The 135485-nt window shown below is 48.6% G+C and overlaps 2 protein-coding genes across 6 annotated transcripts; one reads left to right on the forward strand and one right to left on the reverse strand.

Moving 5' to 3' along the window:
- Positions 1–8314: 8314 nt before the first annotated feature.
- Hsf2bp (heat shock transcription factor 2 binding protein) lies at positions 8315–94314 on the reverse strand. Of its 4 annotated transcripts, none has more exon segments than NM_001127683.1 (8): positions 8315–10340; positions 46051–46154; positions 66472–66589; positions 70308–70440; positions 72449–72598; positions 81974–82077; positions 92739–92889; positions 93946–93995. In NM_001127683.1, coding segments are annotated over 8 exon segments (1017 nt in total). In that variant the 5' UTR covers positions 93994–93995; the 3' UTR covers positions 8315–10131.
- A 1562-nt stretch (positions 94315–95876) lies between these two features.
- On the forward strand, positions 95877–121456 carry Rrp1b (ribosomal RNA processing 1B). Of its 2 annotated transcripts, NM_001427282.1 has the most exons (16): positions 95877–96062; positions 104870–104952; positions 106487–106544; positions 107380–107465; positions 108267–108328; positions 108773–108902; positions 109854–109918; positions 110402–110568; positions 111285–111373; positions 112373–112470; positions 113723–113742; positions 114583–114711; positions 115367–116052; positions 117468–117608; positions 118051–118114; positions 119094–121456. In NM_001427282.1, the coding sequence occupies exons 1-16, from the start codon at positions 95933–95935 to the stop codon at positions 119285–119287; spliced, it is 2202 nt and encodes a 733-aa protein (NP_001414211.1). In that variant the 5' UTR covers positions 95877–95932; the 3' UTR covers positions 119288–121456. The 2 variants fall into 2 exon arrangements, with proteins under 2 accessions (NP_001414211.1, XP_017457363.1); XM_017601874.3 differs by lacking the exons at positions 95877–96062; positions 104870–104952 and adding an exon at positions 104962–105189 and having other exon boundaries at positions 119094–121455.
- The last annotated feature ends 14029 nt before the right edge of the window (positions 121457–135485 follow it).

Consider the following 135485-nt stretch of genomic DNA (forward strand, 5'->3'; position numbering starts at 1 on the left):
CCACGGTCCGGTCCGGGATCCAGCAGCAACAGCAGCAGCCCCCAGCTGCCTGGGGCAGCCCAGAGGGACAGGACTATGTCACACCAGGATCTGGCTTGCTGGAGAGGGTTCTAGGGCCAGCGAGCGGAGGACAGGAAAGGGCAGATAGTGTTCTCAAGAGGTCTTCCAGAGGGATGACATACCAAGGAGCAGGCTAAACTGGAAAGGCCACCCTTAGTATAGGGCTCCCAACGCTGCCACCAACTAGCCGAAGCCACGGTGATACAGATCAGGAAGGGCAGTGAATATTTCTTCTCTGAGTCACTTCCACTGGCCACATGAAGGCCCGGGGTGAGTGAGTGACTTAGGGTCACTTTGCCTCAAGTGTAGGCCTACATGGCCCTCACTTCAGACCACACCTCAGTGTGAATGAAGATCAGGCGGCTGGGGAAGGCACTCTTTCCGGTGAAAGGCTGTCTCCCCGTGAATTCCAATCTACACATGCCAATGCACACATGTACACACAATTTGCATGTGCACACATGAACACCTTTCCATATGCACCTAAACAAGGGCATGTGTGTGACAACATACGCATGCACACATTCCAGAGGCTCCTGGAGGTGTCCCTCGAACCTCTCCCCAGGATGTCTGGGTGTGATGCTAGCATGGCTCCTCAGGGAGGTCTCCGTCAGGCTCTCCTAGCTTCCATCACCCCAGGGCACGGTTGAGCTAGTGGATGTGAGAGGGGGTCAGGAGGCAGGGAATGAGAAACAAGACATCACCAACCTAGATCTATCCGCCTGTGATACTGGAGCTGGAGAACGGATGCATTAAGCCCTAGACAGAGGCCTCAGCCCTCCTGCTTCCATAGAGAGGGATCCAGACTTCCAGAAAATTCCAACAGCAAGTTCTCTAGGAAGGGCAGGCATCGGACATTGGAAATAGGGGCCAATCTCTGGGAAGGGCTCTGTCCAAGGACAGCAAGAAAGACCTGTGCTGTAATGTTAAGAGTATTCTGACGCCACCTGAGGCAAGCTGTTGCCCCTCCCACATGGCTGCTGATAGAAATGGTGACGTTAAGCTAGCCCTGCCCACTTTATCTGAAACAAAGGCCCTTAAACACCAGTCAGCTGGTCAGTGCTCACACAGGGTCAGGACCAAATACTCCATTACACTTGGACTTTTTGATAGGAAGGGTATTTACACTAAAGGAAGATTTATAAAAGAAGGGGCAACCATGACTTTTTAGTATCCTCTTTACCACACCAGCCCGGTCACGGTGAACCAGCCCAAGCTTCCTAGGTACCAGCGGAAGGAGCTGGAAGTTGTCCCAGTTAACCTTGAACTTGTAGTTAGAAAGTCCCGCCTGTACCCTTGCTCCCCTTCTGCCTTCCAGGACACAAAATCTATCTGACACTATGAAAGGGAGAGATGGGCTGGGGAGAAGGCTCCGTGGGTAAAGCACTTAACACCAAGTGTGAGGACCTGAGCCTAAGTCCCTAGGCCAACAAGAAGTTGGGCACAGTAGCCCACACCTGATACTTGCAGTACCCTCACAGGAGGCAGACAGGAGAATCCCCAGACGCCTGCAGGCTAGGGAACCTGGTGTACAGAGCGCAGACTCAGTCTCTAACAAACTGGAAAGAGAGAACTAATGCCCACGGCTGTCTTCTGACCTCTACCCTCATAACTTCAGTTCGGCAACACCCATTCGGACCCTGGATGGCAAAGTCAATCTGGTTAGGAGAGACAGAAACCACCAGGCTGACCCTGTGACACTATGTGGGAACGCATCCCATTTCTTCCCAGGATGCCCCTTCTCCACCAACCCCACTCTCTGAGTCACTGGGAGAGACTCTGTTTCTCAGCATGACCTAGCTTCTAGGCCCCCATCTCTGGACGTGGCAAACCCTTAAAGCATCATCTGATAACAAGGATCATGTGGGTGTGATGCAAACCCCAGCCCAATCTTTCCAGAACTTGGTCTTGAACCTTCGGCTTCCTCCCCAACTACAACCACTCCTTGTATTTGCCAGCTGGGTGGGGAGGCTTGCCTAAGACCAGCCCAGTGCTCCAGCAAGCTTAGCCTGCCCACGTACCGGGCTCTTGGGAAGCACCGGGACTGTGCTGGACCTGACCCGCAGCTTTCTGAGTCACTCTGCCTCCAGTCTAGCCTGCTGGCGTGCTGGGTCTGACGCACCTGCTCAGTGGATCGTGTGCCTTCCCCTCACTCTCACTTACTGACTCACGGATGCTTTATCCTGCCTCCGGTAGAAATTACATAGCAAGGGCTGGATGGCCAGGAACGCACACACCCTGATCTGCAACAGGGAGGAATGTAACTCAACTTTCTCTCAGACGGCCTGGCTTCCCCCAGAGCAAAGCCAGAGGCAGGACTCCTGCACGGACAGCCCTGCTGCACTTAGAAAATCCCAGGGAAGGAGTGGGCCTGGAAACCAGAAGGAAAGGGAGGCCAGCCTCAAAGGTCAGGTCTCCAACCGTCCATGTCCACCAAATACGGGCCTCCTTTTGGAAGCTACTGACCGGGGCTGGGGGTGTCCTCCCTCTACCCTGCCCCACTACAGACACCTAGGAGAGGCTCCAGAGAGTGGGCACAGAAGTGGCGGGAGAAGTGAGCAGACACAGGAGCGTCCATAACTGTGTGAGAGACAGATGTTGGCAGTTCTGTGGAGGAGAGTTCTGGAGTACAGCCTTTGAACTCTCCCAGCTGTACTCTCTGGGGACTGAGGACAGATGACAGAGGTACCCCTGGAAACACCCGGGGGGATGCTGCCATACCATGGGGAGTCAAGTGAACGCTCAGATATGTCCACATGCCAAATACGGGGCAGTGACCTGACCTATGACCTATGACTGGGCAGCGAGGTGGACCACATTCCTTCACTGTGCTGTCCCTGGCTGGAGCTCCGCTCCCACCTTTCTTGTGTTCGAAATGCCAACAACACGTAGATAGATTTTTAACAGACACCTAAACAGCGCAAGCCGGGAAAGACTGACGGATGAAAACACGGCTTTCCGAGGTGCCCTACACTGTCCTCTCTCGGTTCCGCTGCTCTGAGAGCTGCCTGATTTTCTTAGTACAGAAAACTCTCCCACTTTGAAAGTGGGAGGCCTGAGGGAACTGGAGGCACTGGTTGGTGGGGGACAAGTTCTCCTCTTGCATGAGATGGCGTACGCCTACTCCCATTTCCACAAGTCTACTCCAGATAAGGTTTCCAGACACCACCAGCATGGTGTGAGGTTGCTGAGGGCTGCCCTGCCCCCAAGGAGGCCATGCCTCTCATGTGTCATTCAGGACTCAGGTAATGAGGGCAGACCTCATGCTTAGATGAATGCTCCGTGAGAACATGGGGGCAGGCCATATCCTCAACACGGGGGATGCCTCTTGGAGGATGTCTCAGGATACTTCTCTTGGGGGGTGCTTGGCCAGCTGTGGTGCTGGCTCCAGTGGGTGTGAGAAGAGGGCAGGTGTGTGGAGTGTTAAGAGGCCAGTGGCGCAAGGCCCTGGGTTCGGTCCCCAGCTCCGAAAAAAAGAACCACAAAAAAAAAAAAAAAAAAAAAAAAAAAAAAGAGGCCAGTGGCTATGGATGAGAAAGGCCCGGGAGTCTCAGGAAATGTCCGCTTTTCTGAGAAGCATACTGTTTGAAGGCTGGTATCACGGGTTGACTCACTGACGTCCTAAAGCATAGCATATTCAGATCTATAAGGAGTTGAGGTAACCTCAACGTTTGCCAGCTGTTCTTGGTGCCCACATTCCTTAACCTCAGTCACCCCAAAGCATAAATACTGCCCCTCTTTCTTGTTTTCATGGGTGGTGAGGCCACTTCATGTGCCAGGAGCTGGGCATATATGGTCCAGCATTGCCTGTTCTAGCTCAGGCCAGAGTTCACGCCAGCACAAACACTCAGAGAGGAGATGGAGTCTCCAAGTCTGCACAGCAGTCCCTGGAAAAGCCAATGAGCTCTCCCAACACAAAAGCTCTTGTCTTTTCTGAAGTGAAAGCTGCATCTTCACAGCCCGAGGCGTGGCCCAGGTCAGAATGTACTGGAAAGGACTTGAGGAAATAATGAACTGTGTGCTGAGGAAGGTTACGGTTACAAATTTCGGGAAAGAGAAGCCGCTCTGTGATCTGCAGCATGGCTTATGCAAGCCACACTGGATGCAGTATGCCCTCTTGGGAAGGGACTGATGCCAAAGGGGACTGCTTGGCCCGCAGTTGAGTGTGACAAACAGGAAGGCTTTTCACCTGCCTGGACCTCAGTCAAGGGTTTCCTGAGACAAGACGATAGGATCAAGAACCCAAGAGTACAGGCAGCTTTGTTCCTTGCTGGGAGTCTCCTGTGCTAATGACGTCAACAGGACAGACAGGGCCCCTGGAGCTAGCCAGCTGGCAGGTGCGTGCACCTCACACACCACTCTTACCCCAAAGCCTGAACCCTAGGCCTAGGCCCAGGGTTTATTTGTTTTCCTTGAGGCTCTAGTATATCCTGAATAAAGCTTTTTCCTGGCAACCCCCAGAAATGGGATTCTTTCTAGAACACCAGAATAAAAGAGAGGCTTTAGGAGGCAAGAAAGCCAGAAACAGAGATAGCAGCAGGATACGGTGCTCTAGTTTAGGCCAGCCTTCTGCTCAGGGCCCTGGTCAGTGAGTCACTGGCAATGGAAGAAGCAGTTGGCTAGAATCCTGCAAGGTGGGGACTTTTGGTGGGTCCTATAGGACAATGATAACTTGTCACCGCTTCTGCAGAACTGATCAAGTATCTGAGCATGCATACTTGGTCTACAACCGAAACATAGTCACACTGCTAATACAGGCCTGATCGCAGAACACACAGGGCTGTAAACCTGTCCCCTGGCCCCACAGACTCTTGCAGCCACAATGCCCCACAGGCCCACCAGATGCAAGGGGAATACATGAGGGAGATGAGAGGAAAACTGTATAGTGTTCCAGAACCCACAGCCTTGACTGCTCAGAGACATGTGGCCTTTACTTTTGATGCCTGCTCCTTGGAAGAATCCTGTCACATGGCTATGATTCACCTTGGAAAGAAGAGGCACCAGACCCAGGTTGGCTTAAGTCTTCCCATCCTCCTTGCACCCTCTTGGGGCTGCCCTCACTGCCTAGAGTCCAGCTTCATTCATCAGCACCCTGGCTCCCTGGGTACTAAGGAGGAGAGGCCTTTATCCTGGGGAGGTGTTTGTGGACATGAGCTCACTGCTAGTCTTAGCATCATAGTCTCTGACCATACTGTGTACAAGGGTAGGAAAGAGCATCATGACGGGGAGAGAGAGAGAGAGAGAGAGAGAGAGAGAGAGAGAGAGAGAGAGAGAGAGAGAGATTGTGCCCATTTCATGCTCAAAACCATAATCTTCTTTTAGATTTACGTGTAAATCCAAGGTTTCCCCTGCCCCACCTTCCAAAGCCAGCTATCATACAACATCCACCACAGAGTCTCCCACAGCTACAGTCCAGCTCCCCCTGCCACTGCAGGCCCTGGATGAGTGCTCTCCGGCCTTCTGCCTCCTCCTGCTGCCTGGAATGTTCTTCATGGACAGTCACAGAAGTACTCTGCATAAAAACAGAGCCATAAAAATGCCTTCGATGAAAAGCCATGCTTGACTATGCGAGCAGGTGTCCCTTTTCCAACCGTCAGTGACTGTGCCAGGGACTTTAGGCCCACCTTTGAGAGGAATAAGAGGCAGTCAGGGAGTCTGTTTGGGTACAGCCTACAATCCTTATAACAAGGGCTACTTACGAAGCCAAAGTGTTAAAAAAAAAACAAACCAGAAGGCAAAATATACACCACTTTCTGAGCTCTGAAAATCACATTTGTGATGGCGTGTTAAAATGACAACTACAAAGTTGAGCAAGTGGTATTTGGAAAACTGGATATCCTCACACCCAGGCCTTTGCTCAGACCATATGTAAAAATGCGTGCACTGGGAGTGGTGTCAGGTTCCTCAGTTACTCAAGATGTGAGAGACAGGGGGACTGCTTAAATCCAGGAGCTCCAAGTTACACAAACTAGTGAGATCCTCATCCCAAAACAAAAATAAAACAAAACAAAAAATCTCAAAGTGGATGGAAGCCCTAAAGCAAAAGAGATAAAACCATAACTATGGTCACATGACGACAAGGGGGGCCGCCCTCACGACTGCAGAATTGGTGATCTCTTAGATGCTCAGAGTAAGGACACAGGAAGAAACAGAAGCTGGAGGTGAGGGAAAGGAACAGCTCCTCTGTGTCAGACGACACCACAGTGAAGACGCACCATGAAATGACCGCAAGCAGAGGCAAGTCCTCGGTCCAATCAGGGATCCTGAACACATGAAAACTCCTACAGCTCTGCACAAAAATAAACAGTAGCTCAACTCAGAAACATCTCAAGGGCCTCAACAGGCCTCCTCCACAGCGATGGCCACAGCAGTGCCACCACAGGCAGGAAGGGAAGACCACAGTGAGACCTACGTCATGGCTACTGCCATCAGTGGTCTGTCGGTAAGACAGAAAAGGCAGAGTGTCCAAGGAGAGCGTAGGTGAGGACCCCTGCATTGCTGCTGTGTGGACAGAGACTGTGTGCAGCTTCTGTGGATAAAACTTTGCCATGAAAGTATGGGGGCCAGAACCTGGATCCTTAGGACCCGTGGAAACATCAGGGGTGTGTGACACTTACCTGCACCAGGTAAAGACAGCGTCCCTAGGGCAAGCTGGCTGGCTAGGCTAGATGGACGCATCAAACTCCAGGTCTGGTGAGAGCTCCCACTTCAGTATACACCTCTGAGACTAAGAAGATACCCGCCATCGACTTTAGGCCTCCAAACTCACACTTACACATATGCACCTGAACACACATACACAACCATGTACAACCACACACACGTATGCAAGAAAAAAAAAGGTAAACATAGCATTGCAGTATGATCTAGCAATTTCACTACTAAGAATTCGCCCAAAGAATCAAAAGCAGGGACTTAAGCAGGCCTTTGTACACGTGTGTTCTTGGCAGATGTATTCACTAGTAGCTAAAAGATGGAATGAACCCAAATGTTCACCAAGAAATGGACAAGAACACTGTGATTACGTAAACGTGGTTGCATGGCCATTAGAACAATGGCGCTCTGACATACATTCAACGCACACAAACCCTGACGTCATACAGACGGAATAAGCCAGACCGAGTGGGACAAGCTAAACCCACTGACGCAAAAACAGAACAGGCACACCAAGACCTAGGAGGGAGAGGCTTGCGTAAGGGGACGTTATTCACTGGGTCCTTCTATCTGAGATGAAGTCCTAGACACAGTGAGAGGTGACAGATACACTGCTGAATTCTACATGTAAAACGGTGAGACTTTATGCTGAACTTACTTTTGTGACTTTTTTTTAAAACCACAAAGACAGTTTTCATTGTATGCCACACGCTAACTTCTTATCGTAAATCTGCACCCAAACCTAAATGTGGGCATGAGAAACGCAGAGACAGCTGTGTTGCGGCGACGTGGCGGTCACAGCATCTGCGGGGCTGGCCACAGTAATTGTTTCCTGGCTTTCCTGCCCTAGGTTGGACTGGGAAAGTATCCAGGGACCTTTCAGTGGATCCCCATAATCTTCCAAGCTCCCACACTGTTCTGGAAGGATACTGGGTCTGACACCTCATCCTGTGCTACCCCGGGACCTTTACTCAGGGTCATCAATTGGGCAGAGCCATTCTACTGGGACACTCTGAGCAGCTATGCCATGGGAAGATATATAGCAAATGCTAACACCATGACTTTCTGGGACATCAGTAAGTCTGCAGAGACACCTGCCAGTCCTGTTCAGTGTAACGCCACAGCAGCACACAACAGCAGGTCTGGAAGGACAGGTGTGGCAGGGAGTCTACAACCTTCTTCACATTCCTCCTTGGCCGTGTGATTTTCTTCTGGCCACGGACTTATGATTCTAGGCTTTAACTGATAGTATAGGAGTTGTACAGCCCTGAATTGTCGCACAACAGGCTTAACCCGGTCATACCCCATGAAAAGAAGAGACAGGTTTCTAGATCCATCACCAGACTTCGAATGGCTCTGAACATTCCAAGGCTAGTGCTGATAACAGAGCCAAGGAGGCTCAGTGAGGAGGAGTGGGTACATGCTGGCTCTCCTGCCAGGCTCCCCACCTTCTCCTAGAAGCTGATAGTGCCAAAGAAAAAGCTCTACAAATGCACGGAGAATACTTTAAAACCTAAAATTAAAAGTACTTGTATGTATTGCTTTACTAGTTTATCTCTGGGTTTTAAATTCACAAGGGTTCAGGCCCTGCAAGGCATACACCTCAATGTGTATTTTTATTTTTTAGCTGCTAGGTTTTCTTTAAGTGGCTACATACAGAAGAAACCAAGGAGACCATGATTTCCTGTCAGCCCTGCAGTGAAGAGTGGGGTCACTGGGCTGGGTCCTTTGGTGCTCCCTTTGGTGCTCACAAAGGACACCTGTGCGTAGCGATTCTAGGAGAATCTTGCTGGAAATCCTTGCCTACAGTGTACCTCAGAAGAGAAAGGATGATCACATCTTTACCCTCATGACCATCTAATAACTGCCAAGCTACCTGGTGTTCTGAGGACGGGCAGTGGTAGCCACTACTGCTGCCTGTGCTGCGGTTCTGGTTTCCTTTTCTTTTCCGTCTCCTTCTTCCTCTTCCTTCTTCCTCCTTCTCCTCCTTCTTGGTTTTTTTGAGACAGTGTTTCTCTGTGCCACCCTTGCTGTCCTGGAACTCACAAAGATCTGCCTGCCTCTGCCTCCCGAGAGCTGAGATTAAAGGTGTGTGCCATCACCGCCTGGCTGGCAGTGTCTTGTAATCTACACTAGGACACCAGGCTAGGCCTTTTTGGTAGAGAAAAGCCCAGCAATCCTGAGAGGCACAAGCGGATCACAACAGCTCCCCTTGCTAGGACACTAAACAAGCAGAAGGTTGGGGTGCCATGATTGGGTGTGCACTCACTCACCCTTCATCGGGACCCACAGAGCCACCAAGCACAAACGGACCCACGTCGGCCTCCCCTCCATGAATCCTGAGTGCTCCTCTCCCTGGCTCTGCTGAGTTAGTGCTCCACAGAGTCAAGCAGCCATACTTTCTCTTAAGTTCTTCGTTCAACATACAGTACATATTCTCTTAAAAGAAAATGAAGTCACTCTACAGCACCACACACAGGAAAGCAGCTCAACGTGTGTGCTGAAGCCGCCATTGCAAGGGGACACACACTTCCTCCTTACAGGATGCCCCAGCTCAATGCCCTGCAGTATCCTGTCCTGCCAGAGGCTTCTGTGGGAATCTCTCGCACAGCTCACCACCTGTGACAGGGGCAGCATGCTTTCTTTTGTCCTCTGCCAGTTTCTTAGAACAGAAGCTAGGCAGTCGAATGGCTGCACAGACAGACAGAGCAGCCTACGCACGCGTAGGCAGATGGGTGACCACGTCATGGAATGTGACCTCCTACTGCTCATCTTGAAGCCATTCCCCATACTTGCTTTAAGTTCATAGTCAAGAGGCCAGAACAAAATAAGGAAAGTGTGTTTTCCTAAACAAATAACAATGGACAAAGGACACCAACTTCCTAACCCCAAGATTATATTCAGAAACTGATACTGACTCAACTTTATTCAAAAATAAAAGCACGGAGACAGAGATCAACTGTCCATTGCATGTGAAGTAACAGGTCATAAAAGGTTACAAAGGTAACCTGTGCAGTGGGGTCATGGTTACCAGAGAAGGGGGTGGGCCATCACAGAAATGCTGCTGGAACACAGACCACATGGGAGGTGGTGGTCCAACTCCACGCGCAGGCAGCCTCCAGGGCAGCAGGACGCTACTCTGCGAAAACTCAGAGTAGCCAAGTGTTCTGAGGTGACCTTTCTGGAGAATACAACCTTTTTGGGGTCACTGCTCTGGCAAAATTAACCAGCTGCCTGACCAGTGTGCACTCCCAAGGGAGACACAGGATGCTTACCCATCATGCTCATCTCTAGTCCTCAAGGCCTGTGATCTCTAACACGTGACATAAGTGACATACTAGTTTTGAACACAAAGGTAGAAGCTCAGGAGGGGACAGGCCACTGGCACTTTCACCAAGCTCCGGTAGTTGGGCACATCTAAACACTACAGTCCAGGGCACGGAGGTCTTCCAGGAGCTCCCGGGCAGCGGACTGCAGGTGGGAGTTGCGGCTCTTGGACATGGCCAGGATGCGCTGCAGGGGCAAGGAGCTCTGGAGCTCAGAGGCCACCTTGGAGAAGACGTCTGGTTCTAGAACCACAGACTGGATGAGCCGCACGGCATGAAGGCACACTTCTGCATCTGGATCTGGGGAGAGGAGATGCTGCTGGTTAAAATCAAAGCCTCTTCAGGAAGCCACCCTGGAGGGGTCTTTCTGAATGACAGGTCTGACAGGTGAAAAGGCTGTGGGCTAATCCAGAAACAGAAGCCCAGCTTGGTATGTTTGTGATGGAACACAAGCACCACCACCTTTAGCAAACACCCATCCTCAAATGCTGTGATTATGTAATTTAAAGCAGTTCAAAGCACTTGTTTCCTTGGAGGACCAGGTTCAATTGCAAAACCCACATAGTGGTTCACAACCATCCATAACTCTCTAGTTCCAAGGGATCCAACACCTTCCTCTGACCTCCATGGGTACCAGGCACATATATGGTGCACATGCACACATACAGGCAAAAGAGTTGTACATATAAAATAAAATAAAATAAATCTTTTTGTTTTAGTTTGGTTTTTTGTTTGTTTGTTTGTTTGTTTGTTTGTTTGTCAGGACAGGGTCTCTCTGTGTGGCTCTGGCTGTCCTGGAACTTGTTCTACAGAGCAGGCTGGCCTCAAACTCACAGAGATCCACCTGCCTCTGCCTCCCAAGTGCTAGGATTAAAGATGTACACCACTACTGCTGGCAAAAATAAAATAAATCTTAAAAGAAAACCTACTAAGCTACAACTATCAGGGCTTCTAAGGGGTTTGATGTTTCCTTGTGGCTCTCATGGGAAAGACCTGGTGGTTACCTGGGGTGCTCTCAGGAGGTGGTGAGACTACAGAACTGCAGAACTGCACTTAAGGGAAAGCTCGGTCACGAGGAATGTACTCTTCAAGGGGACACTAGGACCCCTAGTCCCTTCACTTCTCTCCTGCTTCTCAACTGCTATGTGGTAAATAGGCATTTCTGCTGTCACAGCCCAAAGCAACAAGGACAAATGATCAAAGACTGAAGCATCTCAGACCACGAGCCAAAGCAAGCCCTTCGTCCTTCTGATATAGCAGTCCAGTGTACAGAACTCACTGACATGGGGCCTCCCACGTTCTGCTGGGCTGTCTACTTCTACAATTGCTTAAGAAGGTAGTACCTCTCATGTTCACGCCAACTGTGACACGTTCCTCAGTAATAACATAGATAGTGCCTACTCGTGGCCTTTGAGATGGAAAATGTCACAGTGTCATCGTTTCTGTTCTACTGCTGTGAAGACATCACGACCAAGGCTACTTATAAAGAAAGCATTTAACTTGTGCTTAACTTGTGGGGCTTGTTTACGGTGTTGGAGGGTTAGTCCATGATCATCATATGGCTGTCACATCATGGTGGCAAGCATGCCAGGCAGGCGGGCAGGCCGGTAAGCTTGGTGCTGGGGCAATAACTAAGAGCACCTATCTTATTCACAAGCTGGAGGCAGAGAACATGAAACCGGGCCTAGCGAGGGCTGTTAGAAACCTCAAAAGGATAGGCCTCCTCCAGCAAGGTCACACCCCCTGACTCTTCCCAGTCTACCACCTAGGAATCAAATGTATGAGCCTGCGGCAGCCATTTTCATTTACTCCACCACACACAGGCTACAGGATCCACAGTGGATTTCATTATTTTCCTGAATGCCCCTCAGGAGTGACAGAGCCTGGGAACCCTGCTTGTATTAGAATAACCACTGACAAGTAGACCAAAATAATAGCATAAGTCAAAGCTGTACTCTTTAACCCGGGTAGACTAACCATTCCTCTCTGGTGGATACACTACCGGCTGTAATGGGAGCCAGCACACAGCCAGCACCTCTTTCTTAGACTACACTCACTCAAAAGGACCCGTCAAGAAGTCAGTGGGACGAAACGCTACTCCCTCTGCCGGAACCACAGACTTCTCTTATAGAACAAAAGTGGGGATTGTCGTTAGGGAAGGCTAAAATAAAACCTGTTCTTCAATGAAGGAGAGACACAGAGCTATCCTAAACCCAGACCATAAAAACCTTTCTATTCTAGAGAGGTAAGAGAAATGAAGGGCATGGTGGCTGCTAAGGAATCCTACAGAGAAAGTCCGACACAGGTACAAGTAACATGGGTGCTAGGAACTAAGCTGGGTCCTCTCAAAGAGTAGTGCATGCTCTTAACCAGGGAGCATCACTTCAGCCCTGAGTTCAATTTTTTTAAAGAAGTAAACAAAAATAACATGGCAGGAACCACATACAGCTTCCAAAATTCAAAATGTTCACTATGTGACCTCGAGTAGAAAAGCTTGTCTGACCCTGCTCTGTTGACTTACACACCATGCCCAACATTGAATCAAAAACCACAACAAAGAAACAAAGGCCACTAACTAACTACCAGCGACAGTCAGCCAGAGACAGTCAGCGTGTGTATCTGCACAAAGGCATGTGTAGCACCCGCATGCAGTGCCCTTAGAAGCTGTAAAGTGATGGATCTAGAGCTGCAGTTGTAGACAGAGGATTCTGAGCCACCGTGTGTTTGCTAGGAGCTGAACCTAAGTGCTCTGAAGCACTGAGCCACCGCCCCGACACCGCTCCACAGTATAAAAGCATATATACTCTGATTAAACTTTATATTGTGAACTCTAAGGCATAAACAAAAACATTAATGCGACCAGCCATACCAGACAAGAAGGAGGAAGAACTAGGTTTGAAGCCCTCCATGTGTTTCTAATAGATGGGTAACGATGTTGTGATCAAGTCTACCCCCAGCTCCCTCTGCCAACTCTCCCCATTCCCTGCCATCGCCACCTTCCCTCCCAGCGTCATGTGATCCTTTTAAACTCACTGAGTCCACTCAGTGCTGCCGGTGTGTGCAGATGTGGACTCGCCCACTGGAGCATGGCAGCCTATCAGAGCTGCCTCTGAAGAACACTGACTGCCTCTGCCCCGCAGTCATCAACTGCCCAGGGCTCCTTCCTCAAAGATTTTCTTTTTATTCGTATATGTGTATGCCATGTGTGTGCAGGTGCCCATATAGGCCAGAAAAGCGTGTCTGATCCCCTGGAGTAGCCATTAAAAGGTTATCTGTGAGCCAGCTGATATGGGTAGTGGGATTTTACAAGAGAATACTGTTAATTGTTGAGCTAATGGTTACATTAAGAGAAACAGTATGGAGCAAGATGCCCTCGTGCCTTGTGTGGTCTCCATGGGCAATGTATGCACACACACACACACACACACAGAGAGAGAGAGAGAGAGAGAGAGAGAGAGAGAGAGAGTGAGTGTGTGTTTTAGAAACTGCGTAAGTACAAGAGACAGAGAACACTCTCTGTATGGAAGCAAGCCTCTAGACTCTTGCTAGATATAAATGTAAGAGTCAAAACAGAACAGCCGGGCCTCACCAGTAAATGGCATCTCTGAGAAGACTAAGGCAGGCCTGACACGAGTTCCAGCCCAGCTTGGGCACAGAATGAGAAAGCCTGTCTCCAAAAACAATATGAAATGTTTAACAAAATAATGTGACATAAACACTAACTATAAGAAAGCGATGGCTGCCTATCATTATATCACAGTCTCTTATGTGTGTTTCAGAACAAGAAGTGTCAGGACTGAAGAGGACCTTGAGTAATTAAGAGGTCAGGGCATCCAGTGATGAAGCGGTTAGAATATGAATGTGCTTAACAACAGAGTGCCCAGAGCTGAGGCAACAGGGCAGAGAGCCCGGGAAATCAACATTCACAGCCGAGCTGGGAACTCTGACGCCGTCCCTATCATTGATCTGTTGTTGTTGTTGTGTTGTTTTAAGATCAAACAAGATGAATAAGGAAATAGACAGCCCTGGCTGCCCTAGGCCTCGCTCTTTATACCAGGCAGGCCTGGAATTCATAGAGATTGCACTGCCTCTGCCTCCTCAGGGATAGAATTAGAGTGAGTCACCATCCATTTCTAAACAATGCTACCATCTCACCATCCTGGTCATTTAGACGACACTACACCCAAAATTAGTGTAAGAGATTCCTCCCTAGGACCTATGGGACAGCAAGCCCCAACAGAAACTCTGCTCAGGACCATAGGACAAATCTCAAAACAAAAAACATTTAGTGACTCCTGAGTATGTTCTGTGATCACACCGTTAAGATGGAAACAGCAGTTCTATAAGAAGAACATAAAGACACCCCTAAAACTCTCTAACACTAAACAGGCATCAAACATAAAATCATTTCTAATCATCTTTGCCTTCATTTTTTAAAATTGAAGGGAAGGGCTAAACTAAAACTTGCAAAAACTAATAAAGATGTGTGCAGAAATTAATACAGTTGAGAATAAAAATGCTGGGTATGGTAGCTGGTGTCTGCAATTCCAGAGCTAAGGCAGGAGGACCACTGTGAGTTCAAGGCAAAACTGGGCCTTGAATTCAGGATAGCCAAAGACACACAGATTGTGTCTTGTCTCAAAGACCACCAAGTGAACAACAGAAAGATAAGTAAGTAAAATTAATTCAGGAGGAAAATAAAAAAGCCCTTCAAAAAATAATTCTAAAACTAGCCAAGATTAGTGGAGAGGGGGAAAGTCAGAAATGAGAACTGTCAAGAATAAGACAGTGGCTGTTACCCTACAGAAAGTTAACAGTAATAAGGGATATGAACAGTTTTGTGTCCATAATTTTAAAACTTGGATGAATGAACTTTCAAAGTTCCCTGAGTTTTCTCTTTAGGTTGAAAAACCTAAATTAGTCCTATATCTACTAAGGAAATTGAATTTGAAGTAACAAGAAATGTTTAAACAATGAGTAAGAACCCAGAGCCAGATGGCTTCATTTAAAGAAGACACAGTAATTCTGCATAAACCCTAGAGTAGATGGCACTAGGCAGATGGCTCAGCTCTAATAGAGTGCGATGCTTTTCCCGAGGACTCAAGTCCCGTCCCCAGCACCACATCATGTGGTTCCCGACCACCTGTAACTTCAACTCCAGAGGATCCAAACCCGATGGCCTTTGTAGACACTGCATGCTCGTTCTCTCTCTCTCTCTCTCTCTCTCTCTCTCTCTCTCTCTCTCTCTCTCTCACACACACACACACACACACACACACACACACACACACACACACACACACACAGAGACAATTTTTTGAAAGACTTCCAGAAATTAGAAAGAAGAACAAATCTCAATTTTCTAAACGAGGCCAGAGCTATCCTGATGCCCAAACCATATAAACATTTTATGAGGAAACAACAGAGCCTCGGCTTTTGTGAAAGCCCTGGACAACATATTAGCAAATCAGATCCAGGAACATAGAGACAATATCAAATAAATACGCATTTGCATCCTGGGAATGCTAAATGGGTTCAACACTTGTAAATTATGCAAATATCTCTTATCGTAACACAGACTAAGGAATATTTATCTTTCAACCAGATGCTGACAAGTCCTTTGGTAAATTTAGTATTTGTTCGGATTTGTTCTCAGCAAATGACAGCAGAATGAAATATTCTGAGCATATGAGGGCATCTACAAACACAGGCAGCCAGCAGCACACATAATGGTAGGAAAAAGCCTCGAAGACGCAAGGGCACGTCCTCAAAACCCCATCCAAATCACAGTTGACACGTGATACAATACAGAGACATATAGACTGAAAAGAAGAGCTAAAACTGTCTCCACTTCCACAGAACAGTTCACAGAACACACACAAAGCCACTGAACTGAGTTGTACAAGGTTTCAGGATTACAGGCTCAGCATATGAAGATTAGTTTTATCCACAAACTGACAAAAATCAAAATTTTTAAAGAATACCACTAAAGATGAAAAAATTATAAACACTAAGCAAACAGTTGTACAGAATGTCTGGAAGCTTCAAAAGGTAAACCCACGTGACACTGACGTGGGAACTGGAAGCAGCGGAACCCAGAGGTGTCCTACGCTGAGACCAGCTCCGTGCTGCTCAGAAACTTACACGAGGCTCGCAGCGGCTTGGTCTGATCGCTTCAGGGCCTCTGATGAGCTAGAACTTCATAGTTAAAGCACACGGTAGGAAAAGCAGCTCACCTCACACTGGGCAGAAACAGAAGGGAAGAAGAGAAGCCGGCCAAAGTTCCACAGTCCCCTTCGAAAGCAACTTCCTGAAGTGATCCAATCCTTTCAACTAGGCTCCCTCTCCCAAGGTCCCTTCATCTCCGGGCAGTCCCATCCACTGAGGACTGAGGCCATAATGACATTTAGGGACAAGATGTCTCAAGAGGCTTACAATGCCAAGTCTCTTCAACTTTATCTACACGTGTAATGTGATTCCAACCAAAATCCCAGTAAACACTTTAATAAAAATCAACAAAACAGAGCCCAGCACTTAAAAATACTGGTTGAGGGGTTGGGGATTTAGCTCAGTGGTAGAGCACTTGCCTAGCAAGCGCAAGGCCCCGGGTTCGGTCCCCAGCTCCGAAATAAAGAATAAAATAAATAAATCAATTAAAATACTGGTTGCTCTTCCAGGGGATCTGGGTTCAATTCCCAGCACCCACATGGAGGCTAACAATATCTATAACCCCAGCTGCCTGGACTCCGATACACTCACTCTGCCAGCTTCTGCAGGCACCAGCATACACATGGTACACAGATAAGCAAACACCATGCATGCAAAATGAGTGAGTGAGTGAATGAATGAATGAATGAATGAATGAAGCTGACACATACACACATATACACATACATACATACACACACACAGTTTTAAAAATCAATAACCCATTCTAGGTCTTACAAAAAAGGTAAAAGACTGCAAGAGCCAAGATAATTTAAAAAGGAAGTCAAGGCCTTGTGGCTCCACTGACAGAGCCCAGACCCATAGTTCTTAAGACGACATGGAATTACCAGGGGATTGACCTGGAAATAAGTGAAGAGGGTTGAAGACTCCAGAAGCAGACAATCCAAGGATGCTGCTTCGTGTAGATTACAGCTAATCTGCCTGACTTTATAAAACAATACAGCAGCGGGTACTAGACCCAGGGCCAGCTCCCCACTCTTTCCCTTCCCGCATGACTGGAGGCTGAAGGAGAGAAATGCTGCATGAAAAGGCCCTTCCAGAGGATTCCAGCACCTTCCTCCAGGACATAGAGATGACCTACCACCCACTGGGAAAGAATCTGATGCTCCCAAACCAGAAACTTTAGGCACTACAGCATGGTCAGTCACAGAAATAAAAACTTCAACAAGAAGTGTGCAAAATGGAATTGAGGAGCTCTCGTAAGCAGTGTTACTAGACAGATGGACAGAGGGTGGGGCAGGGACAGCCACCACAGTCAAGAGAACTAGTCAGCAAAGTCAGCCACCACTGTGCAGTGACGCGGTAACTCTGAGCAGACCTCTGAGGTGAGGGGTATGTGTGTGCAAACTGAAAGAGTGCTTTTAGTTTTCAGACAAATTGATTAAAAATGCACAAAACATAGGAGTTCCGAGAATGCGACAGAGGGGATAAGATAAACTAGAAAAGCACAGCAGCACAGAGGATGGAGATGCCATCGTGAACGCCAGAACTTTAAATAACGAAACAAAGAAGTCACACATTTCTAAAGTCAGATCAGGTACAAAGACTCTGTAGTGAATCCCGTCTCAGATCAAAACGAACAAAACAAGGAAAACAATGAAACTGCAGCACGGGACACCAGAGCAGAGTGAAGAGACGCCTTCACCCCGGAATCTCTGGGTGAGAAGAAAATGAACGTCTCTCAGACACGAAGCATCTCCTCAGCGTTCTCACACGCTCTTCTCCAACGCCAGACTACATGGTCCAACCTAAACAAGCCAACAAAGCAAGGAGGGGGAGGCAGAGGGGAGGGGGGCCCTTAGAGCATAAAGAAGCAAGGCGAGACTCTGCGGAACAGGAACCTATGGGCACACTTGGGCTAGAGAAATGTCTTCAGAGGAGAACTGAAGGTTAGATACATTATTAACATGTGGGATCCAGGCTGAATGAACCGGGCCTGACCGCACACACCTGTAATCCCAGCACTAGAGAGGCAGGGACAGGAGGCTCTCTGGGGCTGGCTGGCCTACCGTCTGCCCGCCGGCCTGCTTCTGCCTACCTAACCTTTTTGGTAAACTACAAATCCCAGCGAGAAACCCTGTCTCTCAACACATACAGATGTGTGTACATATAAGAATACACATACACAGACACAAACATAATAATAATAATAATAATAATAATAATAAAGAAAATATACAAAATGAGAAAATTATTGCCACAATAAAAAACTGGAAGAAAAGGAAATAATTTAAGACTTAGGCGTGAGTCCTAGCAGTCATAATAAAGCGAAAAGTGAATGTTATCCTGACTCAAGCTATGACTGTCCTGGGACAGTGGGTTGTGGGAGCCAACGAGCAATCCTGAGGAATAAGTCTCCTCGGAAGGCCGTCAATGGGGAACCTGAGCAGAGCAGCCCCAGTACCCGTAGGAAACAAGTGGCGGTATCCACAGGGCATTTGAGAGGGATCAGCAGGGCTCTGATATGGAAATAATAATGAATTTGCACAAAGCTTTTAAATAAAATATGAATCTAATGAGAATCCTATTTCTATGCACATATTCTGTACATTAGAGTTCATATTCCAAATCACATGCAAATTAACTTAATTGAGAATATGCAATGATGTGTAATAAAAATTCTTCACAATCACCAAAAATAAGTCATCTCTGTCCACATATTAGTAATGGTTTACAGTTCTTTTCAACCACTCAATGTGTTCAATGACTAAACTATCCTGAAGGAATCCAGATGGCCTTTCCTCTCATCTGAGGCAAGGGCATTTGTTTCAACTGCAAGAATACTTGTTCCCACCAGGATTTCTAGATAATGGCCAAGTTCTTGGAGCACGCCTGTACAGTCATCTTCCTCTGAGACCCCTGGCCACTTCCAAGGCACTGTGGACACCTACAAACATAGTCTGTTCCAGCAGCGGCCTCAGCCTTGTGCTTCCAAACTGCAGAGAATGGTGTGTGTGTGAGAGTGTGTGTGTGTGTATGAGTGTGTGTGAATGTGTGCATGTGTGTGTGTGTATGAGTGTGTGTGAGTGTGTGTTGTGTGTTTGTTCACTTGCAGACCCCACAGGCCTTTTGCTTCCTGTCAGGAGACTCTAGGACTGACTGCTCAGGAGCCTCTAGGACTGACTGCTCAGAGACTCTAGGACTGACTGCTCAGAGACTCTAGGACTGACTGCTCAGAGACTCTAGGGCTGACTGCTCAGAGACTCTAGGGCTGACTGCTCAGGAGACTCTAGGGCTGACTGCTCAGAGACTCTAGGGCTGACTGCTCAGGAGACTCTAGGGCTGACTGCTCAGAGACTCTAGGGCTGACTGACTGCTCAGGAGACTCTAGGGCTGACTGCTATCGCTACCATTCCTGCTCCGACTCTCACTGCTCCTTACTTTGCAGTCACACTGCCACTCCTCAGTGCCTGAGGTGGCACCTCTCCAGGTCATGTTGATCTCCACATTGGTACTGCTCAGTTCTTTAGTGCTCTGACACCCTAGCCCTCCCTCCCCCGTCCCATGGCTCCACAGCACGTCCTCCTCACTGTTCCTCTCATGCCTTTGCCTCAGTCCCACGTCCTTCTCCCCACTTGTCTCCTTAGGTGGCCTCAGCCATGCTCACCGGTGCTGCTCTTCTGTTCCCCTAACGCCCCTCTCTCTGAAATCTGGATTTCCTATTGAGCAGCCTGACGGAAAGCTCACCTTGGGTGTTTAATGCCACATGTGCTTGTACAACATCAAAGTCCAACTCTCATTAAGTGGGCACTGACACTCTCACCCATCAGAAGTCTACAATGACTACACCCCAGACAGAGCTCTCTTGCCCAGTGAGCTGCGGAGGCCCGTTTAACACTTCCGAATTTTCCTGTGGCAAGAATGATGCTTCCTAAGTGGAAATCAAAATGCACCCCTCTCTGCTTCACGCTTTTGACAAAAACACAGCCTTGTGCATGGCAGAAGTCTCGCCCATCAGTTCTGCTGCTTCCCCGTTGCTCCCCCACGTGGGTGCCATCCTTCTAAACACTAGGACACTGCCTTGCCCTTGCTTTCCCCATTACTGTCTGTCCTTTCACCCAGTACACCTTGCCCCATTTCAAATGCCCTTCCTCCAAAGTTCAGCTGAGCTGTCTCATCAGTGACACAGACAGCACCTCAAAGCTATCTCTGAATCCTCACAACAAAAGGGATGAACTTTTGATCCATCTGAGGGCTGAACTCCAACAGCACCATCACTGCGAAATCTGGAGTCAGCGAGATCTGCTTCCCTGGAAAACAAACAGCTGGGGCCTTGGGCTCTCCCAGGGCCATCGTCTTAGGGTTTGCTGTTGGCATCTCACCAGGTCCTCTTGGCCGTCTAGAGGCTGTGACAGGGAGAAAGGTAGGCCCCTAACAAGTAGCGTGCCCTCTACATAGCAAAGCTGGTCCTCAGAAAAAGATTCAGGTCACACTTGAGGAGAAATATTGGTGACAGTTACAGCCCAGAGACACGTGCCACTAAGATGAAGTTTTTGTCCTTTGACAGGACATTTTCACTCCTCTCCCACACTCTACTTCACAGCAGTACCAACTACAGTTCCATGGGGGTCTACAGCTCAGGGAATGCCAGACACAAATCTCATCTCAGGAAGAAGACCCAGGAAATGTAAAAGCCAACAGGGGAGAGAAGCAAGAGCCTGACATTAGACACAACTCAAATCCCACCTAGATTAACAGAGAATGTCAGTGTAAAGACCTCCTTCCCTCAGTTCCTGTTACCCAGCAAAGCATAGCTCATCAAAAGCTGTCAGAGTCAGTACAGTACTGTGTTGAGCTGTCAAATCCAAACCAAATTAATTAAAGACTATTGGACGGTATGAAGGAGGGGGCTCTCATGGTGGTTCACGATCGACTGCAGGGACTAGTTTTGCACTGAGGTCACTGTAGCCTTGTCCGGAAAGTACCTCTTCAGGGACAGCCTGCCAGCAGCGTGCAGAACCTTGGACTGTCGTCACTTTATTGATCCTTGTAGCCAAGGAGTATTGTTTCACAAGGTTACATAATCTTCACTTCACTTTTGACAACGTCTCCTCAGCTCAAGCCCTTAATATGGCAGTTTACCAGGGCACACCTGTGTCCACTGCACTCCTCTGTCCGTCTCCAATAAATGTCATTATTCAGGGGCACTGCTCTGTTTCTCTGGTTAACCCAGTTTTCAACTCTACATAGCACAGTAAGAAGAGAAAGAAGGCGCTGGAGGGATGGCTCAGCCCTTACGAGCACTTGCTGCTCTTGCAGAGGACCTGAGTTCGGTTCCCGTCACTCATGGCAGCTCACGACCACATGCAGCTCCAGTTCCAGACAATCAGACGCCCTCTTCTGGCCTCCAGAGCAGACACTGGGTAAGAGATAGACATAAAATAACTCTACTACAAGAGATAAAATAAAAGCAGATCTTTAAAAAGAAGAGGAGACCAAGCATGGGAAGCAGACGCAGACACACACAGGGAATCGACCCAGCTGATTAACATGCTCAGGGCAGCGCCGGCTGCCACAGCAACATCACAGAGCAGGGTGTAAACAAAAGAAAGTTACTCATTACAGTCCCGGAGGCTGGAGTCAGAGTCGGGTGCCAGCAGCTGGCTGCTCCTCAGGCCGCTCCTCAGTGTGCAGCCGGCATCTTCCCCGTGTCCTCACACGGCCGCCCCTCTGAGTGTTCTCATGAAGACAACAGTCAGATTGGATAGAGGACTACCACAGTGAACTCATTAACTTAATTACCTCTGAAAGACCCTGTCTTCAAGTACAGTGACCTTCTCAGATCAGACCTTCAGCCTGTAGGGCACAGTTCAGACCATGGCATATTCTAACAGGAAAGGCTGAAAGTAGATGGATTTAAACAGAGACGGAAACTTAAAGAATGCATCAAATCTTACATCATCTCCTCGCTCACTCTCCAGCCAATCTGTCTTCATTCCCTAAACTTATTACAGGGCTCCTCCTCTCTGTGACCAAGTATCTAACAGAGACACTTGAAGAAAGATTCACCTTGACTTGTGGTTTAGGGAAGTCTAGGCCACAGTTGCATGGCTTCCGACGCTTGGGCAGAGCCTCCTGTTGATAGGAGAATGTGCTGGAAGGGCTTTTTAACCTCGTGGTGGATCGGGGGCAGAGAAAGGGGACAGAGGGCAGGGACAAGACATTCCCAAGGAATACTTTTCACACATACTTCTGCTAGCCAGGCCTCTCCACCGAGAGACCTCTTTCCCAGACCCTCTTTAAATAGTACCAGGGACCATGGGGTGTTCATACTCAGTGTATACCACTTCTGCAAAACGACCTTCTCTCTTTTCCCACCAGACTAAAAGCTTCATGACAGCAGGGTTTTGGCTGTCTTGCCAATAATACTTAAAATATCCACTATAAGTGCTTCTTGGCCATCAGAGATTCCTCTGTTGAGAATTCTCTGTTTAGCTCTGTACCTGTTTTTAAATTGGATTATTTGCTTACTGTTAAATTTCTTGAGTTCTTTATATAGTTTGGATATTAGTCCTCTCTCAGATGTACGGTTGGTGAAGATCTTTTCCCATTCTGTAGGCTGCTATTTTGTCCTATTAGATGGTGTCCTTTGCCTTACAGAAGCTTTTCAGTTTCATGAGGTCCCATTTATTAATTGTTGGTCTTAGTGCCTGAGCCATTGGTGTTCAGTTCAGGAAGTTGTCTCCTGTGCCAATGTGTTCAAGGCAGTTCACCGTTTCTCTTCTATTAAATTTAGTATATCCAGTTTTGTGTTGAGGTCTTTGATCCATTTGGACTTGAAGTTTTGTGCAGGGTGATAAATATGAATCTGTTTGTATTCTTCTACATGCAGACATCTAGCTAGACCAGCATCATTTGCTGAAGGCGCTCTTTTCCATTGTATGTTTTGGTTTGTCAAAAATCAAGTATTCATATTTGAGCTTATTTTTGGCTCTTCGATTTTATCCCATTGATCCACCTGTCTGTTTTGGGTTTTTTGTTTGCTTGTTTGTTTTTTCTGGAGCTGAGGACTGAACCCAGGGCCTTGCGCTCTACCACTGAGCTAAATCGCCAACCCCAACCTGTCTGTTTTTATCTCAATACTATGTGGCTTCATTACTGTTGCTCTGTAGTGCAGCTTGAGGTCAGGGATGGTGACACCTCCAGAAGTTCTTTTATTGTACAGGACTGTTTTAGCTCTCCTGGGTTTTTGTGTTTCCATATGAAGTTGAGAATTGTTCTTCCAAGCTCTGTAAAGAACTGTGTTGGAAACCTGGTGGGAATTGCATTGAATGTGCAGATTCCTTTTGGTGCAATGGCCGTTTTTACTATGTCCTCCGAGAGGCTTCATTCAGCAGCTGATGGAAAGAAACAGATGCAGAGGCCCACAGCCAAGCTCAGGGAGTCTTGTGAAAGAATAGGGGGTAGGGGGAGCAGAAGGATGGAGGGAGCCAGAGAGGTAAAGGACACCACAGGAAGATCTACAGAGTCAACTAACCTGGGCCCATGCAGGGTCATGGAGACTGACCCACCAACCAAGGAGCATGCATGGGCCCAACCTAGCCTCCCCTCCCCACGTTTGTAGTAGATGTGCAGCTTGGTCTTCGTGTGAGTCCCCTAGCAGTCGGAGCGGGGGTGGGGCTGTCTCTGACTCTGTCGCCTGCCTTTGGATCCCTTTCTCCTGGCTGGGCTGCCTGTCTGGCCTCAGTGGGAGAGGATGCACTGAGTCCTGCTATGACTTGATGTGCCAGGGCAGGCTGGTACGCATGGTGCTTCTGAGGAGAAGGGACGGGAGTGATGAGGGAGGGGGTTGTGAGGGAATACATTGGAGGAGAAGAGGGAGGGAGGCCATGATGGAGATGTAAAGTGAATACATCTATAAATTAATGAAAATAGCCACTGTGTGTGCAATACTCAGAGTAAGGCTGTTACCCTGTAAGTAAAAGGCCTCTTTTATGTGGATAAGGCCATAACACAAATATAGAGAAACTGTTGGGTCCAGAGCAAGCCCCCAGATGGCAGTGTCGCTGATACTGTCCTGAATGACACAGTCTAACCTCCGCTCAGGCTGGACTCTGACCAGGTCAACAGAAGGATCACTAGTGGGCAAACAAAAGCCTAAACTCCACATTCCTCAGAACCCTTGTAAAGTTGCTTTCTGTTTGTTGGGAAAGCTATCACTTCCCCTACCCAGCCCTTACAGGCAACTGCCTCTGGCAGGGGCATCTAGTTCCTGATTAACTCAAACAAACCTGTAACCGATTAAAGTCCCTTGGTAGTTTCCAGGCTGTTCTGGCCCACATCAGACCTCCCCTTGCTCTAACTCCCAGGCTGTTCGGGCTTACATGCCTCCCCCACTGCTAGTTGTCTCCTTAAAACTGGCAAGACTTCTTCCTTTTTTTTTCTTTCTTTCTTTCTTTTTTCTGTTCTACCCTCTGAGACAGCCTGGAGTTTGATTCCCCACTAGACCTCTCCTTCTACCTGTGCAGTGGTCTAGGCAGAGCGGCCAGCCTATGGGCACTTCCACTGCACCATCACTTACACTAGGCACCCTAGAGAGAGCTTGTGTAACCCCGGAAAGGGTAAATAAGACTTGAGCTATGAGATAAATGCAGCCAAGGATTCAGCCAACAGGAATAGCCTCATGATGACACCGTAAGAGCCCAGGCACGGGGACAACAGTTTCAGGAAGGCAGATCGTGGAGGGAACTATCATAAACCATACAAATAGAGTAATACAGAACTCAGTCCTACTCACAAAAACTTGGGACAGGTGAGGCAACATGATGAAGGCTCACCAAACAGAGGACACGCTAGGACTGTCTCACACAGAGGACACGCTAGGACTGTCTCACACAGAGGACACGCTAGGACTGTCTCACACAGAGAAGACACGCTAGGACTGTCTCACACAGAGAGGACACGCTAGGACTGTCTCACACAGAGGACACGCTAGGACTGTCTCACACAGAGGACACGCTAGGACTGTCTCACACAGAGGACACGCTAGGACTGTCTCACACAGAGGACACGCTAGGACTGTCTCACACAGAGGACACGCTAGGACTGTCTCACACAGAGGACACGCTAGGACTGTCTCACACAGAGGACACGCTAGGACTGTCTCACAGAGAGGACACGCTAGGACTGTCTCACACAGAGAAGACACGCTAGGACTGTCTCACACAGAGAAGACACGCTAGGACTGTCTCACACAGAGAAGACACGCTAGGACTGTCTCACAGAGAAGACACGCTAGGACTGTCTCACACAGAGGACACGCTAGGACTGTCTCACAAGGATCTATAGGACCCCTGCCTTTAGAGCCTTGTTCCCTCCCAGGACTCATGTGGGAATCTAAATGGCAGTCATGAGTGGTTAGTAGTGTAGATAATATATTAACTGCTTTTAGAGGCAAGGCCTTTGGGAATTGATTTAATCATTAGTGACTGAACCTTGGTAGCTTCTTAAAAGTAGATGACACACATACACCTGAGTTCTATACTACTACATGGCACAGCTCAGGGGTTCCTTACAGAACATGAACAGAGCTGTGAGGGCATTGAACCTCAAACCCATGAGCCAAAATAAGTATTTTTTAAAATTTACAAATTAGCCTGCCTCAGGTATTTTAGTGTAGTGACAGGCCAATATAATGGTTTTAAAGCAGCCATCATGAGAGTTCCTCAACCAACAAAGGTGTAAAGTCTTAAAAATAATATCACAAATAAAGAGAAGGTATACAGAGTAACAAAAAAGACTAAAACTGAAAACACAAAAGCTGAGACAAGGGTGTTGGTAGAGAGAGAATTAAGGGGAGAGACGAAGAAAATCCTTGAGGGCCAGGAGGACGGACGCCTCAGTGAGTAGAGTGTTTGCCAGGCAGGCCCAGTGTGTGACCTCAGAACCCACATGAAAAGCTGCCTGTGCTAGTTCACATCAGCATGGTGGCAATGTGTGCACACAGCACAGGAGAACTAAGACATGAGAGATGAGTGGGGGAAAGGCAGGAAAATGGGATGCAGTGATGTGAGCTAGCAAGAGAAAGATGACGTTAAAACACCAAGGGAACTGGTGAGACACAATGTTGGCATCACTGTAGTCTAAGAGAGGGAGACTAGGAGGGCTGGAAAGAGCTGAGAAACAGAGCATGTACCTGATTAAGCCAAAGACAGGCTGCGGGAAAACCAACTGAGACACGCAGTCTGATAGAGAGCTTACCAAACCTCGGGAGTCTATGCTGAATGCAAGAGAGAAATGACTCCTTAGTAGTGGGCTTCTCACAGGAAGTGATGCTGCACTTCCCACACATTGAACAAAAGAGAACGGTCAGTTCTAGAGACCTGTTTCCACGGGAACAGTGTTTTAATATGAAGGGGAGCTCTAGTCATGCACAAGTGAGGGAAATGACTAGAAAGCAGACTTGTGTAGGCACACTCCAGTGGCATGGGTCACAGCTAATGACTCAAGTGCCCATCAGACCATGAATGCATACATGCTGGACACCCATACTATAGACATTATGTAGCCATAGAAAGGAATAAAGTGCTGACTCATGTTATAACAAGGATGAATTTGAAAATGCCAGTGGAAGGACACAGGGGAATGGTAACGTGCTCTAACGAGGGTTAACAAGCAGACAGTGAATTACACCAGGGCGAACTTGGTAACTGTGTTGCCACTGTAACTCACTAGTGTGTGGAACACTAGTAGGATAGCTAATCTTGGTTGTCAATTTGACTACATCTGAAATCAGCTAACACCCAAATTTCTAGAGATGCCTGTGAGAGGTTTTCTTGATCAGGCTGTTTGAGGTGGGAAGACCACTGAATCCAGGCCACACCTTCTACTGGCAGCTCACATGACAGGACATGAAGACTGAAGCCACTGCTGCTGTCTACTTGCCCTGTTCTTGATGGCAAGTTCATCTACCCTGCTGCTGCAGCTGGTAGTAAACCCAGCTCCTTCAGGAGCCCAGTATAGACCCAGCGACTGTCTAGGTACCCTCCCAGACTGGAAAACATCCAGTTTCTTGGACAGAACTTCAAGATTCTTGGCCTTTCTCTCCATCATGGGGCAGCCATTGTTGGACTATCCAGACCACAGCTTGTAAGCCAATTTAGTAACACACACACACACACACACACACACACACACACACTCTCTCTCTCTCTCTCTCTCTCTCTCTCTCTCTCTCTCTCTCTCTCTCTCTATCAGCCAGCTCTGCCACTCTAGAGAGTTCTGACTAATACAACTAGTCTTGCAAGTTTTCTATAAATCTGAGCAATGAAACGGGAATGGAGTGTTGGGTAGGAAAGGAATCTCGTACAAGAGAAAGAGAAGGCGTGCTGGACTGAGAAGGGAAAGGCCAGCAAAGCTTTCCTGGGGCTGGTGAGAGTCAACACACATGAACACAGATTACAGGTGTGTCCAATGTGAACTCTGATGGCTAAGAAGTTTTCTTTTGTTGTCTCACTGAAGCAAAACTAGAAATTACAGATGACGACCAAGTTCTGACACTCAATTCCATCCCAGCAAGTTCCCTCACATCCTTTCCTTCCGCCAGCCAACTGTAAGCAACTGAAGTTCTCATGTGCTCAGTGGCCGCGTTCTAACCTGCTCTCGAAAACTGTGTAAATCAAACTATCCTGTGTTAATTGGTTTCTCTAGTTATGAAAAAATTGCTGAGAAACTAATTTAGAAGAATCATTTAGTTTGCACACAGATTCAAAGTTTCCGTCCATAGTCCTTGGCTATTGATCCTGGGCTTCTGGTGAAGCAGAGCATCATGGTTCCCAGAGCACACGGCAGGAGTTGCTCGCTGCACAGGAGACAGAAAGCAGTGAGGAAAATACCACTGCCAAGAACACACTCTCAGTGACCACTTCCTCCAGCTGCGCCCCACCCCCTGAAGCTTCCAGAAGCTCCCCAAACAGGCTGTCACCAACCAGGCACTGTTCTTTAATGTCTGAGCCCTTCAGAATGACATTTCACACGTTATGATTCTGCCCTTGGCACCCAAAAGGCTCATGCCCACCACAACACAAAATACCTTCCTTCAGTCCATTTCTAAGAACCACCGTTGTCTTAACAGTTCTAATACAGTTCAGAAGGATCAGCTCAACGTCCTCTGGGACTCAAGGCAAACTCACAGCACATTCCCACAATGCAATAGCACCGAGTGAACACTCCCATTCTAGATGAGGAGGAAGACTAGAAAGGATGGACTGGTCAAAGACTGAAATCAGGAAGGGAAATGTTAAGTCCTGTAGCTTCCATGTCTGTCATCTAGAGCAAGTGATAATGGATGTCAGCCTCAGAAATCTTGGCGAGCCACACCCCTAAGGCCCTGTCACTCACAGCCCACATGGCCTCTGCTGAGGACTGCAGCTTCCCTTCACACTGGTTTCACAGCTGGCCTCTCTAACTTCAAGTCTCCATCTCATGTTCGGCTTCACCCCGCCCTCTCAGGAGCTTCCTGTGAGGATTCCACATGTGCTCCATATTGCCTGGTCTCCCAGGTTTCCTGTGAATCTAGTGACACCTCCATGCCCATAACTCTTGCACTGTGCATGACTGAAAGGTCGGCATCAGGTGGATGACATCAAGGACTGCCAACGGCTCAAGCAGTAAAGAGCCGTGTCCCTGTGACCCTCAGCTGCAGCCACCTCTGGGGAGCTGAGAGGAAACACTGTGCTAGGTGATGAGACTCCAGAAGGGTGACTCAGAGGCATGTCTTCTGGAAGGAAAGTCTCAAATGAATTCACTCTTTCATGCCTTTGAGCTGCCACAGCTGAGATGAAGTCAAGCCCTGAGATGTCCCCTGTCACCATTCCTATTGTCCTTGTGAAGTGGGACTTTGTGAAGGGCAATAATCTCCTTAACGCCCTTACTTTGGTTCCCACTTTAAATTTGCTTCTCTGGCCAAATGCTGCTCAAATCTTTCTAGACTCTTTTACTCCTAATTCTCACTGCCAATCGGGCTGAAGCTCTCACCACGACCTGGTGCCTGTAAACTCAGCTTCCCCTAAGTCTTAGGGCATGGACAGAGCACACACAAGTCCCATGTCACAGGAGCGTCAGTGGCCTTGGGTCCAGTCCCAAGCAGTCTCCATTCCCCCTTGGAAGCCTCAGAGCACAGGACTCTGCAGCTCAGCATCCCTATGAGATCTGAGTTCCGTCTGCAGCGTTCTGGTGCCTGTCAAGCCTCGTCTCTAAGAGCCCTCCTCCCTCTTGCGCACCAGCTCCAAAGGCTAAGAAGCATAAGTCATGTTTATCACAGCAAAGGTTCCACCCCCAGAACCAACTCTCATTTTTCTGTAGCTGTGAATAAAATGCTTCAAAGAACCACTCAAAGGAGGGCCTTTCGCTCACAATTTCAGCCCATAGTTCAGTTGATTCTGTGCTTGTAGTGAGGCAGTATAAGCTCCTGGTTCCTAGGTCCCTGAATTTAGGGGGTGGGGGGGCGTGCAGAACAAGGTACAGTCCCTAGGACCCCAGCCCTAGAGATGCCTCCTCTGTTTATGCCCTACCTCCTAAAGTTTCCAGAACTTCCCAAAATAGTGTGACCAGCTGGGGACCAAGCCTTTAATACATGAACCGTAGGGGGAAATACTTTATGTCCCTATGGTAACACTCGGGGATTACAAAACAAAACAGGCAATTTTATTACAAAAGCCCAAATAATCAATGAGTAAAGTAGCTTGTGCTTGTGTGTTTTCCTTCCAGTTTCTCGATGTGTGTCATCCCCCTTACCCTGTATTTAAGGAGGTATTTTCTCCATAGTTCTTGGGAAAACCACGCCTCTGAGTCTCACTGTGCCTCCTCCTCAGATGGGACAGGCTCCCTGTTGGTATTCCCACTGTCTGAATCATGTGGGCGTGTGAGGGCAAACATGAGGCTGAGCACGAAAGCCACTGATCTAGAACAGGTGTGACAGGAGGGGACGGACAGCTGTGACACAGTGCTGAGATTCCAGATGGACATGAGGCTGTCAGCTTCTTACACAAACGTCTCCACAGCAGTGAGGGCTCCAACGCTGGTGTCTACCACCGTGATCAGAGACATGTAACATACCCACGTGATAAAGATGGCACCGTCTCGGTCCCGCTGTCACCACCCGCACCTCGGGAAGGCTAAGTCAGTTAGAAGAACGTCCTCTGCTGCACCCTCCCTCAGCGATGCTCTGCCAAGCACACGAAACAGGGACGGGAAAGGAATCGTCTTCCATTTCTCTCGGATGGCCCTCGAGTGCCACTGGGACTGTGCTAGTCTAGAGAGCAGGGACACAGAGGACTGCTGCTGGGGCGGGAGATGCCTCAGTGGTTAGGACAGCCTGAAACTTCCACTCTGAAGGGATTCAAAGAAAACCTATGCTCACCATCCAACCAAAACTAATCAAGAAGACAAATGACAGCAAATGCTGGAGGATGTGAAGGCAGGAATCCTTACTCACTGTTGTTCGGGATATAAAATGGTATAGCCATCATGAAAACAATGACCAAGCCATGTGGCCTGGCTCCACCACCCCTGGCATGTACATAAAGGGCCCTACATTCTTCTCCAGCAAGGCTTGATGTACACTGTGTTGCTACTCTACGTGTCTAACACGTGTCTAATGAATGGAGGATGAAAATGTACACATCAGGCCAGCAGGATGACTCAGAAAGAAATGCTTGTGGGGAACAACTTGTATTTCAAGCTGTAACAAAAGATTTGTCTCAGCTGAGAGCTGACGAGAGAAGCCATAGAGAGGATGGGGCAGCCTGGCCAGAAGCCCTTTCTGTGCAACAGTGACTCCCGAGTATTCCCAATACATTCTCTGAAACCAATACCTTCCTGCCTTCCATCCCTGAGCCCAGCTCTGTGGGCTGACTTCCTGGGAATAGCTAGCAGATGGCTTAGACTTAAATGAACTTCTCTGAACTCTTGGTTCATCCCTGCTCCTTAGAACAGCGTTATCCCTGGCTCAGACGTGCAAACTGAATCCCTAGGTACCATCCTGACTGAACTCCCTTCCGTCTCCATTCTGCCTACTGTGGTTGCACTGGCGCTCTCACCCTACAAGGTCCCTATGGCTCCTCTTAGCTCCCAACCAGTAGTCAGAACCAGCGATGACAAGGCCTCCTCTGTTCAGAGTATTGTCTGAGTCGTCACGTCGTCACAGGTAATTTGACTCCATCAGTCCCTCTGGTCACTCCTACACACACACACACACACACACACACACACACACACCAGTATAGCCACACTGACCTCCAGTTACTCCTAAAATGCCCACTGCTACTCAGGTCCTCTCCACTGCTCCCCCATCATCCTACTGATCAGCTCCTCCTCTTAGTGTCAGCATGGTTTGTTCTTTGTTCAGACACCAAGAGGAGCAGCCTCACGTGTCATCTCTAGCCCACGCCAGATCATCTGCTCAACACGCTGCAAACGTTTTCTGTGTGTCTACTGTCAAATCTCCCTACCTGGCTATGACTTCTTGAGAGGAAAGCTCAGTTTTGCTCACTTAGAATCCTGCAGTAATAGGTGGAGCTGGTCCCTCTAAGACCACCCTGCCAAGAGCCACCCACAGCAAGACCAGTAAGGCAATGGAGGCTCTATCACTGTCCTATGTGGGAGACCAAGGAAACATGACTCAGAATACCAGCTCTCTCACAAAGCCAGCAAGTGCAAAGGTGGCAGCACAGGTATCAGAAAATGGCAGATCAGCAACACGAGCGTGCCAGTCCCCAAGAAACACAGAACAAGGAATATGGAAAGGCTCCAAGGACTGTGACGGTTTGGGAAGATAACAAAGCCCATCACCCACACACTCAGGAGACATGCGGGAAGGACCAGACCACCAGCCACTTCATATTTTTAGTGTTTTCCTTCCCAAACCCAAAACAACACTATTCCTCACACTTCAGAATAAATTAAAACCATCTTATGATGGAATGTAGCCTCCTGACTTACTCCACAAGCAGTGCTGTCTGCTTCTAAGTCGCACTCTAGCAACAGATTCCTCACTTCCTGCTCGCAAACTCTGCGCTTTCCAAGTGATAGCGCAGTTAGCAGATCACAGGGAAGGCAGTGGAAGAGGCGCTGCTTAGCCAAGTAGGCAAAGGGACAAGGCCGCTCTTCCAGACAGACTGTTGTGGCAGGTGGCTCCACTCTGGTGCAGTGCTGAGCCTGAGCCCCACTCTAACACATGCAAGACACATTCAAGTGGGCAGAAACGGCACGAGCGAGAGCTCTCAGAATGGTGTGCCGGCTACTGAAGTGGAGGCAGCATGTCGTTTTCACAGTTCGCATTAGATGTCGGTTTCACTAATGACTTCAGCCTGGCACAGCGAAACACACAAGCCTGGGCAGAGGACCAAGGACCAAGCATGGGGCCTCCTGGGTGGGCAAGGCAGGGGAGGCAGTGTCTCTGTTCTCTGAATTAGTGTCCTAGTAGGAAACAGGAGAAAGCTCTCCGGAAGCTTCACCCAGCTTGATGGGTCATGCTGGGGAGAGGGTGTCAATACCAGCAAGGGTTGTGGGGGAGGCCGCTGGCACACTTCTGCTACCATGTACAGTGAGAAGGCGTCTGAGCACTAGCAGGCAGGCAACAGCTGACTGCTTCTGGACAGTGGGTGCGGTTGGGAAGGGCTGCTGTGAGCCCCTGCTGCGTTGACTCTCCGTCCACATGGACTCCTTCCACCACACACAGAATGAACCTTCTGCCCTTAAGCTGGTTTTGTAAGAGTACTGTATCACAGCAACAGGGAGAGGACCTGAGACAGATGGTGACAGCAGCAGCAGGACAGATGTCCACATCTGTGAGCTTCTTGCTATTCATATGGGTGCAACAGCATCAGAATGTAGCTGGAATATGTTAAACATGCCCATTTTATCACCTAAACTGCCACCAAGAGAGAAGGAGTTAAAGCTGATAGTCAATAATGGAGAGACAAAGAATTACTACTTGTGCTGGTCTTAATATGTTTGGCTCAGGGGAAGAGGTACTGTTGGGAGGTGAGGCCTTGTTGGACAGAGTGAACCACTGTGGGGCGGGGCTTGGAGTTGCTAGTGTTCAAGCTTCCTCCTGGCTGCCTGCAGGAGAGAATCTCCTTCTGCTTCCCTGGAATCAAGAACTTTTGGATCCTTCTCCAGCCCATGCCTGCCTGGATGCTGCCATGCTTCCCGCCATGATAATGATGAACTGAACCTCTGAACCTGTAAGCCAGCCCCAATGAAATGTTGTCCTTTATAAGAGTTGCCTTGGTCATGGCGTGTCTTCGCAGCAGTAAGACACTAACCGAGACACTACTATTGACTACTACTAAATTAATACAGAAGACAGCAGGAATTTAATGGAGTAAGGAGCAAAAGACAGGAAAGGCAGAATATAAGCCAGGCCTACTGACGCAGGCCTATATTACAGATATTTAGAAGGCTGAGACAGGAAGATCACAAGTTCAAGGGCAGCTTGGACAACTTAGTGAGACACTGATTCAAAATTTCAAATGTTTTAAGGATATGAGGATATACAGTGAGTGGCACGGAGCTTGCCTAACATACATAGGATGAAAAAAACATTTAAGTCCCAACTAAAAAACAAGGGACACTTTAAACAGAGGCAGGGTGCTAAGTTGAGCTCCTGCAGGCCGGTGTATTTAAATACTTAGTCATCCGTTGGTGGAACGTTGGGGAAGGATGAGAAGATGTGGCCTTTTATATAGCTTTGAGGTTTCAAAAGCCCACCCCATTCTCCCCCCTCTTTCTCTCCCCCTGCTTCCCCACCCTCACCCTTGTTCTAACATTCTCTCCTCTTCTGACTTGCAGATCAGGAGATGAGCTCTTAGCCAAGGCTCCAGGGCTGTGCCTGCCTGCCTGCTGCTTCCGTGCTCCCCGTCTGATGATCATGGACTCCAAGATTCTGGAACTGTGATCCCCCAAACTCAGTGCTTCTTTTTTAAGATGCCATGGCCATAGAAAAGTAACTGAGAAGCATGGTGTTCCGGAAGCACGGAGATGGACAGCAGGGGTGATGTCCCCCACCAAGCCCAACATCAAAGCAGTCTTCAGAGCAAGAGCTACCATCAGGGGCGTTCATACATGGCAACACGGTCAGCTCATCAAAGGGACACAACGATAGGGAGGGGGGTGTCGCTGAACATCAGAAGGGCAGAGCGGACAGAAATAATGGTCCGATGACCTCAACACTCCTTTCTCAGCCATCAGCTGAACAAGTGGAGAGAAAACCAGCCAAGACATACAAAATCCTACAGCCATCATGAACTAACAAGAAAGCACAAACACTCACAAAACTCCCTCCAACAGCAGCAGAGGGCACACACCCACTCCTTTGAGTACACTCGGGACAATTATAGAATGGGCCACACTTTGAACTATAAAACAAGCCTTGACAAATCCAGAAGGACTAGAATCAGCCGTAGAATGTTCTCTGGCACATTTACCTCATTTTAGAAATCAGTAACAGAAAGCTAGCCAGAAAACCTCCAAGCATTTGGAGATTAAAGATGCCAATTTAAATTATAGTATATGTCCAAAAAGCCAAAACCAAATAAATGGTGCCCTAATTCCACTAAAGCTAAGAAAAATGCTTATTTCTAATATCTGCTGTGGAATGCTAATATTGTACATTATGCTAAACACATTCATATATGCTGATTAGTCAGGTGTAGTAAATTATTCACAGCTTGACTGCACATCAGGGCCCCTCCGAGGCTGCCCAGATGCAAATGGTGACCTAAGAAAACCACAGTCTCACAGGCCACAGGCTTCTTGTGCTCAAAGCCTGCTTTGAGTGCTCTCCTCTATGGTCCTGGATGGACTGCTCTACCCTGTGGCTGATGGCTGGGTAGAGTGCACAGTGGAGCAGAAGCCTCCCTGCAGGATCTGCGAGTGCTGCTGCCGTGTCATGGCCTGGGAAGTGTACATGAGAAGAGGCCAGAGAGTAAGCAAGACACAGAAATAGAGCCAAGCAGCCAGGTGTAACCTCCATGGCAATGGTGGATTCCTGTCATGGGGGCACAGCTGAGCAGAAGCAAGGAACACAGAGAGGCAGAGTGGGGAGGAGGCACTGTGTGGAGGAAGACTGAAGGAAGGGAACTGAGGACCGCGTGTTCAGGAGGGCTGAGGACGACAGCCATATTTTTTGAGTTCCTCTGCCCCTAGCTCCACATGCCTTCATTTCAGAGCAACCCTGAGAATGATGGGTGGTCTGATTTCCTCAGGACCAAGAAGATATTCCAGATGGAGGTGCTGGCCTAGTTGCTAGCAGCCTTGAAACTCACAAGGGCCAAGATGCCACTGAGCTCTGTGCTCTACAGGTCATTTCTGGAAGTAAAGAGCACCCCAGGCAAAGTCTCGCACTGAGATTGTTAAGACAGGGGAGGAGACAACTCGGTGGCCCAGCAGGCACCTGGAGACCTGAGTTTGAGCCTTGTAACCCAGAGAGAGGCAGAGAGAGAACTGATTCCTACTGTTGTCCTCTGACTTCCACACGCACTGTGGCACTCACCTTACCCCGCCCCTACCACACACATAGACTGCTATCGGCTCTAAATTCATGAACTCTCCTTCTGTGATCTACTGTCTGTCATGAGCAGGGTGAGGGAGGCAGGATCTCTCTGGCTCACTGTCTGTGGGCAGAGCTCACAGGGAAGAGGAGACTAATGGGCACACCGTTTCCAAGCTTAGGAGACAAGAAAGGTGGAGGCTGCCCACATTTAGTCTAATTCCCTCGGAGTCTCCGTCTAAAAATTCCCTCAGCGTCACGCCCACAGTTTTTGTCTCCTAGATCATTCTAGAACCTGTCAGGTTGATAGTATTAATCATCACAGGGTATCAGATGCCCTGGAACTAGACTTATTGATAGCTATTAGGCACCATATGAATGCTGGGAATTGCAGGCGGGTCCTCTGACAGAGCAGTCAGGGCTCCTAACGTCCCAATCAACTCTCAACCCAGCAAGTATTTTTTTCTACCCCACTCCCCTTCTCTTTTTCCTTGGTGGTTCTGTATTATAATGCCCTGTCTCATTTTGATCAACTCTTTAGACTGGATACTCTACTGACCAACTTTAAATGTGCTAATTCTTTCTACTCCTCTCAGACCTGTTGTTGGGCCTACCTGGAAACATCTGCTTTTGTTTTTTAACTTCTTAACTGATTCTTTGTGAATTTCACACCATGCACCCCAATCCCACTCATCTCCCCATCCCTTCACATTTGCACTCCACCCTTGCAACTTCCCCCATAAAAGAAAATAAAAAATTAAAATAAAAAAAATCTCACCATAGAAGCTGTGGTGTGTCACAGTATATCTCTCACACAGCATACTCTTCTGTCCACACATCTTTACTTGCAAATGTTCATTGCAATGACTCATTGTCTGGTTCAAGGCCTCCGGCTTCTGCCTCTCAAATATTATGTTGCCCTGTGCCATAGAGATCTTGTGACTCTGGACTCATAGGACCAGAGTCTGAGCAGTTCATACATGGCATAGATGTTGGGTGGGCTCAGTCAGAGCCCTAGATCTGGGCCTGGGTGCAAACTGAGTTGGTCAGCGTACCAGCTCTCCCACATCTATGCCACCAGGAGAAGCTCTCCAGAACTGCCAGAGCTGGCTCACCCAAAGCTGCAGATGGCGAGCGGCAGGGCCAGCTCTCCAACTCTCACGCTCTCGGACCACACAGCCAGGGCCAGCTCTGCTGCTAACCAGGCAAGGGGTAGTACCTGCTCTCCTGAGTGCTGCAGCAGATGAAGGACAGGGACAGTTCTTCTGCTCTCATGACCCTGAGGCCAGCTCTTCCTCCTGCCAAAGGCAGCTAGGGGTGGGGGAGGAGGTTATCTCTCCCTCACCCATGCCACCTCATGGTAGACAAGGTGTGGGGCCAGTCTCCCACACTCACGCTCTTGAGGCCAGCTCACCAGTGTCCCTGACCCCAGGCCCAGCTCCACTGTGCTACCCAGGCATGATGCAGAGTCCACTCTCCCAAGTGCTGTGGCAGGCAAGGAGTGGGGCCAGCTCTCATGAGTGCCCCAGCCTATGACATCAACATGGCTCCAGGTGGTGGCCCAGATCAGGGACATCTGCATGACCTTTGGTGGTAACGAGAGTCACAGACATGTCCCCAGACCCCTGCTGCTGCATGGCCACAGACCCAGACATGGCTCTCGGTGGCAGCACAGGCAGGGACTTCACCATAGTCTGGGGTAGGAGGGCAGCCCACTCATATCATGGAGTCCTCCCCACCCTCACCTCTCCAGTTCCACCTCTGCTCATGGTCCTCAACCATCCACTCCCCTCTCTCTACAACAGACTTGCGCATTAGTGGCTCCTGCTGCAGGGGCCACACAGCAGGCAGGCCTCTGTGTCTGCTGCCCACCTGCCCAACTGTTCCCTTTGGCGTTTACTTTTTTCTTTGTGCTTCTTTCAATTTGCTTCAGTTTCTTAAGTTCTTTTTCACAATTCTTGCTACATTCATTTGTTCATTGGAAGGGCACACGACACGATGTGTGTGGACTCGCAAGGCTGTCTTCCACTGTGTGGGTCCTTGAGCTTGGCGACAAGTACCTTTGCCCAATGAATCATCTCCTCACACGCACTCCATAAGTTCTTATGACACAAGTTTGGTTCACTCATTTTGTACTTTCTTCTTTTTGATATAAGCACTTGAACCTTGTACTAAGTGCTGATTTTAATAAATCTCACTGAACTGGCAGGCAGGGTAAAGGAGCTTGCAGCATAGACCTGAAAACCTGAGCTCCATGCCAAGTGGAAGGAAAACACTGATTCCTGGGGGTGGGGGTGGGTTCTCTGATCTGCCATTGTATGTGTGTACACACACACACATACACACACACGCACAGAGAGAGAGAGAGAGAAAGAGAGAGAGAGAGAGAGAGAGAGAGAGAGAGAGAGAGAGAGAGAATGAGAATGAGCTCATCCATTCTGATGTAATCCTCTTATTTAATCCCAAACCATCTGGCTTCCATCATGGCTGCCTCACTCACTTTGTGTCTGCATGAGGCATTTTACTGACCTCCAGCTTCATTGTACTCTACACTAAGAAGGCACTCCATAGATGACTCTGGCTGTCTAACATCTGTGGAACTCCCCTGATGTACAGTCAATAAACTCGCCAATTCTGGTGCGTGACCATGTGTTCAGGAAACACAGACATTCTCTATCTGGACACAGTGTTCTGTCTATTCAGCAGGCAAATTCTTCACATCCCGGCTTCGTTTTGGTGATACTGATCTGTCATCACTGCCCGTGGAGGGCTGAAAGCCCCCTCACCACTGAGTCACTGCTGACACTTCCGTTTTTCTTGAGACGATATACTATATACTGTCATTCGAGTGCATCACTTGTCACTGTCCTGTGTATCCCGTACCTTCCATACAAGCCCATACATATCCCAAAGCACATCCCTCAGACTGTCCTTTGCTCCCGATGGCCTATGGCCAACAGGCTGAAGGGTGTTTTGTCTAAAATGTTCTTGAAGGCTATTTGGTGGGTGTTACGGTGTGAATCCCCCACAGGCTTACGTGTTCCCAAAGGTGCTTTCTACAGGGCAGGTGAAGGGGAAGCGAGAATTTTAAGAGTTAGGGCCTATCTGGAGCAAGTTGATCACTGTGAGCGTGTCTTTGACAGACATGTCCAACCCTGGTCCCTTCCTCTCCCTGCCTCCTGTCTGGCATTATGGGATCTACTCTGCCACCCCTCCCACTCAGGAGGAACTAAAAAACTCTGAAACTATGAGCTTGATAAGTCTTCCTTCCTTTAAGTTATTTACATCTGGCATTCTGGGATATCAAGAAAGGAAACCAACACAAAAGAGAAAGAGAGTGTATAGATCATAATTGGCGGGTAGCTTTTCTCCCAAGAAGAATCACACTACTGTTCTGAGGGACAACTATCAGTCCACCATATTTCTTTTAAGGCTTTTACCTTTTATTCACCTTCTTCAAAGGTTAACAGGCGGCTTACTTTTTAAAATTGTTTATTTTTATAGTGTGTGTGTGTGTGTGTGTGTGTGTGTGTGTGTGTGTGTGTGTGTGTAAACATGTGTGCAGTACATGCAGAAGTCAGAAGAAGATACTGGACATTATAAAAGCCAGAGGCCTGGAGAGTTTGGTATAAGATTGTGACTCCCAGGAGTGCCAGAAGCTACACACACAAAGGCTCGCCAAGGCTGCTTAGACTGAATCGAGTAAGAACAGCCAGGATAGAAATGCCAAAGTGGATAGGGAAAGCCCAAGAGGCTTCAACACCACAAAGGAACTGCAACTAAGGTCAGAAACCAAGGGGTCAGCCCTAAAACCAAGTGAACGTTATACAGATCGAGCAGGTTGTACCTACTGTGTGTTTGGAATATATATGCACACATAAATGTGTATAATAACAGTTAATTATTAAAAGGGGGCCTTGAATTTGAAAGAGGACAGGAGGGACAAATGGGAGGTATTAAAATAAAGGAAAGGGAGGGAGGATATTACGTAATTATATTATCATCTCGAAAAATAAAAGATTCTTTTTAATTCTGAAAGGATATTTTAAGAATTCATTAAGGACTTAACTGAAGTAAAAAGTTCTTCTGGAAACATTTTTCTCATGGTTCTCCAGAGAAATGTGGCTGAAAAGATGTGGGGATGGATGAGGCTGGATCAGCACAAGAACAGCAGGAGTGAACAACACTAACTCTCGGCAATGGTGCACACGGCAATGAAGACTGCACAGCACCAAAGCAGTCAGGAAATGGAGACCCAGGAGAAACAACACACAGCTCCGGGTCAGAAGCCATCGGACCGACAGCCTCACACAAGCATTTCCAGTGAGGCAGGGAAGGGCCGAACTGCAGCTTGAGCAGCCTTTGTGTCCTGCTCAGGCCCCCGTCTGACTGGGCAGAGCTCACTGCACCAGTCAGTCTAGTAATTGCAAAGCTAATCTCCTCTGCAAGCATCTAACAAGTGTGTGCTTACAGTGGCAGGTGGAGAAGCCTTCGACTCAGCAAGGAAGCAGCCTGGCCACTCATTCTGCTTTTAAAAATTTATTATATATATAAATTTATTCTATATAAGTACACTGTTGCTGTCTTCACACACACCAGAAGAGGGCATTGGATCCCATTACAGATGGTTGTGAGCCCCCATGTGGTTACTGGGATTTGAACTCAGGACCTCTGGAAGAGCAGTCGGTGCTCTGAACTGCTGAGCCACCTCTCCAGTCCTGGCTATTCATTCTTGAAAGAGACTTTTCCTCCAGTACACTCACAGGTCACAGAAACATTTTCCTAGTGATCAGACGTAGGGGAACATCTCCACTAACTACCCTTGGGAGGTCTCTATTAGGTTATAACCAAGATTCAAACTTAGGCTTCCCCCGTCCTCTAAGCCCTGTCACAGAATCTGAAGGTCCGGCGTGAGAAAGAAGTTCAGTTATACCGACACTCACACCTCTAATCCCAGCACACAGTAACCTGAAGCAGGATCACAAGCAGGAAGCCAAACCAGGGGCAAACAAGAAATTCTCAGCTAAGCTCTGTCCTGCTTGAGCTTTATTACTTGAGTACAATTCGCCGTTCTAGTTCAAAGAAGCATTCTTAACAAAAGTTTTCTCTCTCAGTCCTTGGTTCCTGGAAGAAAGCTGGCCAGTGATCTGTTCCTCCTACTCCTGGCTCCCAACTCAAGGCCTGAGAGATGGACCACAAGACCTGCAGGGATCCCCCACATGAGAGGATGGTGGCTCACACAGGGAAGAAGTGGCAGTTGCTATGCTAATCCTAGGTGTGTTCTGAAAGCAGTCATCGGTCTTCCGGAGCAGACTGGATCTTGGTGTGACAGAGGAAAGGAATCAGGAGCTGTTGGGGAGTTGTGAGCGGCTGCTAAGCTGGGAAGGAAAGGTTGGATTCACTGAGACTGGGCAGACTGTGGTTAGGGCTGGTGGGGGAAGACTGAAGTGTGGTGTAAACATTGGCTGTGAATGTCTATTCACTGAGCCTGTGGACTCAGCACACAGAGCCGGCTCTGAGTCTGGAGCTCTGGAGGAAGTCTGAGCTGAAGAGGTCTGTAGAGCTCGCCATGCTTCAGATCAGTGGGAAGCACGTTCATGTAAGACGGGTGTGAGTGAGTGCCATGCGCACCTCAGCAGTGGATCCGGGGCGGCAGCACGGCGGCCACAGAGGGATCTAACACTAATCTGCTGCACTGCAGTTACATAACATGTGGTCACCACCCCAACACACTGTCCGCATCAGTTATTTGCTATAGTTCCGTGCCAGGTCTGTGGCTTAAGAGGAATGTGAAGAATCTGGGCCCAGCCTGGGAAAAAGGCAGCCATGGAGATGAACACATGCAAGAAAATGAGACCCAGCAGAGGTTAGAAGGAATGAGATGGGCTTACCAGATAGGCCAGCAGAAGTGCTGCTGTTCTCTGAAGCACGGGGTCTGAAAACCCAGAAGCAACGGCTTAGGTCAAGCAAAGAAAAAGGCAGCAAGCTTCCCCTGAAGCCCAAGATCCTTAGCCCAGCAATGAAAGGGAGAGCTGACACCGTCTGTATTAGGTGTCAGACCCTGGGGTGGAGTCCCACAGGACAGATCAGAGAAGTGAGTTCAACAGATTAGATCAGTTTCCCAGAAAGAAAGCTTCGATTCCCGCCTCCATGTGGTGAGTCGAAGGCTGTGCTCTTTAAAGCCATCAAGTCCCCTGACAGGGGTTGTATGATGAAGTAGAAACTGATTTCTGAGAGTTAGCAAGACCCTGGCTTGAGAGCTTTCAGAAAGTATTAGAGATTCTGAGCAAACCTGACTACATCTCACCAAGTGGATCTCCCTATGGCAGAAGAGGGCAGGCACAGTCTTCAAATCCTTCCCCGGCCTGAGGTCAGAAGGCGGGGTCCTGGGAGCGGGAGCACAGGCAGCAAGCACGAGCACCACAGTTTCCCAAGCAGCCGAAGCTCCTGTTTTCCCACCTCCCCATAGAATGTTTCGTCAGCTTTCTAAACTTCAGGGCAGTGCTGGGGAAGCAGCTCTGGAGCAGACTTTCTGAGCAGGCCAGGAGCCCCGGGTGCCGTACCACCACCACCACCACCACCACCACCACCACCACCACCACCACCACCACCACCACCACCACCATCACCACCATCACCAGCAGCAACAATGAAAAACCTTAAAACACATTAAATTCTAAAACAGTAAAGCCGGAGCAACATAAACAGAGCATACGTAACTCAGTGGTTAAGCATCTTGGACTTGAATCCAGTTTTGGTTTGACTTTACAAGGAATGAGTCTAAAGTTAACAAATGAGATAAGCTTTCAATAGATCTCAAGGTTTGGGCTACGCTTGCTATGTTCAAAGAGCCCTGAAGTGTCTTTAAGGACAAGAAATCCTGGGAAGTCAAACAGCCCTAGAAGCAAAGAGGTATTTAGGATACCTTAGAAGAGCTGGTGTGTGGTGTTGAGCACCTTTAATCCCAGCACTCAGGAGGCAGAGGCAGAGGCAGGCAGATTTCTGTGAGTTTAAGGCCAACCTGGTGTACAAGGTGAGTTCTAGGACAGCCAAAGCTATCACACAAAGAAACCTTGTCTTGAAACACACACTCGTGAGCAACCCCCCCACACACACACTCCCACTACACACACAAAGATTCCTTAGAAACTACCCCATTGAGTTTGTGACACAAAATCAAGGCAAGAGTCTACCCATATCAGAGCACACCCAACAGCCGTATAAACTAACTTGAAGCACTGAGGTTCTCATCCCACAGGAACTTCTGGACTGGTGCAGCTAGGGCCTCCAAGAACGCTTAGCCTAGGCTCTTCCTTCATGAGCGAGCAAATGCCTGACAAAGGCTGTTCGAGGGTCACTATGGCAGGAGGGATAAGCAGAGACAGGCACGCTGTTTAAAAGCAAAAGTCTCTGCAAAACCTTCTGATGGCTTGGAGGTTTATGGCTCTGACCAGTGCCTGCAGAGCAGCTTGTGTGGGGGACAGGGCCATACAACAGGCAATCAGGGTTCAAACCCAGCTCTGTTGCCACACAACTGCTAATGCCCAGCATGGCACTTGGCCTCCTCATCTGAGAGCAGGCAGGAATGCCTGACCTCACAGGACACTGACAACAATAAACCACAGGACATATGTGGTCACGATAGCAGCAGGGCTGTCGGGGGTCCCTCTTCCTCTTCAATTATCTAGGCTAATACTGAGGACCTGCACACCAACATGAAGTCCAAAAATCACCTGATTTTGTGATGCATCTTCAAAATTAAAAAGAAAATAAAGGCTGCTTAGTTGAGTATCAGTCCTGGGGCAGGTGGTTTTACTTAAAGCCCACTCAACCAACCCTCAAGGTGGAAAGCCTAGAATGCCACCCTACGAGTGGGTTGTCAAGCTACACGCTACATTTTAAAGACTGCTAACAGAAGATCCACTCCTGTCTGAGACAAAACTTCTTACTCCTAAGTGCAGCCGGAGTACCCATGCCTGTGCTGGTTTAGGACCCAGTGCACAGATTACGCACATGACATAAACTGCCTCTCAGCACAGGGATCCCCAAGCCCAGAGACGCCACATCTCCTCACATGGGTGGTAGTGTGCCTGGCCTATGCCCTGGAATTAACTATCTTCATTCCAAACACTTCCTGTTGTGGAGAGAGGGAATAGATCTGTGTCCACCCAAGAGTGTTCACTCTATACATACCTCAAAAGGCAGCCAGAAGCCACGGAGGCCTGTCCACCTTGTCCCTAGACACACACACAGGGAACACCCACATACGTGGCCCCTTGGCCTAGAACTCACTATTGGTAACATGTAGATTCTCCCCTAAAGGAACTCCCCTGAGTCAGCCCTTTCTAAGAGTTGGTATTAAAGGGGTTGGGGATTTGGCTCAGTGGTAGAGCGCTTACCTAGGAAGCGCAAGGTCCTGGGTTCGGTCCCCAGCCCCGAAAAAGAAAAAAAAAAAAAAAAGAGTTGGTATTAAGTGACAAGTTATTAAATGGCAAATCCATGTCAGAGGACTTAGAAACAGTCAAAACAACTTGGGAAAGAGTATAGCTGGAGGATTTATGCACTTAAGGTGATATAACAATCAAGATTCGAAGCACATTCAAACATGTTTAACACTTAGGTCTTGAACCCAGGTCAAATGGCTAAGATGCCTAGTCAACATATCGAATCAGACTCTGGCCACCAGCTTTCCCCAGCATCCCTCAGTCCCTGCGGTTACAGGGTCCTGGCTGGCATACCAAATCCCCTACCTTAATATTCTCCAGCCCAAGGACTGGGCTGAGTTGCCCTTCCCCAAGTTGCTCTTCCCTATATAATCCAGCCACTTTGGCTATATTGGTCCTATTTTTACCCTTTTTCCTTTCTGTTTGGCCTCTTGGTCTCCTGACTCTCCTCTCTTTCTTCTCCTCACAACGGCCCGGCTCAGGGTTGTATTTACTCTGGACTCTCCCAATGTCTCCGTCTCTAGCTACTATGCTCTCCCTCATATCTACAATAAACCTCCTCCTCCCCCGTTCTAAGGGTGGTCAGGTCCTCCTTTCTTCATCCGACAGCATTAGTAATAATGGAACAGTGAGGAACTAAGACATCCCATCTGGAACACCTAAACCTAAATGGAACAAGTAGACCAAGGACAGGAAGACAAACGGCTGGGACTGTGTTCTCTGCTGGAGATGGGCACGGCAGAGCAGCTGGCGGTGTGAAACCATGAACGTGCATCCTCCATGTGACCCAGCCATTCTGCGCCTAGGAGATTCCCAGGAGAAATGCCAGCACATCCTCGCGCAAAGACCTGCACAGGCCACTCCAGCATCTGTGTCTGTAACGTGTCGAAGCTGTAAACAACCCAAAAGGTTCATGTGCATAACGGAGCAGTGGGTAAGGAGGCGGTGCACGAGTAAGACACAACCACTGTAAAAACAGAAACCGAACGACATTGTAGAGGACAGGTGAACAGCTCTCTGGAAGGTGAGGGGACGTGCCGTGGGCAGTGATGCCTGGGACCTAGACTATGGTAATGACCTTATAGGTAGATATTTATATGCAAATAATCAGTTTTCCATTTAAGATATATGCAGTTATTAGATCTCAATAAAACTATTAGAAAAAAAGTACATCAAGAGTAACTAAAGCTCAAAAACAGATTAATATGAGTTATGAAAAAGGAAAAATGTATTTTTTACCACTTGAATATGGATGATATGTGTACTTTTTAGGCTTTACAGTTATGGTGAAATTGGGACATGACTTTAGGTAAAGATAAACAAGAAGGAAGCAGTGAGTTAAGTTTTATTTACAGCCCTGAAGTTCCAGCCACGTGGGTCTTCGCACGTTTCCCATCCCACTCTGTCTGGACTCCTCCCATGTCCACCTCCTATCTGCTCCTCTGCCTCAGAGAAGGAGCAGTTGGTGCCGTTTCATCAAGTCATCTTTGTGTCAAAGATCACGACTAAACTAAAAACGTAATTTAAGAAAAATGACTATAAAGCACTGACATACCAAATGGCTTTCTGAAGTGGGGAGTCATCGGGGGAGGAGCAGGACAGCCATTGACAAGCCAGTGTCTCAGAGAACCCAATGTGAATGTTGCCACTATGAAAGAGCGTTCCTCTTCCACCCCTAGAAGCCAGCCCAACACAGAGAAACTGTCACTTGCCAAGCTGTTCTGGTAGTTCGTTTTCAAAGAGTAGACATCCTACAGCAATGGTCCCACTTGCTAACACACCAACACCTCCTCCAGCTGTGGAGGAGAACACATGGCCACACAAGAACATAGCAGATACTCCTTACCACTCAGAAGCCACCACAGCAAGGGGATAAATCCAGGACTCTCACTGATGTATTTCAAGCCTTTTGAATTGATGCTCACATTGTACAGGGACATCAGCATTAGACTGAAATGCAAAAGAATACAGTGTTGACATGCGGGGCTATCCACATTGTTCTCACCTCAAATTCATCTCCTCCTCTGAAGGACCTAGACATTTTTACATCTCAGATGTCCGAGGATGGCATCTGGGTAGAACATTACAAAGTGGAAGACGTGTCTAATGGTCTTCCTCTACAGAGAGCCGTAAGATACCGGGAAGCTTTAGCAGTAGCTCTGTGACATCACCTTCTGTGTACTGAACCACAGGCAGAGAGTCTCATGGGAAACCTCACAACCCAGTGTCTCTGCCCTTGAAATACCAAGCGGGCATTTATATTCAGGCAGCCCTAAGTTTATAAGAATACTGAGTTCTTGAGGTTCAGTGAAGCCATCTACAATCTAATCACAGGTTTTATCCAAAGACTGCATGGTGACCTGGATGGGAATGGTTCACAGGTTCACATTTGAATACCTGGTCCCAGTCAGTGGGACTATCTGGGAAGAATTAGGAGGGATGGCCTTGTTGGAGGAAGTTCTCACTGGGAGTAGGCTCTGCAGTTTCCAAAGACTTGTGCCATTCCCAGTGTGCTGTCTACTCCCTGTTTTGGGGGTGAGATGTAGTTCTCAGCTGAGGCGACACTGCCATGCCTGCCTGCCTGCTGCCATGCTCCCCACCTTGATGGTGGTGGACTCTCATCCCCCTGGGACCACAAGTCAAGCTCCTTTTATAAGCTGCCTTGGTCGTGCTGTTCTATCAAAGCAAAAGACAGTAACTAAGGCACTGACACTGTAGTAGAGTAGACTAACTGCAGTGCCGGACTTGACCATGTAGGTCAGAGGATATGGGAGGCTTTGAAGTTCTGGAGTAGAAAAATGGTTGACTATCGTAAGCAGAGCGTAACGGGCCATGCTAGCAGGAACCTGGAAGCCAGGGCCAAGTGCACACGGACTGTGGCGGTCAGGCAGAAGAGGCTTTGGAGGGAACACTGTCAGCAGCTACGCTACAGACCGATCTTCCGCTACTTGGAGCAAGAGCGTGGCTCTCCTTCTAAGAGCCCGGCTGAAGCTAAACTGAAAATTAAGCAACTCCTTTAGTAGTGGAGATTTCAAGGCAGCCTGTTACCGACTCTGTCTTCTGCTTCTCAGTAATCAACTATGCAGGTCTACAGCGGGGAAAAAAATCAAGCATTGCAAAGAGAAATACAAAATGCATAGTTTGAAGAAAAATGAGAAAACTGTTGGAGCCAAAGCTTGTGTTGAAGGCGATGAGAAGCTTGAGACAGCTGAGTCACACTGGAATAAAGGGAGGGATGTCCTCAGGGCAAGACTCCACTCAGATAAGCTTCTAACTTCTGAAAGGAGAGGGCCTAAGGAATTTTCTCCTCCTGAGAAGCTATGGCAAATCAAAGCTGCTGCAAATGTGATTCTAGAGGACAGGGGTCACCCACACTGGTCATCACACTTGGCAGTGTCACCTATGTGGTGTCATGAGGGGCACACCAGTAAAGGGATCATGAAACCTCCCTTTGTGGTTATAGACCGCTGCTTAGGTCAGGCATGTGTCAGGAGACTCCTGCGTGGGGGCCCTCAAAGGCCATCATGTGAAACTATAAAAGTGAATTCTGGATTGCAGTGGAGGTCCCAAGATATGGAGATGTCCAAGCCATGAGGATCTGCCAAGAAGAGCTGCAGACAGGGAATGAACCAGCCCACGAGCAAGAAGTGGGTTACAGGCGGCAAGGCTGGCAGGAAGAGAGACGTCTAACTAAGCTTTGACATTTGACATGGAGCTGTAGGGCTTTAAGTATGCCCTGCTGGCTCTCAGTTCTTCTTCCGCCCAGCATTTCCTAACTAGGCCCCATTCCTCCATTCTGGGGTGGTAACGTATATTCTGCGCCACTGTATGTTATTATAAGCATATAATTTGCTTTTTGACTTTACAGAGGTTATAGTTAAGAGGCTGCTTTGAATCTCAGAAGAGATTTTGAACTTTGGACTTTTAAACAATGATCGACTAAGACTTTTAGGGACTTTTGAAGGTAGGTTAAATGCCTTTTGTATTATGATATGGCTTGGGCGTATGGGAGCCAGAGAATGGAATGTACTTGTTTGGATGAGAATAGCTCATAGGCTCACATGTTTGAATACCTGGCCCCGGATGGGGTGAATATGGGGTGGAACGGTTTGGGATGGGTTAGGAGGTGTGGCCTCGGTGGAGAAGCGTGTCACGAGTGGGCTCTGAGGGTTCAAAGGGTTCTTAGTGTGTTCCTGCTTCCTGTTTGTGGATTACGATGAGCCTCTCAGATGAGGCTCCATCACCAGGCCTGCTGGTCTGTCTCCCTGTCCCCTGCAGTGGTGGACCCTTATCCTGCTGGAACCAAGGCCCAGATAATCCCTTCCCTTTAAAAGTTGCCTTGGTCATGGTGTTCTATTAACACGACAGAAAGGTAACTAAGACAGTATGTGACATGTGGCATCATCAGGCCAGGCCAGATGGCGCAATGCATAGCCTGAAGATCCCAACACCTCATCTTCTGAACAATCAACAAGAAAATGGCCACAACACAGCATTGTACCCAGGGTCTTCCCAGACATTGCACCTGGCGCTGTTGGGTTGTGATTAAAGTGAGTTTTTAGGTTTGGTTTTTCAAAAAAAAAAAAGAAAATGGCCACAGCAAAATGGATATTTTGCACTGTTCTGAACAACTGGCAAGTCAAGTGTCCATAGAAGCTATGAACGATAGCCCTTTAGTTTCCCAGATTCTTCACATTGCTGAGTAATAAAACAGGTCAGACACATGTTTGAAGATGGCTCCCTAGATAAAAGTACTTGTCATACAAGTACCAGGAACTCGGTTCAAATCCCCAGAACTTACAGAAAGGTAGGTGTGGAGCATATTGATAATCTCAGTGCTCCTGCAGCAGTATGGGAAGTGAAGGCAAGAGAATCAATCCCTGGAAGCTCCTACGCCAGCTAACCTGGAAACCACAGCAGCAAACATGGGACCCGTCTCAATAAGATAGAAGGGGAGGCTGGACACCTGAGGTTATCCCATGACCTCTACATGTGTGCCATGGCATGTACATGCTCACATTCACATACCTGCACAGGATCTGTAGCATGTACAGATACCATAGAAACACACGCACAGTAGTTAACAGCAGAAGTGTAATTCAGTGGTAGAGCACTTTCTAGCACGCCAAGGCCTCCTGGGTGCGGGAACTATTTTATAATTTTATGTACAGCATCTTGACACAGGCACATTTGCATCTATAGGAACTTAAGCGCTGCACAGCCTATTTTTTTTTTTTTGCCCAAATTCTTTAATGACAAGACTTCATGTTTAAATTGCCAATGAGCTTGCAAGGAATTAAAGGAGCATCTCTTTGATCCAGGCCAAAGCAGGAGGCAAGTACAGACCATGACAGACTCCAGAAGCTGAGAGCTCCCCTTACAACGCCTTCATGTGGAAAGACAGAGAGCCCCAGGCAGACACAGATGCAGTCAGACCCTGCTGAGAGCAGATAAGAACAAATGTTAAAGCTGGCCTGAACTCATACTGTCAGCAAGCCTTAAATGCTCATAAACCAATGACAATATACAGTCAGCCAGAATGGGACAGTCCCCAGTCCTCCTAGATAGTAAAGATCTACCTGGTCTTCCAAGATGCACAGATACAGCCCTAACAAATATGAGCTTGCACCAGACTGCTGGATAGCACATGAAAAACCAAGACTGAACAAGTCACAGCCAGCATAAGAAAAGTAGCAGAGCCAGAACCAAACAGCTTTCAGGCATTACAGACAGGTATCAACCCCAGAACAGAAAACAGATATGCTGACTAGGTAGAAAAAACTTTGTTGTTATCTCTTGGTTTTAATTTTGATCTGTCCTGTTTTTTTAAAAAACCAGAGTCTCACTATGTAGTTCTGGGTAGCTTGGAACTAGAAACACAAACCAGGCTAACTTTGAACTCACGAGAGGTCAGCCTGCCTCTGCTTCCTGAGTGCTTTGATGAAAAGTGTGCACCACTAACATCCAGCAGTAAAAATTAAGAGGAACTAGAACATGACCAAGAAGCTAGGGGCACTATTATGAATCGGCAGGCAAAGCAAAGCAAGTCGAGCCTAGGTCAGGGAGATGTCTCAGTCGGTTATGTGCTTGCTATACAAATATGAGAACCCGAGCTCAATGCCAAACACTCAGAAAAATATAACCTAACCATGAAGGGCAGCTGAGGAAGACAGTCAACATCAACGTCTGCTCCCTACACGTACATGAGTACACACAAACAGGTACACACACATAATGAAAAATCTCCTTAGCAAACCTTATAAAACTGTTATAGGCATATTATTTTTCACAACCTACTTTAATAAGGTTCAACCTCCCCTCTAGCCTGCCACTCGACAGAGGTAATGGAAAAGAAAGGCTATTAGGATACAGGGAAGTGGGCCTGTTTAGAAATAGTTCTTTGGGGTTTTCCAATCTTCACTGTTCTCAGTCCGGTCCACTAGCAAACACCAAACATGAATCAGCAGCTGCAGTCCAGTCCACTCGGCAGACACCACACTAGAATCAGCAAGGACAGTTCAATCCAGAAGAAACCAGAAGGACTCAGCCCAAGTCCACAAAAGTGGCAAGCAGCCCTGGGAAACTTACGAGAAGTTCTTGGTGAGTTTCTGTGAAGTCACCACAAGTGAAGCCCAGCAACGCAATGTAAGGTAAACCAATCCATGCGTGTGCTCACCGAAAACCAGCAAGGTAGAGTAAAGCAAACCAATGCTGGAGCTCCCGCTGTCTGTGGGGTCATATCTATATTCCTTTGAAGCATCACGTGTCCTTTCACATGTCTGCCCAGCAAAACATCATTATTCCCTAACTGAATATCCAAAGAAACCAGAAATTTCCACTTTAAACTATGAATACTAGAGAGATGGTTCAGTAGTTAAGAACACTGGCTGCTCTTAAGGAGGACCTGGTTTAGTTCCCAGAACTCATGTAAAATGGCTTACCATCACAAGGGATCCAATACTCTCTTCTGAGCTCCACAGACACCTCATATGCACATGTCCACCACAGACACATAACTTTTTAAATAAAAAATAAAGAGGTTGGGGATTTAGCTCAGTGGTAGAGCATTTGCCTAGCAAGCGCAAGGCCCTGGGTTCGGTCCCCAGCTCCGAGCAAAAAGAAAAGAAAAAAAAAATCCTAAAAAATCAACATACTGTAAAAAGTTCTAAGACCTGGACACATGCAAAAGGAAAAATATAAACAAAGCAAAGCAAAACAAAACAGAAAGATAAATGAGCGTAGCTAGAGAAAGTCCAACTGCCTTCCAATTAGTACCCCATGAAAAGAGCAACACACACACACACACACACACACACACACACACACACACACACAAAGTGTTTCAAAAAAGTAAGACTGACACTTTTCAAGAAATGAGGAAATAGCCTTCAGATGAGAACAAATACAGATATACACGCATCACAATCCGACCACAGTACAGAGCCAGAGAGTTCCAAAGTGCCAGGGTAAAGGACTCTGTCCACAGAAGACATCCTAAAGCTGGACCTCAGCATCAAAGACAAAAGCCAGGGCTGGGGAGATGGCTCAACTGGTAAACCACTTACTGTGCAAGCCAAAGGCCTGTGTGTGGATCTCTATGCTCCACACACAGCTAGACATGGTAGTACATGGGTGCTATGCAGCACTTTACCAAGTCTACCTTCCAACTTGGAGGGAAGCTTCTTAAGACACAGCATACAGATCAAGAAGCAGAGCAGAAGCAGATAAATCTCTCTGAACTTTTTAAAAGCCATATGATGTAAAGGAAAGGGGGGTGATAGGGCATTCTAGAACATGATGTTCACAAGAAGGTGAAAAGGCAGGGTGTTTGGGGAGTACTGGGTAAAACACTCTATCTTGCAGAGAAACCTAGTAAGACAGGAAGCAAATAATTCAAAAGAGCTTCAGGAAGTCCCCAGAACTGGCCAGATTCACTAGGCCCAGTTCTTCCCCAAGAACCAGCCCAGCCACCTGGAAGGAGCAAGAACGGTCAAACTGTAGAAGAAATTAAAAGTGGCTGAACGGCCTGTAAGAGGCTCGGCCCAACCAAGCAACCCGGAAAGGCACTCTCCCACCTCCGAGTGCCTGCAGACTGAGCAGTGCACTATCACACATGGCGGGGTGGCTCTGGTGATACGACTTTGCATCATTTCTGCTCCTATAAGTAACCCACATTCCTGTAAGCACCCTCAATAAAACTCACTGGTTCTTCAAGCTGAACTTGGATGGGATCTGCACTTCGGTCTGCGGTGGGCTCCCTGTGCAACAGCAAACCTGTAATCCCACCGTCCCTACAGGGAGATGAGAGGCAGACGCAAGAGAGTCTCTCAATGCATGGGCCAGGCTCACACACATCAGAAGGATCTCACACAAGGCAGAAGACAAAGATAACACTCGGGGCCTCTACATGTGTACTATAGTGTGCTTGCCTACATCCACACACATGAACACGCACATACACTGTACACACACACATTAAAAACAAAGGTTTTTTTTTTTTTTAAAGATAGATGCCAGAGGGCAGGCAATGTGTGCTTTTCAAGGGAACTGAAAAATTGCTGTAACCTCAGAATTAAAATCCCATCAAAAAATATTTCCAGCAAATAATACAAAAGAAATGTCAAGAGATTGTCCCCAAAACAAACCTCAACTACAAAAACTTAAAAGAACTTCAAAATAAAAGAAAATGACCTCAGAAGAAAGTTCTGAGCTACAAGAAACGGGAAAGGGAACCACAGGACAGAAATGCAAACAGAGAAGGAAACACTGGGAAAGGCAGAAATAACAATGTGTAACACTGTGGCTAATACATTTCCAACAAAGCAGGGACACAGTCTCCAAACACATGTGGACTGGGAGGTAAGAACTGAGTCATTCTGAGGTCCTTCTTCTGCTCAGAAGAGAAAGGCATTCATTACTTTCAAGTAGACACCAAATATATCCAAACGTGCTCTAAAGGGAAGCTAGCCACTGAGTAGAGGTCAATTTTTAATACCCTGGGGAGGAAAGTAAACTCAGAGAAGAAAGGCAGCCAAGGAGCAGCATAAGAAACAAGAAAAGGAGGAAGGAATAGAAATACAGAGGGGAAAATACCAAATAATCCACATAAAGACAAAACGACGGAGTGAAGCCGAGAATTTCAGTAGCTGGAAATGTTAGTAGGGAGGACCATCTTGCCAAGAGGCAGATTGCTAGACGGGATTACATCACAACCACAGAACACACCTAAACCCAAAGGTCATACAACAGATGAGCCCAAAGGAACAGCAGAAGACACATCAAGCAAATGCTGACAGAGAGGGAACACTCACTGAGGACAACTGCAGTACCAAACACCCAGGTCCTCAGGAAGCCATCCCTCTACCGGGGCAGGCATCTAGACTTGCGCCTCAAAGATACCTTGCAACAGATAAAGGCACTTGCTGGCAAATCTGACAACCTGAGTTCAATCCTAGGGACCCACACTATGGAAGGAGAGAATGAACTCTCTGAAGTTGTCCTCTGATATCTATCTGATCTTCACATGCATGCAAGGGCACACATGTACATACATGTACAACATAAACACCAACTGTAACTACAGTGTTTAAGTATGCACAGCGTTAAGAGCCCATCAACAGAACTACAAAGCAGCCGGTGCACAGCAGCAGCTCTCACAGTACCGAGTACGCCATACGGATTCTCGGACTCACCACACAATTAGGTTTAAAACAAGCTTTAATCGCTCTGAAACAGGATCTGACTACATAGCCAGGACTTTCATCCTCCTGTTTCAGACTGACTTAAAATTATTTTTTAAAGTAAGTTTTAAAACTCCAAGCAGTATTTGGAAAATAGAAACAATGTCTCCAGTCTGGAGAGATCCCACAGCCGTTAGGAGCACTCGCTGCTCTTCAGAGAAGGAGTTCAGTCCCCAGTACCACTTGGGGCCAGTCTCATCCACATGGACTCCAGGGGATCTCACACCACCCACACTCGAGTGCACATATTCATATGCTCATAATTTAAAAAACAAACTTCTCCCAGCTACGAAGAATGTCTCTATTAAAATAAGCCAAGTAACTAACTAGAAGTTGTAAAGCCCAACCAACTCCAGTTTTGAAGCTCCAGGCGCTAAACTCCAATTCCAGGAGGAAAACCAAAGTCCACTTGAGCAAACATCCTATGGCAACCCCCTCCCCTAACAACAGCCAGCCAGGCCGTAAGAGCGGGGTCAAGGTACATATAAATAACCTAAGACATCCTGCAGACAAGAGATAACCAGGCCATCCTGTGTCAGGTAGCTTTGCCCCCGTGTTTGCTTCCTGCAGATTATGCCAAAAATGCAGTTTTTAAAATATTAACTTGTTGACCCATATGGAAACTCCCCAAGCTTGCTGTAACTACAATAAATACCTACACGCCTGGACTTGAGGCTCTCACTTCTGAACCTCTGTGACAGTGTCCATGAGAGTCCTTGCTCTACATCTCTAAAGACCCTTGTGTTTGCATTGGAATTGGCTCCTACGTGGTCTTTGGGGTCCCTGTGACTTGGGCCATTACAGGAGTAGTCAGACAACAGTTAGAACTGAACTATAATAAATACATAGCATAAAACTTTAAGGTGAAAGTAATGGAACACACACACGCGCACACACACGCACACACACAGGCACACACACACACAGGCACACACACACACGCACGCACACACACACACACACACACACACACAGTTTTAGGGGAAGTTGAAACTTACTGAGCAGCAGTGATGATAGCCCAGACTGCCTGGCAACAGCCCTCTTACTTGTAGTAAACAGAAATTCTCCCTCTTAAGAGGATCGTGAGCAACACCCCTTCCACGGAGAGAGACAAGGAGGGCAGCTTTCACACAGCCCACACAGCATGAGTGAGAAGACAGCCTGGATCTCCCAGACTGTAGGCAAAGGAGGGAGAGGCAGAGGAAGAGGCTCCAATTAGAAGCGCCCAGTGCCCAGACAGAGCCCCTGAGTGCCCAGCCAGAATCACCTGAGTGTCTGAGGCAGACACTGAGCCACCAGAGTGAGTGCTGCAAACTGAGGATGAGACACAACCAGAGCCCTGATAAGACAAGCACCGATTCTCTTCAGGAAAATACCCAGAGCTTAGAGGCCCAGAACACACATTCTGCAATGGCCAAAAGACAGACTAGCAGGGACAGTCAATGTGTGGAGAGCTAAGTAGTTCCTTTGGGCACAAATTTGAAGAATTTCCTAAATGCTCTATGGCCATACTTTTTTATATAATAATATAAAAATTCTTTAAAGGCTGTAAGTTTATAAATAAAGGTGAAATGGGTAACAGCACCGTGCTGGGATGTATGGCAGCCCGGAGCGAGAAGAAACCAGAACAGTGATACAGTGTATTTGCAGGGACTAATTAAGGAAACGATGGCACATGTGTGCACCGCACAGACAACACCCACTGCTGTCTTCTGTTGGGAGGCTGGGTTCCCCAAGACTTCAGTCTGAGAAAGGCAGGCTCTTCGTTTTGTCTTTACCCCACCATAGACTACCAACTGGATATAGAAGGAGTCACACCAGCAATTGAGAACTTCAACTGGGCACAACACGCACACAAGCAAAATCCCCCTTCTTCCATATTTCCATGACAATTTTCAAAGCCACAGCAATGCCAGGAGTCAGAAAGACAAAAGGCACCAGCACTTTCCAAAGCAGTGTCTTAGTTAGGTTTTCTATTGTTGCCATAAAACATCACAGCCAAAGCAACTTGGGGAGGAAATGGCTTTTGTTTACAACTCTTAGGCCACTCTGTTGCTGAGGGAAGTCAGGGCAGGAACTCAAAGAAGGCAGGGACCTACAGGCAGCAGCTGATGCCAGGACTATTAAGGAGTGCCACTTCCCTGGCTTGCTCTTTCTGGCTTGATCAGCCTGGCTTCCTATAGTTTTCAGGATCATCAGCCTAGGAGTGGCACTGCCCACAGAGATGCCCCCACATCAATCCTCAGTCAAAATAATTCCCCACAGGCTTGCTCACAGTAACCCGCGGAGGTGTAAACCAGCTTTTCAATTGAGGCTCCCTCTTCCCAGATGACTCCAACCTGTGTCAAGTTGACATAAAACTACCAGGAAGGCAGGGATTCTCAGTCCTCTGAGCTCCCAACAGGCTGTGAGCCATCTGAATTTCATTAGCAGTCTCACAAGGTTTACAAAGTCGCACCCTAACAAACTGTGTGGTAGGCCTTAGGGCTGTTCAGATGTAGTGCCCCTAGAGAAGTCAGCCCTGAGGCTGGCTTTCCTGGAGTCTCTACCCAGGGGCTCCAGAAGGGAAAGCCTTTACTTCAAATCACAAACACACAAGTCCTCCACCTTAAACTATGCTCCACAGCTGCTTTTATGAAGGTCATAAGAGCAGGACGGAGTAACAGCAAGAGCCCCGTGTGACCCACTAAGCCCAAAACACCTCACAAATACTTTTACAGAAAGTTGCCAACTTCTGTTTTACAGCATGATAATAAACCAGCCAATCTTCTCTAGACCTCAAAAAGCAAAACTACCATATGAGGATAACCACGGTTCAGGGAAACCTGGGCAAAGTGTCCTGGTGATTTAGCACTGTCATATAACCTTAAAATGGTAAAATTTACTCATATTGTTAGCATTCTGTCTAAGCTCTGCCCCACAGTTACCTGGTAACATTCAGATTTGCCTGACACTATAAACGGGGCTATTAGTTCCTCCCCACTCTCTTGTTCTCTCTCGCTCGCTCTTTCTTTCTTTCTTTCTTTCTTTCTTTCTTTAATGTAAATGAGTACACTGTCACTGTCTTCAGACACACCAGAAGAGGGTATCAGATCCCCATTACAGATGGTTGTGAGCCACCATGTGGTTGCTGGGATTTGAACTCAGGACCTCTGGGAGAGCAGTCAGTGCTCTAACCACTGAGCCATCTCCTCAGCCCCCACTCTTGGTCTCTTGCTTTTGCCTTCCTCCCTCCACTCTTTCCCCATTCCCTTCCCCCCACCTCTCTTTCCACGTGCTCATGGCTCATGCACATGCGCTCTCTCTCTCTCGCGCTCTCTCTCTCTCTCTCTCTCTCTCTCTCTCTCTCTGCCTTGCTCTGCCCCTCTTAACTCCCCTCCCCATGCCCTTAATAAACTCTATTCTACACTATACCATTGTGTAGCTGGTCCCTTGGGGTCGGGGAGGGAAGATGCCCTATGAGCCCATTGAGGCACCCCCTTGCCCCATACTCCACCACACCTCCACAGAACATATTTCCCTCTCTTTATCTTTTTATAAACACATCACATATATCAGTAACTGTCTTTAAATTTTCATATCTGTCCCCAGAGCAGTTGTCCTTAAGAAGCTAAAATGGAACCAATGCAATTTTGAGAGACCTGAGCCCATGTCACTACCAGGGTACATGTCACAGAAGGCCAGAGACCTCTAGGTCATGAAAGAGTTACCACACCAACCCAGAAGACTCTTGTTTCTTGTGCAAATGATTGCTCCATATGACATTTCTATTCCAACAAAAACTATTTGTGAATGATGTATCAAGTTTCTGATTGTCACATGGCCCGGTATCTGCTCCCCTGATCCTGTTAAACACCGCTGACATTAAGAACACAAGGACTAAAGGCAAGACAGAAAACAAACATGCGGCAAGGCCTGTCCACTGTTAACTCTGTGCCCTTAGAGTGCTTAGCTATCAACTGGATTCCTTAGTAAAACAAACCTTCTGTAGAGAAGTGTTCTGATACACCATGATGTTTAAAAGAAAAAAGTTGTTTTAAACGGGAAGGATGAGCTTGGACAGTCACGCAGGCAATTCTGCTTAATGAAATGGAAGAGGCCTGAGATAGGACAGAAAGCACTCCTTGCTCTTGACCAACTGTGCCTGCAGGTGAGTCGCGTGAGGTGAAAGTGGTGCAAATGAACCACCTCCCTGCTCCATACTGAGGAGCTACAGTGAACCGACAGTACCACAGACAGACACAGACACTGGAACCCAGTCATCCTCAGCCTGCTGGCCCAACAACCAAGTCAGCACCACACCAATTCCAAGGCACAGAAACTAATTTCTCACCGAGGACAGCTTGTAAGTGGAGAGAGAACTGGTTAAGCTGTGTAATCTAGCCAGGGTGATGGAGATAGGACCTAGCACTTATACACACGAGGCAATGTTCTAGTCCTGGTCAGTTAATCCATGAGAGAAGCCTACAGCTAGAGGTCTGCTCATTTCTAACAGGAAACAGGGCAAGGAGGTATGTTTTCCTTCTGCATAGGGCCAGTCCCAGGACCTGGTGCATCCTTAGCAGCCAGATGGTTCTACCACGAGCCCGCCTCAGCCCTGGTCATGAATTGTTCTACATCTTTACTTAGATGTGGGGCCTCCACCCGTCAAGTAAGAGCCTAAAGCTGTGACTCACATTCCCACAATGCAATAGCACCGAGTGAACACTCCCATTCTAGACCACTCTGTGAATGTTAAGGCTTATCACTGTGTAACACAGAGAGAGCAGACCAACACCAGCCTCACTAGCTATCAATCCACACGTGGTGCTTTAGTATCAGCTTTTCTCAAAAGCAGCTGTTTTAATTTAGACCTTCAATGTTGCCTAGAGGCCATATGGTAAAACTGGATGCCAGCCTGTGGCAGTACTGAGCGGTGATGAAACTTCCAGAAGACGGAACCTAAAAGAAAGAAGTGAGGTCACTAGGGATTCTGTGATGGTTTGTATGGGCAGCCCAGGGAGTGGCACTATTAGGTATGGCCTTGTTGGAGTGGGTGTGTCACTGCGGGTGTGGGCTTAAGACCCTCACTCTAGCCGCCTGGAAGCCAGTCTTCCCCTAGCAGCCTTCAGATGAGGATGTAGAACTCTCAGCTCCTCCTGCACCATGCCTGCCTGGATGCTGCCACGCTTCCTGCTATGATGAGAATGAACTGAACCTCTGAACTTTTAAGCCAGCCATAATTAAATGTTGTCAGTTATTTATTTATTTATTTATTTATTTATTTATTTATTTATTTTTGGTTCTTTTTTTCGGAGCTGGGGACCGAACCCAGGGCCTTGCGCTTCCTAGGCAAGCGCTCTACCACTGAGCTAAATCCCCAACCCCAATGTTGTCCTTTATAAGAGTTGCCTTGGTCATGGTGTCTGTTCACAGCAGTAAGACCATCACAAGTTGGTACCAGGAGTTGGGTACTGCTATGATAGGCTCATGCTTTTGTTTGGCAGAATGTAGATTTTAGCACTTTGGATTTGGAAAGCAATGGAATCCTTTGGGTGGAGCTTAATGGGCTATCCTAGTAGGAATATGGAAGACTTTGTTGCTGAGTGTAATTTGAACTGTGAAGAACCAGCCCAAGAGATTTCAGAGGTGAAGAATTTCAGTATGTGGCGTAGAGACTGTTTTTGTGGTAATTTGGTGAAGAATGTGGCTGCTTTTTGCCCTGGTCTGAAGTGTCTACCTGAGGCTCAGGTGAAGAGATTTATGTCAATTGCACTGACAAAGGAGTCTCAGATACGCCCAACAGAGACTTTGTTCTCTGGTTAGGTCTTATGAAGAGCGTTCTGAACAAGTGTAGCAAGCTTGGAAAGGAAAAATATAAAGTCTATGGTTCGAGTATTAAAAGGGCACCGAGATATGAAATGGAGCTGAAGAGACCCCTGACAGGTGACATGAAAAGACCTGTTCCTAAGTGACCACTTGGTTCTCAGCTAAATGTTCCACCCCAGGTGTGGGCTGGGTTACAAGCCCAGCGAAGGGAACAACCTTTCCCTGAATGGTGCCTAAGTGGCAGATACAGTGTTTCACTGAGAAGGGTTTCAGAACAACACGCATGTAGGTCAGACAAGGGCAGGAGGGAGGACAGGCTCTGCAGGGCCACTTCTGGTCAAGGAATGGTGAACTGTAGAAACACATCTCAGAATTTCAGACCCACCTAGTCCTTCTCTGCAAAGTTATTATTTTCTTATGCCTCCTCAGTGTTACCACCTGGGGGAAATCAATGGAAGCACTGACCAGGTAGAGTCTCAGGGCCTTCACAGCCAACTTGTCCCACTAAGGTGAGCAAGCCCACCTTTGTCACTGGATCATGTCTTTCTCACTCTCTGGAAGACATGTCTTTCAGGCATGTGTGGATTGCTATGAGACCCCCTTCTCATGGAAGCTCTTATTAGCCAAGGCCGAGAAGTCTGGAATAGTCAGAGTGAGGGCTATTTTTGTTGTCTCTTTGCTTTGAGACAGAATCTCATAGAGCCTATGCTGCCTTGAACTCTAGGTATAGCTGAGGGTGATCTTCAACTTGTGTTCTGATTCCTCTGTTTTCAGAGTGTGAAGTACAGGCATGTACCTCTGTGCCTGATCTATGTGCTCAGTGAGAAGGTAGACCTCCTATGTGCTCAGTGAGAAGGTAGACCTCCTGTGTGCTCAGTGAGAAGGTAGACCTCCTGTGTGCTCAGTGAGAAGGTAGACCTCCTGTGTGCTCAGTGAGAAGGTAGACCTCCTGTGTGCTCAGTGAGAAGGTAGACCTCCTGTGTGCTCAGTGAGAAGGTAGACCTCCTGTGTGCTCAGTGAGAAGGTAGACCTCCTGTGTGCTCAGTGAGAAGGTAGACCTCCTGTGTGCTCAGTGAGAAGGTAGACCTCCTGTGTGCTCAGTGAGAAGGTAGACCTCCTGTGTGCTCAGTGAGAAGGTAGACCTCCTGTGTGCTCAGTGAGAAGGTAGACCTCCTGTGTGCTCAGTGAGAAGGTAGACCTCCTGTGTGCTCAGTGAGAAGGTAGACCTCCTGTGTGCTCAGTGAGAAGGTAGACCTCCTGTGTGCTCAGTGAGAAGGTAGACCTCCTGTGTGCTCAGTGAGAAGGTAGACCTCCTGTGTGCTCAGTGAGAAGGTAGACCTCCTGTGTGCTCAGTGAGAAGGTAGACCTCCTGTGTGCTCAGTGAGAAGGTAGACCTCCTGTGTGCTCAGTGAGAAGGTAGACCTCCTGTGTGCCCAGTGAGAAGGTAGACCTCCTGTGTGCCCAGTGAGAAGGTAGACCTCCTGTGTGCCCAGTGAGAAGGTAGACCTCCTGTGTGCCCAGTGAGAAGGTAGACCTCCTGTGTGCCCAGTGAGAAGGTAGACCTCCTGTGTGCCCAGTGAGAAGGTAGACCTCCTGTGTGCCCAGTGAGAAGGTAGACCTCCTGTGTGCTCAGTGAGAAGGTAGACCTCCTGTGTGCTCAGTGAGAAGGTAGACCTCCTGTGTGCTCAGTGAGAAGGTAGACCTCCTGTGTGCTCAGTGAGAAGGTAGACCTCCTGTGTGCTCAGTGAGAAGGTAGACCTCCTGTGTGCTCAGTGAGAAGGTAGACCTCCTGTGTGCTCAGTGAGAAGGTAGACCTCCTGTGTGCCCAGTGAGAAGGTAGACCTCCTGTGTGCCCAGTGAGAAGGTAGACCTCCTGTGTGCCCAGTGAGAAGGTAGACCTCCTGTGTGCCCAGTGAGAAGGTAGACCTCCTGTGTGCCCAGTGAGAAGGTAGACCTCCTGTGTGCCCAGTGAGAAGGTAGACCTCCTGTGTGCCCAGTGAGAAGGTAGACCTCCTGTGTGCCCAGTGAGAAGGTAGACCTCCTGTGTGCCCAGTGAGAAGGTAGACCTCCTGTGTGCTCAGTGAGAAGGTAGACCTCCTGTGTGCTCAGTGAGAAGGTAGACCTCCTGTGTGCTCAGTGAGAAGGTAGACCTCCTGTGTGCTCAGTGAGAAGGTAGACCTCCTGTGTGCTCAGTGAGAAGGTAGACCTCCTGTGTGCTCAGTGAGAAGGTAGACCTCCTATGTGCTCAGTGAGAAGGTAGACCTCCTATGTGCTCAGTGAGAAGGTAGATTTCCTATGTACTCAGTAGCTCTTCTACTAACTCGGCCATAGCCTGAGTGTGTTGCTTCTCCCCCGTGCTTGTCAATTAAATAAGACCTTTAAAAGGCTGGCGAATTTCACTTGTCAAATATGAAGCAAGAGTTCTGGTTGCCTGCTCTTATCCAAGATCAAATGGAAATACCAGTGTCACATGACAACAGGGGAAGAAAAGCTCAGGAAGTAACAAACACACTTCCTGGGAAGTTCCTGAAACTCAGAAGCCTCTCCCCGAGGTTATATAAGCACTGACAACTGCTAGAGGATGAGCCAGTTGCCTCCGAGCTGTCCAGGGAACTGAGGGCACAGCTCTGTGAGTCATCACCCACACTAGGGCCAGAACTCAGGGATGCAGCTGCTTTGACTCATCGATGCTTCAGTAAGGAACCCAAAAAATTTAGGTCCACTGAGCTAGACTTGGGTACAGTCACTAATTTGGTCTGTTGTCCGTGCCTTGTCTGGGGGAGCAGACATTTGTTCACATTTCCCATTAAAGGTAACACCACACAGCCACTCGTGTTACATTTTGCCAAAGACTCTAGCTGAATTGTGCCAGTCCTGAGAACTTGAGAGAGGCTGGATTCAAAGCAATGGGATTATTTGGTGGAGGGAATGTGAAGGCAGAATAGCATTCAGATTGTGACATGGTTTCTTCCCAATGCTCTTATCTAGGTCTACAGTTAAAGTGAATTGCAAGTGGAATAGAAGGATGTGATCTGACCCATAAGCTTGAGTAAAGAGAAAAAGAAAGCTACCTGGGAAAGTTGTGGACCTTTGAAATCTCAAAGCCCACTCCTAGGGACACAGCTCATCAGACGAGGCCACACCTCCCAATCCTTCCCAAACAGTTCCACTAACTAGAAACACACATTTGAGCACAAGGGACCTTTCTCACTCAAACCACCATAACGACTGAACCGTCTTTCAAGCCCAGGATGCTCGGTTTTTAAAGAAAGTTTGCACTTAAAAAGCAGCTGGAAAAAGGCTGGACCCATCTCCAGGCCTGAGCACAGCCCTGAAAGGGAATATCCTTTGATCATAAAGTGAGAAGAGCAAAATCCCAGGAGAGAAGTGAAACACAGATGTGCAGAAAAAGCTCAGCCCAGCACAGCAAAGGCCTTAGGCTACTGTCAACAGTGAAGGGCTTCAGTGCAGGAGGGAGAAGATCCGTGCACACACCTGGAAGGCTGCTGGGAAAGGAAGCCACGTGATGGCTCTGCAGCAGGTCCTTCACCATTACTGCCTTCACCACATGCTGTGATCCACAAGAACAGGGGCCAAAGAAGGGAGGCAGAGAAGCAGCCCCCATACAAAGCTCGCCGAGACGCTGAAGGAGAGATTAGCTGGCCATGAACACTTACAGAGACCACAGAAGAAAAGGAAGCAATGGACCAACACCAGAACCCACACAGACACCAGCACATCACTGTGGAAACAGCTTAGCAGGAGAGAGAGAAAGGTACAGACAGGTGATTCACAGAGAAGACATCATGGGACAAGCACGCAGAAAACACGCCAATCTCGCTGGTATTCCAGGTCAAGGGGGGGATGCAGGTAGACAGCTGGCTGGCCAATTGGCTGATGACACATAGACTCTCTATAAGAAAAAGGAACAAAATGCCGGCAAGGGTGCACAAGGGAGTACAGTGCCAGCATCTTACCGACCTGCACGGGTGCCACTTCTCAAAAAGCCCTCTTCTGGGGGAACTCCTACAGGAGCTAACACAGGTCCACAAGGAGATAGCTATCAAGTGTTCAGTGTAGCAGTGCATATGTAGAGAAATTAAAAATATCCCCAAGCACAGAAAGGTGGTCTCAACATTAGGTCTTCTGCAATTTTTGAGTCCCCCCTCCCAAGAAATGGATGAGATCCAGTCAAGCCTTAGCATGACTACAAAGCATGATTACAAAGAAAACTCCATGTCATATTACAGCATGCATTGCTCGTACACACAGACATGTCAGCATAAAACACTACTGCAGACTGCAGTGTGGTCTACACAGGGCATCACAGCAGAAACTCCCTCCGCTGAACACAATGCATGGAGCAGCTACCGAGACCGTGGAAGGTGACCAACCATGAGCTGAAGAAACGGGAGCAGAGCATCAGGTGCCCCAGCACGGCTTCCACGGCCTGCACTCAGACTGCGCAGAAGGCTCTCTCTGTCTTAAGGAGGAGAAAGGGCCATCCTTCTGGTAGCCACAGTAAGAGGAGGAGCCCTGGGCAACTCAGATGCTGCAGAAGGGGATGTCTTCCCACCGTGAAGGACCGTGGTAGCTGCGTGCAGTTAAGCAGTACCACAGGAATACTACAGACCACCAGACCTCAGCATTCTAGATGCAGCTAAAGAGTGGAGCTCAGGGCACACCAGAGCACTGCAGGCATCGTGGAGAGTCAGCAGTCAGTAAGTGACCCCACAGAGACACTTCTGAATTCCCAGCCTTACCTCAGCACACACAGCATAATCCCTGGGCCTCTAACCAGCCCATGAGTGGCACCAGAAGACACACAGGACAGCTCCACTGGCCTGGGGAACACCAGATTGAAATGTTATAGACAGGGGCTGACACTGAAACAACATTGTAATTTGTGACTCAAATCCAAATGGACTGTGGAGTTCTCCAAAGACTTTAAAATGAGGCTTCTGACATAATATTCCAAATGCCCAGGGTGCATCCAAAATTATTCAGCATACAAGGAGGAAAAGAAACTCTCATCTTCATGGGAATATATGAGACACCAAGGCCGAAATGGCACAGAATCTAGAAGTATCTGCCTCCGACGTTTAAGGGGCTCCTGAACTACGAAAGAGAAGCCTGCAATACACAAGGCACACAGTTGGAGAGATCGTGTATCACAGGGAGAACCCTAAACCCCCAAAGCTTTCTGCCATGGGTCTGTATGTTAGCACAGGGATGTTTGCTATGAAGAGCACTGGCTTCCATTCCCAGCACTGCCCTCCGAAGAAGAAAAAACGATTTCCTGTCCTACTCCCCAAGACTATATATATCTGCAGCATACTCTGATAAAGTTAGATTACATGGCCAACGAGGGTCTGCAGACGCAATCACAGGTACTAATCAACAGGCACTGAGCTGATTGAACAGGTTTATCCAATATGCCTAATCTAAGCACAGGAGCCCACAGAAAGCAGAGATGCCTCTCTGGTCGGGAGCAACAGAAAACGTGTGATACACACTGCGAAGGATAATCATCAAGTCAGTTAGATTTAGAGTTACCACGGAAAAGCAGCTCTGGGGATGTTTCCAGAAGGTATGGAAGGAAGACTGGCTCTGAACATGAGTGGTGCCATTCTGGGATCCGGGATCCTGGACTGAGTGAGGAGGACAAAGTGAACTGGTGCGATGGTGCAACAGGGAAATACCTCCTACTAAGACTGACTGGAGCCCACATAGCAGAGGGAACTGACGCCCATTAGTTGTCCTCTAAGCTCCACGTGCACGCTATACCTTGCACACAAATTCATGAGGAGCGCACATGTGCATGCACATAAATAAAGAGTTAGAAATACTTTACAAAAGGAGAAATGCAGCTGAGTGTCAGCATTCTGTTTCCTGACCATGGAAGCCATGTGACCAGCTGCCTCACACTCCTGCCACAATGCCTTCCCTGGACGAAGGACTGACTGCACCCTTGAAGCGTGAGCATAAACAAAGCCTTTCTTCTCTAAACTGCTTCTGTCACAACGACCAGAAAGGAAACTAATAGAGATGCCAATTTTAAGAAGCAGTGTGGCATGACAGCAGGGCCACGTGAGGAAGAGCAGTCCACCCTGGACAGGATTCAGCTGGCCATCTACTCACTCGGCTGATAGAAGAGAATAGGGAAGCAGATTCCTCCAGAGCCTCCTCCAAGGACCCAGCTGAGCACCACCTTGATTTTGGCCTTAGGAGACACCCAGCAGAGGACCTGGTCAAGCCAACTCAGATCCCTAGGACACTGAGATTCTAAATGGATGTCTGTCCTGTTACAATGATTAAGAAAAACTTGCTACAAAGTTTAGTACCTGAGTAGGAAACTGCCATAGCAAACACCTACGGATGTTCATTCTGAGGCCCCAAGTAACACAGCCCAGGCTCTAAGGGGTAAATGCTCCTTTTCTTGATTTAAGTTTTTTTGTCCCCCCCCCCCCAGATGCTATTTAACACAACAGCCAGCAGGCTAAAGCAGGAGGAGCATGAGTTCAAGGCTATACATTGGGCCTATCTCAAATAAAATTAGATAAAATATCCTCTAAAAAGATAACACATTCCTTAAGTCCTCATCAGCTGGCTTCCTGTTTTGTAGAATTGGTGGATCAAACAAGTTTCCTTAAAGAGAGGCTCCGTCAGCATATTCTAAGCACTGTGCAAGTCGAGAGGCTGAGCTGCTATCTACTCACACTTTGAGTTTGGTGCACTGGCCAGGCTTTAAGTCCCCCAGCAGCTGCAACATGGTGTCCAAGAGCACCTGGCTGGAATTCACCAAAAATTCACGCCCACACGCAACAGCAGCAACATCTGCAGAAGACAGAAGGAAGCGTCAGGGTCACAGGTGTGGCCCAGGGCACACAGCTGCAGACGGAGAGCAGCAGCTCCTGGTCTCCCTCCAACCTCCAGGCAGGCATCAGGGCATCAGTGCACCTGTACTTCCACTCCATTTCTGCCACCATCTCTCACGCACATGGTGAGGATGGCGTCGGTGAGGATGGCGAGGGTGAGGATGGCGAGGGTGAGGATGGCGAGGGTGAGGATGGCGAGGGTGAGGATGGTGACGGTGAGGATGGTGACGGTGAGGATGGTGACGGTGAGGATGGCGAGGGTGAGGATGGCGAGGGTGAGGATGGTGTCGGTGAGGATGGCGAGGGTGAGGATGGCGAGGGTGAGGATGGCGACGGTGAGGATGGTGACGGTGAGGATGGTGACGGTGATGGTTGTGACGGTGAGGATGGTGACGGTGAGGATGGTGACGGTGAGGATGGTGACGGTGATGGTTGTGACGGTGATGATGAGATGGTGACAGTGGTGATTACTTTCCTAAGAGATCACAGGTGCTTCACATTCTGGAAATTTCTGCTTAGCAGATCGTATACTCCCTGACTTTCTCCTTATAGATCCAAGGAGAGCAGGTACCCAAGGACACTGAAACACAGTGCTGCTTGTAGAGCTCACATGGTACTGACTGAGGACCTGACAGCGGTGTGACTGCACATCAGGAAGTCATGCCATAACTATGGAAGGGAGCGCTGGGACCTGGGTGTCTGCAGCACCACGCCCTGGAAAATAGTCTTGCCTTGGACCAATAGTTACGTGGTCCAAGAAGAACATGGGGCTGATGACTGGTCTTACTGGGGGACCGAGCATTGAGAAATCCTTCAAGAATGGCCTGAAGACTCTTCACGGTGACATGAAATGGGAATCATGTGACGTCACAAGCAGAGCATGAAAACTGAATCTGAATACTCTCCTGAATGCTCCTCCTGACTGTAGTCAGTAAACACATTTCCATACCCCAGGCTCTGCAAATGAGCATGGAGACCAGAGCGGTCACTGGCCCCATGACTGGTACAGCCAGCACTGGCTGCCCCACCAGTATCCACACACAACCAAGATTCATCCGTAAGCCCAGCACACAGTGCCCCTCTCTGCAGAGTCTTCTTCGTCAGGACTGAGAAGAAGGCAAAATGCAAAACGAGGAAGGTAGTGAACGAGGGGCCAAGATGGAAAGGGCCGGGGCGGCGGCCTGCCTTCCCTTGGCCGAATCTCTCCGGGGGATCCAGGTCAGTGGAGTAGCTCGTCTGCTTACAGTTCTGACTCCATGAACTGTTCTGAGCTCCTCACACACTATGTGGCACACATACACCCACACACACAGTGGGTACTGCAGAGATGTAGCTGAGAGCACTTGCTCTCGCAGCTCCTCCGGCACTATCTACTCAGTGGCAGATGGTGCAGATCCCGGGAATAAGAAACCAAGTCACTATCCGCATGTCATCGAGCCACTGTGGTGGTGAGGAAGAGTGGCCCCGATGGGCTCATGTATCAGGAATGGCACTGTTTCAGAAGGATTAACAGGATGAGAAGGCGTGGCCTTGGAGAAAGTGTCACTGCGGGTGGGCTGTGAGGTTTCAAAAGCCCATGCCAGGCCCAGGTTCTTCTCCTTTTCTTCCTCCCTCCCTTCCTTTCTCTCTCTCTCTCTCTCTCCCTCTCCCTCCCCCACCCCCTGCCTGTGAATCTGGCTGTGGCTCTCTGTACTGCTCCAGCACCATACATGCTGCCATGGTCCCTGCTATGATAACAATGGGCTAATCCTGAAACTCTAAGCCAGCCCTCAATTACGTGCTTTCTTTTTAAGAGTCATCTTGGTCATAGTGCCTCTTCACAGCAATAGAACAGTGGCTAAGACAAGAACCTAACCTAACCCAGACAGCCATCTCTGCAGCCTTCCTGGAGCCAAACTCTTCACAGAACAGAGAACAGCACATCCAGATTTTCAGGGTCTCATCCATAAAGATGAAATTCTGATCTGCCTTCATCTGCACTCAGAAGGTTATGTCTGCCAGGACTGAACAAAACCCCAAGTTATCTCTCCCAAGTCTTAAACTGACACACACATACCCATTTAGGACGCGTGCAGTCTCGTGCAGCATAACTGTGTGCAGTTCATATCTGCCCTTCACAGTAGACTGACTACATGACTTCCTCACTGACCCAACTAAAGAGAAACATGAGTTTCCAATAAAAATTCCAATTCATCGTATAGGGTCAGCTCTACTAACTGAAGAATGTTAGCAAGACGAGTAGGAGAGTTCCATACAAGAAACTGAGTATTACAGGTGAGCACTGCCAATTTTTCCAAGTAAGCAAGGCACTTATGTGATGGCGTTAGAGAAAGACATCAGAGCGAGCGAGCCCTCGGTGACCTCACAGTACCATTCAGCAGCCACCTCTTGGAGCCAACCTGAACATGAAGCTTTTATCGATATGTGTGAAAAGTCGGGCTGTGCACCAGAGCCACAGGGATGATTCTGTCTCCACATCTACAGACATTTGTTACGCTTGTCTGCTATACCACAGAATAGAGAGTGGTAGAAATATCATAACATCCTACAGTATGTGGGTATCCCTCTGCACAGCATGACAATGCCGAGAGGGAATGTGTTGTGCGTGGCCCTCCTTAAAGATCAGCACCTATCAGAGCCGCTGTACTGCAGGAACCCAGGCTTACTGCAGAGCAATGTGTGGGGGGCAGAAGGGGGAGGGTTGTTAGGGAAGGAGGGGGCGATGAATACAGAAGAAGGGGTGTGAAATAACAGCAAGGGTGTCTGAAAGTTCACACAGAGTCGTACTGATATCAGTTTACCTAAACATACGTACACTGCCGGCCCCAGTTAATGCTTTCTTTTATAAGAGTTGCTGTGGTCACGGTGTCTCCTCACAGCAATGGAACAGTGACAGAGACAAGAGCAACGTCTACACACAGAAGACATCTAGTATCAGTTTCTGCTTAGAATATGGTAAGCTGGAACTGCTCCATTCTTCCCCAGGGAGGGGAAGGGACATTCAAAAACATCACAGCTTTTCTTGATGTGAGAGCTAAGGCTGGCTATGAAGCACCTGAGGAAAGAGACCAGGACTTCCAGGTAGAGACATGGGTCAAGCACGCTCAACCTGGGACAGATGCTCACTGCCATGTTAGCCAATCCCAACAAAGCAGGCAAATGTTTAACAAGCCACCAGGACAGCTGCTGTGGAGGGCTGATATGGAAGGAAGGCTGTGTAGGGCTCCACTCCCTAGCTGGGGTGTTCACTACCACACGGGTTTACTGAAATTCTCAGAACTTCAGAAGGATGAAGGGATTGGGGATTTGGCTCAGTGGTAGAGCACTTGCCTAGCAAGCGCAAGGCCCTGGGTTCGGTCCTCAGCTCCGGGAGAAAAAAAAAAAAAAAAAAAAAGGATGAAAAGGAACTGACAGAGTGAGACTGAAAGATCAGTTTGGCAGCAAAATAAACGACAGCCACCAACCAACCAAACCTGTTTCCTTTAGCTCAGTAATTTCTAGTAAGTGCTAGTAACCACAAGCCCTCTGGTGCTTTCCCATACATACACCTGACAGCCCTCCCAGCTTACTGAGATGGACTCCAGGGTGAACACTGTCCTTCAGACCCTGATACACACAGACGCACCCCTGTAATCACCAACACTGCCATACAGCACTGTGTCTGAAAAGTTACCTACTTGTTACAATTCCAGCCAGAGCAAAGACAAACTGATTTTCATCAGAGTCAACCTCCTTGACGTCCCCATCCAATGACTTCACAAAACTCTCCATAGTCTGACCAGTGATGTTGAAAAACTTCAATGCTTTGTCCTGAAAGTTAAAAAAAAAAAATAGAACTGTCACATCTTTCCACAGAGGCCAGTGTAACAACACCAGAATGGGCAAACCAATAGAAGAGAGACAGTGTGTAACTGTGTAATTACAGAAATAGTCATAAAGAATCCAGTGCCACCCCTTAACGTCCCCAGGAAGGGAAGCAGTCGATGCTGACACTCATGCCTGGCCACAGGAGCAGAATAAGCGACTTCTGCATTAACCCCACACACCCAGGCTCGGGGAACATCACAGAAGACTGGAGGGAAAGAATGCCAGACTTGGAGGATAAAAAGAATGCTGCAAAATGCTGTCCCCTGGACATGACAGGACTGCTGCACTTGTGAACTCCCAGCGGCTGTGCTACCTGTACAAAGCAAGCCAGGCCACAATCTAGCAATGAGAGGAGACAGCCTTAGGGGGCGCTGTGCCTCACCCTGCCTCACAGAAGAGCAACAACTGATGGCTGCCGGGGAGTAACGTTCTTCAGGACTGTGGGCACTGGCAGGCCCATGCTCTAGTGGATGGCCCTGCACCCAGCAATATGCAGGCAGCACTGATGGCCTTAAGTGAACACAGGAAATCGGAGAGGACCTGGGTTATGTGACTGAGATATACTGTGCACACATATGTGTATGTGCATATAAAGTTGTCAAGATGTACTTAGACCAAGGCACATTTTAGAATGTAAAAACAGAAAACAAAACATTAGAGAACAGCGTAAAGAAGCATCCTTGGTGATAGAATAGTCTGAGAATGGGGATGGTCTCCCAACTCTAGAAATTTTCTAAGAAACCAGCGAACCGTTTAGGTTCAGTGGGAAAATTACAACATGGAAATCATCTTTATTTTAAGGCAAAGTCTCATGCAGCCCTGAAAATTACACTTTAATAAAGCTCGACAAATGTTTAGAGGACACCTAAGACCTTCCCCAGGGTCCTTAAGACCCACCACTGTGTGTCCTCTAAGCGCTAAGTAATGAATTTGGCTTTCTGCCAAATACCCTCCTCTCCACTTCTGTTCCTCCCCCTTAGCTGTCACCTGTACCTGACACCTCATCTGTCTCACTCACACAGCTCCCACATGCCTTCTCCTTCCTCATCTGCCCTGCAGAGAGCTGCACACCTCAGCCCTAACCCTCACTCGCTCATCATCACGTGCATTTCCCGGCTATGCTGTGTCCTACCATTCCTTTGTCCAAAAGCACTTGAAGACTCTGTAGCCCTCCTACCCTCAGGGCAAAGCCAGCATTTGCTTCCTCTAATAACAAAGTGACTTCCCAATACCCAGCCAGTGACTTCCCACTGCTTCAGGGCAGGAGCCCTCTACTCTGTCAAGTGACGTCCTGCCCCTCTATCCTAAAGGAAGACATACTTCTCACTTCTACCTTTTTTGTTTTGTTGTTTGGTTTTTTGAAACAGGGCTTCTCCATGTGTATCCCTGCTGTCCTAACCTGCTACATAGACCAGGCTGGTCTCAAACTCACAGAGATCCTCCACCTCTGCCTCCTGGGTGCTGGGATTAAAGTATGTGCCCCGTGGGCCACTCTATTCCTTTGCTTTGACTGCTTCTTAAAGTGTCCTTACCACTTCTGCCATTTCTGTTGACTCATCAAAGGCCATTTCAAATTCCTGTCCTTATGTACCCTAATGTACACACATACAATCTATATTCTAAGCACATGTAGACGTCAAATAATTTGTGTTTAATTCCTATCTTACCCGTGAAGTGAAGCACATGTGAGCACCGTGAATGCGGCTAGCTTTTTATGCATACATTAACTGGTTAAGATACAAAACGCCTGAGTGCTGGGACAGAGCACGACACTTAATTTTACATCCCCAGAGTGCAGGTGACATACTGAACACAGCAGGCATCTGGCCGCCATCTGGTGAATGAACTTTACAAATGTGCGGCAGCATGGCAGGACTCAGCAGTCAATGTCATGGCAGACATGCTGCCTCTTCTAGTCGCAAGGCACGTTCAACTGTGCTAGACAACTTACTCCTCCTAGAATGGCTTTGACGACCTCCTCGCTGCTGGAAACGCCCCAGAGGAGGGTACAGGTGACAGCCCCCATTTGCGTGCAGTACTCTGCCTGCTGCAGGAGCTGCTGCTTTGCCTCGTTCAGCTGCTGTCGAAGAGCCAACTTCTCCTAAATTCACAAAGAGAACAAGAGAACAGATGCTAGCATTCACTCTGCAAACTCTGTTACAAGTTCTCCTTCACAGCGATATCAGAGAGAGCGCAATCGGAATTCTGGCCCTTATGAGTCACCATCGCATCTCAGTTAAGTCCTAGCTTACAGAAGAACACACGGCTGTTTTACAGCTTATGAAGGATAACTTCATCCGTTCAAGAGAAAACTAGCAGTGGCTTGGGTCCCAAGTGAGGGGACCCACAGCAGCACTGCCAGTCTCTGGAGCGACCTGACACGCAGCCTGCACTGCACAGCATTTCTAGTAGGGAGCCTGCTGTGACCAAAGATTCACCATACTGGCAGACACCACACAGAGTTAAACAGAATTGTAAAAAGTCCGCTTCTAGACCAATGGTTCTCAACCTGTGGGTTTTAATCCCTTTGGGGGTCAAGCAACTCTTTCACAGGGGTCACCTAAGACCATCAGAGAACAGAAATATTTACACTATGAGTCATAACAGTAGCAAAATTATAGTTATGAAGTAACAACAAAAATATATTTATGGCTATGGGTCACCACAACACTGAGAAACTGTATTAAAGGGCTGCAGTGTTTGAAAGGTTGAGAGCCACTGTTCTAGGCACACATCATGAGGAAATCCTCATGAGAGGGCCTTCAAAGGTGCTGGAATAGATGAAAAGCACGTGTGGCTGTGAAATGACATCAGAATCAAACACCAGACCTAAGACCAGGCAGGAAGGCTGTGAAGGTGGCTACCCCAGACATGCTCAGGCACAGCACATGGTCAGCAAGATCATGGAGGCCCGGGGAGGCTCCCTGCCCTCCCTCCAGCAGCATCTGAGAACACCTGCAGCTGGGCCAGACCCCGACGGGATCATTAAGGAAGAAGAGAATCATTCTCCTGATGACCCTCACGTCGGTACATCCGGAGAAGTTCTCACCTCCCTAGGAAATCATGTTTTCTGGTACTAAAACTCCCTCTAAGGAGACAGCATTTCCCGAGAGATGGACAGGGATGGGCATATCCCTCGGTTGTAGAGCACCTGCCTATCATACATGAGGCACCAGGGTCTACTCCCAGTACCACCAAGGAGGGAGGAATAAACCAAAAATTATAAAAACCTAGGTAAATTCATTTGTATTAAACAGAATTAGTTCAACCACAATTTAAATTATACTAGATGGTTGAGAGGTTTTTTTCTTTTAAAGAAGTCAATATTTAATAATAAGAAGGGATTTTTGTCTAGGGTTTCAAGAGATTTGAGGGTGGGACTAGAGAGAAGGCTCAGTGGTTAAGCGTATGGACTGCTCTTCCAGAGGACGCAGGTTTAATCCCAGCAGCACACCGTGGCTAACACAGTCTGTAACTCTAGTTCCAGGGGTTCTGACACCATTTTGGCCTCTGTGAGTACCAGTCTCACACATGGTACACATACATACACGCAGGCAAAATACCCACACATATATAATGAAATCAAATAAAAAGTTTAAGAACCTAAATGTAAAACTATGTGCTTTTCATGTCTGACTTACTGACGACTACAGCCTGGATTCATGGACACAGGTGTAACTACACTGGCAGACAGAGTCATGGGTCTCATCACAGCATATTTACACACACTGTCACACTGTGTTCTCGTTTCCTCCCTCCATCGCATTCACAGTCACTAACGGAGATAATAAACACACCCAGGCCTGGCTGTTCTCAGCCCACTTCCTTCACACTTCACAGCTCTGGATCGAGACCAGGAAAAGGTAGCACGTACATTCAGGGTGAGTCTTCAATCCCACACAGATCAAGGCCACCAAGAACATGCCCCACAGACATGACCTGATCTACAAGTGCCTCTCTTCCCCGGCAAGTCTAGGGTGTATCACGTCACAGCAGCATACTGGTAAAGTGCCGTGCTTTTTTAAGCTTACTGAAAGCATACTGGGAAAGGGGAGCCACCCCCCTTGTCTCACACTCCAACATGTTTATGTCAAGTGTCCTCCAAAATGCCCTGTCCTGGGTCAGTCCTCTCTCCCCTGCTCTGTAACAGGGGCAAAGAAAAACAGCAAGTAGCTAAGGGGATTAAAAACACTGTGTCCTTGAGAACAGCTAGAAGGCGAACCCTTCCCAACAGATCATTCTGCTGGTCCCGCTGTCTGATACGCCTGCTGCTGGTCCGCGGTCTGATACGCCTGCAGTGTTTCTTCCCCGGCCCATTCCTTCTGAGTGCCGCAAGCCTCCACTGGATGACGTTACCTTTGTTTGCTCCCGATCAGGATACACCAGTCATGTCTGGTGATGTTATTTGTTCCTTGCTATTTGTTCTCTCCATGTTGGTTGCTACATATTCAATAAGTCCATTTATCTGGAACTGTAAGTACAGAACTTGAAAATGTATCACAACAAGAACCTGACCCATTATTTAAAATAAGGTAAACATCAGCCTTCCAACTTCAACCAGGCAGCACGCACGTGATCCTGGCACTCAGGAGTCAAAGGACGGAACTGAGGAATGCACAGCAATATTCTGTCGAGGGGAGGGAGGGAGGCCACAGGCTGGGAAGAACTGTATCCAAAATATATCGGGCCTGCCACACACGCCTTACAGGTTCCAGATCCACTGATTCAGCCAACAGAGGCCTGAAGCTGCCACAGCAGTCTTGTTCTGTAGGTGCCACAACTGAATTCAGTACCCCACGCTCATACGGCATCACTTTACCAAGTAAGCCACCTCCCCAGCCCACGTACAAGTCATACAGCTCTCCATTGAATTAGATAGGAATAACCAAGGACGGCTTATGTGTGTAGGCTGCATGGAAATACTGCACTTATTCACAGAAGGGCCCCACCACCCCAGGACTATCCACAAGAGGTCTGGAACCGATTCCCCTCAGATACTGAGGGACAACTGTATCTGAAAGAGGACCCATAATGCAATCGAACAGGGAAGAAGTGTTGGCTTCTAGGAATACTACAGTGGGAGAAAAACATCATTAGTCTTACTCAGCTGTCACCCCTAAAGCTACAGTAATGACTGGCCTGGCAAGTTTACGGTGACTAGTGTATGGTGACTAGTGTATGGTGACTAGTGTATGGTGGCACAAACACAAGGGAGGTAACCATCCTGTCCCTAAGTTCCCATCTTTATACCTAACAACTAGTCCATGTCTCAACCCTCATCAGAGAAGCTTCTTTGTAAAGATAGCAACTGATTCAGAGACCAACAACCTGTCTATACTACACACACACACACACACACACACACACACACACACACACACACACGCACCATTCAGGGACCACTGGAAGAGAGAGCAGAACAATTTAGGAGCCTGAAGAAGTAGAGTCTGTATCAAATCAGTGTCTGCTGCACACATGAACTCATGAACACATGTGGCTAGGGCTACATGCATATGGCTTGCACCAAGTCAAGTCAGCTAGATTTCCAGCATGGATGGGGAGGAACGCATGAGATCCCAGCCCCATCTGAAGAGCTATTAGCAACTGGTGGCTGCTGGAGGAAAAGGAACCACTTTTCTCCAGGGATATGGCCCCTGAGAGACTACCAAGCTCCCGTAGATGGTCTCACACCTGTGCACATCAGACCACACTAAATGGACTCAGTGGGTATTCAGAGAGGTGCGGGTACAGCATGAGAGCATGTGCAAGCTCAAGAGTACACATGAAGCTAGCAGTGGAAGTGGAGCTGATGTGATAGGGAAGGAAGTGGAGGCGGAGGCATAGGAGATGGATTGGATCCAAACATAGTATATGCATGGATGACTATGTCATAAATATTGTTTATCAAATAAAGATGCCTTCTAAAGATTTTCTACAGTTCGTTTCAGATTCTAGCTGGATTATTCTACCAGCTAATTTCCTTTAAGAGGTTTCTTGAAGGGCTAGAAAAGATGGCTCATCAGTTAAGAGTACACACTGCTCGTACAGATGGCCTGGGTTCCAGTCTCGTATAACCACCACCACCGCCGCCGCCTCCACCGCCACCACCGCCGCCACCACCACCACCTCCACCTCCACCACCGCCGCCACCACCACCACCACCGCCACTGCCACCACCACCTCCTCCTCCACCTCCACCTCCATCATCACCACCACCTATAACTCAAGTTCCAAAGACTCTGACACTCTCTTCTGGACTCCAGGGGCACCTGCACACACATGGTGCATATAAACTCACACAGGCACAGGCACACACACATACACACACACACACACACACACACACATTTAAAAATAAACTTTTTAGAGTTTCTTGAATCACTGAATTAATGTTTCCAACAGCTTCCTTTTTAGCATGCTAAAAGTAGCAACTCTTTCCTGATAAATTAAAAATATAGAAAGTAAAATATAACAGAAAACTGACAGTCTCTGTCCTGGCTGGTTTGCTAATGGGGAAAGGTCCATGCTATGAGATAAAAGTACATGGAGCCAACATGCTGGTAAATGCCTTTCATTCCAGCACTTGGAGGCTGGCTGAGACAGGAAGATCAAAAGTTCAAGGCCAGCCTAAGCTACATAGCGTTGAAGGCAGCTCAGACTCCATAGCAAGACCACATCTCAAAATAAAATAAAGTAAAATAAAATAAAACAAAATAGAGGCGTGGCTGCAGCTGCCTTTCAGTGCACAGCCTGACTGACTGATGGAATGGCCAGGCTCTGAACACTGAGTATTATTGCTGTCATGGTGTGCAGTGCGCTGACCTTATGGAAATGAGGGATGCTTTAGCCCTGACTAGTTTTCTATCTCCAGCTAAGCTGAACAGTTCACTGGATGAACGGGGTAAGTAAGCTGGCTATAATAAGGTCACTTGTCTCTGCAGCTGTCTTTTCTGAGGCACTGTCTGTGGTCCCTGCCCAGGCCTGTGCAGACCATGAGGCAGGAATGTCAGCTTATTATAGAGCTGAGGAAGCAGGAAAGAATCCAGCACCTCGGAGACTGAGTTAGATTACTGCCAGTAAGCACTTCAGGGTGGGTGAAATCAGTATCAATCCAGTACGTAAGAAAAGTATAGAATTAAAACATGAGTGTGCAGTGCACGGGACAGTTTCTGTCCCCTTGGGCTGAGGACTCTGATGCAGGGGCTTTGCTGAAGCTGTAGTGACGTGGTCTCCTCTCCTTCAACGCAGCAACTAAGTTGGATCACTGGAAAAGAGAGTTGGGATGGATACCTGCTCTTGGAGGACAGAGGCCAGGGGAAGAAACTTGGCAACAGCAAAAGGTCTCTGTGCTCTGGGACAGGCACAGCTGTCACTGTTTGTTTTTGAAACAGGCAGATCTCAAGGTCACTATGTAACAGAGGATAATCTTGAATTTCTGACCTTCCTGCCTCCAACTTCCAAGTGAGGTGTATATCACCACGCCCATTCTACACAGGACTAGAGAGCAGACCCCAGGCCTCATTCACCACCCCACTTCAGTGGGACTGCTTACAGTGGGCCTGCTTACAGGGTGTCTGCCCACAGACCTTTCAGCACTGAGCTGCTGTGTTATTAGCCTTTCATCACGGACAAATGCCTCACAGAACAATGTAGAAGGACAACAAGTTTTCCATCAGTTTCAGGGCTTCAGTCCATAGTCTGTCTGTCCCACAGCTATAGTCAGGACGGGACAGTAGAGCAGAGCAAAGCTGCTCACCTCACAGACACCAGCAAGCGCAGAGAGAACAGTCCCGTGCTTTCTCCTTCTTGCCCTTTAGTCTATCTGGGTTCTCAGACTAGTGTGTGACACAAGCAGGATTCGGAGTAGCTGTTCCCCCTCTTAATCCTCACCAGAATTACGTCCATAAGCACAGCAGAAATGTACCTCACAAATCTCCTTGGCATTTCTCAGTCCAAGTTGACAATCAAGATTAACTATCACAAGTGCACCCTCTGTCAACCTGACACCCAAACACATCTCCTAAAACCGTATCTAATTCCGGAAGGTAGCAACAAGGCCATGATTAGTAACACATAACAGAACCATCCTATGTATACCCAAAGTCCTTTAGTTCATTTCCCCAGTGTCTCAATAGTTCCTGCACTGGCCAGTAGCACTAGTATAAAGCTTCCTGAGACTCAAGACAAGCTCTTGCCTGTGAGTCCCTATAAGGCCAAAACGAAAGTTTTGCATATCCCAAGTACACAGCAGAATAAAGACCTCCAATCCAAAAGGGGCACAAGGCAGAGAGCACAGAGACCAAAGCAAGACAGGGATCAGCAGGGCAAATGTCAGCGCCTACAGTTCCACGGCTGAGATGTGCAGTGGCGTTACCCGGGTGCCAAAGGCTGGGGAGCCCGTCCCCTAGAGTACACCACTGCAGCTCCATGGCTCTTCCAGGCTGGCCCTGTTCACTGTCTAGAACTTTCCCTGGCGGACAGTCTACACTTGCAGGATCTTCAGTGTCCTGGGGTCTCTGCCCCACCTCACACCCACTGCTCTCTCAAGGGCTACCTCCAAGTACTCTTACCTCTGTCACACATCATCCAGCCTCCCCAACATTCCTTGAAATCTGAGTAGAAGCCTCTGTGAACTGCCTTGCATACATAGCATCAGATGGGGGACAGCCAAGGCTATCACTAGCTTAGGCTATAGCGAGGCCCAGTGAAGACAAATTCATTGACCGTTCTAGCCCAGATCCCATCTCAACGCTCCTGAGCACACCCTTTATCTCTGTGTGTGTGCAGTCATCCTGGTCTTCTGACTTCCTCCACCAGGACCGTCCATGAGTTCTGCTCACAGTATCTTAGTCTGTGCTGGACTACGATTTTCTGGGTAACAAAGTGAGGCTGGAAGAACTCCAGTAGGGCGTGACTGTATTACAGCTGAGTACATCAGTTCTTGTCTAACATGCATAGGGCTATGTCAACCAGGCTGGTCTCAAACTCACAGAGAGCCTCCTGCCTCCGCCTCCTGGGTGCTGGGATTAACACCAGGTTGTCCTCTTGATTGCAGAGTGAGTCTGCTCTCTGCCATCACTGAGGTGCCCTCAGGCACCTACCTGTCCTATTGTCTTGGTACACACGATGGTGCTAATCTCCGATGATTATCCATTGATTGGTCCCAATTTTAAATGTGATTTTTTTAAAGCCAGTTTTAAAATGTTTCTACCCTGTTTTTCACTCTCAGTACTCATTGTAAATCAGGCTAAAAGTGGGCAGCAAAACCCCTGTGAGAGCTCAAATGCTAGGCGACCTTAAGTTTCCCTTTTCCAAGGGACTGGTAAGATTGTAAGAACCGAGAACCAAAGCTCTCTGTGAAGCTGTCTTCTAACTGTGACGAGAAAGCTATACCGCTGTAGCATCTACAAGATGGCTGCCTTAAAAAGACCCGAATAGCTCCAACATCAGCTGACGCACTAATGTGAATGAGGAAAGCTCACAGGGCCCACTCCTAAATGAAGAACTATGACAACCTACAACTGCTGAGAGCGGGAGAATTAGTCTCCCCCAGCAAAGAGGCCCTAAATGACTCTCCATGCCAAGTGGTCAACCCTGGAATCAGATACAGACAAGCAACAGTAAACAGACTCAGCAAGTTGCATTTATATATGTATTCATTTGTATACTTATGTGTGTGTGTGTCTGTGTGTGTGTGTGTGTGTGTGTGTGTGTGTGTGTGTTTGCAGAACAATGATAAAGAAAAACAGGTCATGAATTTGAAAGGAGCAGGGGTTAGAGACACGAGAAGCATAAGAAAGAAAAGGGAGAGAAATTATGCAATATTTGAATTAAAAATAAAATTCTTGGGCTGGAGAGATGGCTCAGCAGTTAAGAACACTGACTGCTCCTCCAGAGGTCCTGAGTTCAATTCCCAGCAACCACATGGCGGCTCACAACCATCTGTAATGGGATCTGATGCCCTCTTCTGGTGTGTCTGAGAGAGTGACAGTATATTCTCATATATAAAATAAATAAATAAATCCTTTAAAAATGCTTCGTCTGAAACTAACCACACTGCCTTGCAATTTATGAGCCGATCTTAATGGAATATAGCAACGCTAAAAATTCAACTTTGTGTAGTTTACACAAAACCTAATCCAGGCTTAAGAATAAACTCTCTCCTACCATGTTCTACTTGCTCTGTATTGAAATACAAGCCCGCTCTACCAGTTTACAAAACATCTGCTACAGCACGTTCAGAATTCCCTAGTGCGCAGGCAGTATGCGGACTCAGTGTCTTGTACGACAGTAACGCCTGCTGATATGTTTGTGAGCACACGACAGTATCCAACACACATTGGCTGTCACTGCTCAGCACTACTGCTCCATTATTTTAAAATACAGAGATAGGCAAGCCCAAAATTCTACAAGTGGAAGCCCAGGACTAGTTTTATAGTAGAAGAATTAATGTATGCCATCCTATTATAAAAATATTTTCAAAAAATATTATAGGGGCTAGAGAGGTGGCTTGGCAGTTAAAAGTGCTTGCTAGTTTTGCTGAGGACCTAGGTTCAGGTCCAGAGCCTACAGGGCAGCTCACAGTGAACTGTAACTCCAGTTCCAGAGGATCTGACACCTTCTTCTGGCCTCTGGGGAAACCAATCCCACACACACTGGACAGACATACATGCAAAACACATAAAAATATAAAATAATTTTAATAAAGAAAAATATAGTTTTCCCAATAGTAAAATAAAATATAACTAGTTATTTCCTAAGTATCATTAAGTCATAACCAGATTAATTAGCAGTATTTCTAACTTAATATATTACCAATATAAGTTACTTGCTTCCAGATTCTTACCATGTTATAAATATGTACGATAAAGCAGACTTGTTTTGTTTTATTTGAGACAGGGTCTCCCTGTGTGGCCCTGGCTGCCCTGGAACTCACTGTGTAGACCAGACTGGTCTCAAACTGACTGAGAGCCACCTGCCTCTGCCTCCTGGGTGCTGAGGTTAAAGGTGTGAACCATCATGTTAAGCTGAAGCAGGCTTTAAATATAAACTTTACGAGGAGGCGGGTGAGATGCTCAATGGGTAAAGGTACTTACTTCCCACCAACCCAGAACCCACATGGGGGAAAAAGAAGCAACTCCCACAAGTTGTCCTCTGAACACCATACAAAGTGAAGCAAACACAAGCCTGCATAATATGCATAAATAGTCACACCAGACACTCTCTTATGCCCACAGACTCTAAATATACAAAAAATATATACTAAAAAGAAGTGAATGGTCTACCTGTTAAATGGTTATAAACTCCATTAACAGTTCACCTACCTTCGAACCCACTCAAAATACACATCTTTGAAACTACAATCTCCTGAGGGTTAACAGAGAAAATGTGAGATTGGTTGCTCCTCAGGAGCAAAAGGCAGCAAAGCAACAGCCTCTGGGCCCAGCCCCTGCAGGAGCCTTGCCCAAGAGCCTACCTTCTTCTCCCTCCCACTGTCTGCCAGTGCAGTTTCTAGCCGGGCTTTGAAGTGTTCACAGTCCAATCTCAGCTGCTCTAATTCTTGTTCTTTTCTTTCCAGGTCTAGAAGAGACAGAAAAATACTTAAGACATGTGGAACCACACACAACATTCTTATAGTCCTGTGTCTAGGCTCTCTTCCATTTTTCAAGCTTTACCAGAAATCCTTTTTTGTGGGGAGGGGTGGGAATAGACGCTGGGGAGTGAAGCCCGTCCCATGCACACTAAGCACAATTGTGGCACTGAACTGCCTCCAGTCCTGAAAGAAATTCTCCTGTTATCTTACTTTGTGATTTAAAGACCTCATTTACTGCCAGACGGGTACTCAAGGCTTCAAGAAAGCGAGTTATTTATAAAGTACTGAAGGCAGAGCGGAGAAGCCTGACTATCTCATGGCACAAACGTGTGTCTGTGCCATAAAAAGCAGAAGGCACCTCACGAGTGGCTGGTGCCAGCAGGAGCTGACTCAGAGAACAAGTCCCACCAACTGGCAGACTGACTCAATGGAACAACTGCAGTAGTAGTCAGTGGAGGCGGGAAGCAACAGAGATCAAGACAAGAACATGCTACCGTGAGGGGTAGTGACGACGACGTAACACTTCCTCTCCACCATCACTCAGCTTATGAGTCAAATGGCCAACAAAAAACTCAAAAGACACCCACATCAATAAACCAACGAGAAGCATATTATCAACTTTAAATACTGTCATACTGCAGAAATGCCACTGTTCAAAAGAATTGGGCATTTAATTGAAAATTTTAAGAATCTGATCTCAAGGCTAAGAAATCAAACATTGTTTTTGCCAATATATATACAAGATTTGAGACTAAGTACTGAGAGACAGTGACGAACAAATCCTAATATGCGAGGATCCCAGGGGACTTGGGCCTGGCGCTCAGAGTTTGTGATTCCACGCGTTTAGCTGGGCCTCAGAACTTACCTTTCTTTTCTGTAAGGTACTTCTTTCATGGACACATCTACTACATCTGGCTCCTTTCCGCCACCATTATCCACTCTCACACCCCTCCCACTCCTGATGATCGATCACCTGACGGCCAAGAAGCCTCCTCTTTTTTTTCTTTTCTTTTAATTGTTTTATTATATATTTCTTTACTTACATTTCAAAGGTTATTCCCCTTCCCGGTTTCCTGTCCATAAGCCCCCGTTCCCTCCCCTCCCTCTCCCCCATACAGGTATCCCCCTATACATCCCCCTTATTGCCCTCCCCCATATACCCCTGTACTGGGGTCCAACCTTGGCAAGACCTAGGGCTTTCCAAGAAGCCTCCTCTTATTCTCACGGCTTTGGCTGCTGCTGAGTTTGGACATTTTTATGACCTTCTGAGTTTAGTTCCTGAGGCAGGGACGTGGAGTACAGCGACTCAGCAGTGACTGCACCGCTGAGGAGAACCGTCCCCTTCACCCTACACCAGTCGCTGCCAACAGCTCCTCAGGGAGGGTAAAGAAAGGGCGCGTTTCTTTTTTTAAGATTTATATGTGGGGGCTGGAAAGATGGCTCAGTGGTCGAGAACAGTGGCTGCTCTTGCAGAGTTTTGTTCCCAGAACCCACGTGGCAGCTTACGACAGCCTGCAACTCTGACCGCCACTCCTGGCCTCCTCAGTACCAAGCATGAATACGGTGCACAAGCATACATGCAAGCACTCACACATACACTGAAAAGAAACAAGTCCTCTCTTTTCTGTATAAATGTTTGCCTGCATATATGCATCCGTACCATGTTCACCCCTGATGCCAGTGGATGCCAGGAGAGGGTGTCAGATCCCCTGGGACTGGAGTTACAAACAGTTGTGGGTTACCAGTACTGGGACCCAAATCCTAGTCCCCTGCCAGAGCGGCAAGTACTCTTAACCACTGAGCCATCTCTCCAGCCCAAAGAAATTAAATTTCTAACAAGGCTCCTAGGTGAGGTTTTATGGGAATCATACTTCAAAAACAACTTCCTCAGCTCTCATCACTAGCAGTAGGAGTGGAATGCACAGTGGACAAGAGGGCTCGGCTACAGCAATGGAGGAGTATAAACAGAGACTAATGGAACCCGGGAAAGGGAGGGTACCTCTGAGAACATACAGAACCATACACCCCTCCACCTCAAGGAGAAACAGTTTTCAGGCTGAGGATCAATTCAGCACAGGCAAGGGAAGGGGCAGGCTTGGTGCTCCAGAGGTCTGAAAAGGCAAAGGGACATTTACACAAAAACCCCAGGGACTGCCTACAGCCACTTGGCATCCCAAGCATTCTGGAGAAAGAACAAGGAAAGCGTCTACATTTCCTTGAGACCCTGTCCAAGAAGGAAGATTAGAACCCAAAGGTCAACAACAAGTTGGAGATTATGAAACTGGCTGGCAAGAGCCCGTTCACATTTCCTAGAAGCATGCAAGCTGGGCTGGCTATTTATTCTCCCTCCGTCAGAGCTCTCCTCCCTGACTTTTCAGGTCTGTCATACCGTATGAACTCTCCCTTGTCCCACTAACCCTGACCACCCATGCAACCAAAGAGCAGTGGACCTCTAGCTTTAAAATAACACTGTTGAATACATGTAACCGTGTTGAATGACACCTACACATACCCATATTACATTATAAGCACATGTGAGCTATGAAATACAGACCATAGCCAGACAGGAACTAAACAATAGAACTACCAGCAGTGTCGATGTTTGCTCCTGGTAACCAACTCTGAAAGTCGGGTTCTGTTATTAAACTTTGCTACTCGAACATAGACAAGAAGGGGGTAACTAAATGTCTACAAATCTTGTCATGTAAAACCAGCCGCCACTTCCGTTATATAAGTTCCTCTCTGTGTAGCTTTCTGTGAGCGTGCTGCAGGTTTTCAGATCAAAGCAACAGGCTCAGCGAGGCCCGGGTCAGGACATGGAACCTCAGGAAATTCCAGGCCACAGTGCTCAGGAGACTGTCCAGCCCTACAGCGGTCCTATCAGCAGTGTCAGAGCACCCCCTAGTGGCCCAACGGGACCACTGCTTGCAACCAACCACCACCACCACCAGGACCGGAGATTATCATGGTTTGTTTCATGCTGCACCCCAAGTGCTTAGGAAAGTGTGTGGAATGTTGTAGACACTCCCTAAATATTTTCACACGAGTGTCACTTCTTTATACATTCTTCACCTTTCTGCCTGGACAGACAAATACAGCTTTAGTTAAAACAGAAGATCTCCCTTAAGAACATGGGGCTTTAAAGTCAGGAGGTGGTGGTGCACTCAAGAGGCAAAGGCAGGCTGATCTTGGAGATCAAGCCTGGCCTGGTCTACAGATCGAGTTCCAGGGCAGTCAGAACTATACAAAGAACCCCTGTCTGGGGGTCGGGGATGGGGGAAATAAACTGCCTTTGGCCAGGAGTGGTAGTGCAGAAAGCAGATCTCTCTGAGTTCCAGGCCAACCTGATCTACACAGAATCTCTAAAACAGTCATAAAAACAATACATAAGGAAACAAAAACATATTGCCTTTATAAATTTTTAAATCTACAAACAGAAATAATATAAACAATGCAATGGCTGATACACAGAATGGAAACATCTTACACGAACTCTGTCACAGGGTGTCTGTCACCCAACCTAGCTGCCTCCACTGCTTTTAGAACTCAAACCAAGAGAATCTCTAGACACCTAACTGGATAGAAGGCGGCGCACTAGACAGGCTAGGATACTGGGAAGCCATCTATGCCACAGACTATTTCAACAGCAGTACTCTGGAATGAGGATCTTTATATAGCTCTGGCTTTGTTTGGGGGGTTAGATCACAGTCTCACCGTATTTTCCAGAATCCAGCTGAGTCGGTCTTCTCAGGGCTGGGATAATAGGTGTGTACCCCCATAGTCCGATAGGTTTGATGGGTTTTGGTGGTGGTGGTTTTGATAGCCCTATGGATTGAACGGAAGGTCTCGAGAATGCTTGGCAAGCCCTCTGTCACTAAGCTGTCTCCACAGCCCTCTTTTTTCATTTTTGAAGTTACCCAGGGTGGACTTAAATTTACTCTGTAGTCCTGGCAGAGCTCAATGTCAACACCCACCCCTCTGCTACAGCTCCCAGCTATGTAGCTGGCATGGCATGTGACACCAGATGTAGTTTTGATGGTGTTGATACCATGAGAATGAGTATCTCCACATTCAGCCTACTTAGGAAGAGGGACAGGAGCTGCTGGTGAGAGGCAGGGCTTCTGGAAAGCAGCTCACACTGGGGTCTGGTTTTTCTTCCCCCGTTACCTGGCATGTCTACAACACGTCATCAGTTGTTTTCCATAAATGTGAAATAGTTTTTACCACAACAGCTGTCTGAAAACCCAGATACTTTTAAATAACCATTAGCCTTTTCCTTCCCAGCACTCTGGAAGCATCAAGAGAAAAGAGTGCAGTGCTGACAAGCTCCATCTTCACTTTGAGCTGAGATTTGGGCCGTGTATACATTCCCAGCACATGGAACGTATGCCTCACAGGCCAGGGGTTAGCAGGGCCAAACGCGGGGTGAAACCTTGACAGGCAAACCTGTTCCTTGCCTCTTTCTGCCAAACATTCCCTGGATTAAGAAACACTTTGGCAGACCCTACATGGCCTGTTCTTCACGGTCTCTCCCCTCACTGGCCTCCCCCTATCTTCACACAGACCTCACTGTGACCACGATTAAAACTTTCCTGACAAGAATGTCATACTGGACTAGAGCCCATCAGGCCTCATTTTACCCCTGTGAAAACCTTTTTCCAAAGTCCCGTTCTGAGGACCTGGGGACTGTACTTGAAGGTACCTTTTCAGGGAAATTCTTGACAGATACTCTGCAACTTGCCAGGGTTTCATCAGACTGTCAGCCCTATCGCTTCTCGGCCTTTTGGCTAAGATCAAGTGCAGACTGTCAGCCCTTCGTGAGGCACTTTTACTGACATAGTTTTCCACAGCAAACAGACACCTCCAGAATGATTCTGCATCCTACAAGTTTCCCAGAAACAAGCCGTTGCAGAAGCTCAAGGGCTCAGAACCAGCTCTGGACCACTATTCCAGAGGAGCTGTTAAGTATCTCCGGTACATAGAATAATCCAGTGACCCACAGAGGACGACCACATTCGTTTACCTGGTGAACACTGCTTAAGTCTAGTCAACTCATTTCTACAGTGTGCAGACTGTACACTGCACGACCTGCATTTCCCAACATGCTGAACTGAAATCCATTTGCCTACCGTACCAAATGCTGTTCCTTCTCTTGAATAAACTAATTCTAGGATGCATTTTAACTGTCCCCTAAGTCTACTCCTTCATAAAGCTGCCTTGGCTTCCCCCCAGCCAACCCCCTTGGGATTCTGGTGGCCTTTTATAGTTGTGTGGCATCTGTGACACACCTCCCCTTTCACTGTCTCTGTCTTTTTTTACCCCTATTGTGCCCCAAGATTATAACTATCTGGTGTACTTGTCTTTCAAGTAACCACTAGAGGGCCCCCATGGACCAAGATCCTCAAGCTCACAAGATGTTCTAGCAGAATCTAAAATTCCCGATCATCCTGTCCCCTTTCAAGTCACAAGACTCTGGGATATAAGGACAATCTGGACTTGGTATTTCACTCCAGCCTCCACAGGGTTATCAGGCCGGGTAGACAGGCTCCTTCCTCACCATTCCTTGTGCTTCCCTTCCCAAACACCCAGTTGAAGAGGACAGCCTTCCCTGACTGAGGAGGACCATTCTTCAGCCAAACAAGCTCCTTAACCTCTTAAGGCTCTGCTTCTTGAAGCTGGCTCTGCCCAGGACTCGGCTGCCAGCAGCAAATCCTTTACCGTCCTCACTATAATTACAGAAAACTGAAGGGCTCGGTCGCAGTCTCTGTCCTATTAGCTGGCTGGTCTTGGATGATAACTGAAAGCCCCACAGTGCTCTTCCTCTCCCTGTCTCAACTGAGACCTCAACACGATCAACAACCGTGCAGGACTCCTCCCTTCCTGCACTGCCCAGCACTGAAGAGCACTGACAATGTCCACGGGAGTATTTCATATTTACACACTTTCCAACTTGGTAAACTTCAAGTCAAGGCTCTCCCAAGTTCACTGTGTGATAGCATCTGAGCCACAACTGACGCTGCTGGGCTGTGGATCTGCCAGAATGCTCTCTCCAAAAACACTTCCTCCAAGATTCTACAATGCAGGTACCATACAAACCATTCAGAATGATTAAGTCATCTCAAACCTGCCACATCCTTGGAGACTTGGGGGTTGGGGGGAGTAACAGAGTCCTAGGACCTTACTCGGGGCCCAGTATGTAGCCAGGCAAGTGCTCTAATGCTCTTAGATGAGTGCTTTATAGTTCCAGAAAACACAATGAGATGCTAGCCAACATGGAGGACACAGATGTCACAGATGTCCTGCCTCTCCACACTTCTACCATGGCCGATCCTGACCTACAATCCTTCCCTTCACCATCATCTCATGAACCCACCCATCCAGTCAGAGCAAGTCCAGTGGAGCCTAGCAGTTGCCCTGAGGGATACTCTCCATCCCACCAACCCTTCTAACTCTTCTGGATCCTCAGATTCAAACCATCCCCCAATACACACCACTTGATCTGTATTTTAGGATCACTCCAGTTAGGGGTTCCAAGCTCCTCTGACCTCAGCCAATCCCCTCCCGTCCGCCGTGAACATCCCACCTTTACTGCCTTTCTTCTGCTGGCCACAAGTCCTGCGCAAGCAGGAAAGCCACCTGACAAATCCAAACGACCATCCTTACTTACTCCCTTTGTGACTGTCACGTGTCTTTCCTTCTCCTCCTTAAAATAAACAGTGCTCTGCGGGGGATAGAGAGCAGCTCTTTCGGAGGACCTGGGTTCAATTCCCAGCACCTATATAGCAGTTCACAACTGTCAGTAAGTCTAGTAACAGAGGATCCGACACGCCCTTCTAAGTTCCTCAGGCATGGCACACATACATGCATTCAGGCTACATACTCAGACATATAAAATCATAATAATACTTAAAAAAAAAAAAGAAAGTGTGCCTTTTCCTCAGTGTTGCCTCTTTAAAAGACACTTAGACAAGGCACTGCTTACCTGCCCAGCTTCTCAGAGGCAGGTCTCATGCTAGCTCAGAATCAAGTTCGGCATGCTATCTGATACCTAGCTCACCCACTCGGGCCCTTGGGAGGCAGAGGCAGGGGGATCTCTGTGAGTGAAAGGCCAGCCTGATCTACATAGAGAATCCCAGGACAGGCAGGGCTACCAAGTGAGACCCTGTCACAAAAAAAAAAAAAAAAGAGAGAGAGAGAGAGAGAGAGAGAGAGAGAGAGAGAGAATTCAAGAGCAAAAAGTAGATAAAGGCGCTGTAGAAGGCCATCTCTTCAACCTTGCCTTGCCCAGAAAAGCGGAGGTAGTCAGGGAGGGCCTAAGTTGAAAGTTTACAGTGACCTCCCAGGAAGCAAAGGACACGAGGTGTGCCTAATGCCTAAACAGGGCTCGTGTCTGGGTAGTCAGAGCTACTCTAGGCAAGGCTTACCCGTCAGTACAAAGGCTTCACCGTTTGCTAGCTGCCCTTTGTCCTACGGACAAGGAGCAGCTATTGTAACAGCTTCGCTCCAGTGGTAGAATGATAGAATCAGGCAAAGATGACCAGGCTGGGGACAGTAGACACGGCCTAGAGGAGGCAGGCACAAGGGCCCCACCAAAACAGCAGAGATGACGACAGGCTGATAAAGTCAGAAAGCATCTCCCGAGCTCACTGGCGGTACAGCTCCAAGGCAGGCCAGGGAGAAGCAGCAGAAGGGAATCAGTAGGAGTCAGGCAGAAGAAAGTAAAAATGATCTTGCTAAGTGGAAGGGTGCCCTGCCACTTGTCGGGCTACAGTAGCAGGCCCAGATAGAGCCAGCTGCCAAGTAAACAGGAAACGTTATGTCTCCCATTAATGGGAACGTGTCACGATGTCACTTCGCAGTCATCGAATTCCTTTCCAAAGCTCCCCCACTTTCAAAAGATCTTTTATTTATTTTATGTATATGAGTACACCATAGCTGTCTTCAGACACACCAGAAGAGGGCATCAGATCCCATCACAGATGGTTGTGAGCCACCATGTGGTTGCTGGGAATTGAACTCAGGACCTCTGGAAGAGCAGTCAGTGCTCTTACCCTCTGAGCCATCTCTCCAGCCCGCTCCCCCACTTTCAGAAGGAGAAACCTGACCTGGCCTGAAGAGTGACACACAAACACAGCCTGGCTTCCCGATAGCCTCAAAGGTGCGGGCAAGGTCCGTCCACACAGTGGGCAAGGTCCGTCTACACAGTGTTCTACATTTATTTGAGCATCACTGTTTATGAGCAAACAAGACCCGGGTCCGCTTCGCACTCAGCCTCTAGTTGCCTCTTTACACAAAGCTCCACCTTGCTCTGAGCCGTCGAAACAGCGCTTAAGGACTTAGGGGGCTGAAGCAGGAATGTCTACTGTTTGAGGCCAGCCTGGGCTGCACAGAGAATTCGAGGTTATCCCAGGATATAGGAAGCCATCTCCAACATAAAACACTGCTTCATTCCCACACCGCCTAAGTCCAAGCCTGTCCCCAGGGCCCGGTGAAGTGCCTCCCATTCCTCTGTACCTGTGGTCATGCACGCCTCAGAGAGACGTAAACCTGATCTAGTCAGACACACACCTGTCCCTGATAAGCTTAGCATGGGCACTTAGAGTCCAAATGATCAAGTGAGAAAAGATGCCAAGTGGGAGTCAGGGAAAGGCGGATGCTGGCTACAGAGATACGTCCAGCAGCCACTCACATCAAAAGGACTAAGGCTGTCTGTGTGCACGAGACTGCCTTGGGGAGGCTACGATGAAATAGGAAGGACTAGGCTGGGCCTCGGGCACCTGCACTGTCTAAGGGCTTCTGAGTAGCAGTTTTCAACCTGTGGGTCACAACCTCTTGAGGGCTGGGGATCAAAAGACCCTTTCACAGGGGTCACCTAAGACGATCAGAAAACAAAGGTATTTGCATTACGATCCATAACAGCAGCAAAATCATAGTTATGAAGTGGCAACGAAACTATTTTAAGTTTGGGGGTCACCACGACATGAGGAACTGTGTCAAAGGGTCGCAGCGTTAGGAAGGATGAGAACTGCTAGTCTTGAGAAAGGTGAATAGGCAAAGGTGACCAAGAGGACATCGCAGAGATAGATGGGGAAGGGACACACAGCCCGGGAAGGCCACGAACCTCAAGTGAACAGCCCCTACAGTCTGACTTTATCAAGTTACCAGATTCATGTGTGGCCTCTAGCCTGCCCTGGGAAGGAGACTGGCGTCTAATCTCTGACAAATGAGATCCTGATACGTTTTCGCAGACCACCGGTTCGTGGCTTTACAGTGAAACAATCAGCCAGCAGGCTAATGCACTCTGTTACCAGGCAGCATTTTCCTTTTCTGGAAATAAATGCACTGACGCTAATTGCTCTCAAAACTTGCCAGCTGAGCATGAGATCAGAATGAAGTGGTTAGAAAGTCAATAACCGGCGACAGGAGGAGTAAGGCCCCCCACGAAGATAGTGACATAGCCAGGGAATGGTGATGGCCCTCTCAAAGGGAGAGTGTGTTATTGAAGCCCAGTAAGAGGTAGACTGTGGAGGAGGCCACTGGGAGGGCACTTGTGGAGCAATGCCACCCAAACACCGGAGTAACAAGAGGGGCAGAGGGCAGGCCAGCACCCCTCCCACCCAGTCCCTCTCTCTTTGCTCAGAGAGGCCTTCCAATTCTAGTCTGTAGGGGGTCTACCTCCCAGAATACAGTACAAGGCAGAAGTTAATGGCTGAGAAAACTCCTGACAGAATAGGACAGGGCTCCGTGTAACCATTAACCGTTTACTCCTTTCTTTTTTTTTAATTTTTAAGTTCACACACATTGGCATTTTGCCTGTAGGCGTGTCTGTGTGAGGATAATGGATGCCCTGGAACTGGAGTCTCACAAACTTCTAACTGCTTCACCCTTCTAACTGAATAGGGCTGGCTAACTGGCAAAGTACACGTGTACAAACTAGAAACCCACATTCCGATCCCTTCTAGCTTACAACTTATGTGGCCTGATTGTCCTCCCCTTCTGAGATCACTGTGCTGCCTGTTTCACAGCTCTCAGGTGAGGCTTGAACTTGGTACATAGGGGAAAATGATCCTGAACTCCCGGTCCTTATACCTCCACCACCTAAGTACTGGATTACAGGCACGGGCACCATCGAGACTGGCTCGGAAACCTACATTCCTCAGTCAAGACACTTTCTTGGTGGGGAAGGAGGTGGGGGCAGCTGAGGACACCTTCGGGATGACAGGACGACACCACACTGGTGTGGGGGAGGGGCTGCAATCGGGACGTAAAGTGAATAAATAAATTACTGGGGAAAAATAAGACACTTCCTTATTTGGACTTACAGCTCAAGACATTACTTGGGCCTCTGGGGCGCACACTATGAGGGCTGGCGGTCCGATGTGACTTGAGAAATTAGCCTTACCCACCGAAAAGCTGATTGGATTGCAGTCCAGTCCCAATTGGGAAAGTGCTTTTGCAAGCTCCAAGTACCTCCCCCCCCCCAAAAAAATAATAATAATAACAGGGTCCCGACTGGTATTTGATACATTGTTCAAATGTCAAACATCTGGATAGACAAGTCCTAGCAATCCTGGACTTAGCTCAACACTGAAAGCTGGCGCCCCCTACCCACCTAAAGACAAGAGGGCACACATGAGGGAAAACTCACTTTTTTCTACAATCTTCAACTTCTGGAAGCTTTCCAGTAACTCCCCATTTAGTATTCTGGGTAAGAAGTCCCGGATTTGCATCACTTCCGTCGTCAGCCGCTCCAGGTCCTTCTTTCTGACTTTAACGAATTCTTCCTTAGATTCCATGTGCTAAAGGAACAAGCAGGTCTTAGCATTGTAGCATTTCTCTTCAGATGACTAGAACTAGCAACCCAAATCAACTTTCCTTTTCTTTCCAGACTCTTACATTCATAACTGCCTCACAAATGTGTTTACATCATGTTCGTGTGTGTCTGTGTGTGTGTCTGTGTGTGTGTGTGTGTGTGTGTGTGTGTGTGTGTGTGTGTGTTCCAAAGCGCGCGCGCACTGGAGCTTTGATTTGCTTTTTGAGAGGGCGGGTCTCACTGTGTAGCCCTGGCTGTTCTGGAATTCTGCAGACTAGGCAGTGGGCCTGCCTCTGCCTCCCTAGTTCTGGATTACAGGCCTCTTCCACCACCCCTGGCATCTGATGTCCCTTCTGTTACACATATATGGATATAGATGTGTATTCGTGAGTGTGTTTGTGTATACGTGGGCTTTATATACAGAGAGCCTTGCCGGCGGTGGATGAGGGTGGTAATCCACACCCATAGTCCTAGCTTCTCAAGAGACTGAGGCCGAAATATGGCTTTGCCCAAGCGTTGGGAGACCAGCCTGAGCAACACACCAAAATTCTGATTCAGTAAGAACGAATATAGCGGAAGAGGGAATGGAAACACTTAAGAGGAAAAACCAAATATACATTTCTAAAAGCCAAAGAAAATGCCCGCAAGTTAATGTGCCCCAAACTGAACTCCTCCAGGATGGGATCCCTGCGGCTGCTTTTGGCCTCTGCTGTCCCCAAACATTCATGCTACTATACAATGGCGTCCCACTGGAAGTAGGCGTCAACCAGGCCCTCTCGTGAAGGGACACCAGAGGCAGAACCCAGATAAGTGCACGGCTCTGGTTCCCCAGAGCCTCACAGCCTAAAACCTGAGCTACCACTTTTTAACTTGAAGGCCTCCACAGATGACTTGGAACCGCGCCTCGTGTCTCTGGTCTGGCCCACCCTTGCGCGGCTCCCGGCCTGGCCCCTTCAAGGCTACAGGGACATCTTCTCAGGCACAGGAGTCACCCTGAGGGAAGTAAACACCAGTAGCTCCCATATGTGGGGCACACACTGACCCGGCAGGCCTCCTCAGTACCGGAACGCTCGCCCACGATCGCAGCCATAGCCAAGGCCTCAGCTTTGTGCGCCTGCGCAGAGCTCTCTAACACGCGCAAAAAAAGTGCGGGAATCTGAAGATGCCCGACCATACGGAAAGCCGCGAGGTTCAAATCTCGCCAAATTTGCGCTTCACTCTCGGCCCCTGGACCCAGGGATGAGAAGGAACCAGACTCTACTGCGGCTCTTCTCCTTCAGTGTTTCAGACTTGTGACCTGCAAAATGAGGCCTGAGTGTCAAACAGAATCCGTCCTTCCCTGTTTACGGAGAGGATGCTAGAACCAAACCTACAAACTGAAAAACCGCACAGGGAGAACCTCGTCGTCCCTTGGCCAAGTGCTTCTGTGTTAAGGGATGCATTTTCGCATGCACAGAAGAGTTATTTTAGCTAGGTAACTGAGGTTTGAAACTAGATGTAGTGGTACATGCCTATGTCCCAGCACTTGGGTGGTGGACGCTGGAGTTCAAGACCAACTTGCTACACAGCAAGGGAAATCTAGCCTGGGCTACATGGGTGGGGGAGCGGGGTTCAAAATGAAATAACTAAAGCTTGGAAGAATATACTAATCTAATAATTCTCAAATGTTTGATGACCTAGAGTTTTGGATGTCCCTAAAGTAAGCATAACTGTTAAAAGACTTCTTTCATATTGGTTTAGTGTGTTCCCTGCTCGTTCTGGTTTTGTCAACTTGACACAAGTTAAAGCCATGAGAGGAGGGAATCTCAATAAAAAAAAAAAAAAGTCTCTATAAAATCAGATTGTAGGCAGACCTGTAAGGCATTTTCTTAGTTAATGATTGATGGGGAAGGACCCCACCTGTTGTAGGTAGAGTCAGCCCTGGGCTGGTGGTCCTGGGTTCTATAAGAAAGCAGGCTGACCAAAGAGCAAGGCCGTAAGCAACATCCCTCCATGGCTTCTGCATCAGCTCCCGCCTCCAGGTTCCTGTCTTCTTTGAGGTCCTGTTTGAGATCTGGTCCTGGCTTCCTTTCATGGTGAACAGTAATACGGAAATGGGAGTCCTCCCCAGCTTGCTTTTTGATCCTGGTGTTTCACTGTAGCAATACTCACTACCTACTGCTCAGAACTGTGTGTTTTGAATGCAAGAGGTCTTAAAGACAGAGCCAAGCTCCCTCCCTGTTAGACCCTCAAAATTTTTCCCTCTCCAATGGACATCCCTGCGTCTGACCCAGTCGTTGTGGGTATGGGTTTGCTGACTCCCCATTCAACAAGTTTGCACCCGTCCCAAGATGCGACAGGGAGGCTTGCTCGCTGCAGGAACGGATTGTTCACTACACCGCACCTCTGTAAGTGCCCTTGTTGCTTCAGGGACGGGTTTCTCTCTCTTCTCCAAATCCCGAACCTGTCCTAGAACGCTGCAAGGGTCTCCTCGCCCCCTCTGCACTCGTCCCAGCACATTGGAAGAGGGCCCATTCCCTCTATAATGCTGCGTGCCTGCATCAAGACTCAAGGCACTGTCCTGAGGGGAACGGGGCGCTGAAGGGTGGGAGAGTGGAAGTTGTCCCTGTGCTGTTGTAAGCCTCGGGATGCCAGGATAATGGCCTTCCTTCTGGGTCTCAAGTCTGCTCAGGGAAGCCCGCGGAGTTCACAGACACCGGGTGAATGGAGGTGGCAGGACCGCCGCTTCCCTGACAGACCTTTGTTAGCTGTGGTTAGACTCTAGAACTGCATCAGGTTAGCCGTAGTCGTCCTGCCGGAGGAGATCTGACCCTAACTACCCGCCCAGAACTTGGACCACCCACAGGATATACTTCAGTAGCGGGGCTACGTATCTACTCGCACAGGGGCCACGCGGACTCCCTGGGCGCGCGGCAAGCGGCGCACCGGTGACGCCATCACCCACGCGCCGCGGCGCCTGCGCAGGCGCAATCCAGATCGCTCGGCGGCTAGCCGCACGCGCGCAGCCCGGGGATGCTGAAGCGGGTGCGATGGCTCCCGCCATGCAGTCTACCGAGCTCCAGTTCGCACAGCGGCTGGCCTCCAGTGAGAAGGGCGTCCGCGACCGCGCCGTGAGGAAACTGCGGCAGTATCTCAGCGCAAGGACGCAGAGCGACACAGGTGCGGGCCTGGGTCCGCGCCGCTGCGCGCGGCGAGGGTCGCGCCAGTGGGCACGGGTGCGGCTGCTACGGGCTGTGCGGCAGAGCTCCTGACCGCTAGTCCCAGCTCACCGCTGGCCCAGTTCGCCGAGGCTCGTTTGTGTTTCTTGTTTGTGTTCCATGGATAGTACCTGTAGGCGCTGGGGTGCGTTAGAGAGTTAGCCCTGAGAAGAACTCTGGCAGTGTGGTGGTAGAACTGATGGCAGTGTAGTGGAGCACGTGTGAATGCGGGAATGTATATCAGTAGCGTGGAAAAGTGCAGGAGAAAGTCCTTCTAAAGGAAGCCACCTGTGCTCTGTTGAGATTTTGACAGGAGGAAGCCAGGCAGGCAGACGCAAGAACGCTAAGTGTGCCCTGAGCCAGAGAAATCTATCTGTAAGTTGGCGCGCAGGGCGTGTTGAGATAAAATTGAACCTGGGGGCAATGTGGTCACTTCGCTGGCTTTGGGGAAAGGGAGGGGAGGTTGGATTTTAACTGCCGTGGAATGCATTGCAAAGATTTATTTTAAGTGACCCAGAATAGATTCTGTTAACTCCTGAATGAATTCGCAAAGTCTAGACTGCAGCATACTGTGAAGGTTTCAGGTTGCAGCCAGTTGGCTAAAGTTTGAGTTACGGGTTGCTAAATCTGATTAAAATTGAAGTCTGGGGGGCCTGAGAGATTGCTCAGCCGTTCAAGTCCCAGTACCCACATGGCAGCTCAGAACCCTTTTCCTGGAAAGGAGTCACCCCCTCTGACCTCTACCAACACCAGGCATGCACGTGGTGCATAAACATAGAAGCAGGCAAACCTCCCACTAAACTACCTACTTACTCATACCTAAACTAAATCTTTTTTTTTAAATGGTTTTTGATTGAAATCAGTCCCAGGTGGCAGTACATACCATTAATTCCAGCATCGTGAGGCTAAGGGCAGCCAGGGTCACAGAGCAAGCAAGACCTTATTGCCAAGAAAGGAGACTTTTTGAGACGTCTGATAAAAACTAAAAGTTTTTTTTTTTTTTCTGGGGCTGGGGACCGAGCCCAGGACCTTGCGCTTCCTAGGTAAGCGCTCTACCACTGAGCCAAATCCCCAACCCCAAGTTTTTAAGTTCCAAAAGTTATGTTTCCACTGTGGAATCCAGAGGTCAGATTTAGGTAGTGAGGTTTACCGAGCTGAGCCGCCTTGGCAGCTGCATTTCCCATCCCCACCCCCACCCCAGCCCTGTTAAGGATTGCCCCAGAAATTCAGTTTCCTCTCATATTGTCAATTTTCCTATATACGTGTGCTGGTGGTCCCTAAACCTAACTTACTGGCCCAGGTGGACCTTGGCTATCCTCCGCTCAGATTAGTGTCACTAGCCTGGTACTCCACCTGGCTGTCCCATGAGTGCCTCAGTACCAACAATGGCATCTGCTCCTCCCTCCAAACACCTGTTCTCTCCTGCTGCTCCTCCTCCTCAGCTGCTCATTCTTCCCACATTTTCTCACCACCATCTTACATACACACACACACACACACACACACACACACACACACACACACTATCCTTCTGTCCTTCTCAGTTAACTTGAATTACTCTGCCTTAACCAGAAGTTCCTTTATTTTACCTAGATTTCTGGTCCATCCGTTCCCTTAACTCTGTTGTGCCTTTTGTTTACTTGGGTCCCCCCCACCCCCCGCCGCCGCCGCCCCGACCCGACCCCAGACAGGGTCTCTCTGTATCCCTGGCTTTCCTGGAACTCACTCTCTAGACCAGGCTGGCCTCGAACTCAGATTGCCTGCCAAGTGCTGGGCTTAAAGTTGTGAGCCCCCATTGCCTGGTTTGTTTGGTTTTGGTTTTTTGAGACAGGATTTCTCAGTGTTATAGCTCTGGTTGTTCTGGAGACCAAGCTGGCCTCAAACTCTCAGAGGTCCACCTCCCTCTGTCTCCTGAGTGCTGGGGTTAAAGGCATTTGCCCCAGGCTTCCATTGTGCCTCTTTAGTCTGCCCTCCACAAACAGCCCAGGTCATTTTCTTAAAGCAAATCTCATCTTCCCACTGCTTCCCTTGAAGGCCACAGTCTGACAGACCTGGTGTCCTCACCTGCTCTTCTAATTCCTCAGTAGTCCGTTAAACCCCTGTGGCTGAGCACACCACTCACACTCTTCTTGCCTCCTCCCCCCTTGCATTCAGGCTTGTTCTACAAAGAATTTTGCCCTAGCAGTATCACTTCTGAGAGAAATCCTCCTTTATGATCTCTCCCACCACCCTGTCACCCCTAAAATTATAAAATCTGTGCCCCTCTGATAGTGCTTAGATACAGAGGGAAGGAAAAGCTATTTGTTCTGAGAAAGGATTTCCCAGAGCCAGGAGTGGTCTCTACTAGCTATACTGAGAACGGATGACCTTGTCCTCAGCTATGTGCAGATAGCTTTGTTTGTATGAACTCTGTGGTTTGTATCCTTTCCCCCACAGGCACTGTAAGCTTCCCTTTGTCCTCTAAGCCATAGGTGAAAATATGGAGCCTTAGGAGAGCCTTCAGGAGACAAAAGCAAAGTACAGTACACCTGGACTGGAGACAGCCTGAGAGCATGCTTCTCAGAACCCTTTGAGAACAGCCCCCCCACCCCCGTCCCAAAAAAAAAGAGAACAGGCCCAATACCCCAGGGTACTTCCTGATGACTTATCTTTTTCCCCTATTCATCATCGTGGCCAGTTTGTGGGATATCGTAGGCCTTCAGAAAAATAAAATAACTGTGGACTGTAGAGGGACTGGAGAGATGGCTCAGCAGGTTAGAACATTCGCTCCTGCAGAGAATTGGCATTCCATTCCTGGCACCCGTGTGGTGGCTCATAACCATCCATTACTCTAGTGTCAGAGCCTCTGACACGGTCTTCTAACCTCAACAGTCTACAGTCACCACAGACACACATGGTGTACATGTGAAATAAGTATGCGTGAAATAAATGAAAAATAACTGCGGGGCTAGGAAAATGGCTCCCTCGGTAACATGCTTGTCATGTACCCGTGAGGACCTGAGTTCAGGCGTTTACTCATGAAAGCCAGTGTAAATCCTGGGGTAGCCAGATTGATACGATAATCTGTCTCAGAAAATTAGCTGGAGAGCTAGGGAAGAAAATACCTAGCACCGACTTCCAACCTATACATGTGTGCCATGCAAATAAGTAAAAACTGCAGGGTAAATGTCTTAATGATCATGGCCCAACGGGGCTGCAGAGAAGGAGCACTGGCTGCTCTTCCAGACCTGGGTTCAATTCCCAGCAACCACACACAGCTGCCAGTTTCAAGAGACCCAACACCCTCACACATACATACGTGCAGTCAAACACCAATGCACATAGAACGGAAAAGAGAAGAAAACATTTAAAAATAATAACCATGGGACAGGAAAACCAAAGTGTCTGGCACTGCAAGGCCCCATCATAATAGAATCACAAGCTTGCATCTCCTTGACAAACTCAGTTTGTTTTGTAACCTTACTTGTTGGGAAATCTGACATTTTCGTCTCACTGAAGACTTACTGTTGACTTACTGCCTTACTGTCTGTCAGCAGCATAAATAGATAGGTCTGTGGTCTTTGCTGTCAAGAAACAGTCTCGGCATTTTAGTTCATGGTGGCTCATGAGTCCTGGTATAGCCTTTCATAAATGCAGCAAACAAAAAGCACCATGTCCTCTTGTGTACACTGTTGTTGGTGTAGAGAGTACAGCAGTGAGCCAAGCAGGCAGTCCCTGCCTGTCTTAGCATTTCTCAGCCTTAAACATTTAACACCTACCATAAAGCTATGGTGTATCCTAGCATCAACCCTGTGGCAATTCCGTTTGTGTCATTGTTTTTATTAGTAATAGTTTGCGTGTGTGCTCACACACACATGATGTGGGAGGAGATAGAACACACCACATGTTTGGAAATGTCAGTCAGTTCTCTCCTTTGGTTTTCACGGGGGTTCAAAAGCTGGAGATCTGGCCACCAGGTTTGTGTGGCCAGCACCTTCTCTGCCAAGCCCCAGCCTCCTTTTGGTGGCGTAGAAGGTGACTGAATTTGTGGTTGGTGGTGGCTTAGTCATTGTAGCTGTTGTGGAAGTAAGTGCCTTTGCTGCTGGCGGCATTAGGGTTCTCCATCAGAGAGTTATAAAGGGGGGAGGTGTGCATGTCTGGAGTATGCACAGCCCCATCCAGAATGGCTCCTGTGTTCATTCCGTGGAGAGGGTTGCTATTGGATGTTGTCATTTCAAAACAATGGTATGTCCTGTGTCTTCACACCTTTAATATCCTTGACATTGTTTTTAGGCTAGCTAAATCTGAGCTGTTGTCTGTCAGAAAGTAGGTCATAGAACATGTAAATTCGTCCCCACCCAGGCACTCACTTTCAACCCCAGCACTCAGGAAGTAGAAGCTGGTGTATATTGCTGAGTTTAAGGGCAGCCTGGTCTACATAGTGAGTTCCAGGCTAGACAAAGATACATGGTGAAACCTTCCCCCCCCCCCAAAAAAAAAAGTTTTTTCCTGGACAAGTATGGTAGTCACACTAGTGACTTGAGCTTGGGAGGCTGGGGCAAGATTGTAAGTTCCAGGTCAGCCTGGGCTACACAGAAAGACCATCCCAAAATAAAGGGCAGAGGAGGAGAGACTTAGCAATAGAGCGTTTGCCTGGAGTACCCAGGACCCTGTGTTCATTCCCAGTGCCTCACAAAGTTGTTGCCAAGAAGAAAAGAGCTTTGAAAGCAGTTAGCAAATAAAGCTACTGCAGATACTTTCCTCAGTGAGTAAAAGGGATCAGGTACTCAGTGTTTCTCCAGACTTCTTTAAGTTCTTTAAAAATCTGTTCCTGTTTTTACCAACTAAACTCTTAGGTAAAAATGGGGTTTTTATATGTATTTTGGAAGTAAATTTTTAGAATGGGGGACTTGAACAGTCTGGGGCTTCTTACAGTTTTTTTTAATCACCACCCCTTTGGCCTGATAGTATACAGATTTATTCACTTGTAAACAAAACATTTGCTAATGATTACGTCAGAGAATTTTATTTTTAAAACTTCTGGCGGGGCTGGAGAGATGGCTCAGCAGTTAAGAGCACCCGACTGCTCTTCCAGAGGTCATGAGTTCAATTCCCAGCAACCACATGGTGGCTCACAACCATCTGTAAAGAGATCTGATGCCCTCTTCTGGTGTATCTGAAGACAGCTACAGTGTACTTATATATAATAAATAAATAAATCTTTGAAAAAAAAAAAAAAAACTTCTGGCACATACATACTCTTGCCACGTATTGAAAAGGAGAACAGTATGCATCATCAACAACAACAACAACAATAATAATAATAATAATCCAGAGGCAGAAGCAGGTGGATCTCTGAGTTCAAGGCCAGCCTAGACTACCTAGCGAATTCTAGGACTACCAGAGCTACATAGTAGAGAGACTTTGCTGTCCTGAAATTCTCTCTATAGACCAGCCTGGCGTCTAATTCACAGAGACCCACCTGCCTGCAGCCCACTAGTGCTATGATTAAGGTGTGTGCTACCACCACCGCCTTGCCATTTTGGAGCGTGCTGTGAAGGAACAATACAGAAACAGTGAAGTCTTCAGTTTTCAGTAATTAAACCACTACACTTGTCTAAAGGCAGAGAACACGTGTATAGAGTACAAGGCTATAGTTTGTCACCTACGGTTGTCAAGAATCTGAGGTCAGGTGTTGTAGGCGGTGTTCACTGGCATTGTGCCATGGTGTCATACAAAGTACAAAATGGGCATGTTGTGTGTTCAGAACTGGGGCCACGTACACACATACATGGTCTAGCACCGCCAGCAACACCTTGGATTCATTGCGTGTTTAATTTGAGTTAGTTTTGCAGTGCATTCAGAGAGCTTTTACTACTGACTTGAAATTTTTGAATGTTTTGCAAGCTGTATTTTCATTGTGCAGTATTTGGCCTGGGGTGGGAATGAGAGTTCGAGACATACTTGGAAGGCGGGTAGGACGGTTTTAGCCGGTCACAGTCCACTCAGCATCTATGCCACAGATTTTAAAGGCACAGAGATGCCCCTGCATGACAGCTGAACCGCAGTTTCTCTTTGTCCCACTGGTAGTCCCCATTCTTTTGCTCTCCCCCTGTGTGACTAGAAAGACTTGTGTGCCAAGCCTGAGCAAGACGGATGTCCGCAGAGCCTGGATGATACTGTGTGAGGAGGTTAGTTGCCCTGTCTCTGACTTAGCCTGAGCCCTCATTGTTGGCAGTCCTCCCTCGACAACCTTACCCTGAACTCCTACAGTTAGCCCTGAAGGGACTAACAGTGCAGCTAGCAGACAAGACCTGACGTGCCCGGCCCTGGCCTCATGTGGAACCAAGACTTTAATCCTCTGTGCTGTGGTTCACTAATGGCCGTAGCGTTCCATGAAGAGCACCCTCTTTTTATAGCTGTGGTGGCTCAGCACTTGACTGGCCATCTGATGTGTCACTTCCATTCACCTCACAGCATGTAGTCCCCAAACATAAGGATTCTTCTGACAACCACAGCATCTCCTTACACCATAAAAAAGATCTTAGTCAGGCCCAGGGGTCTGCGCCTGTCATCACAGGAGGAGGCAGAGAAATTTAAGCATTTGAGACCAGCCTGGGCTACATAGCAAGACTCAGAAAAATCACACAAATAAAAGGTATTGGTGTCATGAAATTATTAAATTTATTCAAATTATTCAACTTCATGGAGTTTTCTCCCCATCTTTTATGTGTTTATGTCAATGCAAACAAGACTCCTGTGGCTGGTATATGTGCAGACTTAATTTTTAGCAGCCCCACCCCCCTCATTCTGTTTTTTACTGAATGTAGGTCATTTGTCTTGTAAAATGCCACCCCTTTAGTCTCATTTAATGTGTTCCTCTGCACCCTAGGTTTTCTATAAACAAGTATTCAGAGGTACAGGTCAGATTGTATATGATTACACAGACCAGTCTGTGTTACGTATTTCCCTGTAATAAGTTTTAGCTGATGGTTTGGTGTGGCCTGATCCAAGTGATCTAAAGTAATTTCTGAAGTCACCAGCCTTACCCAGAACCACAGTTCTCCAGGGACATGTGCATCTTGGATCACGATTAAACAGGAACGGGTTACCATGACAAGAAGAGTTGTGACTGCAGTGGGGCAGGTGCTAGGGGTTGTGCCATATTTGCATTAGCAGAGAGAGGCCGGCTCACACATCGGCTGCCTGTATGGCTCCTTAAGGAAATGTCTTTGACTAGCTAACTCCACCACGGTTTCTGTTATCCTGGTGTTTGGGTGTGGATTGTCTGAGATGGCCTTGCTAAGTAGCCTCCTGGAACTCTGCCTGCATCTATATTGGGATGAAAGGCATGTGCTCCCACACTTGCTGCCTTCAATTTAAGTAGAAAACTACTGTAAAAACATGAAACTGCAACATTATAAAGGTATCGACGAGAAAAACCTTCCTTTAGAAACCTTTTTGAGAGAGTATTGGAGGGTGTGTGTGTGTGTGTGTGTGTGTGTGTGTGTGTGTGTGTGCGCGTGTGCGCGCGCGCGCGCGCACTTGTAAAAGCCATAGAGGCTGTTGAGTGGCTTCCGTGATCCCTCTACCCTATTCCCTTAAGGCAAGTTCTCTCACTAAACCTGAAGCTTGGTGTTTCTGCTAGGCTGAGGTGACCATTGGGAATCACAGGCATACAGAGCTCTTCTGTGGAGCCGAAGATTCAGTCAGGTCCTCCTGCATAACAGATGGCCTCACCTCAGCCTGGAGATGGCTCTTAAATCAGTCATAAAATAAGATCGGCCCACCAAGCACACTACAGAAGCATGAGTCCATTGCAAGGGCTCTTGGTCATTTAAGAATACCTTTTAGAGTTAATAGCACACTGGCTTCAAATACGTACTTGAGTTGTGTGAGGTGGAACACAGACAGTGTCAAGGCCAGTCTGAGGTAAGTAGCAAGACCCTGTCCAAACAATTAAGGAAGCAAACCAGCAAAAAAGGAAGTCTGCGTTCATTCATCTAGTGTGTCCCAGAGTGGTGCTGAGAAGACCTCCTGTGCTTCCCAGTCACTCAGCTAGAGACCACGTGTGACACATCAGAACCTAGAATGTTCCTTGTCCCCTAGCCTCATCATTCACAGTCATCTTTGCTTCCTGACACCAGGAGCTGCCGGCCATGAGCCTGGCAGCTCAGCAGCAATGGGCAGAGCAATGACCCCTCCCGGGCACGCCACTTAAAACAGGCTGAAACCGCCTTAAGAGCTGCCCAAGAAGTGACTGGCACAATCAGAAAATGGGGCATGGTTGACTTTTGCCCATGGCTGGACCCTTCTACAAGTATACTTGAGCAGACCCGTCCTTGGGCTGGCCCAGTCTTCTGTCTTTGGACCAGGAGGGGTTCTGCCATTTTCTAGGAATACTCTGTGATCGGAGACTCTTACATCTTTTATAGGGTTTGTAGTTCTCCTTCGTTGAGATGGTGAAACTTCCTTTCTTCCCTTCTTGGTTCAAGGGATGAGTTCAAGGCCTTGTGAGTGTTTAGCAACTGGTATACCAGGCACATGGGTTAGTTTTAGTGTCGCACATGCAGATAAGGACTTGCCTCTGTTGCCACCCTCCCTTGGCTGATAACAAACAACACGTGTGGTACTTGGAACATTAGCCACTAGCATAAGGTGTACTTCGGGTTTAGGGACCGGTATGCATAGGAAGGGAATGCATGTAGTAGTTTTGCCATTTGCATAGCAACTGTAAAAGTTAAGGAAAGAGTGTAGACTGTAAGGTGCTTGTGCTGTTTTCTCCTGCAGGAAGTTTCAGTCAGGAAGAACTCCTAAAAATATGGAAAGGACTCTTCTACTGCATGTGGGTGCAGGACGAACCCCTTCTGCAGGTAACGCAGTCCCCAGCCATGGCCCTGGACCTTTGACGATGGATAAGAGACTTGACTGTTTACGTCCCGCCAATCTGCTGCCATCCCCAAACAGCTGGAAGTAAATGCTTCAAGGAGCCATTGTCTCAGCTCTTGTCCCCTCAGGAAGGGGCGGCGGGCACTTAGGCTGTGCTTTCAGACATACCGGACACGCTAAGTCATAGATCCCATTGCTCTCGCCATTTCATAGCTTCCATGGTAGGTTTTCCATGACGTCTTAACGCTTCTGTTTTGTTTTCTGTTGTCTATAATGCATGGTCAGAAGCACAGCGGTCAGTGACCTGCTGAATTTCAGTTTCCACACAAAGCAAGCAGCCAGGCCCTGTGGCTAAAGCACCATGAGATGCTGTGGTTCCCAGAATGCACAGGCCAGCTTTCATCTCTGCCCACTGAGCCTACTTGCCACATGTACTACTGTAGAAGAGCTTTGTTCTAACACCGGAAACTAGACCTGCCTCAGTAGCAAGGGAGTGAGGGTCACAACGCACGACCACAGCGTAGGGTCCTCCTGGGTGGCACTTACCTTGTACGTGAAGCCTTGCTACTTTTCTCAGGACATGTAGTGACTTGTCTCGGTTCACTGCATTGATTCTGCTGAACATATTTTGAGTGGGCTAGCAGGGCAAAATATTGTAAGATTATATTCAGAAGTAGCAACAAGCAGCTTTAGTGGAGGAAGAGAACCAACAAAAGGAACATCATTTTCAAGTCTTGGAGTTCATTCAAGACAAATAAGGAACTCTGGGCACAGGAGACGGGAGCAGTGCCAGGAAGGGCACCCGTCCTCAGGTAGCAGGGAAATAGAAGGCTTCCTCCTAGGCTCAGCCACTTAGTTCTGCTGAACAGAGTCTGCTGTGCCACAGGCACACATACCCCTCGGGGGCAATTTGCCCAGAGCACAACCTAGAGGAATCTCTTGGCATTTCAGCCCTCCCCTCCTAACAGGAGACTGGAGTGCAAACCCTATTGCACAAGCACCAGCAAGGTGGCTCTGTGCTTTCTGGCTTTGCAGCATTTGGTACTCAGGATAGATTCAGTTTAGTCTACATCTTAAAAACAGAGTGGGGCATGGTAACATGCACCTTTAGTCCCCGAGCTTAGGGGACAGAAACAGGTGGTTTTCTCTGAGTTCAAAGCTAGCCTAGTCTACAGAGTGAATTCCAGGACAGCTGGGGCTGTGTAGAAAAAGCCTGTCTCCGAAAAAGGAGGGGTGGGGTGGGTGTTGGCAGTGAGATTGTTTTCCTGGAATCGTCCAACCTCCCACCACAGACACTTTCTTGAACACAGTTTTAGCATTTTTCCAGAAGCATATGGCATTAGCCCAGTAGTTGATTGAAGTTTGGAGTTACACATTTGATAAAGCCTGAGGTGTCAGCCACAGATCTAAAACAAGAAGCCCAGGCTTTCCCACCACAGAGGGAGAGGGATGCAGCCCGCAGCACCCGCATCAGTGTGACCACCTAATAACCGATGTTTTCCCCGCCCGCCTTTGCAGGAGGAGCTAGCGAACATTATTTCCCAACTCATCCACGTTGTTAACAGCTCCGAGGCTCGTAAGTCCTGCCGTTTTCCTGGCTCTGACTTCCTTGGTAGCAGGTCTGATAGCTTACCTGGGGAGCCTAGTCAGTGCTTTTCTTCTGGTCTGGGAATGAGTGATATGGCAGCCTCTGCTAGTGCTGAACAGAGGTCATATGACATTTCAGACACTGATCAGCTCCCAAACTCAGGCTGCCCTCACACTTAGAAGCTGTGACGCCTTTGCCACTGCACCCTGGCTGAGATTAGAGCCATCTTGACTATAAATCACTGTAATAAAGTGTAAGGTAACCCTGCTCTACCTAAAAGAAAAGGTGGAAATTTCTGAAGCTGGACAACAGTCAGTCCTGTTTGACACCTTCTGAATTCTGGCTGACTTACAACACCCAAGATCCTGCATTTGTTGTATAGTAAAGATTTGCGTTTGTTTATAAATTGTGCTGGGCATGGTGGTATATGTCTGTAATCCCAACATCTAGAAAGCTAAGGTAGGAGGTGTGAGAGGCCAGCCTGGGTAGCAGCCAACCCCTACATTCGAAGGAAGTGTTCAAAAGTCAGTAAGTGGGGAATCTGTGGATTAGATAATGTGTCTCACCCAGACAGCATGCACATCAGAAGGATGGATAAAGACCAGTGCCTTGGGAGCGCTTTGACCGAGACGCTGACGGCATCTGTTGTGATGTCTTTATAGCTGCAAAGGAAATCACTGAGCATAGTTAGCCATTGGCCAAGCTCCACCTGTCCAAGAATTCTGAGATAGACACGTAAAGAGAACTGGGTGTGTTTTCTGTCGTTCCTTCCTGCTATGTGCTCCTGCGGCAGCAGGGCACTGAGAGCCTCTTGTCCCTGCAGAGCACCTGTTTATTCAGACCTTCTGGCAGACCGTGAATCGAGAGTGGCAAGGGATAGACAAGCTGCGACTGGACAAGTACTACATGGTAAGGTGGTGCCTCCCCATGCGGACCGGAAGAGTTGACACACAGAATGTTCTGTCTGCAGAGTGGCAGAGAGCTGGGGTGCAGCTCGGCACTACTGCACTTGCCTGGCATTTTTTCTTCTCTTTCTGAAGCTGAGTTGGAGTTTGATAAAAGGGTTTCTTGTGTGTGTATTTGGAGGTGGGAGGTTGGTTTTGGTTTTTCAAGTCAGGTTGCTCTGTGTAGCCCTAGCTGTCCTGCACTCACTCTGTATACCAGGTTGGCCTCAAACTCAGAGATCTCAAGCCTTTGCCTCCCAAGCAAACCACTTCCCAGCTTGCTAAGAGGTTTTATAGATTTGTGAACAGTAGAGTTAAGAGATAGAGAGGCTGTTGGGAAGAAATTAACCCACACCCAAGAACATGGGTATGAGGTTCTCAGACAGAGCTTGCCTTGCCCGGCCATCTTCAGACCAAGCTTCCATCCAAAGCAAGAAAATGGTGAAAGTCCAGACGTGCTGTGGCGGAATCAGGCACGTGCCGAAGGTGCCTCTGTTCCCGTCTGAGCTGCTGGGAATGAGGCTGGGAGCGCAGATGTCTTGCATTGGTTTTGTTGGTTTTCTGGGGGTGCGGGGGAGTCTGTGCTGTGCCGTCTCTGGTCTTGGATAGAGGCACTTACTACCCCTGTCTGCCTCAATGCTGCTAATCCAGAAGCTGAAGCGATTTAAGGACGTTGTCTTGCTTTGGGGACCCAGAACTAGGGTCCTCGTCCTGCCAAGATAATCACTACGTTTTTACTCTTACTATAAAACATGCCGACCCTTAGCTGATCCGCCTGGTCCTGAGGCAGTCCTTCGAAGTTCTCAAGCGGAATGCCTGGGAAGAGAGGTGGGTAAACCATTTGCGTGGACGTGTGGTGGCGTTAAGAGCATGTCAGAGTTGCTGGGTGGTTCAGTGGTGGAGCACTTGCCTGATGGGTATGAGGCCCTAGTTCTGATCTTTAATGTGCTCCCCCACATCTTTATAGAACAATGGGGTCCTCTGGGATTCTAGGTAATCAGAAGCATGAATTGGCTCGTCTCTGCCTGCCATGCTTAGTGCCATGAGAAGCAAGTAGACGCTGAGCCAAGGGAGGGTAAATCCAGGGGAGCCCGAAACGGTCACTTGAAGCCAATGAAGAGCAGTTTCTTCTCTTGGGGCCTCACATTGACTTACACAGTACGAGCAGTAAATGCGTATTTTTGTCTGTTCTTTGAAAAGAGGGAGGTATTGGCGATAATGTCTTTAAAAAAACCAACTGTGTTATTGGTTTGTTTTCTTGCTGTTCTTCAGCCAAATCACACTGTTTCTGGACATCCTGATGAAGGAGATCCTGAGTCCCGAGAGTCGGTCCCCCAACGGAGTGAGATCCCACTTGATTGATGTGTACTTGGATGAGCTCTCCACTGTGGGAGGGAGAGAGGTGAGGAGCAGCGCTGCGCTGGGACCACCATGCCGGGGCTTGTTATGGGCACTGTCAGCACCAGCAGCCTCTCTGAGGCTTCTCCCCTCCTGGCACCCTGTCCCAGACAGCTAGTGGGCTGTACCTGTGTCTGGAAGTCTTACCTGTGAAGTAGGATTGAGCCGCACACTCAGCTGGAGTAGCTGAGGCAGGAGAGTCGTTTGAGCAAGGAATGCAAGGCCCGTGTTCAGGCCTTGCGGACACTGAAAATCTCAGCACTGACTACACATCTCACGTTCCAGGGCGGCCTGTGCCATGCCACACCACACCACACAGCAAGGCCCTGCCGCTGCCCGCAGAAAAACAGCGTCCAGAGGGAAAGGAAAGAAAGGCAGGGTGTACCGCCTAGTCCCAAAGCTGCGGGAAAGCCGGTAGACGGTGCGGTTACCCAATATAAGCCGACAAAAGGCTAGAAAGAAAGGTGCACTTTTATGTACAGATGGTTTTCTCAAGTTAGGATATAAACAATTTCTACTCTTTGGCATTTTGTAGTGGGTGTTTTATACATATATTAAGTAAAAGGACTTATAAATAAAATTTTTTTGAGGGGCAACCATGTACACTTACACTGAATCAATGAATGAATGAAGTTTAAACAAAGAATGGCTTTGTTTCATACTCTGAGTCGGCATCCACATAGAATTCCTATTTTCCTTGCCGTTCTGGAGCTAGCCAGGGCCTTCTGCTAGGCAGGTGCCACACCCAGCTGTCTAAAGAGGTGGTCACAGGACTGAGACACCCGGAAACCCACAGTGAGGTTTCGGGCAGTTCTGCGGTGCGTCTGGGACTGCCTGGACAGGCATGAGTGTGACTGTCTGACCTTCAAGAGGGGCAGGCGCTTCCTTCTCTAGAACTCATCAGAGAAAAGACTGTCTTTCCTCACTTTCCCTCTGTTTCATATCTGAATTGCAGCTCTTAGCTGATCAGAACCTCAAGTTAATCGATCCGTTCTGCAGAATTGCTGCCAAGACTAAGGAGTAAGTGGCTCCAGCCCGTGTGTTCCCACTGCTTCCGTTGGTACCCGAGGGTGGGGTTCTGCCATGCAGCACCGTGCCAGGCAGTCATCTAGTATAAGGAGCCCCCATTCCTAATACCCCTCACAGGCCTCAGACCAAGGCCAGCCCAGACTACACAAGATCCTGCTCAGATGAAGGGAAGAAAGCAGAGGTTCTAGTCCCTGTCAACAGTGCTACCAGTTGGCTGCCAATCCAGGATGCTCTCCCACACCAGACTCTCTCCTTCTGTCTGTCCTGTGGCACATGGTGATTCCCTGAATCTTGAGTGGACCTGTTTCAGGAGTGTCTGAGTCCCTGCTAACAAGTGGGGGGGCACACCAGGCCCCAGGCAGGCACATACATGTGCATGCACTTACCTGAGCTGTTCTCCACTGTGCTCCTGTCTGCACAGGCTCCAGGCCAAGCGTTTTAATCTCATTCTCTCCGATGTGCTTCTGCCCTCAGCCACACGCTGGTACAGACTGTAGCGAAGGGTGTCTTTGAAGTCATTGTAGATCAGTCTGCCTTTGTACCTGAAGAGTCTGTGGAAGAGCAGAAAACCAAAGAGGATGGCAATGGCCTCCCTGCAAATGAGCTGGCCTGTCAAAAGGTGGTCGGTGGGAAGAAGACTGGTGAGAGGCTTCATCTTATACTCTTCCTTTCTGCGGGGTTGGTCGGCACCTGGATTGTGCTCATTGGTGTGTACCAGTTTTGTCTGTGTGTACACGCGCACACACTCGTGGATATATTTTCATGTAGAGGCCAAATGTCAGTGTTGGAAGTCATTCCTCCGCCTTCATCCACCCCTTATTTTGAGATGAGGTTTCTCATCGACCTGCCTAAGCCTGCCGCCCCCTCTGGGTTTGGTTTTTAAGTCTTCATCAGGCGCTTTGTTGGCATCTCAGGGAACATAGGCCTCCCAACATATAAAGCGGACGCGTGTGTACGGCTGGTCCCCAGGGAAAACCCGACAGCACTCACACTAAGCCCAATTGATTCTGTCCCTCCTAGATGGTCACCTCCCTTGTGAGGTGTTTGGCCCATGACTGTGAGAGCTGCTGTGCAGTCAGGAGCACACACTTGTTCCTGTGGCTTCCTTCCAGCATCCTCAGTTGTTTGTGGGGGGTAGGGTTGTTTGGTATGGGGTTGGTACTGGGAACAAGACCTCAAGCTTCACATATAAAATAAAGACTGGGATATTTAAGAGTCTAATTTCGAGTGTCTCCCCAGGCAGCAGTCGCTAGTGTCCTCCCTGGTAATGGGAATTAAACCAGAGCCTGGAGGGACTAGGCCACTTCTACCCTTGAATGTCAAGACTGTGTCTTTGTCTTTGGGTGTGTTTTGGCAGCACTGGACGAATGCCTCAGAGATGGAGTCATTGGCAGCAGAGAAAGAGACATCTGTGCAGCCTTGAAAGATTCAGGGTCACCTCTCCAGGTGGGGGCAGCTTTTGCTTTTTATAGAATGTAGGTTGACCTGGGGTGGCTTGGCTAGAGAATTAGGGTCAGAGCTCATTAAGCCATAGGGCCTAAAATGTAAAGTCTTTTATAATCCCCTCTGTAACTAATGTCTGTCACCATTCTTAGAATGAGCTTGTTGGGGACAAATTTGAAAGAGTAGGGCTTTAATCAGGCATGGTGTTGCACACAGGGACTCTCAGCACATAGGAGGGTCTTAAGTTCAAGAACAGCCTGGGCTACCTAATAAACTCCTGTTCAAAAAAAAAAAAAAAAACAAAAAACAAAATGAAGCCATGCATGGTGGTACACACATTGAATCCCAGCCAGCACTCAAGAGGCAGAAAATCGTATCAAAAATAAACAATGACCAATGAAGTGGGTTTTGAAAGACACTGAACCTTGTTTTCTACGCAGTGTTGTCTGTTTTCCTTCATGCAGCCCTAGTGGTCCTTCTGCTCCTCCAAGTGCTGGGAATACAGCTGTGTGCACCACCATGCCAGGCTTCCGGTTTTGAGTTTTGGTTGCTTGGTTGGTTACTGGGTCTTTTTTTTTTTTTTGGTTCTTTTTTTCGGAGCTGGGGATCGAACCCAGGGCCTTGCGCTTCCTAGGTAAGCGCTCTACCACTGAGCTAAATCCCCAGCCCCGTTACTGGGTCTTTTATGTAGCCTTGGCTATTCTGCTAAGTAAACCAGGCTGGCCTTGAACTCACAAAGATCCACCTACCTCTGCTTCCCAACTGCTGAGATCAAAGGCATGTGCCACTACACACATGCATACACAATTGTGCTTTGAAAGAGCAAAGGCTATTATAGAGTCTAAGATTGAGAGCCCAGGGTGAGCATTAAAAAGAAGTCATCAGGCAGGTTTAAGTCTGCATGAGACCCCAGTTTGGAGAGGACGATTCCCAGGAACACCTAGAGGGTTCAAATAGGCCAGGCTGTCTCACCACTGCTCATGCTTCCTGTCTCCTTGGTAGTTTGACTATAAGGCTGTTGCTGATCGACTCCTGGAGATCGCCAACTCGAAGAGCACCCCTCCCTTCAACAGGAAGCGACTCTGCAGACTAGTCAGAAAGTAAGTGTGATCCCGCGGCCACGCCAGCATCTCCCCACGTGTCTCTTTTCCTTCTCCTCTTAAAGATCTATTTACTCTTAAATGTGTAAGTGTGTGTCTGTGTATGTGTGCTCTTGCAGTGGCCAGAAAAAGGTAGTGCTAAGCGGAAATCAGGGAAAAGCAACCCTGCTGGTCCCTCACAGCCCTAGGGTAGTAGTGCCAGTGTGCTCCTCTCGTGTCACCGTTGGCATGGCGTGGGACATGGGGCTTCAGTTAGTCGTGCTCACCCTCGCCTCCCAGCGGGTTTGTGCCGGAACAGTCAGATAGTCCAGTAGGTCAGCATCAGTGTCTGTAGGACCGCAGTGACAAATGACTGATGAGCCAGAAAGCCAGTTGGTGTGTTCTAACTTTGGACAACAGCTGTCTGGTTATGTCCTTTGTTTGGGTTAGCAGGCAACGGTCTAAGCTTGAGCCTTTATGTAATGAATGCCTTTAGAAAGGAGCTGGGGACCTGGCCCAATGGCTAAAGCACTTGCCACTGTGTGGGAAAACACGAGGGTTACGGTGTGAGGCTCATACCTAATCCCAGCACCCATGAAGGTTCCAGGTAGCAAGGCAGCTCGCTTGATTGGGAGGCAGAGATGGGACTCCCAGAGCAAGCTAGCTAGACTAGCCAGATTGCTAAGCTCCTAGTTCAAATGAGAGGCCCAATGGAGTGTGGCTGAGGAAGATACCTGGTATCAACTTGTGACCTCTACATGCACATGTGCTCACATGCAAACATGCTGACACACCAGAGCTGGCTCTTAGAGAGTACCCTGGACAGTGGCATCCGTCAGTTCTCATGTTTTATAGCCGGGTCTCTAAAGGCATGCCCGGGGCTCCCGTGTGGATGCTAGAGCTGGCCTGCCTGCCCCAGCCCCGTGTACATCCCTTATGCCCTCGACTTTGGTTATCTGGTCTGAAGCATAAAGCTGCATAGAGAGAACCTGGCTGGGCAGACCTCCCCTGAACATAGCAGCGTTAAACTGTCTGCCTTCAGAAACAAGTGAGAAAGACATTGGATCTCGGTACTGTGTGCCACTGTGTCTGTCCTTGCAGAGCTGGTGGAATGGCAGGCGCCTTTGTCCTAGGCTCCTTCCTCCCTCCCTCCCTGCATCCCTCGGTGGGGCTATGAGGAGAGGGTGAGCACTGAGAATCCGGATTCCTGCCTTACGTTCAGTACCTGAGCTGTGAACTCTCTGACCTTCCCTGTGCTCTTTTCCTTTTTCAGGTTCCAGGACCTCTCTGAAGGTAAGAAGAGTTGTTCTCACCCAGTAAACACCCCACCAAGGGCATCCCTGACAGATCTAGGACATGGGGTTGTAGGCCTTCACGGGAAAGTGATCGGTGGGGTGGCCACCCTCACTGGTTCACCTGGCACACCTAAGCGAGTGCCTGAGAAACGCCATGGTGCAAGACCCCTTTGTACATACTCTCCATCCATCTCGTGCCCCCTGTGTGGGGGTAATACTTGTGTGGTATTTATTTGAATTTTTATTGGTGCTTCCTGCAGTTAAGTTTTTAATGGGAGGAGGGAAGGCAGAGGCAGTGACTCCATGGTCAAGAGCACGGGCCGATCTTCTAGAGGACCAGGGTTCAGTTCCAGAACCCACTTGGTAGCTTACAACTATGTAACTCCAGATCCGGGAGATCCAGTCAATGCCCTCATCTGGCCTCTATGGACCCTAGGCGTATACATGATACACAGCGTACAGGCTGACAAACCTGGGCTAGGAAAATTACAGTCTTTTGTCAAAAAGAAATCCGGGTATCTCAGGACCGTTCATTTTCCTTTAGGACGAATGTCCCCAGGGAGTGAGCTTGGTTAAACCTGAGCGGGCCAGTGAGCCAGCTCTCCTGTTCCTTGTGCACTGACTGGATGGGCTCAGAACCAGTGGGAGTGTAAAGCTGACTAGACTGAGAGCCCACTGTCCAGGCTGTAGTCTGGTCAGGAGCCTCTGAGTGAAGTTGGAGGAGCGGCCGGGAGTGCAGGTGATGGAGCTGAAGCCAGGCTCAGGGAGGGCCCAGGAGCTGGGCTGCCACAGATGCAGAAGGCCCCAGAAGCTGACCAGTGTCCCTCTGAACCTACAGGCAATGGTGCTCAACTTAGTTTTGCTGAGGATATTTCTGCTGGTGAAAATGGTCAAGCCCTCAGTCAGAGAAGGCACAAGAGGAAGAGAAAGAAGCTTTTAGAGAGAGCTGCTTTAGAACGGGAGGAAGGTAAGCTGCAGAGCCTTAAGTCTCAGGGCTGAAGGAAGGTCACCGCTAACTCACATCTGGGTAACTCTGCCCTTGAGGTCATTTGTGTTTTGTAATTTGTTTTGGTTGGGTTGAGAGGGAGGGAGGTTTGTTCTTTGAGTTAGAGCTGTTTTATGTAGCCCAAGTTTCCCTCAAACTCACCTTCTGCTTCTACCTCTGCACCCAGAGAGCTGGGTGCTTTACCAGTGGCACTGCACCCACAGGTTCTCTAGGTTCTGGTGTTTTCTGTGCAGCCACTGATCTCTGGTTCTCTGGGCCACCAGTTAGCATTTTATGTGGGCTCTGTAGATCCTAACTCAAGTCCTCCTTTGACAGCCAGCACTTTACCTACTAAGCCATCTGCCCAGCCACCTGTGGGGATGTACAGACCTTAGCAGCTCTGTGGGGAGAGCCTGTCTCTAAAGGAATGTGCTGTGATGCTGTGCACCTGTGTTCCTGTCACTGGTGAGAGGTGGTCATCAGGATCAGGGTTCGAACCTACAGCACCCTTGTCTGTACGGCAGATTTTAGGCCAGTCTGAGCTACCTGAGACCCTGTCTCAGAAAAACAGCAAAACAAATCCCTGGCTGCCTGCGGTTGCCAGCGGGGTCTGCATCACTGATCTGCATTTTTGTAGGAAACACAGTCTCTGCTGCTGGTGAAGAGGACGGCGGGGGTCACATTCACAAGAGGAAAAGGAAAAAGAGGAAAAGGAGCCACTTCCAGTCTGACACTCAGGACCTGGGTTCTGTTGCCGAGGCTGCAGTACCTAGTGCTGACAGTGAGCCTGGTGCCGCCCAGAGGCATGCACTGCAAGCCTGCGTGGCGGCCCCTACAGCAGAGGCCACATCCAACACCAGGGAGAACAGTTCCGAGCCTACACCCGCCACGCCCATCCACAGTAAAAGGAAACGGCAGAGAAAGAAGAACCTGAGGGCCCACAGAGAGATCTGGAAATCCACCACTCTACCTCAGGAGGACGTGTCAAAGAATGACCCTGCCAGTGGGCAGCCTCAGACTGCTCTCATTTCTTCCTCAGAAGGTGGCCAAGCCCGGAAAAGGAAGCGGAAACTCGGAGCTCTCCCTGTCAGTAGTGGTGACCTAACCGTACAGAAGGCAGGTACTCCAGCAAGCCCAGTGGAGGGAAATGATGGCCAGACCACCCTGCCCCGGTGCAAGAGGTCACAAAAGAAGACAGCATCCAACACCCTTGACCACTATGATCCGTCCAGTCAAAAAACAGCAATCTCAAAAAAGAGAAAAAAGATGAAGCAGACGTCCAACGGTGTGTTGGAGTGCAGCGCTGGGCAGATCCAAGCTCTGGTAAGATGGGAAGGGCCTAGAGCTCGGGTGCTGGGCTTGAATAGCTGTGCTCAGAGGACTGAGCTGTCTGCTAGGGATAGGGATAGGGATAGCCACACGTCGGCGAAGCAGTGGTCAGAGTGCACTGCTTTATCACCGCTCTCACCAGTAAGCAGATGAAAGGTTCCCGTCTCAGTGGCCAAGGGCAGCTGCTCCACACAGAGCCTCTGCCTCTTCCCCACCTGATGTCCCTCTAAACCTGGAGCTCAGAGACTCAGTCAGGCCCCAGCCAGCCCCTGTGGTTATAACTTTTGGGTTAAAGGAAGAACTTTCTTTCTGTATGGGCTTTTAGAGCTGTAAGGACCCAAGCTCTTGTCTTGTGCCCTGTCTAGGCAATGGGCTGCAGGCCTAGCAAACACCACAGCAGGTGCTCACTGCCGTGGCCCACCAAGCCACCAAGATGGTGACGCTCTGGCTTTACAGGGAGACATCTGACTTTGCTCAGCACCACTGCCTACACACACTGCCTGGCAGTGCCTGTGACATTGAAGCCTGTCCCTGACTAGGTGAGCTCGTGGACCCTAAAGGATTACTGAAGGAGAGCAGATCCTAGGGCTGGCTTGGACATCATCTCAGCCTCCAGCTCTGCCCTTGGAAGAGGCGTCCTTTGCTACATAGCCTGCTTCTCGTGCCCTTGGCAGTCGGTCTTGGAATTGGGATGATTGCTAATGAGTTGGGTCTAGAGAGGTCACTGCTGTCTGCTCCCGGACTAGGGCTGCTTTGGGGCCAGAAGAAGGCGTTGTGCTTCAGCAGGGGCACCAAGCTCCAGTCTAGCAGCCGACATGGTGGCTCCACACTTAGCCTCCCAGATGTGAGGTCCCCTGAGCCTGAGCCTCGTAGCACCCTTGCCCCTCACACCAGATGTGTAGCCCACATAATGTCTGATCACAGATAGACAAAAAAAAAAGAGTTCTCATTTAGCGGATGCACCTTGAAGAATTACTAGCACTGTAGGCCCTGTGTTAGAACACAAAGTTAGGGGGGAAAACAGGCTTTACTGCTGAGAAGACAGTGTGATCGTTGCTGTCATGGTGAGGTCTGTGCTCCACTGAGCAGGAGAGCTCCTGACAGAAGAAACAGTGGGCTGTGGCCAAGGAGCTTGGGGTAGGTCGGCCTTTAGCACTTCCTCACTGCACCGTCCTGGTGTGGACCTGACCTGTTCACACCATCCTGGTGTGGACCTGACCTGTTCACACCATCCTGGTGTGGACCTGACCTGTTCACACCATCCTGGTGTGGACCTGACCTGTTCACACCATCCTGGTGTGGACCTCACCTGTTCACACCATCCTGGTGTGGACCTCACCTGTTCACACCATCCTGGTGTGGACCTGACAAGATCAGAGTCTCCTCTCAGCTTCCCTTCCTTCTCACAGGGAAGCAACAGGACTCTGAAGAAGCCACTGAAAATGGAGGACGACCTTGTGAAGTTTGACACCAGATTCTTACCAAAGGCCCTGTTCTTCAGGAAAGCCAAGAACAGCTCTGCCACCCGTCCCCAAGGTCCTACTGTCCAGGTGAGCCCTCTACAGGGACATGCAGACAGGGGTGCTGAGATCTGGAGTGCAAGTGCTCCATTCTACCTGGTAATGCAGGACTAATAGTAAATAACGCTTTTAATTCTGGGACAAAAGAAAGGTGATTATTGGAATATTCTTATAATTTGGGGTGATAAATTTGGGGTTCTGAACACCCTTACCCCTTACGGTTTTTCACTGGGAATGCACAGTGTCTAGTTTGGGAAGTCTGTGCATTCGGAAAAGTAGTTTGTGATCGTCACAGGCAGAAGTCTGGTAGTGCAGTCATTTAGGCTACAGCATGCTGCCCGGTTAGTCTCTGTGTGTGTGCAGGTCAGGAAAAGTACTACAAGGGCCTTCCCTGGGTGAGCTCTTCAGAGAAATCCCAGGCAAGGAAGCCCAGTACCTGTGTTACCATGGTTACTCCTTTGTTGTTCTACAGCTGAATAAAACACCCTCCAGTTCCAAGAAAGTCACCTTTGGATTGAACAGAAACATGACAGCAGGTGAGTGGGTGGCCTTCTGGAAAAGTTGCTTGGGACCAACCAGCTGGAGGGTTCCCCAGCAGCCAGGGTTCCCCAGCAGCCAGGGTTCCCCAGCAGCCAGAGATCATGGTCCTGTCTATTTCCAGGGAATTTCTATGTGGTCCTGACTGTCCTGGAGCTGTCCTGGAGCTCATTATGTAGACCATGCTAGCCTCAAACTCCCAGAGATTGACCTGCCTCTCTGCCTCCTGAATGTTAAGATTAAAGGCTGGGAGAGATTTCTTGGGATCTTCCTGGGCCACCAGGAAAAGGGTGTGGTGAGATGCCATTTGCCTGGGGGCTCTCTAGTTCTGTCTCAGGCTGAGAAACCCTGCAGGGTTCCTGAGCTACTGCTGCCTCGACTGAATGGTGGGCCACTCCTACTGTCAGATCAAAGAAGCCCACGGGCTCCTGAGAAGGTGTGCTTGGTGGTTGGTTTTTGAGGAGTCTGAGTGCGAGGCTGTACCCGACCTGGAACTCACAGATTCAGCACCCCTGCCTCCCTCTTGAGTGCTGAGTTAGCCAACGGCGCATTCGCCACACCCTAGTATTTTTAAATTTAACATGAATCTAAGACCTTATTCGTGTGGACAGTGAGTGTGAGCAAACATCTGTTTACATGAGGGAGCACATGGGTTTGGAGAGAGAGCAGAGGGTGCAGAAGGAGGGAAAAGCAAACACCTCAAGCTAAACAGTGCAATGCAGAGCTGGAGGGGAAGACAGCCCTCAGGCAGCTGCAGTCACTGCCTACGCACGCACGCACGCGCACATGCACGCACACGCGCACACACGCACGCACGCACGCAGCAAACCCCAGGACCCACCAGCTGGAGCATGCTCCCCTCGCTGCGTCTAGGCGTCCTCTGCATTTCTGGGGCCTGGGGAGCCCTGCATACCTGGAAGGGACAGAGATAACACCCAACTAAATAGACTAAGTAACCTTTACCTTTCTTTGGGACAGAATTTAAGAAGACAGACAAGAGTATCCTGGTCAGCCCCACGGGCCTCTCCAGAGTGGCATTTAACCCCGAGCAGAGGCCACTCCACGGAGTGTTGAAGACTCCCACAAGCTCCCCGGCCAGCACGCCTCTATCAACCATGAAGCTACCAGCAACTACCCCAAAGAGAAGGCCAAGGGCTGCGGACTTCTTCTGAGAGCCAGAATCCCTTTTGGAGGACTGCTTTTATACTGGATATTCTATAAATTATAACTTTTAAATGTGGGCTTTTTAATTATTTTACAAATATCCATGAATGGGACAATGTTTTGAACCTGGACTGCAGGCCACTCCTGCTAGGCTTGCAGCCATGGTTCCTGTCTGAGTCCACGCACACCCTCACCAGAAGGACTAGGTGCTGTTGGTACATGGAGCCCCCTCGGTGCCCATTGCTGCACCTGCCACAGTAGATTGCCTTCCTGGGCATCTGCTGTCTCAGTCTATCTCCTTGTGAAAGCATGTCAGCCTCAGGCACGTCTGGGCATTTGGCTGTTTGTCCTGGCGATGACTCTTGGAACTGAATGAGCAATGGTGTAGCTTTTCTACGGGTGACCAGCAGGAGGGTGGGCAGGTGTGAGGTGGGGAAAGCCACTTATCCACGAGGCTTTTCCTCCTCTGCCTGGCCTGTCCCTGTCCCTGTCTTCCTACCTCTATAGCAAGCCCAAAGTGTCTTTTCCGGAGGGCCAGTGCCCCCCAGGCTGCTGCCCACGTTAGCACATTGTCTTCCCAGGCCTCAGGCACAGTTCCTAACTGTGAGTGAGCCTAGGGCCTCCCTGACTGCACCAGCGGTGTCTGGACCCCAGGTTCTTGCCTGACTGGGAAGTCGGCCGCCCAGGAGGGGATGCACTCCCAGCTGTCTGTTACCTGCCTCCACGCATTTAACTTGGTGCAGAACCCAGGGAGCCACTCAGGCTTCCATCCAAACAAATCTGGCTCCTCCTCTAGAGCAAGGCCTACTTGGCAATTGCTCTTGTTAAAGGAAACCACCTTGGGTCTGAGGGATGGAGAGGCCTCAGAATTAAGCACAACAGGAGGCCCAGCACCTGGTTTTACCATCAGGAGCTGCTGGCTTGACATGGCAAGGCCAAGGCCCTATATCTCAAAGTCCTATCCATTTGCCTACTGTGCTCAGGGCATCCCCAGGTCTGTCTTACTCTGTGCACCCTGTGCAGGAGCCCCACTTTAAGCACCGCTGCTCCTCAGTAGAGGGTAGCAGCTCACTGCCAATGGGATCGCAGAGTTCAGGCACCACCTCTGGCCTCGCCTCACACAGTCAAAGGTCCACGTCCAAGTCTTGAACCAGCTGACTCCTAAATGCCATTCCCGATGGGAGTGAAGCAGTGACTTTGTCCTTTGCCTGCTCAGTCATAAAGTATACCACTAGGCCATAAGGATGGAGGTAACGCCTTACTAACGTCACAGTAGGTCATGCGCAGTGTAACGTGCCTGGTTACAGCATGCTGGGTTTACGTTCAAAGCTGACACCTGTCTACGAAGGTTAGGGTCAAGGCAGCAAACGCCTCGCTTCCTATTTTAAAAGTTCACTCACTGAGCCCAGCCCTCTTCTCTGTTTTAAAGATGGGGTAACAGAGCCAAGTGGGTCATACAGCCCAGCGGTGTGGAGCAGTACACCAGGCGGCAGGGATAGAATCAACCTCGCACCGTTTTCACGATGGCAGCCCATCCTCAGGAACCGTGAGTGTTCTGGGAGCACACCTACCAAATTGCTTCCAGGACGGAGGGTTAGACCTCAGTGCTGGGCACAGGTGGGCACCGCCATGCCTAGCAGAAAAGATTTCTGTTTATCTCTCATGCACAGCACAGGAAGGCTCTGCCATGTGAAGGAGTGCTTTAGAATGCCGTCCTGGTCCTTGGTGCAGATCATTTTCTCAATTCCTTCTTCAAATCCAGAGAAGCAAATCTTAGTGCTGGTGACCGGGTTGATTTTTGGTAAAAGACTATCTCCATCCTTAGTATGAGTTGTGATCGGTTCTGCACAATTCGGTTTCAAACTTACCTTTTTCTTTCCCTTTAAAAACAACAAGAACCAAGGTTTCCTTATGTATCCTATCCCATACTGGTCCCACACTGGTGGTCCTCCTGCCTCAGCCTTGCTAGGGCTGGGACACAGTATCACCTTTCTGAACAGAAGCACAGAAGTAGCATGAGGGGGATTGGGAAACAGTTGCCTGCCTGGGAAGTGGGTCTGTGTTCTCTCTAACTGCCGCAGTTCTGTTTGTTTACCATCAAATTGTATCGGTGTCTCCAGGGCTTGGCGGTACAAATCAAAGCCAAGACCAATTAAAAGAAATGTTTTTATCTTTGGGTTGGTCTTTGATGTTGACTCTGTGTATTATAAAAATAGACCTCTCTGGGAATTACTGTCATGTCAGGGTCTGGAAAATTCGGGCATCTATTGTTTTTGAAAGCAGGGTGTAGCACGTTCCTATCCCTGTTTCCCCAGAGCTAGCTAGTGGGCTTGCTCAGCCACGGCAGATGGCTGACCCTGTCCTGGGATAGCTTACTACCATCCACTGTGTCTAAAGCAGGGGAGTACAATTCCCCATCTTCTCCACAGGGAGAAAACACATGCACCCAGCCTCGGTCTAAATGTTCTAAAGTCAAAACTCACGCAAAATCAGCTAGAGGAAAACGGCGCATAGACAAGGGAGACCCAGAAAGGTCAGCCTATCTCAGGAAGGACTGTGGCAAGCGGAGGTTGGAAGTCTCCTCCCGAGTATTCTGGAGACCAGGAAGCATTCTTAGAACAAAATTATCCACTTAGACCTAGCGTAATAGATACTACATCCCAGAGCTCAGGAGACGGAGGCAGACCTGTCTCTGAGTTTAAGGCCAGCCTGGTCTACATAACAAGTTCCAGAACTGAGTACTGAGACCCTGCCTTAAAAAAAGAAATTCTTGGCTAGGGTGTAAGGGAGTGATAGAGTGCTAGTTTGCAGCCTGCTGTGAGCTGACTTCCCTGCCCTCCCTATACCACACACAGTCCTGAAAAGTTGGTTTGTTGTACGTCTTGAGTTAGGAGCAAGAGAGGCTCCCTTAGTCCCACTTGGCCTTCACTGTATAAAAGGAAGGAAGAGGCAAGAGTGTTTTCCCCCTCAGCCCCAAAGCAGTTCCCTTCAGCCAGGAAGTTGTCCCTTTGCTTTAGGACATGCCCTGGTGGGTGGGGTTGGTATGTGGCAGAATTTCCCTACATGATTCAAACGGGTTTCAAACTCAGATCCCTTCCTCAGCCTCCAAAGTTTGGTGATGATGATCACCAACCATAACACCTGGGCAGGACCTTTTGATGAGTTTCACTGACTTTTTATAGCCCACCAGATGGGCTCTGGAACCAGGGGTTGGGGGGTAGCATAGGTTCAGCAGAGGTCATGACCTTTCTGTGGCAAGTTTCGGCCCGTGACAGGTCCAGCCTTCTCCCAGCTCTCTCAGGAAGCTAGCCTAGAAGAGGACTTTATTTCAGCTCTAGGTAAGGGACACGCACACACACACACACACACACACACACCCTGCAAGCTTCAGGATGTGAATCCCTAGAGCTGGAGAGGCAGCCCTGGCAGTTCAGAGCAGCTCTGAGTAACACAGGCAAGCACGTCCCCTAGAAACACACCAAGGAACTTGTCCTCACCCAGGCAGCATGGAGCCAAGTCCTGTGGGAACACAGCACATCCCAACAAAGCACCATTCCCACGGATGTCCTTCCTGCAGCTTGTCAAAGACAAACTGTCACCTGACCCCTCTGAAGCTGTAGATACAATTGTTGGTATCAGGAACCAGCTTTACGGTTGGTTGCAGATAGCCCTCAAACCCAGCGATGGTGATATCGCCCGTAGGCGACAGGGACCCGGGCATCTGTTGCCATGACAACCACTATACATTCCTAGCATCCATTTGGTTTACCTCCCACCTTTACCTGCGAGTGGTTACCTCCGCAGCCTAAATAAAAGACAGACTCTTCCTGACCTTTGCCCCTTTTTTTCTCTTTTTCTCCCTTTGTCGCTGTCACCCCCGTTTGTACCCTTACCCCACAATGAACCTCTCTCAGGTGGAACTGCACTGGCCTGAGGTGGTCCTTCCAGATGTGAGGAGTGATTGCATCACAGCAATAACCTAGAACCAAGAGGGCTGGAGAGATGGCTCAGTGGTTAGGAGCACTGACTGCTTTCCAGAGGTCCTGAGTTCAATTCCCGACAACCACATGGTGGCTCACAACCATCTGTAATGGGATCCGATGCCCTCTTCTAGTGTGTCTGAAGACAGCGACAGTGTATTCATATAAATAAAAAAAAATAATACATCTTTAACAAAAAAATAACCTAGAACCTAAAAGGTCAGGACAGCCTGAGGTTGCAGCCATGAGGGGGGTTAGCACAGCAAGCATCCAGAGCACTGGAGGGAACTTTGTTACGTTACCATTCCCCAACTAAATACCGTGTCTCCGAAAACGAAATCTAGGCCAAGCCAAAGTTTAGTTTAAAAGCACGGTGCAGCTGAATCTGTGGTCCCAGCACTAGGGAGGCCAAGACTGCAGGACCTCAAGTCGGGGCTAGCCTAGGTTACATCAAAAGGACTTCATTCAAAAAACAAAATTAAAAAAACAAAAACAACTCACAGCTGCAGGAAGGAAAGACTGGACTTGTGTTCTCTGAGCCCTCAGAAGTTGCCAGAAGCTATGCTGTGGCTTCCTGTACTCACTAGAGACTCCTTGGGACTCGGCAGGACACCTCTCAGGCAGGAGAACACCAGCAGCCACCAGGCTTTGGCCAGCAGGTATGAGGACATGTGACAGTTATAGCCCCTCTTGCAGCCTCTCATGTAGAAGGTGAGTACAGAGACCCTCATTGGGCAAGCACATCTGGCCCCTGCCAAGTACCAAGAGACACAGGAGAGACATTGAGGGTCTGGGGGCAGAGGCACACCAGCAGTGTCATAGGAGTTACAGTCTCAAGCCACTTTCCCTGCTGGCCCCTCCGTTTTCCTGGTAGATGCTTTACTTGCTCACTCACTTAGGATTTTAGACTCTGACCATGTAGCCCTGGCTGTCCCAGAACTCACAATGTAGACCAGGCTGGCCCCAAACTCAGAGCTCAGCCTGCCTATGCCTGTGCCTCCCCAGGGCTGGGTTTAAAGGTGTGCACCAGCACTTTTTTTTCTTATTAACAGGATTACTCTGTAAAGCTCTGATTACCCTGGCAATCACTATGTAGCCCAGGCTAGCCTTGAACTTGTAGCAATCCTCCTGTCTCAGTTTCCCAAGTCCTGGGATGACAGGCATGACCCACTGGCTTAGTGGGCACATTTTATAACAAACACTGGGTGCAGAGACATAGACCTGTATCTCCCACCCCCAGGAAGCTGAGGCAGGAGGATGCTTGAACCTAGGAACTCAAGGCTAACCTGGGCATCACTGTAAGACTATCTTGAGGTACAGTGGGGGAGGGGAAGGCAGAAAAGGAAACTGGCAAACTATGACAATTGAAGTTTATTCTGAAATACCAAACAGTTAGCACATCTCAACGAGCAACCCATATAAAAACTGGAGGTGACGAGCAGCAATGCTGCCACAGTCCCAGAAGCCCACGTGGACTTGCACGCCAGGCATGTGTCATGGGGAACCGGTGCACTTACAGTCGTGACAAAGCCAAGGCTGCTCTCTACACAAAGGTGAAAGGATCTTAGCCAAGGACAAGCTGGGTAGGGACAGAGGGAATCCTGAAACGGGGTGCACAGAGAGGTAACAGGCATAAAACCCTGCGGTAGCAGGGGGCAGAGGGCTGGCCAGGTACAGCCCAGTCAGGAAGGCTAGACCTGTGGGAGCATGGAGGATCCTGACACTTCAGACACTGCCAGAGCCCAAGACGGATTCCGTGGTGGCCTCTGGAGAAGGACAAGGTTGAGGAAGGACAGGGTCAAGAAGAGATGGGACTGGGCCCCTGCTGGAGGAACAGCTGGACTTGAGGTTCCAGGAAGGCAGGGGAGGGGCTGCTTTGGGTGATGGAGGAGGTGACAGGGAGTAGAAGGCTTACTACTGAAGTGTCCACCATGCCATTACCTCTTATTTCTATCCTGACAATGCCATGGGTCACCTGGGTGTTTGGGTGTTGGGCATGTGACCTATACCTGTAATCTCAGCACTCAGGATCTGAGGCAGGAGGAATGCCATGAATTCCAGGCTAGTCTGGACTACAGAGTGAGGCCTGTCTCAGAAAGAAAGAGAAGAGGGAAGAGGAGGGAGACGGGGAGAAAGGATAAAGGGAGGAATGGACCAAAGAGAGGAAGGGGAGAAGAGGAAAAATCGACCTGGGAGGAGACAGCCTTTGACTTCCCCTGCTGTTAGGCAGGGTGGCCTCCTAGATGTCCTGAACCCCTGCATGTGGTGGATAACTCTCAACATGGGGCTGTTTCCATAGTGACCCCTCCAGAGAATCTCCACAAGTCTTTCTGGGCCACAGGGAAGCCACTAGCCCATGGACAGCAGATAGGAGTGCAGGCAGCTGTAGGAAGGGAGACCAAGGTCCTGGAGCCAGGCTGAGATAGGAAAGCTGGCCTCATTCTCTGGGTATAGAGGCTGGGGGGAGGGGACTGCCCCAGCAGTCAGCTGTACCCACTTCTGCACAGTGACAGGTTTCACTGAGGAAGCAGGTCATTCTGAGTCCCTGACTTCTGCAGGAGGGAGGACCGAGCGGGTGCTGGACCACCCGAGTTTTGATGGACACAGCGCTGGCGTTCCTCCCAGGCTCAGAACAAGCCTTTTGTTCTTAGGACTCGCTGCCTTTCTGAACCCAGGCTAAAAATTACTTCAGTTCTTCCTGGAGTTACTCATCGCCTGGTGACTAATGCTTCAGGGTCTGTCCGTCAATCTTCAAATCCTGCTGCTGTTCCTCAGCGTTGGGTCTCAGGAACAAAAGCTGAAGAGGTAATCAACCGGAAGTGAGCAGATGGCAGTCCCCCTTAAGCTGCACCTTCCAGAGGGTGGGCAGTAGTGATTGCACCGCAGCACAGTGGCCGTGACAACTTTGGGAAGGCAGTGTCACTCCTCTGACTTCCCAGAATGCAACTTGCTCCCTAAGGCAGTCACACAAGATGACTTTGTCTTAAATTATTACGTGGGGAGATTTGCTGAGGAACAAGCTGCAAAGCGAGGAGGCCTGAGATGGGGCAGGATCCAGGTGTGCTTGTGTGGTGGCTTTCTGGAGATGTGATTGGCCACGTTCAAATTCTTTGTGTCAGCCCCATGCCCTCCTCAGCCTCACCACTCTCCACCCTGAGCTCTCTAAGTGCTATTGCTCTGTCAGCTCCCCAGTCGCCCACCAGCCAGTCAGCTGTGACCAACTTCCCACCAGGCTCTCAATGTTGAAACAGGCACACAGGTGACTGCTTCAGTGTCCTCGTCACCCCAGTAGGCCGTGTATTTGCCAGTCACATCTTTAATCCTGGTACATAGGAGGCAAAAGCAGACAGACCTTTGTGTGTTCAAGGCCAGCCTGGTCTACCAAGTGAGTTCTAAGCTTGCTAGGGATACACAGTGAGACCCTGTCTGGAGGAGGAGGAAGAGGAGGAAGAAGAAGAGGAGGAGGAAGAAGAGGAGGAAGAGGAGGAGGAGGAGAAGGAGGAAAAAGAAGAAGAGGACGAGGAAGAGGAAAGAGAGGAATTTGTTTAAGACAGTTTCTCTGTACAGCCTGCAGCTTGATAGGCGGACCAGGCTAGCCTCCAGTTTCAGGTGGTTCTCCTCCCTGTTTCTCACAAATGCTAGGTCTACCGGCTTGCCCCATAATACTTGGCTAAAAGTTTGTCTTTGTGGTGGTAGGAGTTAAGCCTGCCCATCCTTGCCTTGCCTTTTGATTTTTTTTTTCTCTTTTTCGGAGCTGGGGGCCGAACCCAGGGCCTTGTGCTCGCTAGGCAAGCGCTCTACCGCTGAGCTAAATCCCCAAGCCTTCGATTTTTTTTTTTAAAGGTTTATTTATTTTATTTATGTGAGTACACTGTCGCTGTCCTCAGACACACCAGAAGAGGGCATCGGATCCCATTACAGATGGTTGTGAGCCACCATGTGGTTGCTGGGATTTGAACTCAGGACCTCTGAAAGAGTAGTCAGTGCTCTTAACCACTGAGCCATCTCTCCAGCCCACCTTTCGATTTTTGACACAGGATTTTGTTATTAGCCCAGGTTGGTCTGGAAATCACCCCAATCCTTCTGTCTTTGTCTCCCAAATGTGGTCACAGACAGGGTGCAGCCACTAACAGGTTCATGTCTCCCTTTTCTGTAGCTGTCAAGGGCCAACGGTCATAGACCCTTCTCCATGGGGCGAACATGTCATTCAAAGTAATTTGAACCACAGTTCTCAAACATACGCATTCATATTTGGCTCAAAATAAACTATTTCCCTCCCTCCCTCCTCCTCCTCCTCCTCCTCCTCCTCCTCCTCCCCCTCCCTCCTCCTCCTCCTCCTCCTCCTCCTCCTCCCCCTCCCCTCCCCCTTCCCCCTCCTCCTCCTCCTTCCTTGAAGCTCAGGGACAATTTTATTACGGTTTTCTAGGCTATCAAGCTGTAAGCTTCAACAGCTGCCAAGAGAAGGCACTTGGAAGAAGAAAGTCATGTTTTCCAAGTTCGGGTCCAGCTGCGGAGCTCTGCAAACAGCTGCAAGGCAGGAAGGGGAGGAGCTTCAGAGAGCGGAAAAACTCAGGGCATCAGGGTGAAGTCGCTTAGGCTTTTGGCCCATCCCCGAAAGAAAAGTCACTTGGGAAGCGAGACTCTTAACTGAGAAAAACGCCCCCATAACATTGGCCTCTAAGCAAATCTGTAATACATGTTCTAAATTAGTGCTTGATGGAGGAGGGCCCAGCGCGTTGTGGGTAGAGCCATCCCTGAGCAGGCGGTCCTGGGCTCTATAGGAAAGCCAGCTGAGCAAGCCATGAAGAGCAAGCCAGCAAGCAGCGTCCCTCCATGGCTTCCCCAAGTTGCTCTTTGTCATCGTGTTTTGTCCTAGCAATAGAGGCCCCAACTAAAGAGAAAAGGGGACAGTTTTAACTCGGAAGTTGCCAGGCCTCTTGGCAGAGACCCTGTAAACAGTCTCCTGAATTTATTCACTTACCCCGTCGGTTGGTTTTGTTTTTTGAGACAAGAGTCTCTCTATACATACAGCTGTCTCAGTTGGGATTTCTTCTACTGCTGTGAGGAAACACCACGATGAAAAAAAAAAAATAAGTTGGGGAGGAGTTTATTCAGCAGCTTACACTCCCATGTCCACTGTTCATCGTCAGAGGAAGTCAGGACAGAAACGCAAGCAGAACAGAATCTGATGCAGAGGCCATAGAGGGTGCCGCTTACTGGCTTGCTGGGGCTGGAACACGGCCCCCTTCGTTCAATACATCTTCGCCAGCTTTCTGTTTTCCATGGTTTCTTTCCCGTCTGGAATTTGATCTGTGATCAGACGGTGAACTCAGAAATCAATGTGCCTCTGTCTCCCTAGTGCTGGAATTAAAGGCAAGTTCTACCTATCGTGCCTCGACCCAAACTTTCCTTTCTTTCTGCCTCAAGATGAAGAACACATGTGTGCTCTCCGTTTCTGGATTGTGGTTCATTCCAAATACAGTCATGTTGACAACTGAGACTAGACATCACAACAGCCCTGGGTGTCCTGGAACTCACTATGTAGATCAGGCTGGCCTCGAACTCAGAGATCCTTCCTCTGCTTCCCAAGTGCTGAGATTAAAGGCGGGCACCAACCCCACCCAGCCCTCCTCCTATTTTTAATTCATGTCTTAAGTGTGTGGGGGGGGTGGCGTTCTCATGCACATATGCTCATGCATATAAAGGCCAGAGGATAGCCTTGAATGTCATCCTTAAGAGCACTGTCCAACCACACCATGTATTCCTGTCTAGGCTGGAACTTGCTGTGTAGACCAGGCCAGCCGTGGCCAGCTGTGGCTACATAGAGAAACCTTATGATGCCAGGCAATGGTGGAGAGATAGGAGGATTGTGAAGAGTTGGGAGTCAGCCTGGATTACATAGTGACTTCCAGACCAGCCTGTGCTACATATGAGACCCTGCTTCAAGGAGCAACTGTTCAGTCATTAAGCACACAGGCTGCCTGCAGATCTGATTTTAGTTTTCCAGCATCCACCAGATGGGCTGCTCACAACCTCCTGTAACACCAGCTCCAGGGCCGAACAACGCTCTAATCTCCCTGGGCTTCTACACATACAAACACATAATGCAAAACAATAAAAATAGGCTGAGCCTGGTGTGCACTTTTTAATCCCAGCACTCAGGAGGCAGGGGCGGGGGACGGGGGCGGGGGCGGGGGCAGATCTCTCAGTTTGAGGCCAGCCTGGTCTACAGAGCAATTTCCAGGACTGCCAGAGCCATACAGAGGAACCCTGTCTCAAAAACCAAAACTGATCAATCAATAAATAAAATATTAAGTATGCACCACTGTAGGCATAAAATTTGTGCAACCTATTTTTAGTAAGTGTTCAACCTCTCCTCTAGCCCACCATTCAGCAGAGATATGGGAAGAGAAAAGTTATTAGGATATGGGGGAAGTGGACCTTTTCAGCAATAGCTCTTTGTGGGCGAGCTCAATCTTTGGCATCAGTTCAGTCCCGTAGCAGACACCAAATACGACTTAGCAGCTACAGTCTAGTTCTTTCAGAAAGCAGACACCAGGCAGCTGTAGTTCAATCCTGAAGAAATCATCAGGCTCACTCTCTGGCCTGAGGCAAGGCCGTGGAAGTGACGAGCTTCTCCTAGAACCTCACAAGCAACTCTTCGGTGAGTTTCCTCTCAATGTCAGAGTTAACACAAGTTGAGCTCAACAATGCTATAAAAGGTGAACCAATACAAGTGTGTCGTTAGGAAGGAGTAGCCAGATGGAGCAAAGCAAACCAACGCTCAGTGCTTGTCTCCCACTGTCTGTGGGGTCACGTTTATGCTCCTTCCTCCCGGGTCACCCGTGTCTGCTTCAGGAAAACATCCTTTCACCTGTGTGCCCCAGCAAAACCTCATTTGACATTGCTAACTTTCCAAAGAAACTAGAAGTTTCTCCTTCATACCACCATGTTTGGCTCCTTGTGCTTTTCAAAAGTCTGTGGATTGAGATATCCCTCCAGTCATAGACTATTCTCTTAAAATGGCATCCGTGTTTTATGTTGACAGGAGTGACCACCAACAGTATGGATGCTGGATCTGTTCTGGGGAATTTGGTCTCCTGGGATGAGCTGGTTTTATTGATTCCCCAGGATCACAAAATAAATAAATCTACACGTTGAAACTTAATGTCCAGAAGTCATATGAAGAAGTGAGGGTTACACACTGGTGAATGGGACTAGTGACTCAACAAAGGTTCCAGAAAGCTGTTGTCACCTTTGTCCTACAGCCATGTGAAGACCACAGAAGTGCCATCTTGGAGACAGAGAGGGCACAGAGGGGGCACAGAGCCTGTTCCCCTTGGCATCCCTAGCTCCCAGAACTCCGAAGACAGGAATTTCTATTTAAATCCGTGATAGAGTCTCGAAGATTTTTTTCTTTCTTTCTTTCCTTATCTGTCTCTCTATCTCTCTTATCTCTCTATCTCTCTATCTATCTATCTCTTGTGAGTACACTGTCGCTGTCTTCAGACACACCAGAAGAGGGCATCAGATCTCATTACAGATGGTTGTGAGCCACTGTGTGGTTGCTGGGAATTGAACTCAGGACCTCTGAAGAGAGTAGTCAGTGCTCTAACCACGAAGCCATCTCTCCAGCCCCTGGAGGATGTTCTTAAGAGCAACAAGAATGTACAACATCAATATGGAAATAGGACACCAGGCCAGTGTCCAGGACATCACAATCCCGATGGGCCCTCTACCACTGAGATGCCTTGCTGCCCTCCAAAACTCCAGGCTACATAAAATGGTGCATGGTAACAAAATTCGGAATGAAAATTTTTAAGAAAAGGGGTGAAGTTAATAGAACTCGGAGTGGACATTTTGTTGTTGTTTTTGTTGTTGTTGCTGTTGTTGTCATTTACTTTTGTTTACAGACAGGGTTTCACTATGTAGCTCTGGCTGTTCTGGAACTAGCTATGTAGACCAGGCTAGGCTTGAACTCAGAGATCCACCTGCTTCAGCCTCCCTGCTGGAATTAAAAGCATGCGCGAGCCTCGTGCAGATTGCCTTTTGTTCTTGCTGCTGGTGGTGGTCGTGAGGGCTTTTGTTTTTTTGGTTTTTGGTTTTGTTTGTGTGTGTGTTTATACCTAAGATAGGAAAGGTTTTGAGGAGGGCATAAGAGGGAAAGAGAGGCTAGTGGAGTTGGCTTCGTGTAGATGTCCTAAGTAGTTAACTTTGTCAAGCAGTTTTGGAGCCCCAACAAGGACAGCAAGTCACACACAGAGGTAGGAGACACACATATCTGTATGTGGCAATATCCTCTCACATCCCATGAGGCTAGACGCTCGTCCCTAGGTCTGATGAAGACAAGGCTGAATGTTCAGAGTCTCAGGTTATCAGGAGAGACAGAGGCGATTCTGAAAGACACTAAGAAGCAAATCCCTGGATCCTGACACCCATCGGCCTGAGGTTCCCCCTCTAGGCCTAGCTGCCTCCCCTCCCCTAAGAAATCAGGTTACACCTCCTGTGCACACTACTCTTTACCCATACACTCACCCACTGGTGCTCCTCCTCCTGCCCTGACTCTGGACTGCCCTCCAGTCTCCTGCCTCCACACCCCAACGTCTGTATCTCCAAATTGCCCTTCTGCAAGGACACCAGTTATCGGTTGTACACTGCAACCTACAACATGACCACTAATTCCTCACCGAACACCTCATTCTAAATGAGGTCATGTGCACAGGCCAGAGGTGTCAAGATGGAGACATCCTTTCAGGGGACCATTTAACCCTCGGTCACCGTCACCACAAATACCAGGGTCTGAGGTGCTGTCTTCTATCTCAAGCCCTGTCCTGAGGCCTCACCCACCAGGTTCTGCTCATGCCCACTGCCACAGAAAGGCCATCCTGCAGTGTGAGGGTGGCCTATCCTTCTGGGTGATCTGAGGAGTGGTGGCCCAGGAGCTCCAGCAGCTGCAGGCTCATCTGCAGGGACCAAGTACAGTCCTCTGCTCTTAGCCTCAGCTGTGCCCCAGATACAGCCCAGATGTGTGGTGCTCTCCTCAGTGAGGAGGCTGGAGGGAGACCTCAAGGCTGAACCTCCAGGTGCCCTGTCCTGGCTCAGAGAGAACTCCATTCTCACGGAGACCTTGTTTGGAAGGAACCCATTGATCTAGTTCTCCAAGGGTGGGGCCAAGGAGTTCCATGGGTCTGGGCTGCAGTGCACTAACCACAGGCCATGTTCTTGTTAGGACAGCAGACATGAGGCAGGGTCCCAGTCCAGCCTATTCTCATCTGAACTGTGGTGTTTGGAAAGACCTTATTACAAAAGCAAACAAACTAAAATCAGAAAGCACCAGGAGGTTTCAGAACACCAGGGGGGCAGACATCGATCTAGAATATGTTTCGCTTTCTCTTGGGGTTAACAGCCACATCAAGACTTCGCATTCTGAATGGGTCAACCGCTGTGATGTGCAACAAGAAATCAGAGGTGTGGTGCCAGGGCCCTCTGTCCTCTCCTGCTTCCCTGACTGGGGTCTGGACATGGTAGGGAGACACTCCCTGTGTGGGTAAAGCCATGCCTCAGGGAAGCATTGATAGCCTCTGGAGTGGGGCACTGTCATTGACCACTTTAGTCTGTTACTGATAACTCCCTGAGGTAGTTAGTATAAGTGAGATTGCAGGCAGGCAAGACCCTGGAAGTTTCTGGAAACCCTCGCTTAGCAGTCACTGGCCAGGCCTTCAGGCTTCCTGCCCTCAGACAGGCTGAAGGCAACAGACTGCACAAGACTGTGGGATGACGTCATGCAGTCACGTGAGGCAGGCACAAGATAGAACAAGGCCTGTCATTAGACAAGAAGGAAGGATGGGCAGGAGAAAAGTTTGAGGGAAGAGGAGGAGACTGGAATGGAAAGGAGGGGATACTGGAGGAGAAGATGCTGCTGAGAGAACAGGGAGGCTGATGTTAAGATTCTACTCTGTGTATTTACAGGTTGTTGTGAATGTTCTTAAGGGATGGATGTGTACAGGGCTTTGTATGTGTAGGTGACCGATTATATCTTATCAATTGGGTCAAAGGTTATTGGGTTGTGTGTGTTCTTTCTTGTGGCGATTTGACTTTGGGAGAGTGTGTGGCAGCAGAGACACTAGGCCGCCATGGAATTGGGATGTGTGCTTCTACACAAGATATCTACAAGATATCTTGGGGCACTGTGGTGACGGACCTAGCGAGGTAAAAGACGGCCCCCTTATAATTTTACAACAACACAAGACCCCACCAAGGGTCTGAGTCATGAGGTATGGACGATGCTGCTTCGGATCTGAAACACAAAGGAAGGGTCACAAGCCAAGTGTGGTGGTTTAACAGGAATGGCTGCCGTTGACCCATGTGTTTGAATGCCGTAGGAATTGGCACTATTAGGAGCTATGTGACCCTATCAGGGATGGTATGTCCTCGTTGGAGGAAGTGTGTCACTGAGGACGCAGGCTCCGAAGTTTCATATACTCAAGCCATGACCCGTGTGGTATGAAGTCTCCTGCTGCTTTTGGGTCAAAATGTAGACCTCTCAGCTCCTTCTCCAGCTCCACATCTGTCTGTGTGTCATTATATTTTCTTTTCCATGACAATAAGGGGCTGAACCTCTGATACTGTAAGCCAGCCCCCAATGAAATGTTTTCTTTTACAAGAGTTGCTATGGCTACAGTCTTCCTAGGGTTTTGCTGCTATAAAGAGACACCATGACCAAGACAACTCTTTTTTTTTTTAATTTATTTTACTTTATTTATATGAGTAAACTGTAGCTGTCTTCAGACACAGCAGAAGAGGGCATTAGATCCCATTACAGAAAGGTGTGAGCCACCATGTGGGTACTGGGAATTGAACTCAGGACCTCTGTAAAGAACAGGCAGTTAGTGCTCTTAAGTACTGAGGCGTCGGGGTTGGGGATTTAGCTCAGTGGTAGAGCGCTTACCTAGCAAGCACAAGGCCTTTGGTTCGGTCCCCAGCTCCGAAAAAAAAAATACTGAGGCATCTCTCCAGGCCCCAAGGCAACTCTTATAAGGACTACATTTAATTGGGGCTGGCTTACAAGTTCAGAGGTTCAGTCCATTATCATCAAGGTGGGAGCATGGCAGCATCCAGGCAGGCATGGTGCAGGAGGAGCTGAGAGTTCTATATCTTGTTCCGAAGGCAAACAGGAGAAGACTGGCTTCCAGGCAACTAGGACAAGAGTCTTAAAGCCCACACCCCCAGTGACACACTTCCTCCAACAAGGCCACACCTACAAGTAGTGCCATGTCCTGGGCCAAGCATAGTCCCCCCACCACAGCCATGGTATCTCTTCACAGCAGCAGAACTGGAACAAGACACCAAGGATGTTTGAGTGTTGTATGCAGAAAAGGTGGGGCTGGAGAAATGGCTCAATGGTTAAGAGCACTGACTGCTCCTCCAGAGGTCCTGAGTTCAATTCCCAGCAACCACATGGTGGCTCACAACCTCTGTAATGGGATTCAGTGCCCTCTTCTGGTGTACATGAAGACAGCTACGGTGTACTCAGATAAATAAAATAAATAAATCTTTTTTAAAAAATCTTAAGGGCTGGAGAGATGGCTCAGCGGTTAAGAGCACTGTCTGCTCTTCCAGAGGTCCTGAGTTCAAATCCCAGAAACCACATGGTGGCTCACAACCATCTGTAATGAGATCTGATGCCCTCTTCTGGTGTGTCTGAAGACAACTACAGTGTACTTATATATAATAAATAAATTTAAAAAAAAAGAAAACATTTAAAAAAATCTTAAAAAAGGAAAGGTGGAGAACTTTTGTAACCAGCACCTTCAGAAGGAGGTGACTCTGATGTCCCATTTGGACTCACCTGGCTTTAGACAGATATGTCCTTTAATAGAATGCAATACAGCAGTCATAGGACAGGTTATGGCTCTGCTATCTCATAACCCCACATCCTCTCTGGTGATGAATGAGCATAGAAGCATTCAGGGATCTCTTCTCCCTGCACCTCTCCTTGCCCACAGATCCACTGCTGACCTGCTCCATGGTTTTACACCTAGGGGCATGGGATGGTTATGGTTACAGACATCCCAAGCTTCACCATTCAACGTCCCTGTCAAAGGTCAAGGAGCCAGGTGGTACCTACTAGCACTCACTAGCAACTGAATTGTTGGAGCTTTGGCCAATGGCTGGTCTTCAGATTCCTGTAGGGAGGAGCTAGGCAGGTCCTCCGTCTCCAAGTGCC

This window comes from Rattus norvegicus, chromosome 20, assembly GCF_036323735.1.
Source record: "Rattus norvegicus strain BN/NHsdMcwi chromosome 20, GRCr8, whole genome shotgun sequence".
Classification (NCBI taxonomy): Eukaryota; Metazoa; Chordata; class Mammalia; order Rodentia; family Muridae; genus Rattus; species Rattus norvegicus.

Coding starts and splice junctions, on each gene's coding strand:
- Rrp1b (NM_001427282.1), top strand. CDS start 95,933: ATGGCTCCCGCCATGCAGTCTACCGAGCTCCAGTTCGCACAGCGGCTG. Junction 108,329..108,772: donor CGGAATGCCTGGGAAGAGAG/GTGGGTAAACCA, acceptor GCTGTTCTTCAG/CCAAATCACACTGTTTCTGG. Junction 116,053..117,467: donor CTGGGCAGATCCAAGCTCTG/GTAAGATGGGAA, acceptor TCCTTCTCACAG/GGAAGCAACAGGACTCTGAA.
- Hsf2bp (XM_039099002.2), bottom strand. CDS start 94,077: ATGGTCGGGCATCTTCAGATTCCCGCACTTTTTTTGCGCGTGTTAGAG. Junction 66,590..70,307: donor TCTGGCTGGAATTGTAACAA/GTAGGTAACTTT, acceptor TGTCTTCTGCAG/ATGTTGCTGCTGTTGCGTGT. Junction 45,880..46,050: donor GCTGTGGTGGCTTCTGAGTG/GTAAGGAGTATC, acceptor GCTGGCTTCTAG/GGGTGGAAGAGGAACGCTCT.